Genomic DNA, 144,179 nt, shown 5'->3' with positions numbered 1-144,179 from the left:
ATCTACCAGACACGCATACTCTTGGAACAGGACAAAGCTTTTTCTTGTTACCATTTAATTACTATGATGAAAATCCAGCAATGTCATCTCGAAATGCAATCAGAATTGACCCTATAGATGTCAAAGGTCAGACAAAGTCGGTCAAGATTGAACGCTACGGTGTACGAAAAGACATCGATTGTATACCTCCAAAGAATTACTATGACCAAAGGATTAGGGAGGATCCTTGTCTTGTAGTTCAATGTTTATAGCCAAAGAAAAATAAATAAAAACGTTTTTGAAAAATCTTTTTTTCAGATGCCGCGTATTGTGTTGATATATGTTTAGGCGAACGTCATTACTAGAAAATAATATGCAAAAAGACGTAAAATACGAAAGAGAGAATTAAATCTTATAAGTCGAAGAGAGTCAGACAAAACAATGGCTAATACAAGAAAATAAAACGACGAAAAAACAACCAACAGTCTACATAACACAAAAATATATACTGATAATAAACTCATCATAGATACCAGGATTACAATTTTGTACGCCAGACGCGCGTTTCGTCTACGAAAGCGTCAGTGAAGCTCGAATCAAAAAAGTTGAACAGGTCAAATAAAGTACAAAGTTGAAGAGTATTGAAGACTCTTAATTCTGAAAGGTTTGCCAAATACAGCTAAGGTAACCTTTTCGTGGAGGCAAAAAAGAACATAAATCGAGAGAAAAAAAAAACAACACTGACAAATTTAATATTTCGCATAGTAAACTTACACTAAAAAACTCGTTACTCTAACTGCTTGGAAAATGAAGTTACAATTCGCTATGTCAGATATATTCTTGAAATATTTTGTCGTGTAATGAAACAAAAGAAATGCTTTCGACCTTTTTTATTTGTGAGTGTTTTGTTCTATTTCAAAAATAAGTCATTTCGATCCTTAATAGTTAAAAGAAATCCAAAAAGCAATTGTGCAGCCATATATAATTTACACATGCGATCTCCAACTAGAAGTATTCCTCCAGTCTTTCTCCTTTTGGAGTTCATGCGGTTCCCTCAATTTTTGCTTGTTACCTTGATTTGTCTCTTCCTAATCGAGTAACGAGATTTAAACATCGGTAAATTACTGTCGCCTTCTTTGATCGACTCTAACTAATATTAAATGAACAGCTAAAATTGTTTCATACTAAAAAACATCTTATTTCACTTTCAAATTGAAGCAATATGTCTGATCTGTGTAAATTAGTGTCGCCTTCTTTGGTCGACTCCAATTAATATCAATTGAACAGCTAAAATTGTTTCATACTAAAAACATCTTATTTCACTTTCAAATTGAAGCAATATGTCTGATCTGTGTAAATTACTGTCGCCTTTTTTGGTCGACTCTAATTAATATCAATTGAACAGCTAAAATTGTTTCATACTAAAAAACGTCTTATTTCACTTTCAAATTGAAACACTATTCTGATCTGTGTAAATGTCTGAAAAATCATGGAAAGGCTTTGACTGACTCTCTGTGATATAACTGTATTAACAAATTTAACAACCAAATGTTAACAAGGTATATATTCTATTGATGTATAGCCTTAATGCAAAGCTTTTTGATTTTTATTTAATCAAAAGTTATATATTTTAATTTTGATATTCGTTTGATGCTTATGTTTGGTGTTTTCATAAAATTTTTATATGCCCGTGATTTAATAGCTATATTTTGTAAACTTTCTGTTTATCATAACTTTCTATGAATTCGTGCATATTATTCATAAAACTTATTTTTATTTGTAGTCGCGCAAACGTACATAAGTTTAACATTCTTGACCATTCTTTCATTGTATTTTATATCACATTCCAGAAAATTACTGAAATATAACTTGTTATTTGATTATCTGGTTAAAGCATATAAAGTCCCCAAAGTGTTCAAGTAGGGTCTATGTAATGCTTGTTTCTAAAAATATTTTTGTCCTTTTTTTGTACTTTTGTTATCTATTCTCTTTTTCGATCACACTTCTATTTTTGTTTATTTAACTTTGATATGCGATGAAAAAAGTGTATTAAATGTCATTTGTCAAGCAACGAAACCTAAAGACATCTAGAGGTCACCCTACGATAATTAATAATGATGAAGCCCATCAAAACATATGAAAACCCCTTGAGCGTGATTGACCTGAAAATATTACTCCTGATTTTTCGCCTTTAACATATTAGATTTAAATTAATACGATACTCAAGTGTTATGTCCCGCGTGAAGCCCACAGAAGCACCATCACCAACCATTCATATGAAAGATTCACGTTTTACGTGCATAATGTATTCTCCTTCTAACTGGCTAGCGCAGTATGAAGAGCATACCTTTTTAAAACTTTTTAAATATTTTTTTTTAGTGTTTGATTCACTTTTTTGCAATTATGCGGAACGGCTAGATCTGTATACTTCACCAACAGGTCCCGCGAAGTCCCTGACAAACAGAATCGACACAAAGGTATGTCTTAACGTAGACCTCAGCAACATATCTAGCTAAAAGAGAGCTTTAGGTTCCTCTCAATCCAAACAAAAGGAACACATTCATGAGCATCAAGAGGTACAAAATGACATAAGAGTCTGTCGAACGAGGAGCAGACACAACCCGAGATACACACATACATGATAGTTCTATAACTAAACGTAATACCGCAAACGAGAGAGATTGCTAGTATGAAAAGGTGTCTTCGTCCGGTAAGTCCTGTTTAACAAGATTCGTTCTATGTGACACGATTTCCTAGGACAAGTTCAGTGAATCAGATTCATGCTACAAGTCAGAAATACCAGTTCTTACATTTAACTCCTTTGACACATGATATATTTTTAGGCATGAATGATTTTGTTTCAAGAACCTTCTCCTAGAAAAGAACATTGATCCTATTGAACACTATGTGCGTCTGATAAGCTTCGACGAACCACCCGAAAGGCAGCTTGCTTATTAGCTTAATATTGTTGTGTGGATTACGAAAAAATAGGTATCAAACAAAAAATATTCCAATCGCAGTCTATCTGTTAAGCACGTGTATTATTTATCGAGGTTATTAAAAGTACCTGAAAACGTTAGAACTAACAGAAACCAGCATGCAAAAAGTCTCTCACCATTCAAAACTAATTGGACCGTATTGGTTGATATGAAATATAGGGGTTTAATGTAATTAACGTATAAGACACTGATTAAGGAACGATAAAGTTACCAGTTACTATTAAAACATCTAGAAATTTTGTAAAGGTATTATTTACATTTAAATTATATTATCCAACAATTTATAAAATTTGACCTTTTTGGTTCTGAATAATTCGAATTTGTTCAAACTTTAAATCGCAGAATGATTGTTGCTTTAGATTGGCTATGTACTTTATCTAGGGGAGATAACACATTTAAATCTCGTTTCGGTTGTTCATGTATTTAAGTTTGAATTTCAGTCACTTCCATATAAAATCTCAAATTTTCGGGCATACCAGTTAGTGTGTAATATCAATATTTTCCTTGTCATGAAATAATAGAAAAAAAGATTCGTGTATGTACATTATAATGAAGTCAATCCATCTTTGTTGTACGAATCATTTATTATTTTCTGTCTATGAATACACATTTTGTATGACATCTTTACGGTTATCGTGTATTACAACATCATATAGATTATACGGTAACGTAAACTCGGTCACAAAATTTAAACATGTTATGCTAGAAAACTAAATAAATGAGCATATCAGTCCAGAAAGTCAAATAAAGATAATAAATTCCAAATTCAATGTCTGAAGTTTGAAATCGTGATGTGAATCTTAATTGGAAATTTCGGATTCTGAATTCTAGATTCAATATAAAAAAAGAATAGCAAATAAAAAATAGAATTGTAATTAGATATAGGAAGATGTGGTATGAGTGTCAATGAGACAACTCTCCATCCAAGTAACAATTTATAAAAGTAAACCATTATAGGTCAAGGTACGGCCTTCAACACGGAGCATTGGCTCACACCGAACAGCAAGCTATAAAGGGCCCCAAAAATTACTAGTGTAAAACCATTCAAACGGGAAAACCAACGGTCTAATCTATATAAAAACGAGAAACGAGAAACACGTATGAACTACATAAACAGACGACAACTACTGTACATCAGATTCCTGACTTAGGACAGGTGCAAACATTTGCAGCGGGTTTAAACGTTTTAATGGTACCAAACATTCTCCCTTTTCTGAAACAATAGTATAACATCACAACATAGAAAGACACACTATAAAATATCAATTGGAAGGCTTAACTCATTCAAAAAACGTAAATTAACACACAATGAACGAATAAATTTGATCTGTGATACCTGAATGCAAATACATAGTTAATAAAAGTTATAAGGGATACATAATTAAGGTCAAAAGTAAATAAACAGGTTTAAACAAAGTTAAAGATTGATACCACTGTGAAATGTTAAACAATATTTAGAAAATAATCACTTATGAAAAAACCTGCGTCATATTATACACAGGTAAATGAAAATAATTTTGTTGTTAAGTATACTTCTTCTGTGTGTATAAAATCTTCCGTTTAGGAATACCAAGAAATTTCTTTAATATTAATAAAACTAATCTACCACTTGGTACATATGGGGTGAATATCAACAATAAAACTATACAATAAGTGCTAGATAAAACTTCCTGTACAGGTCCAAGGACCGTATTTAAGGAGAAATGAAATAATTTTGATGTTCATAGTACGAAGAAGTGAAAATTTGTAGAAATAACAAATAATCAAAGCTGGTATATAGACAAGATCCATGTAAACATTAAATAACAAAATAGCATTACAAATAGTATCAACAGGTCAAATTAAAAAGAAAGTACGATTTGAGAGTACTCGCAGTTACTGACAGCTAGTTAAAAGCCAAAACAAAATAATAAAAAATCATGCATCAGAGACTGAAATCAACTAAAACACATCCCAGGGATTTAGTATTTTAACGTCATGAACAGTCAAAGAAGACATGACTTGTGCAATGCCAAAAATAAATGTATCGACAGGTAGTAGGATAGTAAGGAGTGACTTCTTTATAGATAAAAATGAACGTGTGTGTGTCTCTATAAATCCCGTTTGAAAAGAAAATAGAAATTTAGTTATGTTTTAATTTGCTAATGACAAAATCGATATTAGTGCCAATGTAAACTATATTCAGAGATCTAATTACAACATTGGTACAATAAACCTTACTAATAAGTTTGTTTAAAGGTTCGATGAGTTTACACGGATCACATAGTGATTTCCGCGCTTTAAGTACAATATTACCGTAAAATTTAGGATGTGAAATATCATTTTTAATAAGTTTTCTACAGGTACAGCCAAATTTACTAATCAAATCTTTGTATCTATGAAAGAATTTAGTAAAGGTTTTAAGTAATTTATGATAACGAAATCCCTGACTTAATAATTTACCAGTGATGCATTGATTACGTTCGTTAAAATCTATGACATCTCTACACACACGGGCATACCGAACGAGTTGGGATATATAAACACCGTATGATGGAGCCAAAGGCACATTGCCGTCTAAAAAAGGAAAATTAACAATAGGGAATGAAAAATCGTCTCTTTTGTCGTAAATTTTAGTATGGAGTTTCCCTTTAGAAATTGAAATGTCTAAATCTAGAAAAGGACAACTGCTGCTGTTTATGTTAGATTTAGTTTAAGAAGTTCTTTTGGGTAAATTTCGGTAGTATGTTTAGAGAACTCTGGATTATTTAACGAAAAAATATCATCCAAATAACGGTAGGTATTGTTGAATGTATCAACCAAATGTAACAATGATGTGTCTTTACTGAGTTTGGTCATTAACTGAGATTCATAGCAATACAGGAATAAATCTGCTATTAAAGGGGCGCAGTTAGTGCCCATAGGAATACCTTCTACCTGACGATACACTTTATCGCCGAAACGTACATATATGTTATCTAGGAGAAAATTTAATGCTTCAATTATATCCTCATATTTCCAGTAAGTGTATCTAGCATACTTTCCTTTTTCGTTTCGGAAAAAGGCTTTGAACGAGTTACAGCAAATAAATTTACAATGAGATTTTTCGAAAGACCATTTTATCAAATATGAAAACTTTTTCTTTATTAGATTGTGTGGAAGTGTAGTGTAGAGAGTAGAAAAATTATAACTGTCAACAGAATTAAAAGGACCATCAAAAGCATGTATTTTTTCTAAAACCTCTAAAGAATTTTTAACACTCCAAAAATAATTAATACCATTATTTTTATAAGCTTTATTACAAAAGTTAATAACCAGTTCTTTGATAGTAGTAAGGGAGGTAGTAAGAAGCACTGATAGATTAGTAGTAGAACACTTACTAGATGCGGAGATGAAACGGAATTTAAATGGTTTTTTGTGTAATTTCGGTAACCAGTACATGGTAGGGACTTTCAAATGTTCGGAAGAGGCTTTAAGCTGGGTAGTGGCAGTGATATGCTTGTTAACGATTTGACTCTCAGTGGTGCGTACGGACCTGAATGTAGAGGAATTGATAATTTCGTTTTGAAGAACTTCCGTGTAGTACATGCGTCATACCACCACTACATTATTGGCTGCATATTAAGTATGTTAAGACCAGTAAATTAAAAAAGTCCTGTAACATAATCACGGAGTGATTTTGTATTAGGATTTGGCCGAAAAAACCTCTCGAAATTATCGGACTTCATGATTTCATTCATTGTATTTTTAGTATATCGCCATTCGTTGAAATCTTCTTCCGTCACAAGGAATGTACTTTATTGAATTTTAAGCTACTTATGGTGACATTTTCTTATTATCTGGTAGCTGATGGATAGTACAAAAGTAACACAGGATCCCATCAAGAGCCCCAGTTGTTGGCCAAAAAAGACCAGATGCTATAATTGTGAGGTTTATGCACTACTCAGGCAAACAATTAATAATGGAAAATGCATACAAAGTTGCAAATAAAAAAATCAGAGTAGTAGACGATTTACCAGTTATAATGAAAGAGGCACGAAATGATCTGGCAAAAGTTGCATATAAAATAAGAAATGACGAGAAATTACAAACCAGAATAAAAGTAAGAGGCATAATCCTGGTCCTAGAAACACGACTTAACTCAAAGGATGTGTGGAATACGCGCAAAACAATTAATTGTGTCAGATGATACAAGTACATGTATGACTGTGACTACAGAATTTGTAAATACAGGCTGATGCGATCTTGTGCTTTTCTTTGTTGTTTTAATGACTGAAAAACTTATCATACAACTTTAACATATTAAAATGTTCAATCTTTTTTAGGACTTGCTTGTCAGTAAGTATATTGCTGTGTTAAATTTGTTTTTGCTTGTGTGTTTTTCCATTATGCTTTTGTTGAAGTCGCAATCATATAGTATATACATAGGCTGCATGTTAGTTCATAGTCTGTTATTTAAGCTTTTTTCTTTAGTTTTGGCCCAAAAAATATGTGTATTTTTTATCATCATTCTTTGGTACATACAGGAAGAACCTAATATTATAAAAAGAAAATGTTTTATTTAAGGAGTCGTTTATAAAAACAGATTTTTTAATCTGTAAATGAAAAAGGAAAAATTAAAAAATGATGTAAAAATTATCTACCAGTAAACAAATAAACTCCATTCTTAATATTTTAACATACTAATAAAGTGCTTTCATATGATCAATCCTGTGAGATTTGTTTTAACGGGACAACAACCCAACAACACCCCATAAGTCAAAGGAACATATAGTGTTAAACATGTGGTGTTGGGCCCTCAAAAGTTTATATTCTTTGTACTAAATTGTTGATATTTCAAACTTTAAATCACAAACTATAATGAATACCTTTCTTTACCTAGTATGTTTACATCAGCATCTGCATCTTTTTATCAAAATGAAGATTACATAGTACTTGAAACCCTGTATGTACCAACCATGTTTCTCCATCTAAATACTAAAATATACTGTTAGAATTATAAGTTTTAACAGGATTTTTGAAACGCTATTCATTGCTCTAACATAATTTAATGCTTCTTTTGCTGTTTGTTTAGCTTTCACCCCAATTGTTAGTGCTTTTTTTTCTATACTCATGTTTAACATGTGCATTACAAGAGCCCTTACTTTGCAAGTTTGTTAACCTACATATATACTATCTATAATCAGGTCAAGATCAAATTATATACTGTTTTTATGGAGAAATATTTTCCTGTGACATGAATGCTCAATCTTAAATTGCAAAATAGCATAAATGCTTACATGAAGATTTGTAGTATTAAGTAGAAGAACTATAAGCTAAGAAATAACTCAACAAACTATGAAACCCGAATGCATAAAGTACCATACAGGTACTTTTTTTTTCTTTCTAAAAACATACAGCTGGGCAAAAGAGTGAAATCTGTGTACACACATATCATGCATTTACAACTAACTTTGATATAAAAAAAAAATAAAATTGTTTTTTCATTATCTCTACCTTTTTGAATAAACCTAACTATTTGTGTTTATTTGGATGAGTAATTATAAGATAACTTAAAAAAAAAAAAAAAAAAAAAAAAAATATATAAATAACTATAATGAAATTAATGACTAAGCTAACTGTCATCTCAATCATTGACTCTCAAGAATCATTCTATTGATTGATGATGTAAGGGAGATAATCGTCTTTAGTTTTTATAATAAAGATATCACCCATAGAGCACATCATTTCTGTACTTGAAAAAAAAATAGAACAGCAGTGGATATATTACTTTTTGAACAACATAATTTGTTTTTAACTATTTAATTTTCTTGCTTTGTCTTTTTTTTTGATTATTTATGATCTCATTTTTTTCTTCTTTCTATTTTTACATTTTACAAATTGTATGTCTTTTTCTCTATTTCATGTTATTGGCACAGTACTTTATATTTTATATTATACAGCATCGTTGGTGTATTCTGGTTACAATTAGAATTCCACACAGACATGGCAGGTGAGATCAGACATCTGAAGGATATTTTGACATTCACACACTTAAAAGTACACAGTTGTATGGGTCATTCAGTTTTTTATGCATTCATCAAAATTACATATTATTGTTTTGTTATAAAATAGAAATATCACTTGAAAATGAGTACTAATAATATAAAAATTTTCTCATACAACTGTCAAGGTCTTAATTCAAAAGAGAAGCGGAGAGATGTTTTTGATTATCTTAAATCAAAAAACTGTAATCTTAATAACGAAATTCCTGATTCTGATATGGAAAAATTAACTGATACTTTAATAGAATCTTAGGAGGGGGAGATAACTTATAATGAATTGACAACAGCTTTGCGTAGAATGAAAAATGAGAAAAGTCCTGGGTCAGATGGCTTTACAAATGAATTTTTTTAATTCTTTTGGACAAATGTAGGAAAATTTGTTTTCAGATCTATAATTTGTGGTTACAAAAGGGGGGAATTGTCAATAACTCAAAAGCAGGATATTATTACTTGTTTACCAAAAGGTGATAAACCCAGACAGTTCATGAAAAATTGGCGACCAATAAGTCTTTTGAATACAACATATAAACTAGCATCAAGCTGTATAGCGTATAAAATCTGTCCTACCCATTATTATTAACAATGATCAGACAGGTTTCATTCCTGGAAGATATATTGGAGAAAACACTCGTCTCATATATGATATTTTATTCTTTACAGAAGTAAATGATTTACCAGGTCTTCTCCTTCTCATAGATTTTGAAAAAGCTTTTGATTCCGTATCATGGAAATTCATAAATGAATAAATACTTTTTCAACTTTGGACCCTCTATAAAACATTGGATAAGGACCTTTTACACAAATATAAGCTCATCAGTATCCCAAAACTGTTTTCTGTCAGATTTCTTTGAGATCCAAAGAGGCTGTAGACAAGGGGATCCTTTATCACCTTACATTTTTCTTTTAGTGCTGAAATTCTAGGAATTTTAATCAGAAAGAACAAAGATATTAAAGGAATTAAAATTGATGACACAGAATATCTTATCTCCCAATATGCAGATGACACATCAATAATACTTGACGGTACTCCCAAATCTCTAGATGCATCTCTTCGCTTACTACAAAAATATGCTGACATGTCTGGTCTCCATATGAACTTGGACAAAACAGAGGTGGTGTGGATAGGCAAAAATAAATATAGTCAAGACACCATGTGTGTAAAATGGAGATTGGAATAGGGTTCCAGTAGGTTTACATTACTAGGAATAAACTTTTCTGTCAATTTGCATGAAATGGAATTGTTAAACTATGGTCCAAGAATTAAGGAAATTGAGAATATAATAAAAATTTGGTCTAAACAATCATTAACACCGGTTGGAAAAATAACAACCATCAAGACACTAATTATCTCAAAATTGAACCATCTGTTTTTAACATTACAGGCACCATGCAAAAATACTCTAAAACAACTAACTGACAAAATTTATTCATTTATTTGGGAAAACAAACCTGACAAGATTAAAAGAGAAATATTATGTTCTGAACACAAATTAGGAGGGCTGAAAATGATAGATATTGACAAATATATAAAAGGATTGAAACTAACATGGATTAGACGGTTGTTGAAAAACAACCCAAAACTAAATAAGCTACTAGAAAGTACTGAAAAAATCAGTATTGAAAACCTAGTTTATTTAGGCCCAACAAAAAGATGTAAAAACCCTTTTTGGGAAGAGGTCTTTAAAGCTTGGACAGATTTACAAAATAAATTTATACCAAAAAATGAAGACGAGTTTGTATCAGATTCGCTGTGGAATAATGAAAATATTAACATAGGAACAACATCGATTTTCTATAATGACTGGGCAGATAAAGGGATCTTTTTGATAAATGATCTATTAAACGATGAGGGAAAACTAATGACTTTTCAACAATTCCAAGACATTTATAAAATTCAGTCAAACTTTCTTACTTATAATGGGGTAATTTCATCAATAAAATTATATAAAAAAGCTATCAAGAAAGATATATCCATAAACAATCTTAATAAAACACAAAGACCAATTATTCCAAATAATATAAGAATATTTTTTTATCAAAAAAAGGCTCGAAAGATATGTATAATGTTCTATTAGAAAAAAACAGTACTAAACTTAACTGTGAAAACAAATGGTCCTTAACACTGAAAAAAAATTTGATTGGAAAACCGTGCATAGTATGTATTTTTACTCCACAAAAAGCTCAAAACTTCAATGGTTCCAGTATAGAATAATACACAGAATCTTGGGCACAAATAAATTTTTATTTAAAATAAAAATAAAACAAAGCGATAAATGTACTTTCTGCAATGAATTTACCGAAGATATTGAACACATATTTTGGACATGCCATAAAATAGCAGATCTGTGGATAAGACTCGGTGACTGGATTTATAACCAAACACAAATAATTATTCCGTTTAACACGGATATAATTTTATTCGGAAATTTAGGAAAAACAGAAAATAATAAAATAAAAAATTTAATAATACTATTATCAAAATTCTTATTTATAGAACAAAACTGTGTGAAAATCAAGTCAGTTTTGCAGGGCTGAAAACTTATCTAAAAGAAAATCTAATACTAGAAAAGAATATATTTTTTAAAACAAAGCCTCTTCACATTGCCAACCTCTACTGGGACCCCTGGCTTCCATTACTAGAATAATTTACACTTAACAAATTAGCATGTAATGTTACTGTGTATATTGTTTTAGCCTTCTCCACACCACCATATATGTTTTATTAAATATATTGTTATATGTTTGTTTAACCACATGTACGTTTAATATCTATTTTGTGTTTGTATGAATTTTGTACAAAGGAAAACCAATTTTGCCAAATTTATTTAATGTTATATCTTAAGACACATGCTAGTTTTGACCAAAATACTGCTGCCAAAAATCAAAATTTCAGCGATTTTTTGTTTTTTTTGTTTTTTTTATTTATTATTTTCTCTTCTCTCTTTTCTTTCTTTATGAAATAAAAGTCTCTCTTTATTTGAACAATATGGAAATAATGGATACATAATGATATAGTGTATATATTTTATAATTTAGAATACTAACAATTACTAACTATATTTTCTATCTAAATATACAATCTAATGTTTAACGAGGCCGGGATAAGGTACCGGTACTTTCTGTATCCAACCAAAAAATGTGAAAGTTTTCAAAAAAAGTAGGTATAATTTAAAAAAAAAAACAAAAACAAAAACAAAAGTAAGTAAGTATTTTAACAGTCTTCTGAAAAATAAGAACATACTAACAATGCGTAGCGAAATAGTAAAAACGGAACCCAACGGAATAACCAAAAGATATCAATGACTGCTATATTTGGGGAAAAAAGTAAAATCACAAAAATTCTTAACTCCGAGGAAAATTCAATCGGAAAGTCCCTAATCACATGGCAAAATCAAATGACAAAACACATCAAACGAATGGACAACAACTTCGTTCGAAACAATTGATGCACAAGGGTACGGGAAATTTATAAAGAAACTTGATTGCGCATGCCTATATCGCTTACAAATATAAATACAACGGAGTTACGTTCGACTTTTAATCCGTAGCTATTGATAACGTCACCAAACGACAGATTAACATCCGATGCGTTGAATTTTATATAATAAAAAAATCACGCATCAAAGGAAAAAAGACGAAGTTAAAGTTGGGTCCACATTTTTTCAAGGGTGCAATTAATTTTTAAGTTTATCGATGTAATAGAATTTTTGAATACCAGAGATAACTTTTCCACAATCTTGTTTTCCAGTAATTTATAGATTTTGAATTTTATTAACCTAAATTATGGTTAACATGGTTAAATTGTACACCTTTAAGATCAAATGTTTCGATTTCATCTTCTTTTTGTTTTTGTTCTTCTTGTACATCTCTATCAGCTTTCAATGATTCTTTCAATCTCTCATTTAGAAACTGTTTTTATCGGGCCTGTATAAATAAAATAGACTATTTACTATGTTTAAAGCACGATAATGTTTCGTTCAATTTAAGGAACGGTCAGGGCGATGTTTTTTCCTTTTTCTTTTTTTATTTTAAAATAAACAGCATTGTCATTAACGATTTTTAAAATATGTATCTATTGCAACTTTCAGAGCGAGTGTAATTGTTTTCGTCTATCTTAATGACATACCAGTCCTACAGGATTTACGAATGCTGATGTTAAATAAAAAGAGGAGAAACTTCCTGAAATCGCAAAAACAGTACAACATATTAATCTTATTCATGGTCATGATGGTAGATTATTACAATGGTTCAGTCCGATCACTTTAGTGCAGCTATGTCAATTTTGATTTCAGTTTGACTAAAGTCTTATTTACAACATTGAAATCAAAGGATGAGCGACAAAAATGGAGATTTTGTTTTGTAAAAAAAAAAAAAAGACTTTCTGAGGGAAATTCTCAACCAAAATGATGTTTTACTCGCATCGACATATATGTATGTTAAAGACATCTTTTGGCAAATATTTTAATTCTTTAGTAATGTTCTTTTTCACAAATACACAAATCAAAAGGCGAAGAGAAACCAACAACGTCATGGCAAAAAAACAAAAAAAACGACGAAAAGACAAACAAAAGCATACAAAACACTACATATCAAACCAAGACTGAGCGACATAAAATTTAGAAATATGGACAGCGGACTTCTGCTGTGTGGCTGTAAAAGCTAGGATGAGGGAATACGTTCTTTTGAATATGCAGGATGATATGGAAACATCCATAAGTGACCAGAAAAGGCGTTTCAGCATATGTCACTTGTAGGATAATGACAATTGATTGATCCAACCATCTAAAGCTATATTTGTGTAATACATGTAATAAATTTAGTATTAAAAATTGTTTAATGAATTTAAAGTGGAAAAATGATAAGTATCATCATATCTGTTGTTATAGTATAGTTAATTGTGTAACTAATTAAGTTTTAATTTATGATCAAAACATATAATTAAAAATCAACTGCAAAAGCTGTTCCATTTCTTTTCTGTTTTATGCCACATTGTAGCACAGCATGCTTATAAAATCTAAAAGAAATGTAATGTAGTATTAAAAACGATTACATTTCACAAGTAAGAAAAATATTACATCATTATAAACATTTCAAGTATATTTTACTGTAAATCTATATATAAAATTATAATATTAGGTATGATTGGTTTGGTTTGGGTGCATAATTCTTTCTATCGATTTGACATTCTTCCATCACTTGTAGCCTTCGTCTATGTTTCTTAGTATATGTTAGCTTCTTAAATTCTTAAACACATATTAGTTTTATCTCGTATACCAACTTGTTTGATATATTTATGTCTCCATATGACAATGATATCTAACTTTAAACAAAAACGTTATAATGTAGAAACGCTGAAGAGTGTCAAGGTGAATTAAAAAAAATCACGATACCGTGTCTCATTATGACGAAAAATGGCGCAGAATATGATTTAAAGTTTTCCTCCCAACCTGGCCTGTTTATAGTTATTTATAGCATTAATTACACTTCTATGGAATTCCATTGTTAAAAAAGATTTCGTATTAGGATAGTATCATTTTATAAATTGGATGACGATATAAAACCCTCCAAAAGTAATAAAGCAACATATTATAATCTGAGTTTATGTCCCTACATAAGGTATTGTAGTACGACTTAGCTTTTTTGTTCATTATACCGTTTGCTTACATTTATAGTTTATAATATACAAAAGTATTAACAAAAATATCGAACTCCAAGGTAAATTCTAAAAATGGGGAAGTTCATAAAAACTGACTTAATTATTCAAACAAACATACAAATAAATCTGACAAAGACCCCAACAAAAAAGTTTGTCTAGTTGATAGTACATACAGTATACTAAAACTTTATGCCGGACTAGTATACACTTGCCTAATAAAGTACAAACAAACTAAAATATAAATACAAGGGTAAACAAAATGAAAACAACACTGCAAAAACTTCTTACGTCCGAATCACACCTCTGGACCCTTCTGCACCAGGAACGTCCAAAGCCAAAATCCAGATAGATGGATGCACAAATACCGAGTCCCGTCAAGTGTTATACGACCAAAAAGAACATAATCACAGAAAGTTGGACAATGCAGTATGAATCTATTTGGATATATTTTTGACCTCAAAATTTCCAACAGACATTATGATACATGTAGTTGTTCCTTTATTTATCAATACATTTTTCCAAAGAAATCCTATTTTGGCATCGGTTAATTTGTGTTGTTAAAGCGCGAAGACAAGACGCTAGTTCGTTAATAAGATAACAAAAATATCTAAAGTACAACACGTAATCAGATCTCTTTTAATTCCTTGCCAGACAAAAAACGCGTTCCGGTATGCTTAAGTCGAATCCAATTTGCAATTGCATCAAGAAATGTTTAAGACTATTGATTGTAATTTATTTCTGTAGCAGAAACTGAAAATTAGATTTTTACACCCCCTCCCCCCTTCCCCCCTTCTCCTTAATCCTCGTTTTAAAGATGACATAGCCTGTATATCATTACGTTTCTTTTTTTGTGCACCATTTTAATTAAAATATTTTTTTTTCAAATTGTGTCCTTCGTGCGATATGTTAGATTCATACTTTGAGACAATCGAATTTAAGGATAACATTTTAGCTTAATGCTTTTATAATTCAAATGACCATAAGGTTTTTTGCACTTTTCTTCATGGCCATGCAATTGCCATTTAAATGCATTTATTTTTATTACAAAATTTAAAATGTACAAGATGGACTTAATTTTCCTTAACTCACATAATGCAGCAACCAAATATATGCTTGTAGTCTTTTCTACCAATTATACAAATTTTGATCTGCAACAATGAGCATGAATATTTTCCACTTTTTACTCAAATAAAAAAGAACACAGTACCAGGACACCAGTGCACAGCACACGGACACATTTCCCATCGCCAGGACATTATCAGAACTATTTTTTATGCGACTTTGCAATAAAATATGTTTTGATATACCTCGGAATGTACAAGTGGAAAAGTAATCAACAACACAACATGGTTGCTATTCTTGCCGTATCAAACCCCTTAGTACAGAATCAGGAACCCCCACCCCCCTACACCCCTATCACCAAGCACAACCTAACCACTGGCACAAAACATTCTCTCACAGTACCAACTTACTCCCCATAACCTTTTATACTTGGTTGATACCTCTGCTCGTGGGTATCCGAGGGTATCACCTGTCCGTGTCCATGAAAATACGAATATTGTGTTAAAAAAATTTCCTGTTACAAAATTGTGGAAATTATTTTAAATTAAGGAATATATCTTCCTCATGCAATGCACTTATTTCTTGCCCAGCTTTGGTTATACTTTGTGTCCTTTTTGGATTATAAACTCTTATTTTTTTTGGATTTTCAAATATTTTAGCCTCTAGCATCACTGAAGAAATATTTATTGTCGTAATGCGCATCATTTGCAGAAAAAAACGGTACTGTTAATGTTCTTAATACCACTTGGTCGATACCTCTCCTGTTGGACTGTTAGTCCCGAGGGTATCATCAGAACAGTAGCCAATACTTCAGTACTGGCACGGATATTGGATATTGCGTTATTGCGTTATTAAAATTTGCTATTACAAAATTTTGGAAATTAATTTAATTCAATTAAGGAATATATCTCCCTCATGCAAAGCTCTGATTTTTTGTCCGACTTTGGCTATACATTTTTTTTTTGGTTTATAAGCTTTTCATTTTTGTTATAAGTTTTAGATTTTCAAATATTTTGGCCTCGAGCATCACTGATGAGACATTTACTGTCGAAATACGCATCTGGTGCAGAAAAGTTGGTACCGTTTATGTTATTAGAATTTAAGCATCTTTGAAAAACAAGGACTGTTCCGGATTTGGTTTTTGTTTTGTTTGTGGTTATATCATGTTTGCGCTATACTCTCACTTAAGATGAATTCTGAGAAATACGAGTTCTTTTTGTAATTATTTAAAAAAAAAACCAACAAATATTTGCCTTTTTATCTTTCCCCTTATGAATTTTTCCCAATATTTCGAGTATCAAATTAAATCGCTAATAGTCCATTTGACAAATCATGCACTCAGACTGCATTGCCCTCTATGGTACATATGTTGTTGTGTTTATGAAATTTATTTAAAATCAAGTACTAAAACGTGACAGAAATGATATTTTTTATTGTCATCTCTTAGCACATTGGACTATATTACTGATATTTTGCATTAGTCAGATATAACCTTAAAATTAAAAGATTACAACCTCCAGGACTATGTCATATTCTCCATCATCTCTCCGGCGGTTGAGTATAATGATGTATATAAAAAAAACTCCACAGTAAAAATGTGACACAAATACCCTGCAGATAAAAAAAAAACTCCACAGAAAAAATGTGACACAAATACCCTGCAGATAAAAAATGTATATTATTACTATCTATTCTGTATAACGGTTAGTTTTCACTTTAAATTCGTGTTGTTGCTTAAACTCGACTGCAAACCGATTAAAATGCATAACCTCTACATTTTTATTCGTGTTTGACTTTCTTAAGTATATAATACCTTTGTTTAGCATAATAGGAAACAAAATAAAAATCTATATAATAAATAACTCGGAATTACTCTTAGATTGTCAATACATTCTTTGTGTTTGACTTAGTCGAACATCCTTTAAGTTGGCTTACACTCTATCACTATATTAGTTAATCTATCTTAGAACGTTTCTTCAAAAATCAGTCTCCAACTTAAATAGATTCAAAATGATCGAAAAGTTGTCAAATTAGTTTAGCATCTGTTTTGTTTATAATATCGATAAATTTGCGGTACGTGATAATTTGTCATATTGACAAACATTTGCAACGTCTTGCATATTCATGTATTAACAAAAGTATTATCAAATAATTTCACATACACCAGAGGTTTATTTTGAAATATTTTCTCATATTTATGTTCTGTATCTTTACCAGGCTGTTTCACTCATTCTATAACCATTTACTTTCCAAACATGTCTTGTTATTATCAATATAGATCCATGTAATACAAAGAAAGCAACGAAAAGATACTTGCACGCTTCTACTTCAGTCCGGGATGCGGTTCGATAAAATTGCTCCCCTTGTTTATTTCGCTCTCCTGTCAAATCATGTAATTTCGCTAACTCCAATGGTAGACGCGACAACGATGGGTGTCGTCAGGACAGGTACGATTAAAGGAATCAGTTAGGAATTAGACGATCCCCATTGGTATAGGTGAGTTGTTTAATAGTTGTTGGTTTAGGATAAATGCATGTTTTAGATAAATTCATAATCAGGAATAGCTGGAAGGGAAAGAAACGTGTTGCTACGAGAACCCGGAAACCGATGGTAGAAATTTTTAAAAAAATCTAGAGACGATCGTTCTGAGTGTGCCACCTACACATTCAAACATGTACACAACCACAGTATCCCCTATCTATCTAATGTGTTTTCATAATTATGTGATATAGGGCAAAAAAAGGTAGCAGTTTTTTGTGTCTTGTTGTTAAGCATTTCCAGGGGAGATAATGTTATTTTTACGGGTGTGTTTGATAGGTTTGTTACACTGTAACATTATATAATACACACTCATAAAGTTGCTAGAAAGCGCCTCTCACACACAATTAACTCAATTTCAATTATTCTATTTACCGGGTTATTGTAGTCCTATAATATAAGACCTCTGAGGTTCATATCATTTACTAGTGCATTCAACGTTTTTTATCTGATTTTTTTTTACCATCAATGTTGAATAAGACCTCTGAGGTTCATATCATTTACTAGTACATTCAACGTTTTTTATCTGATTTTTTTTACCATCAATGTTGAATCGTTCAACATTGATAGTAAAAAAAATCCGATAAAAACGTTGAATGTACTAGTAAATGATATGAACCTCAGAGGTCTTATATTATAGGACTATATATAAGACTTCGGAGGTTCATATCATTTACATTCAACGTTTTTCAGGCGCGTAGGCTTTTGTCGGATTTTTTTTACTTTCAATGTTGCACGGTTGATAGTAAAAAAAAAATCCGATAAAAATGTTGAATGTAAATGATATGAACCTCCGAAGTCTTATATTCAACATTGATAGTAAAAAAAATCCGATAAAAACGTTGAATGTAAATGATATGAAATTCAACATCCAATTTGATAGAAAAAAAAAAATCCGATAAAAACGTTGAATGTAAATGATATGAACCTCCGAAGTCTTATATTATAGGACTACTGGTTATTGATTCTTTATCCTAACTAAATGTTTTTGTGGTGTATATTACAAAAAGGGGGGGGGGGGGGGGGGTGCTTTAAAAACACCGAAATACCTTAACAATCCAACAATACCAGTTTACAGAATAAGAGAGATATTTCGTATTCTTAACCTACCATTTCTCACATATTTGTTAGATATGTTGAAAATATAGCCAAATGTTAAATACGTATATCCATCCCCTCTTTTTCAATTCATTAGTTAAACAGACAGCTCGAAAGAATAGGCAATAACCGAACATTGATTATTTAGCTAACAATGAATTCAGTACATTTTTCCAACAAGTAAAGACCAATGGAAACATTTGATATGATTTGAAAACATGGTCAATTAAGTAGGATCTTGTGGTTTCGTAGACATTAATGATAATTCAACATTTTCTTTTTATATTTTTCTTTATTTCATATACTAGCATATATCATAACATGTATATACTTTGTGATGCATCTGATGTATAAATCCAGTGGCAGATCCGGGGAAGAGTCCTGTGTTCAGATCCGTTTGTATGGGGAACATGTGGTTGGAACCCCCGCTTTAATTGCTTGTTTGAATTTTTGTTTTGCAGTGTCGAAAAGGATGATAGACAGTAGTTTTATCAAGAAGTTATGGAGATTGTTCCCGAATAGATTCCTTAACATCACAGTGTATAAGAGACTAATGAGCCTCGTCTAGTGCAAGCAACTGACATGCCCTACCTGTTACGCTGAAATCATGTTTATTATTGTATATTTACCTCATGTTACACATATATGTGTCTGAGCGTTGCTTTACAATAAATCTTAAATCTTAAAAAAAAAAAAAAAAAATCCTAGAAAAGCCCCCACTTTGAAAGCACGTTTAAATGTAATGTGGAAGTTCTGCTATACATCTGACAGTCAGATGTCTTGGAATTATTCTGAAGTACATATGCCGACCAAAGGCATGGAACAGAGGGGAGATGTTTTAAAGTGATGCTAATCTGAGATTCCAACTTGAACTATAGAAAGCAATATATAAAGATATGTAGGAGAAATAATCTATATGAATAAAATTATCCCACAATAGGAACTGTCTTTTTTTTCCATACAGAATTTGTCAAATTTATCCATAACAGAAGGGATGTTAATGTATCCTTCATATATTTGTAATACTGATGGTAATTCAGATGCACAGTTGTTTTTCTTCTGCTTCATATATTTATTAACACAAGCTATATTTTTGTGATATAATTGCTGAGATGATATAGTAGTGCCATTGGTTTCCCCTCTCTCTTTGTTCAAAGAACTTGATCATCTGAACTCTTTTTTTTAGATTGGAGTTCTGTTCAAGAACAGTTAAAAGAACATATGCTTAATTTTCGTTATCTTTTTAAGACCAGCATCATGATCAAAATAAATTTTAAATAAAACAGACTGTACATTCTATAAAATATGCCAGTCAACCGGAAATGTTAACACACAAAAAAGGTCTTCAGTATATCCATTTTTAAACTTACAAAATATGTCGAAGGTTTTGGCATCCCCAACAATTACCATGTGACTTGAATTTTTTATTTGTCAATATCAAGCAAATTGTCGACATTTTCCAAAACATGATAATAGTTCCGTTTTTATTATTAACAACAAAGGACTTACTCTTGTATAAAACTGTAACAGATTACCAAAGACTGTCTACAAGTACAATTTTAATCCAAGCCGCTGTTCTTTTAAGTACCGTGTTAGCGACGGCTTGGTTGATTGTAAGTGTTGGGTGCAGAGACTGAAATATTTGTCTTTAAATAATCAGACTTGAGACAATAACATGGAGGTAAGTATGTGTAAGGACAACGTTTTCAAGGTTGGTTTGAACAGTACGAAGGTCGTCTTGGAATGTAGAAAAAAGATAATGAAAGTCTTTGTGCTGGTTATTTACATAAGTGAACGACCATTTAACTTCAAAAGGTGAAAAAAGGGGAGGGGTAAGATTTATTCCAAAAAAAAATTGTCTGATCCCCAATTCGATGGAAAAAATATTGTTGTTAGGCAAAATTTATAACCAAAAAAATATTAGGAATTCCGATTTCCCCATACCTTATAGTGTTAAATTTTGAAAAAAAATTACTTGATTGATGGAGGCGGAAAAAAAACGTTCGAGCTCAGACAAGAAAACCATACCCCCCTTTGAAGTTAAATGGTTGCTTCCTTGTTGAGAGATTGTTTCCTGGCTTGCTTTGATAGAGCATTGTTGCATGTTTCACAGATGTTGCTTTCTTTTGATAATTAAAGATATTCTTCCTTTTGATTGCAAGCAAATAATTAGTATAACGTCAAAGTCGGTAATTTGACGAAGATTGCGTTTGCGGGAGATTTTCTCAGACCAATGTGGCATACTACATGTTATTGACAAGAAATGTATCGTGTTCTGCGATCGTTTACAACGCGATTCGCAAAGAAAAACTTTGGTGGGATTAGTTGGTGACTCAATAATATGTTCCTCCATAACTTCCAAAAACCTTTGACATATAAAGTATTTCAAGGTTATGTTGTCCGATGTTTACACATTACTGATGGATGTCTGTTTTTTTTGTCTCTTACATGGTGGCTTTCTTGAAATAATCTCGCCATTTTTATATTGCATACATTGCAGATACAATCATCCGACCGTATGTTAAACATACTGTTAGACCAAATTGAAGGTAATCTGAGGGTTTGCATGAGTTATGATAACACCGCCAATAATTGGTTGACTAACATTTCACGCACAGTAGGGAAGTTCATCATACTTTGGGTTAATACGTAAAAGATTTTTGTTGACTACTTCATGAAACACAAATGCAATTTCAAGACTTAATTTTTAAATTATCCTTAAAATAATCTTTTCAAAAACAATACTAATTATGGGGCACTAGTAGCGACATTGTTAGCTCTAAATAGGACCCCAAAAGTTTGAACAAGAATGAAAACACGCTAGAGTAATATATAGAGTAATAGTACATGAAATATGAAGACACTCGTGTACTACTAGAGTTGTAATAGTGAGCATGTATAAGAAAAACTGAAATTATAGAGAGCCACCGTATAAGGTAAAAACTAATATTAGTGAGTCTTTATGCAAAGAACTGTAATATTCTTGAATCTGTTTCTGAGTTGTGAAGAACTAACATACAACTAACAGTTGGACAATTATTTAAGTAAAGTACTATAAAACAATCGAGTCCTTATGCGAAGAACTATAATAAAATTAAGTCTAATGTAAAACAGTTAACTAAGTCAAAATCTCGTATGCACGACTCTTAATGTCTAACAAATTTTCGACTGTGGGTAAACTATTAAGAAAAGAAAAAAAATTAAATAAAATTAAATTAAATCTTATGAATAATATTAGCGATCAAAGAAAAAATATCACATTATGTCGACGGACAATTGTAAGATGCTATAAGATCGTATAAAAATGTATTGATAATATATAACACAAAAGAAATCGATAAAACAACTGCAATCCCAACTTAAGATGCAAATACATCAAAAGAAAAAAAAATCACACCATGTCGGCGGGCAACTGTCGACTTTTAAAACGTTGTACGATCGAAACATATGACAAAAAACCCCAACTGCAATCAACAAATAAGACACAAAGAGTCACAAGAAATAACAAGATAACGCTATTGGCGACTTGTCAATACTGTATGGTCGAACACAAACATAGCCAAAACATGACACCAAAGAAATAAGACGCAAACTAAATTACAAGATCAATACAAGATGTAAAAAAAAAAATAATTCCGAAAGTACAATTGTTTAACACAAACAAGAGGAATACAACGATATAAATCTATGCTACCCCAAAAACTCAACTTGACAATGGTCAACCAATCCGGGTTACCGCATAACTAAGGTGTAACAAAATGTGTAACAAAACTTTTTGAATAATACAGAAATTATGACTGTCGGAGTAATTGTTATTGTTTAAGAAAAAAAAAACATGTCAAACATGCAAATATTATTTTTAAATAATAGTTTTAATCACTAAAAAGTCATGTGATGTTACATATATAGGACGGGGTGTGTTCGATGCGTTAATCAATGAGGAAAACCCCGCCATATAACACCCAACTTTGAAATTGCGTACAAATGTCAAATTTAGGTGTGCCACTTTGGGAATGGTCTTAACCGATTGATAATTCATTTCTCAATATTCGTAATTTTTCCCAGGATTTTTCTATGTCGGGCAAAAAAAAAGTAGCAGTTTATAAGTAGACCCCCTAATTGACGTAACAACTTGACTTATGGTCGTTTTAAAAACGATTGTTTGCAAGTTGCATTGTTAACAGTTGTACAATATGAAAATTTATTAACGTGAATGCAAATATTCATAATGTTTTTACTGAAAGTAACTTTTGTGTCATCTTGACAACCGTACACAAAATTCATTTCACTTTTCTACCTTCTAAACACAAGAGTTCGAATTCTTTTGTTCTATTTAAACCGCATACCGGACTGACTTGTGTATTTTCACCTTTAACACACCAGTCAGAGAACAAAATGTCACATGATTAAAATCGTTGAAGATCTGGTTTGGATCAATGGAGAGCAATGGCAATGCTAATATAGAAATACAGAACCCAAATCTTTGACAAAAGATCACGCACGATATTTTCGATGCTTTGTAGTACACATATGAACAAACTATATTTACTATAGTTATATAAATTACAGGAACCGTTGTCGTTTAGCTCTTTTTCGCCAAATATTGCATTCCCCATAGCGTTACCTTGTTAAAAAGTGCTCGAAAAGTATCATTTGAATTGCCAGAACTGCTTGTAAATATTGTTATTACTGCAACTTAAGTACAAACCATTTTCCAAAGATTTACCAAGTAAGTTATCTTCGTTCACGATTGGTGGTTCCTTAGTTTTAGTTCACTTGGAGAAACAACTCTAAAATAAAATTTCTTAAAAACAGGGGATTCCTTGTCTTTTCTTTGTGCGGAAGACCCTTTTAATTCTCTACCTCTCGCGTGATTAGAGTCAAAGGTACGGTTGTTACTTTCGATTCATGTCCTCTTACTTTTGTTCCATTTGGGGCAACATCTCCTACAGCTACAATATTACCAGGTTCATTAGAAAATGATTCGTTGATATTGTTTTGTTCGAAAGAAACTGGATTTTCTACGTCCGTCGCTTTGGAAGAATTAGAGCAAATGGTAGAAGGGTGTTCTGCAACAGAATTGTCGTGATTGTTTGAAATATTTCCACAACCAATTGTTATGAAATTTTCTCAGTATTTAATGGAAACGCACACAGCTCCCAGAACAAACAACTAATATAACCAATCGATGTCGATGTAAAAATGCCATTAGAATAATTCCAGCCAATTGACAAATAACACCTATAATAGATAAAATGTACGGTTGACATAAAGTTTTTGTTTGTTTTTGTTTTGTTCTCTAATTCCGCAAAACAGTATGATCATTTAATGTGATAAGTGGCAATAAGAAAGCAACTGCCAGAAACAATACTGAAGCAGATACTGGAGCTCAAACGATGGTAATACAGGAAACACACGAATTGAAATTTCAACCGAGTTAACTGTTTCAATGACCATAATCTGAAAAAAAAAGATAATTACTTTTAAATATGTAATCCTTCCTGTCGTATATACACACTATTTAAATAAGTTGAATTAAATCTAAAATACATGAAATGATAACAAAATAGCAGGATGCATTAAGTTTTAAAAGCGTTACAATAATCTAAAACATAAAAAATTTTAAAAAAATAAGATACAAATATTGATCTATTTCATTAGTGCTGAACATGTTCAGTATTAAATGCAAGATAATATTCGATTACCTCCACCATTACTGTTTATAGATGTTAAAGGTTTACTTCAAACACACACAACCACCCACTTCATACATAAACACACACACACACGTGCGCTATAGCTTCATGAAATTGAAATGATGGTTTAACAGTTTAATAGTTTTCTTACTAAAATCAGTATTGCAATGTCTATCTTTTTATTAGATTTAAAGCATATTCGGAAAAAGGTTTCCAAAAATGTGATAAAATATGGTTCAATGATCACCAAGGAAACAGCCCAAATCCAGTTTCCGTCCGTTGCTTCTGAATCAGAATGTTTATTGTGTTTTGTGCAATTGTTTTCAAGAATATGTAGCGTTGTTCTTGAAACAAATCCAGAACTTATAGCAATTAAAAACATTATAGATGCTACGCAATTTTTTAGAATTTGAGCATTTAAAAGCTAAATTGGATGTTTCCTCTTAAAAGAATGTAGGAATATTTGAAGTCTCATCATTATTATTGCTATTGAAATTACATATCGATTGCCCCTGAGTGTTGCTTTGTTTTGATGTTCTTTGTGCTAGATTCTGTGTTTAATCTTGACACTCAATAGTATTCATAGACTTGGATTTACGAGTAGGTGATATCTGATTTATTCGTAGAGATCTGAAATTACGAGAAACAACTTTCGATCAACCCTTAGAAAAAAAAACATTTCAATATTAAATGCTGGTATAGGCATGTTAGAACTTCAATAGACTAAATGTGTATTTAAATAAAATAGTATGTAATTCTCAATGATTGTAAATATTTTGGCCTCGAGCATAACTAAAGAACCATTACTTGTCGAATTGGCATCTGGTGCATCAAAATTGGTATGGTTTATATTATTACTACCACTGGATGGATACTTCTGATGGTGAACTGTTAGTTCCCGAGTGTATCACCAGCCCAGTAGCCAGAACTTCGATACTGGCATGAAAATACGGATATTGTTTTGATCAAAATTAACTATTATAACATTTTAGAAATCATTTTGAATTAAGGAATATGTCTCCCTCAAGCAAAGCTTTGATACCTTGTCCGGTTTTAGCTATATTTTAGGCCCTTTTGGTTGATCAGCTCTTCAATGTTTGTATTAGGTTTGGATTTTCAAATATTTTGGCCTCGAGCATCAATAAAGAGACATAAATTGTCGAAATGTGCATCTGGTGCATAAAAATGGTACCGTTTATATTATTATTCACACTGGGTCAATACATCTGCTGGTGGACTGTTAGTCTCCGATGGTATCACCAGCATAGTAGCCATTAATTCGGTACTGGCATGAATATACGGATATTGTTTTGATTGTAATTAACTGTTTTAAAATTTTAGAAACCATTTTGAATTAAGGCATATGTCTCCCTCAAGCAAAGCTCTGATACCTTGTTCAGTTTTTGCTGAACTTTAGGTTCTTTTGGTTGCTCAACTCTTCAACGTTTGTATAAGGTTTTGGATTTTCAAATATTAGGCCTCGAGCATTTTTGATTGTCGAAATGCAAATCTGGTGCAGTAAATTTGATTCTATTTTAGTTATTTTTGTGCCTCGTACCGATCTTTTGAGTTGCAACTGATTTTCTTTATGTTTTATGTGCCTGTCCAAAGTCAGGAGCTTGTTGTTCAGTGGTTGCCGTTGGTTAATGTCTGTCATATTTTTTTTTTTCGTGAACTGTTTTGTTATAGATTAGGCCGTTTTCTCATTTGAACTGTTTCACACTTTTCTTGCCGGGGCTTTTATTGTAGACTGTACGGTATGGATTTTTCTCATTGTTAAAGGCCGTTCGGTTGTCTATAATTGCTTACATCCACTTTTGAACTTTATTGAATAGTTGTCTCATTGGCAATCATACCACATCTCCTGACGTTTATATTCAAACTTTCACTACATAACAACTCATATTTTCATGCAATATTTGACGATCAAACATATAAAGGAAGTAATTCAATTGTTGCGTGAATGAAAAAAAAAATGACATAGCACAATAAGGGAAGTCCGAGGTGATCTGAAAAGGACGACGTCCATAAAAACTGACAAAACAAACGCTCGACAATATCAACATGATCAACACATGGTACGACTGAAAAACAACTGTCATATCCTTGACTTGGAACAGGCATTTTCCGAAGGAAATGGTAGGTTAAACCTGGTTTTATAGCTAGCTAAACATCGCACTTGTCTGACAGTTGTATGAAGTTTCGTCATATTGACAAATTGTGTGAGCAACCAAAAACAGACATAATTAGTTAACGTGACATTAAATGATAAAAAAAACCATAAACTTAAATGTAACAAAGAAGCCAACAAAACATTTTTTTGAAGTTAATAGTGTAAATAATCTAATTCATTATTATAGTAAACCATTATGACACACTTTCCCGATAAAGTTCAAATTAAGTACAAATGACATTGTGATCGTTAATTTTCACATTAAAATAGCGTAATATAGAATAATAGGGACAAGGGAAAAAAGTAACAGCTTATCTTACTTTCCCTCAGGATGTTGTTGCAAGGGTTCCATAAAATACATAGAACATGAAACCGTCCCAAATCCAGGTGGACGTAGCTGCTTATTTATACATCCCGCACACCTCAGAATGGATTTTACTATAAGTCTAGGGAAACCAGTTATATACCATCGTCAATCATTTGGTAATTAATAGTTTTGTGTTAAGTATTGCTAGATTTGCATTAATGCTGTACATAATTATTAAGGTCATGCAAAAAAAAAAACATTTTCGTCTTCTTCGTAGCCACCATCGGTTTTTGGTGGGGTTCTTTGTTTTGTTTTGTATACTGTTGTTTGTCTTATGAGCTTTTTCTTTATTTGCCATGGCTTATGAGTTTGAATGTCCCTTTTGTATTGTTTGCCTCTCTTTCTGATAGTAATGCCTCAAACGGAAAATTACCAGACAATTAAAGTTAAATTCCTGAAAAATCAATTTTGATACCACCGTTAAAACAAAATTCATATTTTGAAATAAATGCAGAAAAAAAAACAAAAATAGAAATAGATTTGGTTAGTAACTTACTTTGCATTATCCTCGCTAGCCTTTGATCTTACATTTCTTTTATTCCTTTTGTTCTTTGTATTGTTGTGAAATTTCTTGAATTTATGGTCCTCATCATTTCCAGGTGTTACTTCAATGCTAACGCTTCTTAAATTTGCCATTGCATCAACAACACAATTTGATTATTTCAGGTTATGTTCTACCTCTGCAGCCTAAAAATTAAAAAAAAAAACGAATAGTGTTCAAACAACCACAAAAAAAAAGTGTATCCCCAAATTTTCATGCTTAGAATGGATCGTTTATTTATGTTTTATACTGGATATTGGAAGCATCGAATGGGATTATGCTATATACACATTTAAGGAATAACAGTACTGTAGTTGAAGGGTTGCCGCTTCACTGGCGATTTGACGGTCGCACATGCAGTTTTACTGGCGACGCGACAGAAAAAAACCGGATATTTGCTACTGTCAAATCGTCAATGCCGGCGGCAAACCTTCAACTATAGTACCGTTATTCTGATTCTAATGAATTACGAAAAGAAATCATACGTTCGAAATGGAACAAATGCATAAATTTGAAATAGAATAAAATTCCGTAGAACTTCATACATGATGTTGGCGCTTAGACGTCATGGCTACACGTGACGACATACACATGAGAACTTGCAAACTGAAGGTTATTTGTAACACAAGAACAAACTATAAAAATCATTTGAAAATGGCTTAACTCATCAGATGGATACAAAGAAATACATCTAACAAAATTACAGAGTGGACGTGGCAGGGTACTTATACATCCCCACAACAACAATACACAAAGTACAGATCTGAGAGTACTCGCAGTTATTGAAGCTAGTTCAAAACCAATAACAACTAATAAAAAAAATTATGTATCTAAGACTAGAATATTTATCAGTTCACATCCAACATCCAATGGATTTAGTGTAAAGACGTCATTAACAGTCAGAGAAAAACATGACCTCGTGTAATGCCAAGATACAGGTATCGACAGATCGTAGATCCATGATTGTGCATATTTATATAGAAATAAAATTTTGTTTGATTTTATAACAAAATCAACATCTAAGTATAGTGTTGAATTGCTTGACGCAAATAAAACAGTTAAAGCTAATAAGACGTGAACAAAACCAGGTTTTTGATTACAAGTATAATAACATTCTTAAAGCAAAAACAAAGCAAAGAAGTAACTAGTTATAATTCCTATAGTTCCGTTGATTGATAGCGTTTGGTTTCATCAGTTTTTTTGGACTTTTCCTTTTTGAATTTACCTTGAGTTTTGTAATTTTGTTATACTTTATTGCATAGAATAAAGTTCCATTGTTCCGTTATGTACGCTGTCATTTGTTCTTGGATATGTGTACCTTAATCACACACACACACAAATAAGAGGGCATGGTATCGCGTTATACATATCTTTTATTTGTATCGTTACACTTTGTATACCTTTTATGTTTGTCCTGTTTTTTTCGACGTAATACTTCCTATTCTTTCCATGGTATCATCTGCCTCTTGTTTGAGACTATTTTATCATTTTTTTTTTAGAATAAACTGTATTATATTACTATAAAAATCCAAATGAATTCAAGTTTCCATCATTTCCAGCATAAAGTACAATAAGTATGCATTAGATAAGTAGTAGCTATAAAACAAACAACAAACATATATGAACGCCACTTTTCTAATTTAATTCACTGCTGATGAACGTTTTATCTCAGCGATTATCACCAGTCCAATAGTCAGAACTTCTGTTTTGACATGATGTATCGTTGATACGGTCATTTGTAAAAACTTACCATGTTTACTGTTAATAAAACTTTGAATTACTCGAGACGAAGAATTTTCAACCCCAAGGAATAGATGTCTGTCACCCTATCTGGCACAATTTCTTATTGACATTTTTGATCTACAATGCTCTTCAACTTCGTACTTGACATGGTGTTCATACTAAGCAAATTTGAGCACCACTGATTAAGCTCATGTAGATGAAACACGCGTCTCGGAACTCGTCTTTATTAGACTACTCTTTTACAATAACAAAATTTTTTCTTTTTGAGAAAATAACGAAAATCTTTAGAGTAGGCATTGCTGATCGTCGACCCTCTGTATGATTACAAAGGCCACGAGTCGTGATCAACAATACTTTCATTGTACTTACTAAGTTAGATAGGTCAAAACATCTCTCCTCTCGATTTTTTCACTGTCTTTCTACTACAGGCTCTATCTATTATTTCGACCAAATTTTCAGATTATCCTGATAATTTAGCAAGAAATCATCAAATTAAGTAATATTTCGCGTAGAGGATAATCACAGCAAAAGCTCAGATATCGACTCAGAAAACGGAATTTAGGTTGATCAAAACTAAATTAAATTTAAGGCCAAGCACAACCAGTAATAATAGATAATGTAAAATCAGCTATTCTAAGATTTACCATGGAAAACATTTACAGTAATCATAACCTTGCAAACACACTGCATTGACATATTTCAGAACTAACAATGACCTTTCGACTTTTTAAAGTAAACTTCCAGAAGTCCTTACCTAACATACTTAAATTATCATGGTATAATGTGGTATTCTTGCCAATGAGACAACTATCCACCAAAGTTCAAATGAAGTGGATGCAAGCAATTATAGGCAACTGTTCGGCCTTCAACAATGAGAAAACCCAATACCGTATAATCGGCTATAAAAGGCCCCGACATGAAAAATATAAAACAATTCAATTGAGAAAACTAACAGCCCAATTTATAACAAAACAATTTGCGAAAAACAAATATGACAGACACGAACCAACGTCAACCACTGAACTACAGCCTCCTGATTCTTCGGATAAATACATACAGAATGTGGCGAGGTAAAACTAGTTTGCTGGCGCGAAACCCTCCCCCTAATCTAGGACAGTGGTGTAACAGTACAACATAAGAACAAACTATAAAAATCAGTTGAAACGGGATTAACTCATCAGATCGATACAAAGCAGAAAACATCTAACGAAAACTCAGAACGGACGTGGCAGCGTATCTATACATCCCACAACAAAAAGACTAAGTAAAGATCTGAGAGTACTCGCAGTAACTGACAGCTAGTTCAAAGCCAATAACAACTAATCAAAAACTATGCATCTATGACTAAAATATCAATCAGTACACATCCAACATCTAATGGATTTTAGTGTAAAGTCATCATTAACAGTCAGAGAAAAACATTATATTGTGCAATGCCAAAATATCGGTATCGACAGATTATAGTATCGTGAATGTGCATATGTGTATAACAATAATATTCATTATGGTTTTTATTTACCGTTACCAAATCAATATTTATACAAATAAAAACAGTATTCAAAGATTTAATCACAGTGTTGACTTGTTAACTTTTAGAATAAGTTAATTTAAAGGATTGATAAGTTTTCCCGGATTTTTTTCTAAATTTCCGGGCTCGATTTGCAACATTCCCGTAAAAATTAGAATGTGCTATTCCGTTTGAAATAATTTTTCTACAGGTGCAAACAAACTTGTAAACGAAATCTTTGTATCTATTGGAGAATTTAGTAAATGTTTTAAGTAATTTGTGGTAACGAAATCCCGGACTTAATAATTTTTAAGTAATACACAGATTACGCTCATTGAAATACAAAACTTTATTACGGACACAGGCATAGCGAACGTGTTGTAATATACAAACACCGTAAGACAGTTTCAAAGGAACATCATCGTCCAAAAAAGGAAGATTAACAATAGGGAAAGAAAGATCGTTCCTTTTGTCGTAAATTTTTGTGTAGAGTTTCTCGTGTAAAACTGAAATATCTTTATCTAGAAAAGGATAGTTATTTCTGTTAATATTTTAATATTTGATTTATTGATGGTTAGTTCCTTTGGATAAATTTTGGCAGTATTTTTAGAGAATTCTTGATTATTCAACGAAAACATATCATCAATATAAAAGTAACTGTTGTTGAATTTATCAATCAAATCGAATTTAGACGGGTCTTGACTCTGTTTTGCCATAAACTGTGATTCATAACAGTACAGTAACAAGTCTGCTATTAAAGGGGAATAATTGGTGCCCATAGGAATACCTACTACCTGTCGATAAATTTTATTGCTGAAACGTACATTAATGTTGTCGAGGAGAAAATGTACAGCTTTAATCAACACACCTCTAGTAAGTATATCTAGTATATTTACCTTTCTCATAAGTATGATCAGTAGCTATGTAATTAAATAGGAAAACTTTTATTTGACAAGATTGTATGGAAGTGGAAAAGTCAAAACTGTCAACCGAATCAAAAGGGTCGCCAAAAGCACGTAATTTATCTAAAACATTTTTAATTCTAGAAATGGGAGTATTACTTACTCTTTTATTTATTTCTACATTTTTTTCGAAATGTGATGTACGAATATCAACAAAATTCAGACATTTATTCAAATATGAATCAAGTGATTGGCATATTTCTCCCGTTGACATCAATTTTTACAATAGGACAAAAGAGCATCTTTAATGACCTGACGACACTCTTTCCATTTTATTTTCGACGGTGGACGATATTTTTGTCCTTTTTTCATAAAGTTTTTAACCTCTCGGTCTTGAAGGATGTTGAGGTCACATGTAATTACATGGCCATAGGGATCAAATCTTAACTTCGATGTTTCACAGTCTCATGTTGAAGAAAGGAGCATTATTTTTTATACTGACGTCTGATGTAACTGACGTATAGTTAAAAATTAAACTTCTGCTTGTTTTTTTTTTATATAAATAAGAAATTATAGGTGACTCTATGTTATCAGAATATGGAGGTATGAAGTTTTGAACGGTAAGGTCATTAAAAATACTAGACAAATTAATAAATTCAATACCTCTATTAATGTATTTTATATTAAGAAAATACTTTTTTATGATCTTCAGGTTTGTCAATTCGAGGGAACATTCTATGGTGACAAAAAGCTGTAATAATACGTGTACACTTGTATTTTGGACTGAAAAAACGATATTGCATCACACTCGTTATGAATATTATATAATCTATTAATTGGCATTTGATCAAGATTGCCTTCTTTTGTAATGAAAAAGGTAAATATGCTAGATCTACTTACTTAAACTGCGATGAGCTAATTGATTAAGGGGACAGTAGTTTGTCGATGTTCAAATCTCTTAAATCAATTAGGGAGAGACAATCGAGGTAAAAAAACCAGAAGGAGTTGCATGAACTCTAAAAGGGGCGAAAACGGGTGCACAGACAGAGTAAGAGTCATTTCTCTTATCAAACCTAAAGTTAAACCTCAACGAACAACGCGACGGGTGCTTCATGTTGAGCAGGATCTGTTAACCTTCCGGAAAACCTGAGATAACCCCTGTTTTTTGTGGGGTTTGTGTTGCTGTTTTTAGTTTTCTATGTTGGGTTTTGTGTACTGTTGTCTGTCTTTTCTATGTTTTTGCCACGGTATTGTCAGTTTGTTGTCGACTTATGATTTTGAATATCCCTTTGGTATCCTTCGCCTCTCTTTTGAAAAACATGGAACTGTTAGTGCAATAGACGAAACCTCTTCTATCCAACATCAACTGAAACGCAAGTTAACTTAAAAGACGAGTTTTAGTCTATCCCACCTGAATCAAAATAAGTGATTCAATACATGGAATAGCCCAGACGAGTATTTATAATTGAAAGGAAGTTTATCCATATTCATTTATTAAATTCAGAAGAAGAAATTATACAAAACATACAAATTTCTCTTTTAATGGTCTGCATGTACATGGTAGAAGCCAAAATTAGTTGAACGGTCTTCAAATCTCACAAATCCACAAAGAAGATACAAACATAGACGTATTCGTTTATTGAATTTCATTCTTTGATCAAGTATATAAGGCAAGTGGTAAAAATAAAATAATTTGTTTTGCACATGTGCAAATAGGCATTCGTGTCTAATCAGGTTGACCCAATAAGACAGTACATTTAAAGTCCCTGCTTATGGGATTGGACTTTTCATTAAAATCCCCTTTTTGTATAGCACTGCATTTTCCGTTGTGAAACACGATTTCAGAACTACCTTTTGACATCCATCTTTAGGTAAAAACAATTTCAATCAAAATCCTGGTTTGGTTCTCCGATTTTAATCCACAAGTCATAATCATTCACTAATTATTGTTTTAACAAATCCTTTCCCTTTTAGCATCTAGTATATGGCTCTGCTAGCTAATAATATACAAGCAACAAACGGAGTTTTCTTAACATGTTGATATTCGATTCTTTTAAGGGGCGATGCATACTTCGCTTCTACTATCGGATCGGTGTTGGCGTTTGTTTTTGTAGCAGTTCAGTGTTTCTGTTATTCCGTTGTTTTCCTCTTATAGTTGGTGTGTTTCCCTCGGTTTTGGTTTGTGACCCGGATTTGTTTTTGTTTAATCGATTGATGACTATTGAACAGCGGTATACTACTGTTGCCTTTATTTATATAAATATCAACTTCTGAACAAAGATGATGACGACAATGGATGGCTGCTTAAGTCCAGTGGCAAATTAATATGCATTTTTAGGACGAGAACATGTTAATGTTATATGAATATTAACCTTGCTTTGTACTAGACCGACACGCTGAGCCGGATTTTGAATGTGCTGCTAGTTCCCAAGGAAAACAGTCCACAGAAAGACTTTAACCTTACCCATACACATTATTCTGACTCCGAGCCGACCAGTCTTTGCTCTTACTCCTTATTGCCGCATGCTTAGCGGAGAAGCAGCAAATACCAATTTGAAAGTCTGGTTTGACCCGGCCGGGGTTCGAACCCACTACCTCTCGCACTCGAGGCAAACACGCTACCACGAGACCACTGAGGCGGTCTGAACAAAGATACAGACAGAGTGAACCAAAATGTCCTTCACTTAGTTACTTGTTAAACATAGACATACATAATGTTAAATGTATGTGATAAATCATGGTGTTGACATACTGTCGTTTGAACCTTCTAGTTATATAAAAATCGTTTAGACGTTAAGATCATCATAAAAACAAACTCGTATGCAAAATTGTATACGTGTTTAATCATGTCGTGTCAAAACCTTTTTTTAAAAAAAAAAATCTTTTTACATCAAATTTGGCATGAATGCGAATACAATTCTTCACACAAGTACAGTTTAACTATGTTAATCAAAAATTATGTTTTATTATATTTTACATGTATACATCACTGTCAAATATGTAGATGTATCTGACATTTTCTATAGTAGAAACGGTTGTAAAAATTGGTTATTTATTTTAATTGAAAGTCAGTTTGATCTTATTACATAATATGATGATGCTTGTCGAATATTTCTTCACTGTCAGTAGCTGTCAATCTGCATGATTTAGCTAAATAATGAAAATGAGAGTGAAAATATATACCTTATGTTGTTGCTTCCCGCTAGCAACAGAGCTTCGCCAGGGACATCCACACTGCCTAAATAAAAATGCATTTATGAAAGAATTTGGTAAAAGATTTATTATAGTAGTTTGCAAATAACAAGTTATGCATAGATGCCTGTACCAAGTCATGAATATGACAGTTGTTTTCCATTCGTTTGATGTGATTGAGCTTTTTGTTTTGCCATTTGATAAAGGACTTTCCGTTTTGAATTTTCCTTGGAGTTCTGTATTTTTGTTGTTTTACTTTTCATAGATAACAGTCATTAAAATCTAAAACGTGACGCTAGACACGGACATATAAAACGATTTTGGAAAAGGGACACAATGCACATTTTCGTTTAAAACATAAATTCAATAATAGGAAACGCAAAAGTAAATTTTTTGTACCTAAGTTTGTATATTATATATGACTCGTGTATCCAAATCTAGAAAAGTTTGCTGTTTGTATTAGTTTTATTTCGATTCAGTTCCCTTCAGTAGTTTTCTCCAGTATGATTATATTTTGCATGAATGTTTGAACATGTTAAAGCAGTTATATCTTTAAGGTAACGCTTTTTGTCACTGTATATTACTTTCTAATGGAATTAAGACGGGTCCATGCTAAATTGTGGCCATATACTGTGATCCATATTACATGTATTAATACAGGTACAACTCTGTTATTAAAGGAGCACCATTTATGCCTTCTCTTTTTCAAAATATCATTTCAGTGTTTTTAATAGGTAAAATTAGCTTATCATTATTGGTTGAATATACTCACTGTACAAAAGCATAATCATATGTTTTCTTGTTGTTTTTTGTTTTTATTTTTAGTTACAGTCATCTTTCAATATCTTGTCGGATATTTACATATAAGCTGTACTGAGACAAAACAATTTGCTAACAATAAAGAATAAGCTTCAGTAGCAATATTGACTGTTTAAGAAATTTACTTATAAGAGACTGTTAAAGGTATTCATTTAATCGAGATTATTTATGAAATGTTACATGTAATTGCTGAAAGATCTTGAGATATTTTAAAGGTTTTATTTATGTTTGAGTTATAATATTGATTTAACAGGGACCAAGCATTCAAACAAACAAAATATATTTGTTGCTATATATGTACAGTTATGAGAATTCATTATCCTACATCTTGTCGATACTGTTTACTTATATTTGGGCATTGCAAAAGGTCATGCGTTTCTCATACATAATATGTTAATGTGACAATAATTGGGACCAAGCAGCCAAAACTGTGTAAACATACATCACAGACATGCCACACAACTGACTACAAAATCCAAAGAAACAATATATATATATATATATTGCTATAAATGCACAGTTTTGTAAACTCAATATCTTACATCCTGTCGGTACTTTTTACTTGTATTTGGCATTGCACAAGGTCATGCGTTTCTCAGACTGTTTATGACTTATTTATACAAAATCCGTGTACTAATTGATACTTTGGTCCGAGAAAACATGATTTATTTATCAGTTGTAATTTGCTTTGAATTAGCTTTCAGTAATAGTGAGTACTCTTATTTCGGTGCTTTGTGTCTACTGGTTTTATGTTAAATGTTGTTGTGCCTTGAACCGATATTTTGAGCAAACCTATTCCAACTGATGCTTATAGTTTCTTTTGTTGTGCTGTTACACATCGAGGGAGGGTTAGGCGCCCACCAACATGCTAACTCAGCCACATTCTTTATGTGCCTGTCCCAAGTCTGAAGTCTGTAGTTCAGTGGTTGTCGTTGGTGCATTCCTGGCATAATAGTATTCATTTTTTCGTTAATCGTTATATCATAAATCAGGCCGTGAATTTTCTCGTTGGAATTTATTCAAATTTTTCAGGTGAGAGCCTTTTATTACTGACTATACGGTATTGGTTTTATTCATTGTTGAACGCCGTACAGTTGCCTATAATTGCTTACGTCCACTACATTACAACTCAAAAGTTGTCTCATTGGCAATCATACCACAGCTCACCATGTTTACATACAAATAAATCTAACAAAGAATTCAACAAAAAACTGTTGCAGTTGATTGTATATCAATAATTTGTAACTGTTGGGGAGAAAATCCTCATGTATTATTTAATTATTCATTTAACTACACTATCAGCAACTGAACAGACATGACACATATTTGACTAATAATGCGTGTGTGTTATCTTCTAGGCTATAAAGAGGAATGAAGGAAAGTGTATAAAACCACAACTTTACATTAAACCTGTGCTATTGAGAAGTGAGTAAATCATGTTTTAAATTCAATCGTAAATTACTATGCAATTACACAATGTTTTTACAGTAACACTAGGAAATATATTTGACTATTAAACAGCAACTTTGGTTTTAACATCATCTGCAAAGTCTGAACCTCAATCGTTTGGTCTTGTTAAGTGTTTGAGTTATATTTCATATTTTTACTTGTAAAATTCAGCAATGTTCAGACATTTAGGTAGCAGTCAATCAATAACTGTTCAGTAGCTTTTCACATAAATCAGTATTTTGTTGTTTTGTACAGGTAAATAATAACTACTGCCCAGTCTTAACATAGACTGGACATATCTTAATTGATTGCAAATTAACGAACTGTCAGAATAGAACTGCATTTATCGCAGTTAATTTGTATGACTATTAGTTGAAAGACTAAACATGGCTTAATAATTTATTTTTCAGCAGTTTAAGAGCCGTTCATATTAAATTGACCACGTTTGTTTTAAATTGCTTTACTAGAACATCTATCATCACTCATCTCAACAGGGCGAAATCAATAAACATATGCTTAGTAAAAGAGAATTGCCTGGACCACCTTTTAGATATATTTATTACAAACGTCCATAAAAGATCCTTCTATTTACTTTTCATTCCGATATTTAAGACAAAACGTCCGAAATTGCATAAACTATTTATATATACATATGCAACACAAATCAAGGAACTTTTTTGAATTTTTCTAACAGCTTTGTATTTATAAAAGTACAGGAAAATAGTTCTTCTGGCCATGCGTTCTCATTTAGTTTGCATTGTAATATCGTAATCTATAACTTGCAAAGAATTCCGCTCAATCACGTTCTAGAGCTGTCTTGATCTTGCAGCGAGATGTTGACAAATTCCGTTTGTTCGGGTTCCCGTGTGATTTTGAGATGCATATTAGAAGAGTCGTTTCTTTGCTTTTGTTTTTCGATTGTTGTGATTTTGTATATAAAATGTATACACAATATCATGTCACTTCCATTATTTTGTCTATTCTACCTTGTCGAAATGTGTAACACTGTACTTTGGTGTACTACTAGTTTCTTACATCTACATCATTTGGACTCTGGTATATAGTTGTCTCATTAGCAATCATTCCGCATTTCCTTATTTATGTATATAAACGTACTATTTTTTAACACGACCATATTTGTTCTTGTGATAACTTCTCTTATGTCTACTTTTTACTTTCTGTTAATCGAAATCATTATAGTCTATCGTAATTATTTGCCCCTATTTATAAATCAAATTATGCCCAATTATCTAATATATTTTTGTTTCTGTTCCTTGCATTTCTATTGAATAATTTCTAAATTTTACGGTAGATTGTCAAGAAATTTGCGACATTATTTGTTAAATTTTATTGCCTTTTGGTACAGTGTATACTTTTCTGATACTCTACAGGTGTGTTCTGCAACACACAGGTATCCCGTGATCTAATTCAACAAAGAATTTCGCTAACAATGTGTTAAAGGCATGATAGGGTCAGTCTTAAACAAGTAATGAGGTATGAAGAATAAGTTTTTACTCTTTCTTACATAAATCATGATTTGATACAAATTGTTTCAAGTTTCACGCCATAGTATTAAGATTTGTGTATTGAAATACACATATTATTTTCAACATTCATCAATCTTACCCAAGCATAATTTTTTATTGAAAAAAAAACCTTTTTTGTACTTTCAGAAAACATGCACTAAAATGTTTCGTTGTTAGATATAATTGTGATTTTTTTCGATATATTTATAGTCAGAGACGTTAGTGGTCGAGTGGACGTAGTGGTTTATATAATTGATCGTTTGACTTCGATTTATAATACGGATGCCAGTTTTCCCGCTGTAGGTCTATGTTTCTCTCCGGGTACTCAAGCTTCCAACACTTACAACACGTTGCCGCCATTTACTGAAAAGGGTTTTCAAAGTGGCGTTAAGCAACATGCTTCTGACGATATAAAGTTACACATAAAATGTAATGACGTTACTATTATAAAATAACATATTGCATTCGAATTAAAAAGCATGTTGATATTCGTTTTGGTTTATATTTTTTTACATTTTATCTTGTAGATAAATTTCAGATTGTTTTCTAAAATTGTTTCAATGTTGGATTCGTAAATTACTAATATCTCATGATTGCATCCGGTTATTATATAAATATATACTTTTCAGGGAACAAATCTGTAGAAAATCTGTGGAAGAAATAGTAAGTACCCATATGGTAGAATTAACACGAATGAGCTAAATTATCCAACTGTTTTCAACGACCTCACTAGGAAAGAAATGAAGGGTCTACTTTACTATTTGTACTCAAATAAAGAACTTAATCTTACAAAATTCAGTAATGCGACCCTCAGGAGTAACTACCTTTACTTATCAGAACTTTATTTGCCATCAAAAGCAGCAGTCTTGAACTATATAGATAATGGATTTACACAACCACCAAGAGAAGCTCACGTTATCTTAATCAGAGAAGGTTATTCGAAACCAAATGTTCTTGAAATAGTTGTTGGACCAATTCCATTTCCTAAGGGATACCGTCTGTTTCCTTATCGACCACAACCAATTCCGTTCTTTCAAAGGCCTATTACTTCTATTGAAAACATTTCCCAAAAACTAAAAGAAAGTATACACAAAGAATTCGGGAGGCACTTCATGATTTATACGGTGGCACATTTATCAACTGTCATAAGAAATGTTTAAATGTGTCTATTAGCGTTCAAGTTCCGATTACAAAGTTTGACGGGAAACTTTTTTACTGGTATACTTTTTATCAAAACTTTGCATATAGCATTTGAAGACCAATAGATTTTGAAGTGTATGTAGAAATCAGTTTTGATCATTTTAAGATCTTGAAAATTTGGTTTTATGGAAGAAGTTTTGAAGCATGGAACAAAGTGAGAGATTTTTACAGAAGAAATAAACGCTTGTTTAAAAAAATCCCTTTTCCAAAAGAATCGATGAATATTCCTCTTACTATGAAACGAAGGGGGAAAACACCCTTCCCTAATCCATTACGAAACCCATCACATATTTCTCCTGATGGAAAACGATACAACACCAAAGGAAAGAAAGTAACATACTGTGGATTCATTTATTTTCGTGGTTACCAATTTTCGTGGTTTGAGGTTAACTTGCAATTTCGTGGATATTTGATTTCGTGGTTTTGCCAAAGTCTGCATATATATTCTTATAGAAAATTTGAGTTTCGTTGAACTTTTAAATTTGTGGTTCCCCTGTACCCACGAAATCCACGAAAATTGGTATCCAACGAATAATAATGATTCCACAGTGCATGTTTTGGGAATTTGATATAAGTATGTCAGTAATTACAGGACCACGTTTATTCGATATAAGATTTCAAGGTCAGCGTATAGTATATGAAATTCGTCTACAAGAATTAGCCGCGTTTTATTCTGGATGCAAACCCACGGAACAAAATATTAGGTTTTTAGATTCAAGGTTTTTGCTGGGCTTGAGAGCAAAATATTTAATGCATGGGGTTGACTGTCCAAATGATGCAACATATATGAGTTCATGCTTTTTAGACGAAAGCTCCGACGTTCCAATTTATAATTCACGAGCATTCTGTGTTTTTGAACTTAACACTGGGATTCCATTAAGACGTTATCATGGATATTCTTCGTCGTAGTCTCACAGATTTTACAAGCGTATGGTTAGTGTCGTATTAACTGTCCGAACTATCATCACCGTCTACAATTAGGATTATATAATATATTTCATATTTTATCACACTGGTGGAATAGAGATTAAGGTCACTGTTTCCGGTGTAATAATAGAAACATATCATGGACGTAAAAATCCAAACGGTTTTGAAATAAGTGAACATTTAATGGGCCTGATTCATCAACATTTATTTCACTTTAAAGTAGACATGGACATAAAAGGAAAATACAACAGATTTGAAACTATTGATATTGAAAATGATGTCGTTTCTAGTCCTAGTAATAAAAATTCAGATTTAAATATTCATCAAGTCAGATTTGCGAGAAAGTTGAAGGTAACTGAGAAGCAGGCAGCATATAAATACAACTTTAAGCAACCTAAATACCTTGTGATATCTAATAATTATATAAAAGATAAATTTGGCAACACACGCGGCTATAGAATATTGAATAAAGGTATGACATATAATATACGCCCACCAGGAACAAGGAGTGAACCAGGAATTAGCTCGTCACGCTATCAATTTGCTGTAACCAGAAAAAAAGGATAATGAACCAGGAAGCAGTTCTATATACCAAAGCAATAAGCCAGACGAGCCTGTAGTAAGATTTCAGGATTTTATTGACGATGATGAAAATATTGTTGACAAGGTAAAAAGATAAAAAATTATTCATAATAATGAAAACCATCGGTCGTTTTCTTAATGTTTTATGTTTAATATTTAAGCGTCATACACAATAATTTACGAAATGAAATCAAATTGATAAGTGTCACAGAAATACGTGATATACGATCTTGTTGTCTCTTTTTAGGCTTAACTAAATGATTATTACTAACCAAACATAACTGAATAAGCAGTAATAATTGTACTAATTAGGCAATAACAAAACTGAAATCAGTATTAATATTTCATTGACAACGAAGACGTTTTTGTTGATCAGATTAAAACAATGCGCATAATATAGCAAAATATCAGCATGTCGTGTAAATTTTAAAGTAATCAACGTAAATTGGATTGGCCTAGTTAGCTTAATAAGGTGACCTTATTGACGATGAAAAAACGAAGTCGTTGAGGGATGAACGTTACGGTGTGCCATTAATTGTATAACTCTGAAGTATAACTATGACCAAGTGATAAACAATCCTTGCCATATTGTGAAATGTTTAGAGCAGAATAAATGAAAACAGTTATATGCTGATATTAATATTTTGTATATTCAAACTGATTTGATTCGTTCAGAATGAGTCACATGTTAAACAAAAATTTGGTAGACTGAAAATTTCAGATAGAAAAGTGTAACAGTTCTCTTTAATGATTATCATTAGATTTTCCCATTTTGCAGCACATTTTTTTTTATATATAATTTACTAAAAAGTAAAATAACCAAAATACCGAACTCCAAGGAAAATTCCAAACGTAAAGTCGTTGATCAAACGGCAAAATCAAAAGCTCAAACACACTAAATGAATGGAAAACAACTGTCATATTTCTGACTGGTTACATGCGTTTCCTTATGTAGAATATTGTGGATTAAACCTGGTTTTATAGCTAGCTAAACCTCTCACTTGTATGACACCAAATGTGTTTTAGTTGTTCTAGCAGAACTCAGATTAAGGTTAAAAATCGAATGCAGGTGTATGCGCAGGCGAGGACTCTATATTAAGGATTCATTTAAACTAAATAAACGAATTTAAAAATGAAATAAACAAAGCACACTTTTAGCCTTTAGATTTTTAAAATGGATAAAAATATTGCAAAATGCAAAATAATAGTTTTAGATAAATGTAAGTCATCCAATATGTAACCTTAATTATGACTATAATGTAATTATTTACAGGACATCGTAGCATGGATTACAATGGGATTTTACCATATTCCAATAAAAGAAGACCTACCAGTCACTCATACTCCGGGTGAAAGTCTCAGCTTTTTCTTGCTACCTTTTAATTACTTTGATGAGAATCCAGCAATGGCATCTCGTAATGCAGTAAGAATAGACCCGATAGACGTCAAAGGTAAAACGAAGTCGTTGAAAGTTGAACGTTACGGTGTAGATGATGACATTAATTGTATACCTCCGAAGTATAACTATGAACAAGTGATGAAGAAAAATCCTTGCCTTGTTGTGGAATGTTTGAAGCCAGCGGAAAATAATTAGAGTAAATTATACGTTTACATCACATGTATTTCAGGAAGTTCGTTGACAATAATGAGGCAAAACGAACGATGAAGATAAAGTGTTTGGAAATAAAAACTTAAACACCTCAAAAGTAATGTGTGTAATTTAGAAATGTATATGTTCTGAAGTATAAAGTTTAAACTGCTCGCTTGGATATTTTTAATTTGAAGATTTGGATTTGTATGTTCCCTTCGTCCTCTTCGTTACGTTTTATCGACAAAATAAAAATTTTGTATCCTTAAATATGAGACAAATAAAGTCATTCACCCAAAACTTGAAAATACTGATTTGTCTAAATAATGAAGAATATACAAAAGAAAAATTAAAAAAAACTCTAAGAAAGACCCACAACACCATGATAAAAAAAAACAAGATCTCAGAAAAAAACAAGGATTTAAATCAAATGCTCTGAAAAAGTTAACTATCAGTCAATTAGATACTGTTGAGCAGGTTCTACTTTCCCTTCCGGAGCACCTGAGATCACCCCCAGTTTTTGGTGGGGTTTGTGTTTCTCAATCTATGGTTTCCTATGTTGTGTTTTCTGTACTGTTGTTTTTCTGTTTGTATTTTTCAACCATGATGGTGTCCATTTATTTTCGACTTATGAGTTTGAATTTCCTTTGGTATCCTTCGCCTTTATTTCACTCGAATAAGAGGAATACTACAACCAGCACAGACATATTTATACTAAACATGTTCAAGATACCTCACTTGAAATATTCTAATCTGAAACTCAGGAAATGATTTCAAGTAGTTTTCATTGATTTCAATCCATATCCTTATATCAAGTTTCGCAAGCCTGAGTAATATATGGTTGAACTTAATTAATTAGCCTCCTTGTAAATAATTGTTTTATCTAAGAATGTGCTTATTGACTTAAAATACTTAAAATGCAAACGTATCTGAATTTCAAGACAATACTATTAATAAAAAGTAAAACTATAAACAGACAAACACTAAACAAAAAAATAAAGACTGAGCAAATTAAACTTCACTTTAGATCGGGGATGACAAGTGCTTCGGATTGTTTAGCAGATCCTGCTCAACTGTATCGTTGTTTTGCGCATGACAAGAAAACAAAAATCTGTAAAACTTCGTACTTGGTAAGTTCATACTTAAGGGAGAGAGAATGAGATTGTGGCTACAATAATTGGATCATATCAATCGTCATATGTGAAACAGATATTTCATAAAGGGCAACCAAATTATGATGGCGTTTAAAACTTAAATCGACGTTATCAGTATGAATCCTTGGTTAAAAAAGTTTCCTTATATGCAGCAACCCTCTTTGATATAAAACACAAGCTAGAATATAATATCAGCTTAGTACTGTCAAGAACATACGGACATTGTTTTGATTGAAATGTACTGTTATCAAATTTTAGAAATCATTTTAAACCATGGAATATATCTCCCTCATGCATAACTCTCATTCCTTGTCCCGTTTTGGCTATACTTTAGGTCCTTTAGGTTTTGGATTTTCAAATATTTTGGCCTCGAGCATCACTGAAGAGACATGAATTGTCGAAATGCGCATCTGGTGCATAACAATTTGTACCGTTTATATTATTAACGATATATACTGCATATGCAGGAGCTCAATGTTGCCACATAGAGATAGAAAGTTCTTAATAGGACAGCTGAAATAATCTCTTTTGTTCTCAATCAACCCTAATAGTCAGTTTCTAGATTTAGGTCGAAATATAAAGAAAACTTAAATTAATCAGTGGTATCTTTAATTCAATTTCAATGTGATAGATTATGTTCTACTTAAGCTGTTTAATTAGACCGTTGGTTTTCCCGTTTGAATGGTTTTACACTAGTAATTTTGGGGCCTTTTATAGCTTGCTGTTCGGTGTGAGCCAAGGCTCCGTGTTGAAGACCGTACTTTGACCTATAATGGTTTACTTTTATAAATTTTGACTTGGATGGAGAGTTGTCTCATTGGCACTCATACCACATCTTCTTATATCTATATATATCAAAGGCAAATCCAAATTTTGAGATCTGAGTACAAGTAAAGCCACTTATCATCATAGATAATAAACTAAGACATATATTTTTAGAGCAATAATCTCAAGCTAGCATTTCTTCAACCTTTTATTACCAAAAGGTATATGAGTCAAAAAGTAGTAATTGGTGAAACTCATTAGACATTAAATAATATACTATTAAAACTAAGGTGAAAATTTCTTTTCATACATTTTCAAAAGGGGTGGGGTGATACTGAAGTATCCTTTATTCTATGAACAAGGTGGTGACACTGATTTATCATATTATGAACAAGGTGGTGATACTGATGTATCCTTCTATATGAACAAGGTGGTGATACTGAGGTATCCTTCTATAGAAACAAGATGGTGATACTGATGTATCCTTCAATGAACCTGGTTTTGATACATATGTTTCCTTCTATATGAACAAGGTTGTGATACTGAGGTATCCTTCTATGAACAAGGTGGTGATACTGAGGTATCCTACTTTCACATGTATTTTTTGGGTCATAGTCGCATCTATATGCCATCTATTAAAGCGACAAACTTTAGGCATCTTGGTAAGAGTGGGTTTGTTTGGGTTGCAGTTTTGCTTGGCGCTTTGACACCTATCACAGGATTTAAAATAGTCAGTGATATATTGCTGCATACTTTTCCACCAATATTTTTGTATAAGAGAATTGGTGACTTTGTCAATACCAAAATGTCCTCCTGCTGCCAAAAAATCATGATACGATTGCAGAGCTTCAAGTCGAAGAGATTCAGGAAGGGCTATTTGTTTGATTCTTCTAAACTGAGGGTCCATGCCTCTACACCGTTTCTGATACCAGTGAAAAAGAACACCCTCTGACAAAGAAAAATACTTGCTTTCTGAAACAACTTTATCTCCGTGTTTTGATTCTTCAGGAAGGTCATTAGATTCACGATAAGTGTAGATGGCTGAAAAATCAGGACATTGTTTCTGTAGTTCAGAGAGAGTAGGTTTATCATCAACTATGTTTTGAATGTTTTCAGTATCAACAGCAGAAATAATAGGACATTCTTGGCAATCTGTTGCGTGTTCAGAAGCATAATAGAAATGCACTTCAGCTCCAAACTGCACATCATCATCAGATTCAGAACTCAAGTTTTCTGAAGAAACATGGGAATCAATAGAGTTGAAAGAAGATATACCCTGCTCTTGAGTTGGTATAAAAGAGTGTCAATTTGAGCAGCTCGAAAAGGATTGGGTACACGACTGAGACAATCAGCTACAACATTACTTTTCCCAGGACGATGAATGATGTCAAAATTAAGATCCATCTAGAAAGCCTACCAGTGTGCTTAGCTGACTTTTACCAAACTAGAGCATTATGATCTGTAATGACTGTGAAAGGACTATTAGCCAGATAGGGACGAAAAGTTTCAACTCCTTTGAGAATAGCTGAGCACTCTTTTTCAGATGTGGTATAATTGCGCTCTTCCTTTGTTAAAGATTTATTACTATAGGCAATAGCATATTCTTTGTTATCAGAGTTAAGTTGCCCTAGCACAAAAGCAATAGCAGTATCAGATGCATCACATGTAAGAATAAAAGGTTTGTTCAAATCTTGATAACTAAGAACAGGAGCATTGACAAGGGCATGCGTGATAGTGTCAAAGGCTGTTTGACATTTTGGAGTCCACTTTAGTTTTATAGGCTGGTCGTATGTGAAGTAAAGTGTTTAAAGGAAATACAATCTTTAAATGGTCCTTTATGAAACGACGATAGTAGTTTGCCATGCTTAGAAAGCTTCGTAATTGTTTTTGTGTTTGTGGGGTAGGAAACTTGCTGACAGCACTGGTTTTAGCTGGATCTACTTTGACGCCTCCTCTAGAAATGATATGACTTACAAACATAATTTCCTTCACTGGAAAATCTCACTTACTAAGGTGAAGTTTCAAATTGGCATGTCTCAACCGATCAAAGACTTGGGACAGATAGTTTAAATGGTCTTCAAAAGTACGAGAGAAAATGATAATGTCATCTACATATACCAACACAAATTTCCATTTGAGGCCCCGTAGAACATGAGACATCATAGTTTGAAAGGTGATGGGACTGTTCATTAAACCAAAAGGCATCCTCTTAAATTGGTAGATTCCTGTCTGAGTGATGAAAACCATTTTATGCTTGCTTTCTTCAGTGAGAGAGACCTGAAGAAATCAAGACTTTAAAACGACACAAGAAAAATACTGAGCCTTAACCTCTCCAATTGCATCAAAAACACTCTCCATATGGGGTAACGGGAATATCTGAGGAATGTAATCAATCGCCATCCTCATCTCGCCTGATTTCTTGAAGAACATGACGACTGGTGAAGCCTATTAGAAATTAAAGGTTCATTAATGTCATTGTCAAGCAGTTCTTTGACCTGACTATCTGGTTCTGCTCGAACTTTTGGAGTTTGTCTATAGGGAGGTGATCTAAAAGGTTTTGCCCCAGGGACTGTCTCTATGTGGTAGTTATATAAATGGGTGCATTCTAGCTCTTTAAGAGATTTTGCAAAGATGGACATGTTTTTTTCTGTAGGAAAGCTAGAAGTCTTTGTTTTTCACTCAAAGTCAAAGAAGCACCAGTTAGATCAAAAGTCATGTCGTCAGACTCTTATTTAGAAGTGATAGGGAAGGAAGAAGTTTCAGCTAATTGCTTTTCATCTAAAGAGTGATTTTCCCCAGTGTTGACATGTGAAACCTTGGCAATCACTTTGTGTGGTCTTAGCTTAATGTATGTAGCAGTGGGATTTAAAAGCCTTAAATGAGCTTTGCCACTATGAATTTTGACTAGACATTTTGCCACAACTACACTCTGAAGAAATTGAGGAGGAGCATCTAAAGGTTCTAAAAGCACCGTGCTATTTTCGTCTCGCTTTAAGACAGATACTTGAATCAAGGTTTCAGAGTGTTTAGGAAGAATAACCACCTTTTTGGTTTGGACTAAACTTGAATTTAAAGTGATAGAACTGAGAACAATATTTCGATTATCTTTCAACTCTAAAGTGCAATCTTGAAGATTGATGAAAGCTCCATTTTTCCTCATGAAATCAACTCCTAGGATAAGAGAATGGTGGAGTTGATCATGAACATGAACAGTTTGAATGAACTGCTTATTGCCTACATGAAGGGTAATTGATAGTTTGCCTAGAACTGGCACATGATTGCAATTGGCTGCAATAATTTGTTTCATTGCCCCAGGTTGCAATGGCACTTTATCATATGAGGTCTTATCTAAGAGATTTCTATTTATGACAGAAATATTTGCACCTGTATCTATCAAAGCTTTGGTTTTGGTTGTACCTATCGTGACATAAGCTGTGCATTTGTCTGAATCTAAAGAAATTATTGTACAAACTTCCTGATTTGTAGCTTGTTTGTCATTTTCGTGACATTGATTTTTATCATCCTTGTGCCTACCCGTAGACTGCTGCCTAAAGGAAGGCTCGAATCCCCATAGTCTATTCCCTTGTGACACATTTTGGTTTCCCTTACTCTTACAAACATAACCAAAATGACCTTGTTTACCACATTTATGACATGACTTTTTGTAAGCGGGACAGATTGACCTTGATTTAAATGACTTACCACTGCCAATACAGGATCCAAGTGGACCGTTTTGTTTTACTGGTCTTTGTCTTTGTACTAGCATTATTGGCTGACGGTCATTATAAGTATTGTAGGCACCTGAAAAGATTGTGAATATTCATAATTATTAGCATTATTTCTAGAATTGTAAGGCACATTATCAGATTTTTGTTGGTTAGAACTAATTGCGGCTATAGAGTCCAATCGCTGTGAAATTTTATTCATGATTTTATCTTCAATTGAAGAAACTGCTTTTAAATTTGAGTTTTCAACGTGAGATTGTTGAGGTTGTACCATGTTAACTGTCATCTCAGCTGTAGTTGATTTGATAAGCAAATCTGACATGGATACAGGGTTTTGAGGCACCACAATTTGTTGAATTTGTGGTTTTAAACCTCTATATGTCTCTAATTGTATAACAAATTGAAGCGTGAAATTAGATTAGCTTAATCTTACAAACTTCATTTAAACTTCACAATACAAATGAACAAAATCCCTGAGAAATATTTCCTATACAAGAAAAAACAATGATTTTACAAAACAATGTTACAAATGTCCGAAAAGTTTCAAAATCAAATTTTGTCAATTGTCCAATGTGACAGTATCATTGATGAGTTTTGCTTGGCATTCATACCACATCGTTTTTAGTAATCGCCCGTTGCCGCCACGCGATAACTGCAAAGACTACATAATGATAAATGAGTATTTACATATTGGACTGAATTTTCATGATTGTTTATAAAATGATTAGAGGAAAACAAAATTTATACTGATTGCAAAACTATTGCTGTTTTTTTTATTTCAGATTTCAGACAGAAAAAAAATTGCAAATAAATATGGAGGGTGATGCAAAAACGCTAGCACGGAAAACAGCGGTCAACATCTTGCAGTCAACACATTTATTCCTCACCTGTCATTTTGTCTCAAAGACAAAACTGTGGGAAGTTTCGGTGATGGTCCCGGAACATTCAAACGTGAAATCATGAAGCTACAACAAGTTCAGTTGTACGATGGACGACGGTGCACCGTATTCAGAGGCAAACAGTAACGGCAGTGTTAAGATTCTTGATTTAACAATACTTCTGACAGTTCGAAATTCCTATATATGATTGGATTATTTCTTTAGAAGTGCTCGTGGCAGAACATATCCTACAGGAGTTTGAGTTAGTATATTTAGATAATATCTTTCGACATGCAAAAGAAGGAATTATTTTTGAGCTGGGTTATACCAGGACAAGGTGGTCTACAACATGTTAATAACAAACCTTTAGAATATTATCATACATGTAATGGAAAAAAATGGGTTCGCCATAGACGAAAACTTATCAAATAAATTGAAGGATTTAGCATCGTTTTCTTGGCTTGGAACAAATATTAATGTATACCCGAGTACAACTTATAATACATTTGAGTCTGAGAGAAAATTTGTTCAGTGATTTATTTGAAAAATGTGTATTATACACCTGAACAATTTTCATAAAGTCATTGAAGATTAATTATAAAAAGCCGTATAGAATAACAGATTCGTGTATTAAAGTACTTCAGATTCTCACAATTTTATGTCGTTTTTGTCTCATCATGTAATCAAATTACACGTCGATAATTCAAAACGACAGTTTGAATACATGTGGGGAAATGTCTGAGAATGTTATGTAAAGATTAGTACTAAAAGATATTCTTAACTAACAAATTATACTGGACGTATAAGTCACAACAGTACTAATAACCTTCATACTTTCATACAAGTTTTTGTAACACAGTAACATTTCCTATAAATGTGTATCCAGATCTGTATCTTCTCTTGCTTATGTCTAAATTATAACAAATTCATTTTCTATACTATATTTTGCGTATTAATTACACAGTTCATTTGATAATAAACATGTACACTAAGATTCAAGTTTTTGTGACCACAAACTACCCTTTAACAAAAATTTTACCCGCTCTTAACCTAAAGTCTGACCTACCTCAAACCACATTGTTAACCTGATACGAACGGATGGACGGGCAGACTGACTAACGGGCGGTTGGATGGATGAGAAATTTGAAAGATTGTATATGTATACACAATAAAATATAATGTGTTTGTACTCGACTACGAGAGTTGATGGGCATATAAAAGTAGGATCGTATGAATCGGAGCAACAGCGTATGGTCCAAATACTCATATGGTCCGGACCATATAAATGTTCATGTATACATACATAAACAGAAGATACCAAATGTGAGTCTAGTGCGAAACATATGGTGCCGTTAATGTTATTAGAAAACTTTATATATTTTCACAAGTGTACAGATCACTGCATCCATAGTCTGTCAACGCTACTTACCACTCCACCGTCGAGGATGTTAGAGGATACAAACAGATACACACCTTTACAACAAGGAACCACTAATCATAAATTTCCCATAGAAGTAGAACGTTGGAAAGATTAATAAAACAATATAATTCTAATTCATGTTCAAGGGGAAGGGGTTTGTTATGATTTTTATGGTTATCCTAATGTTCTTGTTGTGAAAATAACATAAATTTATATACAATCTATATTAATAGCGAAAAGACCGAATACACTTGATGTATATTGTTATTTAAAAGCAAGTATTAGAACCTCAAATAATTTAAGATTTAATTTTTTAATGGGCTTCTTCAGTGCTATCAAAGGTTTAACGTATCTCGTGGGTGACCTAGAACTTTGATATGCGTAGTTTTTGTTGTTATTTTTTTTTACAACCCACTTGTGCAATGTGAAAAAACCAAGCTGCTGGAATGGGTCACTTTTTGTATGTCGGTTATTTCAGTATGGGCCAACCATTGGTGAACAATTATGTTGTATCATTCTGGTACTCGATGTCAAACAGCCATATATTTTAATATTATATCGTCCTGTTAGACATCTTTAAATACAGTGCGCCATTCCTTATATCTAATCGTCCCGAACGCGGGAGGTCGTCCCGATAAGAATGTGCCATTATAGAGTAAGAACAAAGACTGATCGGCTGTGAGTCAGAATAATGTGTCCTGGTATGGTGACATAATGACTGTTTCCCTGTGAACTAGCACGTTAAAAATCCGGCTCAGCGTTTCGGTCTAGTACAAATCAGGGTTTATATTCACATCGCATTGACATGTTTTTGTCCTGTATATGCATTTTATGACTTGACGCGTAACTGTCATACATCATCACCATACTTATATCTAGTTAATATGAATGATCCCGAATTGTATCTTCGTTGTATAAAGGGAAAACATTTGTCATCATTTGGTGTCTCCCCCAACAACAATTAACAATTTAATTTAGTTAAAGTAAAATTGCATTTTTCTTTTTGTAGGACTCGAATTATTTACATCCCATAATTTGTTCTTTTGTTATACTTATAGAATTATCTTAGCTGATATAAATAAATTTATATTGGAAAAACGAACCTATTTTGTATATTAGATAAGAAGACAAAAGAGATATAAAAAAAATAATATACAGATTCGGGGTTCAGTTTAACTTTCTTTCTTATGCACTGTAACCAAATGATTTGCACTTTATACAGAAGCTTCATAACATGAACAAAACGAAGGAGATGTCGTTTGTATAAACGCTTGAAAATTCCCTTAAACAGGATATTGTCTCTCTACTTAAAGCAAAAATATACTGAATATTGTTTTTAGCCATCCCCTATAAAATTAAAGATAGTTAAAACGCCTTTTTGCAGTAAATCTTATCAGATGATAATATTCGCTAGTGTACATCTTCAAATTAGATATTTTACTAAAATCCATCAAATCATCTATTTTTTATTTGCTGCTTTGCCGCCTTAAACATGTTGGATGTTATAGGGACACATGTACCTTTAATTGCGGTTATGTCAGTTAACTTCAATGTAGTGATACGATTTTTAAGAGAAAGTAAAGTATGTATGTGAGTATTTATGAAGTCAATCCATCTTAATTGCACACCTCTATGGCAAGCGGTTTTACTATTTATTCTAATTTCAAGATATCTAATAAACTTTATAAGATATCTCATATAGGTTATAAGATATTTTGTATAGTTTATAAGATATCTCATATATTTTTCTTTATAAGATATCTTATACATTATATCAGATATCTTATAAAGTATATAAGATATCTTATATAAAAATATTCATAAGATATCTCATATACTTTATAAGATATCTTATAAACTTTAGAAGATATCTTATAAACTTTAGAAGATATCTTATAAAGTATATGAGATATCTTATAAAGTTTATAAGATATTTTATAAAACTAGACTATATAAGATTATATAAGATATCTTATGTATTATATGAGATATCTTGAAGTTCGAATAAATAGTAAAACGGCTTGCCATACATACACCTCCTTTATTATTTTACCGCCTCGTTGGTCTCGTGGTAGCGTGTTGTCATCGAGTGTAGGAAGTCGTGGGTTCGAACCCCGACCAACCAAAGATTTAAATCTGGTATTTGCTGCTTCTTCGCTACGCACGCGACATTAAGGAGTAAAAGCAAAGACTGGTTTGCTCAGATTCAGAATAAAGTGTCCGCGTAGGGTGACATGTCTTCCTGTGGACTGTTTTTCTTGTGAACAAGCACGTTTAAAAATTAGGCTCAGCGTATCAGTGCAGTACGAGCAAAGTTAGTATTCATAGTACATTAACATGTTCTCGTCCTGAATATGTATTTAATTCACAGATGGACGTTAAACAGCCATCCATCTTCATCATAATCATTTATCATTTTGTTTCTATCAAATTAAACAACGATATATATTCATAAGATTGTTTACAACTTGAGTTTTATTACATTATGAGGTAAGATTTATATCAAAACGTTTTTAAATTATTTTAAACTAGAAAAACAAAATAAATGGCCGAATTTATGTGAGCGAACCTTACTTTTAAGGAATAATTTAAAGTTAATGTTGATCGCGGCCTAATATGGATTATGATTCATTGAATTTTTAAAAATGACAAAATCAACGAGTTAAGTTATTTCATGTACATGTTGTCATTTTTTTGCTCGAGATTAAACAGGAAATGGTTGTGTCAAAAACAATTTCCTGTTAACAGCATGTTTTTTTATATTTTCTGCTTAATTTTGTCATTACTGGTTTGATGAAGGGAATTAGAGAGTTTCAGATATTCTGTATAAAATTACAAAGATGTGGCATGATTGTCAATGAAACAGCTTTCCACCTGAGACCAAATGTCGTAGACGTATAAAAGCAACACAACGACATCCACTGAATTACAGGCACCTGAATTGGGACTGGCACATACTAAATGTGGCAGGGTTAAACATAACTAGGTTCAACCCACCATTTCTTCTTAAAATGTCCTGTACCAAGTCAGGAAAATGGCTATTGTTATCTTATAGTTCGTTTCTGTGTGTGTTGCATTTTAGTGTTTCTGTTGTGTCTTTGTTTTCCTCTTATATTTGATGTGTTTCCCTCAGTTTTAGTTTGTAATCCGGATATGTTTTTTCTCAATCGATTTATGAATTTCGAACAGCAGTATACTACTGTTGCCTTTATTTAGGGGAAGCCCAACCCTCCCCTTGGACAGTGGGGAAACAACCCAACACAGAACAAACTATACAAAATAATTAAAAATAAAAGAACACAATAAGCAGCAACAACAACTCAGTTACAAGCTCCTGTTCATGACTGGGGACAGTCTTATATAGAATGTGGCGGGAATAAACATGTTTGCCTGCGCCCAACCTTACACATAACCTGGGACAGTGGTGTAACAACACAACATAAAACAACTATACACATTAGTTGAATAGGGCAATGTTTCCATCATATCAACATGATCAAGCGAAAGAGTAACTTCGACTTTAGAGAAACATAATATTTTATCATCTGCTACTTGGTTAATTTTGAGATTATTATAGAAAAGAAATAATATGAGGTATCTATTCAAGACACAAAATCATTACATGTACACCGATAAACATACAAGGCAAAGGAACAGCGCTTGTGTTGCTCAAAGTCACAACGAAGCCTTCAACACGGAGCAAAGATTCTCAACTCACTACAAGTTTAAGACGGCCCCTAGCACCGGTTTGATCAGAATTCTTTGCAAACTGCCGATTACGTCACACAGGTGTGTGAAATGAAGAACAAAGCCATGGAGTAATATCAATAAAATAAATATGGCAAAGAAACCATTTACTGTCATAATTTAAATATTTGTTGTTTTTGTTTATTTAATTCTAACTTCTTTGATATTATTCTCTTTCTTTATTCTACCTGCTAAAACTACAACAACTACTACATGTACGAACAATATGGAACTTAACGGAAATTCTCATGGAATTCCTTGAAAAAATATTTAGCGGGCAAGAAGTTCACACATTATTTCTTACACTAGCTTAATATCTAATCTATTTTAGCATAAACAGTTTTTATACATAAATGTGTGAAGGGATTCACATATTAAGTCCAATTCAATAGAAGCAAATGCTTTTAAGAATTCTACAATTATAATATGACACTATCAAAATTTAAAATTTCTGCGTGATAAATTATATCCTGTCTTTGTGGTATGTTAAAACATTGTAGCTATTCATTATTAAATCGTTCTGGTCGTTTTGTTAAAAAAATCCCGAAGAAAGAACTGTTGCGCAATTTTCCTGGAAACTGTGAGTCATCATATCTTAATTTTTATCATGTTTTGTTACTATAAATAAAAACAACGATATATATATATAGGATTGCATACAACAGATTGGGTTTTTGGAATTACATAATGAGGTAAGATTTATCCTAGAAAGGTCGTAAATTATTTCAAACTAGAAAACTAGATAAAATTTCTATGTGTGTCCGTCCTTTTTTAAGATTTTTTTTCAACGTCAAGAAGTGTTTTTTTGGTTTTTTTTTTGCTGATTTTGCGGGTTATGAATAGGTGAAAAGTCTAACACTGTGATTCACAATACAGGAACAAGTCTGCAATAAAGGGGTTTTTTTTGGCATTATTTCACGATAAGTGCAGATTTCTCGGTGTTGCATGAGCATTTAGTTGCACAAATTATTTAACATTTTAACAGTTTTATTTTTACTGATCAAAGTTTGACCATATTTCGAAATGGAAAGGTGGATGTCACGTGACAGCCATCTATACCTAAATTGTTCATTATTGGACACCCGCTTTGTCGGTTTCTTTAAAGTCTTATCAAATCTATTCCCAGCATGCTGTACGTTGTACATGACGTTTGCGCATATACTTTAGAAGCATTCACGTAAAATATGTTGTGATTTAACATACCGATAAATACAATCACTAGTATTAAACTGATGACGGTAACGTGCGTAACAATTATCAAAATATGACGGATACCGAAAACGGGAAAGCATTGCTTTTCGTAATTCTCATTTTTGATTTATGTTCTATCATGCCCGTGATAAAGTAGGCAGGCATGTTTTCTGATTCGATATTTATCCATTTGTTATAGATTTGATGAAAAGCATTACTTAAGAAAGTCGAAAATGACGACAATGGAAAAACCCATATATGATAATAATAACTGCAGTCGGACAACGGAAATCATGGATGTTATTAACTCATCGAAAATGAGGTTTGAAACCCGTTATTTCATGATTTCGTAGGTATGCTTCGCGGTCAAGTGCACTTTGAAAGCCATACATAGTTTTTTAATGTTTATGCTTCTAATTGTATAATTCTACTCTTATTTGGTATATTTGTTAAATGTATACTGCGATCCCTTTGTCCTAACAACAAATGCTAACTTCGAGTTCCCTGAGCAAGTAGGCTCAATTCTTGCTTTAATCGGATTTATCGATATCCAATTTGTATAATGTTGTGTTTTTTGTTTGTCTGTATTTTCATTATCCATCGCGCTAATAACGTATAATCCTTTGTAAAAATCTTTAGTTGCCGAAATTACAATCTCTTGATCATTGATTGTCGTGTTCGTTTTTAGGTATTGACAAGTGAATGGTTTATATTCCTGAATATGTAATTCTATATCCTAATGTAATGTTAATTGAATACGTTTACCCGTACATTATGTCACTATCAATACTAAATGTGGTGACCCATTGTTCTCTTTAGAAGGTAGCAAGTACGGTCAATTCTAGGGGTTTGTTTCCAACTAGAGTTTTAGACGCAGATATATTATTTAATCGCATAAGATAGGAAACGTATATAGAGTTTTTAGGTTGCAGATTAACATAAACGAAGAGTAAAAACACAACGAAGTGTCCATCTTCGTTGTTTTCCGATACGAGTAATTTTATTTTTTTTAGTAAAACCTTTACCTTAAAATTTAACTTATTTCTTTTTTTATTCATTTTATGATTGTCGTCATACTTATACGGATTTGTACAACTTATAGTTGATTATTTCTGTGTCATTTGGTCTCTTGTGGAGAGTTGTATCATTGGCAATCATACCACATCTTATTTTTTATTTTTACGGATTTGACCTTTTTCAAAGGTATCTCCTACCTCAATTTGAGAACTAACGTCTTTATTCTGATTGGCAAATTTATATTTTGAAATTCATATCTATGGAATTTTCCTTTTTTAATCTTAAAATTCGAACTTCAGTTATGAATCTCGCATCTTGCCTTACAGATCTGCATTCAATCGTTTTGTCCGGTTTTAGGTCCATATGACCTTGATTAATAACAATAATCATTATTGGACATCCGCTTTGTTGCTTTTTATCTTACTTATTGCTACTTTTGTGAATACTCGTAATGAATTCAGAGAGTAGCCAGTAACACTGACATAGTAATATAAATTACAACAGTCATACACTACATGTAACTATTAAGGTCAATGTTACTGTTTATTGCAGGCCAATTAATGGTTTTGGTGTTTGGTCAACTATAATATTGTTTTGCTTCCTGAGTGAGAATTCTGAGGCTAAACAAAGAAGAAAAAATGTGTACGGTCGTACATTGGAACGCAACGTAAGTATTTTCAATTAAAATTAAAAGGAGTAAACAGAAACAAACTCTTCAAACATGATGATTAAGACTAGTTGATCAACCCTGAACTTATTCTGATTTCTTATTAGATTATTAGATATGATAATAACTTGACAATTAAAGAAACAACAGACACGGCTTCCTCCGCCTCATTTTTTCGGTAATCTCAATACCAGAATCTATGACAAACGAGACGATTTTAATTTTGAAATCATCAATTCCCCCCGCCTTAGTGGCAATATACCAACTTTACCTGCATATGGGATATACATTTTCTAACTCATTCGGTATAGAAGAGCTTGCAGCTGCTACTCGGACTTTATAAAACGTCACCAGTGTCTTAGCAGAAAGTTGATGAACCAGGGTTATGTCAAAGAACGTGTCGTCCTTTTTCAAAAAATGTTCATCGGAAGATACCAAGACCTTGTTGGTAAATATTCCGTACCAACTTCACAAATAACACATGATGGTCTTGAAGTATAGATTCTAGGTACTGACATTGTTTATCATCTTAATTACGTGTTATAGTGTTCTTTTTATTTATTTGTCTTTGTATATTTTGAACCTTTACTGTTTATTCCATTTTTGGTAATATCCTTTTGGCGTGGCTCGGTATTTATACATCCCGCGATTGTGTTATTGTGCTATGGTCATTTTTGTATTCTTTTCTTTTTTTTTTGCTTATGTGCTTTGTCTAGAGTGTCTACATGCCATTTGTTTCTATGTTGTTGACAAAGTTGTTTTATTGTGATTAAAATTATAACACAATGTTGACTGATGTACCTCAATTTTTGACATTTTTACCTATTATGTCTGTTTGTTTTGCTCATACATTGTTGTCAATATAATGGAATTCTATGCGACTGTAACACAAGTGAGAGGTTGGCTAGCTATAAAACAAGGTTAAATCCACCATTTTCTACATAAGGAAATGCCTGTACCAAGTCAGATGTGTTTGAGCTTTTGATTTTGTCATTTGTTAAGGGACTTTCCGTTTTGAATTTTCCTTGGAGTTCGGTATTTTTGTTATTTTACTTTTTGTGAAATATAGCGAAGGTTGTTTTCATATGAATAAAAATGAAATTAACGAGACACTCATCTAACGAAAACACATAAATAACACAACATATCTAGAAGTCACCATATAAATTTGTGTCAGATCCTTGATAGTTTTGGTTCAATTGTCTCAGTCTGGACATTTTAATATTATTCAATGGAACTGACACTTGTCTGTTGCTCAATATCAAATGTTAATCTCAGAATGTCTTTTTTGGGTTGCTGGAGTGCTGTCGCATTGACGTTTAATCCAAATCTCTGTTTATCCATATCATATTATAAACAATCAATTTTGAACGTTTTGAGAAAATTCTTGTATTGTGTTTTTTTTTTCCTGTATAATATACCATTGATTGATTATACATCAACCATCAATGAATAATATTGCATATATGTATCTTCTAGGCTGAGAAGAATCATGGAGGCAATTGTATAAACAAAGTAGCTATATCTATGTTTTCAAAAAGTGAGTATAGCCGATCTTACATCATCATACATATGTATTATGCAAATACAGTGTAATTACGAGCAATATCATCAGGATTTCATTTAGAGATACTATTTACCCCTTTTCTTTTTTATATATGAGATGGCATGTAGGCTTCATATGAGCTATCGCCAAGCCTTCAGTTTGGAAGTGATTACATGCATAGGTCTAAAGATCATCGTAATAAGTTAAGTGTGCAACAAAATCACAGATTCTCGTGGTCTTTCTGGTATATGACCTCCCAGTTTAGAGATATCAAATTCATTGTTCGTGAATCTTAAGCTATATTAGAAATATGTTCACAATCGTACACAAAAACTAAGTGATAATTTCAAAAACAAAGTAAGTTCAGCTTACTGACAATGCAATTTACCTTAGCTTTTTTTGATTCTGCATAGTCTAAGGAATCTCGATTTTGAATCACTGTCGTTTTTATATGTTCTGCTGTATATTGCTGACTTGACGAACATTTCTTAGTTAGACTTTATGAACACTTCTGAAGTCAAACTTGAGACTAGTCTTAGCCAGTCATCTACTTGTGTACATGAGGTTTTTTTTCAACCAACTATGACAAACAAGTTTATGGTCGGGCGTTGTTTTTTATATTTTGGAGTTTATAAATGTGGTGTTTATACAATAGTATGTTATCAAACTTACTAAAACAACCCCGTCTTTGTACTTAAGTATTCAACCTCTCAAAGGTGTTTGTGGAAAATTTTATATAATCACGTGTGTTCCCCTATGAATAACGTACATTTTTTCATAGATATAAGAAGATGTTGTATGATTGCCATTGAAACAACTATACGACAAAGCCAAAATGACGTGGATGTTAGCAACTATAGATCACCGTACATGTACGGTCGTCAACAATGAGCAAAACCAATTCCGCATAGTCAGCAATAAAAAAGAGGCGGAATACGTCACAGGGAGAATCGAGACTCCTAAGTCGAACAGACCGATAAAATTATGAAAAAAAACAACTAAAAACTAAAAACTAAAAACGACGAAAAATATAAAGGCCCTGACATGACAAGTTATGAAAAAATTCAAACGAGAAGAACAATTGAGTGATTTATGTTAATACCATAAACGAATACTAATCTGACATGTTTGTGAGCGCTCAACATCCCTTGTACATTGGACTGTCGTGTAACAGCACAACATAAGAAAAAACTGTGAAAATCATTTGGAAATAGTTTGAAAAAGGGTAATTTATAATAAGGAACAAACATAGTGTCTTTTATAGTACATTTTTGTATAAAGTTTTCTGTGTAAAACTGAAATATCCCTTCTTGAAAAGGATAGTTATGGATGTTTTTGTTCCTTTTCATATATTGTGCAGTATCATAAGAGAATTTTTGATTATTTAAAGCGTTACATATAGTACTTTAATCAATTAGATGGAACTAAGACGGATCATTTTTACCGAGTTTGGCTATAAAATGTTATTCATAAGGTTATAAGGTCGATGCTTTACACATGGGAAACATGCGCAACACTTGAATATATCTTACGTATTATAGAATAGACAATTGATTTGATCAGCAATCAAAGCCGGGCTTCAAAGTTATTGTGAAACCACCTGATCTAGGGGTGGCGTGACCAAGATGTGGATGTTAACAAAATCCAAAGATCTGTTAGAGTACATACAATCAAAGTCTCTTTCTTCTTGCAATAGTATTAAATCATTTGACTTCTCTATCCCTTACACAAGTGTTCCCCCATTCAAAACTAAAAGACAAATTGAAAGATAAAGCACTGTTTTGTTTCATAAAAAAGAATAGCCAACGTAGATACAATGATAATGTCTTAGGGAGGGATAAATCGTACTAAGTATAAAATCACTCTTATTTAAACGAAACATTCTCTGAAACTGACATTATTAATATCGGAATTGACTTTCTGTGTAATTGTGGTTATAGCTTTACTGCTATGCTAGGACTTAACCTACATCACTCCTTGCGGTCAAAAGGGGGATGAACAAGGGCCTGAAAACAGATTGAAGTTGTTTTAATGTCTTCTTTCTTTAAAAGCGCATATGAAAGTCATATCAATAATATTATAATCAAATACAATAATATAGTAAACAATGCAAATAATAGAAATATGTTGTTAATATAATTTCACAACTTAATTGAGCATTAAACAAACTTTACTTTATTGCATGAGCATATGCATATTACAAATGAACATATATGCTTATCATAAATCATATAAAAAATAGAATTCAAATATATTAGCAAGATGCGAACAAAATCTTTAGCGTATGAGCATAATGCAATATCTAATATTTGATCATACTTGAGCATAAAGCGTGTGCTAAACAGCATACTGAATCATTGAATACTTTAATCTTTTTTTCTAATAAATATGGTAGAGCTAATTTAAAATGGTAAGCAAATCTTGAAAACTTAATTTAAACTTTTTTACCCAAAATAATCAATTCAGAAAATAAGTATTGGTTGACAAAAATAGTTTCTATAACAATATCGAAAAGGGGAATTTACTCTGTATATTAAAAATATGAATGATTGCGATTGGAACATACCTAGATTTACGAAAACTAAAGGCAATTGACAAATAAAGGTATAAATAAAACTTTATCATATAATATAGGGAAACTAGATTAAAACATAAATGCTTGCTTTTAACCAAAAAGTTAATGTTTAGAAATTCAAATGTGACGTCACTTTGTGCGTTGATCTCTTTGGCTAACTCGGCTGTGAATTTCTATGTGCTGGTTTATGTTGTTTTATGTATCCGTTTTTATTCTGTAGTTAGTCACCACTTCGATGTTATCATGTATATCTATTATATAGTCATTTTTATAAATTTACTGTTTGCAAAAGTATGAACTATTCTAAATAATAAGGATGTTCTTATCCCAAACAGAAAACCTTAGCCGTATTAGGCACAACTTTTTGGATCTTTTGGTCCTCAATGCTCTTCAACTTTGTACTTGTTTTGGCTTTCGAACTTTTTTGATCTGAGCGTCACTGGTTAGTCTTGTGTGGACGAAACGCGCGTCTTGCGTATTAAATTTTAAACCTCGTACCTTTTGTTAGCTATTATTCGTATGTTTCTCTGTCCTATATGTTCTCCCATTTATTTGTATGGTAGTCCTGTCATGTAATGTTTTCATTTTAATGTTATATTTAACATTGCCATAAAAGCGGGAGGTTTGGCTAGCCACAAAACCAGGTTCAACTTTACATTTTTTTCCTGTACCAAGTCAGGAAAATGGCAATTGTTATCGTATAGTTTGTTTCTGTGTGTGTTGCATTGTCGTTTGTTGTTTGTTCACTTCAGTGTTTCTGTTGTTTCGTTGTCCAAATGTACTATATTGTATTGATTATTTGCGTAATTCTTTGTCCGTAATGTTGTACTGTATTCATGTCATGTAATAGTGTCATTTTAGTGTTATATTTAACATTGCCATAAAAGTGCGAGGTTTGGCTAGCCATAAAACCAGGTTCAACCCACCATTTTTTTCTTAAAATGTCCTGTACCAAGTCAGGAAAATGGCCATTGTTATATTATAGTTCCATTCTGTGTGTCTTACATTTTAATGTTGTGTTTCTGTTGTGTCGTAGTTCTCCTTTTATATTTAATGTGTTTCCCTCTGTTTTAGTTTGTTACCCGGATTTGTTTTTTTCTCAATCGATTTATGAATTTCGAACAGCGGTATAATACTGTTGCCTTTATTTAACCAAAATTCATGACTCGTTATAGTGACATATTCCTACACGACAAAACTTGTTTACAATAAACAATTACGTATTATTAAAACCTACACATGTAGAAATTATGCATGAAAAACTTTTTAAATATTAAAATCTTACCCTTGCGAGCATGATCTTAAATCTTATAAAGTATGAACAAGCGATAAGTAAAATTTCCGTTTCCAACATATGAGCGTAAAACAAAATTCTATTACGCGTTTGATAATATAATTGAGTACAGAAACTTTGGGAAGAATAAATGAACCTTTCTTTTCTAAAACATATTTACATTTATTTACACTTATAGATAGAAAAAAACAACAATTTGATCTGAAATTGTTAACTTGCAAAAATCCTATAAGTAATATAGCTTCAAGTTTTCAAATAAAAGTAAAGTAGATACCCTGATATTTTGGGTAAAAAGGGATGTGGCATAGAACTTATAAAACTTTAACTACACAACAACTTGCTATTTCTGAACAGTACAATAGACTTTATTATAATTACATGTACTATCGTGTCAATTTGGCTTGGGGTTAAAATCAGTCAACACTTAGTATATAAAATATAATTTAATTATGTAATATTTTGATAAAAAATATCATTTACAAAGAGAAATATGAAGTGACAAATTCCAGAATAAACAACTGCTAAAATCTTTTTTCTCAAGTAGATTATAAGAGAACATTTTGTAATTAACTTTAAGAATTTTAACTAAATGAAAATAACAAAATAACTTAGAAAGCACTATGTAAGTATAAAAACAGACTTGTTGAGTTATGTCCCCCTGGACTGTATGGACATGTATGTTTGGCATCTCTAAAAATGTTATTTAAGATGTTTCCAGTGTTAGTTGGTTGGTCTATTATGGTCAGTGTATGGTAAACTTATTTAACAGACCTAATGGAACATAAAAGAATGATAACAAAGCCGCAACCAAAATGAATGACCGGAATGACTTTGTACCCTCCTCCTCCTACAGCGCTCAGCAGTCCACCCCCATGGATGTCCGACCTGATAAATAAAATTGATAATCTTACATTGAGAATGAATTCGGTTGATGAAATAAAGTCATCAGTTATAAGCATTGACTCTAAGTTGACAAAAATGGGATCAATTGTTGATGGTCTTGTGAAACGAGTTGAGGTCGTTGAAAATAGTCAGCAGTTTATATCTGCAGGGTTCGAACAAAATAAATCTGACATGGCTGTCATTGCCGATGATATAACTTCATTGCGTGTTATTAACAGGAGTATGGCTGATCAGCTTGAACAACTACAATGTAAAAACTTGGGGGACAATTGGATGTTTTTTTGGTATCGAGGAGGAGGAGGGCGAAGACTGTATTGATAGCATTAGAAACATATGTGCTTCATCTCTGGAAATTCGATTGAAATAGCATCTGCCTTTAAGATGGGAAAGAAATCCGTCAACAAGTTGAGTCGGAATATGCGTAAGTCGCGCCCCATAATTGTAAAATTTATAAAACGTCAACAAAGGGACACTGTACGTCAAAACTCTCGAAAATTAAAAGAGTCAACCATTTCAATTTCTGAACACTTTCCGAAAGCTATACATGAAAAACGTAAACTATTATTTCCTGTGTATAAAAAAGCAAAAGAGGCAGGTAAAAGAGTTTCATTTAATAAAGATAAACTTTTTATTGATGGTAAGCAGTCTGTGGTTAAATCAAACGAACTAGTCAAAATTACACGTCGTGATCAGTCAGGTGATAGAATGTCGGACGCATCGTCGGGTCCAGGGTTTTCAGTGGCCGAAAAACACCGAGCATTTCAAGTATAAAACCTAGCAAATCTTCAGTGAGTGATGGCTCGTCTAGTGGATCCCGCTTTGAAGTGTTAGCAGATATGCACACATGTCCAGGTTAGGACACATCGAGAAGCATCTCCTTTATTAACTTTTTGTATTGTAACATTAATGGTGGTTTACATGATAAACTTAATGAGCCAAATTTTTTATCTTACATTAAAACATATGATATTGTTTTTTTGTCTGAGTGTTGGATTGATAAGTCATTTGATGATATTGTAGATGGTTATATTTGTAAGCCAGTCCCATTACTAAAAAGTAAATATAAACAAGGCGGTGGACTATATTTGTTAATAAAAAACTGTTTTGCAAAGTATGTTAAAGTAGTTGATATTCAGAACGATACAATGACACTGTATCTAAACTACCCCGGCGAAAAATGTTTGGACTCAATAGTATCTAATGTCCGGTACGGTGACGGACAATCAACAGACAGAGAAATGTAGAACTTCTGTTTATTTATTTGTTGTTTTAATGATATTGAAGAATATACATACACATATAACTATTTTCGATAGTGTGATGTAATATTTTCTACAACCGTTCTAGATTTATGGAGAAATAAGTAAAAAGGCACATCAAAATGGTGAATTGAGTGAACCCTGCCTCGAATTTGTTTAATTTCTCTTTAAATTGAGCACATTGTATGGAAAGAAAGGTACGGAAAGAAAGATATTAACACGGAGATGTCAAGAGTTTTCACTATGATCGCCTCAATTTTTGCATGTCTGTGCATAGAATGAAAGAAGTGGGTCATGTCAAAATTGAAGCACCCGGTTTTTTCAATGTGTACGACCCGGTTTTGTCCTTAAATTTCACAAAGCAGACCCGGTTTTGTCATAGAAAATAATGCATAATCGCATGACGAAAATTAAAATATGGCGTTCAACAGCAGTTTGAGGGATCGTTGAAAAACATTTTCTTTCAGAGGATAACTTATAACCTTTTTGAATCCGTAAACACTTGAATTCCTGCTATATTAGAACAAAGCAAATTTCAATTTTGTTTTGTATAAAAGAAAAAGGAAAAATTAAAAAGAAATGAAGGTTTTGAAACGGAATTAGATTTTTTTTATATCATCTATACAAATTTAAGTGTTCAAACTTAATTAGTGTACGGCTTTGAAAATTTAAGGACGCACATTTGATATGGGATTTTCTGGGATAACAAGATGGTTATCTTAGTGTCCGCTCTACTTAAAGGGAAGACAGTATAATCGTTTGAAAATAAATATTCTGAAACTAAACGTTCATTATAAAGCAAGAGAATAAGACAAATGTATGTGCATGCAGAATCGCCCAAGAAAAGGAATTTCCATGCGGCGCAAAGGATCACAATAATAGTGCGTTAAAAATCTGTTTACCGTCCTTGTTACAATAATACTAAGTATAAATTAGTATAAAAGTCTTAGGCCATCCGGAAATTGCAATAATGATTATTTGATTAGTAATTTTTATAAATAAACGATGTTTTATCTCTCTTTTTTTTTTCTTTTTTTTTTTAACATTAACAAATTCTTTAATGCACTAGTATCAAGTTGTTAACAACTGCCCTATATAGTACAACTATTATATATAGGTTTATCTCTTCATTGTATAATGATCATCGTACATTGACAAATGTTCTACAATTTAACCAATTTGGTCAAGTTTAAAATTGTCAATATGCAAGGGCGGACCGAGGCCATGACTTTTTTTAAAGGGGCGTATTCATAAACGGATTTTATACCGCCGAGCGTTGCAAGGGGAACTTTTTTTTAACGATTTTATGCTAAATAAAAAATCATATATAAATCGTAAAAAAACATGATAAAATAATTATTTCTAGCCACCAAAAGGGGGGAGGGGTCGGCGTTCTCCCTCTACTCTCCTGGATCCGCCACTGATATAATGTAACTATATCGTATACCATCATAGAATTTAATAAAAGACGAAAAAACAGAGACAGCCGCCAATCGCATATTTACTATAGGGGCTCTGTAATCAAATGAGTTAAGCCTTTTTCAACTCACTGAATTTTATAGTTTGTTCATATGTTGTGCTGTTATACCAGTTTTTTTCTTGTTTTTTTTTTTTGGAGGGGAGCGTGGGGGGGGGGGGGGCTTACAGTTCAACCCCGTCATTCTGTATGTGCCAGTACCGAATCTAGGAGCCTGAAAATCGGTTGTTGTCTTTTGTTGCTGTATATCATACAAGTATTTGTTATTCGTTTTTTATTTTGTACATAAATCTAGGTCGTTAGTTTTCACATTAGTTTTTTTTACAGTTTTCATTTCGGGGCCTTTTTTAGCTTTTTATGCCGTATGGGCGTTTCTCATTGTTGGATGCCATACGGTCTTCTATATTTGTTAACTTTTACGTCATTTGGTCTCTGATGGAAAGCTGTCTCATCGTCATTTTTCACGGGCTAAATTGCCAATTAGGTTGTTCTACGAAGACGAAGACGAAGATATTGGACGTTATAATGTTGCAAACAAACTTTTATTTATAAAAAGAAATAATTCTTTCATGCCATGCTCAATGCTCATTTTAACATAGGAAGGCATTATATTTGTTAAAATTTTTAAACCAAGCGTTAGCCAGGTATAAAATATTGACAAATATAATGCCTACCTATGTTAAAATGAGCGTAGAGCATGGCATGATAGAATTATTTTGTTTCTAATGGGGAAGTTTAGAACTTGTGTATTTCGAAGCGGACATAAAATACACGTTCGAAAGGCAACCATTTTGATTTGAGATATCCAAAACGTTCTAATAGATGTGGTATGAATGCCAATGAGACAACTCTCCATCCAAGTCACAATTTGTAAAAGTAAACATTATAGGTCAAAGTACGGCCTTCAAAACGGAGCTTTTTCTCTCACTGTCCGTCAATGGTTGAATGAATGAGTAAATATATTGTAAACATAGCGTATAGTGTAGTAAAGCATACTATCCTTACTCTTTTGATAAATTGATATGGTAACACAATCATTCCACATCTTCTTATTTTTACATCATTACAGTAGTATAGAAAACAAACAAACATTTTTGAGATGTAATTCTATTTGTATCCATCTGATGACTTAAGCCTTTTTCAACTGATTTTCATAGTTCGTTCTTATGTTGTACTGTTACACTAATTTCCCAGGTTAGGGGGAGGGTTGGGATCCCGCTAAGATGTTTAACCCCGTCACATTCTGTATATATTTACCTGTCCCAAGCCAGGAGCCTGTATTTCAGTGGTTGTCTTTGTTGCTGTGTTACATATTTGTTTTTCGTTCATTTTGTTTTTATACAAAAACTAGGCCGTTAGTTTCCTCGTTTGAATTGTTTACACTTGTCATTTCGGGGCCTTTTATAGTTGACTATGTTGTATGAGCTTTGTTCATTGTTGAAGGCCGTACGGCGACCTACAGTTGTTAAGTTCTGTGTCATTTGATCTTTTGTGACGAGTTGTCTCATTGGCAATCACACCACATCTTCTTTTTTCTATCATAAGGAATTAATGTAAGTACATGATATAAAGTATTTATTTCCATTTAAACTTAGTTCGAAGATAAGATCAATAAGGTATACGTATAGCATTCAAAAATGTCTACTCCCTATTTCGAAAAGTTCCCGTTTGAAATATATTTTAACACATGTTTGTATTGCAATAACATCTGTATAACATCTTTTTGACTCAAACATTTAATTTCTTCCGATGGGCAATGTCCAGATCCGTGCTGAAGTAGCTTTTCATAAATTTGTGGTTTCAAAACAAAACAAAACCGGGTCCTATACTGAGACAAAACAGGGTCCTTGTGTAATAAACAACATTGACGAAACAGGGTCCTTCCATTTTGACATGACCCATTTCTTCCGTTCCATGCACAGAAATGCAAATATTGAGGTGCTCATAGTGACTAGCCATGCAATCTCTGTGTTAATATCTTTCTTTCCGTACTTTTCTTTCCGTACAATGTGCACAATTTAAAAAGAAATTAAACAATTCGTAGCAAGGTTCACTCAATTCACCATTTTCATGTGCCTTTTTACTTATTTCTCCATTAATCTAAAACGGTTGTAGAAAATATTACATCACACAATCGAAAATAGTTATATGTGTATGTTTATTCTTCAATGTCATTAAAAAACAAATAAATAAACAGAAATTCTACCTTTTCTCTGTCTGTTGATTGTCCGTCACCGTACCGGACATTAGATACTATCGAGTCCAAACATTTTTTGCCGGTGTAGTTTAGACACAGTGAATGATATGGCTTAAGGTGTCAAAGGATATATCAACTTGTGGGTTTGATTATTTTATTGGATGTGTATATTTGCCTCCTGCTTATTCAAACTATTTCAAAATGTATAATTGTGATTTATTTTATGATTTGTTAAATTCTGTTGAAAAATATTCATCAGATACTTCAAAGGTATTTTTACTAGGTGATATGAATGCAAGAACTGCTATAGTTAATGATTTTATAATAAATGACAATGTATGTGGCCCCATTTTTAATAGTTTCAACCATATTTTTGGGTATCTAAGTGACACAAATCTACCAGTAAGAAGAAATCCAGATCAAAGTACTAGTGAGTTCGGGTTAAAACTGTTAAATCTGTGTAGAAGCACTGGTCTACGTATTTTGAACGGTCGGCATAAGGATGGCTTAGCTAATGACTACACATTTTGTGGTTCCCGGGGAATGAGTGTTGTGGACTACTTATTGGTTCCATATGACGTTTTACACATTATAGACCAGTTTATTGTTTGTAACTTCACTTCTTTTAGTGACCTAGCGCCTTTACATGTTCGCTTGCGATGCATATTGGACGATTCACAAGAGCCTGAGCGTAACAGTGGTATGTCAAACAACTCCTATAATAGTTACCGATGGAAGGAAGAGCTAAAAGATCAGTGTTATGAGTCTTTAACTGTAAACAGTGGTTCACTTAGCCAGATAGTATTTTCTGATATTGAAAAATCCCAAGATGGTATTGACAATTATGTTGAATCTTTTACTTCCAATTTGATGGACATTATTTCCCCATTCTTTTGTAACTCACATAATTCAAATAATACTTGTGATCGTACCAGTAGTAAGACGACCCGACATAAAGATGACAAACCACGGTTTAACTACGAGTGCAAGAGACTTCGATCTATCTATATAAGTTCTTTGTATACATTTAATAGAGACAAAAATGTCGAAAATAATCAAATATTAATTATGTCTAAAAGACGATACAAGCTTTTAGAAAATGAACTAAAACGAAAATATAAGCGTCAAGAGGGTGATATGATAGCTGCATTGCGTAAAAGCGACCCAAGGAAATATTATAAACTGTTTCAAAAGAAGAGAGCCAAAAACTTCTGATGTGTCACTTTCAGAATTCTTCGAGCATTTTAGAAATTTGGTCACAAATGATGGTATTAATGTGACAGTCGATACTCCAGAGACCGTTTCCGACACAACATATGATGACCTTGATCGAATTATTACACAAGATGAAATTCTGAAGTGTATTTCTAACCTTAAACGTGGTAAAAGTCATGGTACTGATGGTACATTTAACGAGTTATTCATTGAATTCAAGGATATTCTGCTACCGTTCCTAGAGGAAATATTCAATAGGATATTAGCATCAGGACATTTTCTGAAATCTTGGGCACTCGTAGTGTTAATTCCGGTTTTTAAAAAAGGCGACCCCTCCGATCCAGCGAACTATCGTGGAATCAGTTTGGTCAGTAATTTAGCTAAATTGTTTACATCTATTATAAATTCAAGACTAATAAAATGGTCCGAGAATAATGATATTATTACAGATGCGCAATTTGGATTTCGCCCTGGTAGTAGCACTGTTGATGCAATTTATTGTGTGTTGACACTCGTCCAGAAAGCACTTTTCAAGAAAAAACGTTTATATTGCTGATTCGTTGACTACAAACAGGCATTTGACTCCGTAACTAGACTTAACCTATGGTTGAAACTATCAAGAGTTGGTATAACAGGCAAATTGCTGTCTGTTTTAAAATCAATGTATTCTACAGTAAAAGTATGTGTGAAAATTGATGGTTTTTATTCTGAGCAGTTTACAAGTTCAGTTGGTCTTATGCAAGGGGAAGTTCTTTCTCCTATACTCTTTTCGTTATATGTCAATGACTTTGAAACGTAATAGTAATATACCATATGAAGTACAAGACTTATCATTATTTTTACTTATGTACGCTGATGACATGATTTTATTTTCTGATTCAGTTATTGGCTTGCAAGATATGTTAGACACATTATTATTATATACTTGTAAATGGCGTTTGACTGTAAATATTGCCAAAACAAAAATTATGGTATTTAGAAACGGAGGTTTTTTGAAAGACGAAGAAATTTTTTATTATGATGGCAATGCTATTGACATAGTGGATGAAATTTGTTACCTTGGTGTACTGTTAAATTTTAACGGTAAATTTGCTAAAGCTCAAAAACATTTAGCTGAGCAAAGTAAAAAAGCTGTATTTGGTTTAAAGTCGAAGGTTTCGTCATTGTATTTGAATGTTTTTACATATTTGAATTTCTTTGATACTTACATTATTAGTATTTTGTTATGGTTGTGAAATATTGGGCTTCCATAAAGCTCCAAATATTGAAAAAATACAACTTGATTTTTGCAAAAATATATTAGGTGTCAAACAGTGTACAACAAATGTTATGGTTTATTTTGAATTGGGTAGATATCCTTTGGTATATTTTAGAATGTACAAAATAGTGAAGTACTGGTTAAAATTATTATCAACAAGCAACTGTATTCTTAAAAACTGCTACAGGGAACAACTGTATAATTTCTGAATATTAGAAGCAGTTGGATTTATCAACTACAACAATTATTATTTAACTTAGGTTTAAATGAGATTTGGTGTAACGAAGACAATTTGATTATTGATACAAATTTATTATTATTTGTAAAAACAAGGATATATGATCAAGCAAAACAGACTTTGAATGATCAAATGAACATTTCATCTAAGTGTTATTTATATAAATATATTGTCAATAATGTATGTTTACAGAATTATCTAACCAAACATATGAATTTTAGAGTGTATTTAACTCGGCTTAGATTGTCTTCACATAATTTGTTTGTTGAAGTAGGCCGTTATCATGGAGTAAATAGGTTAGATAGAAAGTGTAGTCTTTGTACTTTGAATACCACTGAGGATGAATTCCATTTTGTGTTACAATGTAAATGCTATAGAGACTTAAGGAGACAGTTTATTAAACCTTATTATTATAGACGTCCATCAAATTAGTACAACTTCTCAGCACTGAAAATGTCAAAGATTTGCGTAATTTGTGTAAATTCTTGTTTAATGCACTTAATCATAGGACCGAACTGTTAGTTGTCAATACTTGATATTTATTTGCTTCTCTGATGTATTATGTCATGTTGTGTTATAAAAAATGCATTTGTATTTATTGCACCGATAAGCATAATGTGCTTAAAGTAATAAAGAATTGAATTGAATTGAAGTATATCTTGTTATTTTTGCTGAAATCTAAATTTTCACAAAAATATTTATTAAGGTCCAAATTGACTCTACGACATTAAGATGCTTGATTTCTTGATTGAAAACATATTTGTTACGTTTGGAAGACGTGTTTTCAACAAATAATTACCATGGGAATCAACTGTGCTCCTCTACTTTTATTCACCTGAGGCTGAATTCATGCAAGAGCTTCTAAGGAAGAATGAAAAGAATCTTATCCTTTAACTTCACGTTCCACTATATTGATGATTTTCTCTCCCTAATAATTCAAAGTTTGGTGACAATGTTTATCACACCGAATTTGAAATAAAGGATATAACAGATACAGTTGAGTCTGCCTCATATCTTGACTTACATTCAAAATTGACAATGAGGGTCGTTTGAGATCAAAACTTTATGGCAAAAGAGTTGATTTCAGCTTCCCATTTGTGAACTTTCCATTTATATGTAGCAATATTCCAGCAGTGCCTATATGTGGAGTATATATCTCCCAGTTGATATCATATTCCAGAGCTTGGATTTCCTATCATGCTTTCCGTGATAGACAGTTGCTGCTAGCTTTTAAACCAAGATTTTAAGTAGTGAAGTTGAAATTATGCCTCCGAAAATTTTACGGACGCCAACAATCGTTATCTGCCTCACACTTGATGAAGTATTAACTGAAGGTGGTCACATTTAGAAAAAGAAACACCAAAAGCAATGTTTTCACTTTCAAATTTTAAACTTGTACCAGGTTTATTTATTTTCCCTAAACATGTTTACCTCTTTTAATACAGAACAAAATCTATAACTTAAGTAAGTTGAAATCAAGAACTATGCATTTCCTATTGCAAAATGTTATTTTCACGTTTTTTAAATTATTACATTACAAATATTTTGTTTGACATTTAAATATAGTTTACATAGTTTGTTTAAATTTCATTCCTTGAAAATGCCATGAAAAAATGTTTGCAAAATACATGAAATAGTGGTGACACCAGTGAGTTTTTACTTAAATACTATTTTTTTCAGAGAATAAATCTATTGGAGTCTGTGGAAAAAATAGTGAGAACCCTTATGGTAGAATTAATACGAATGAACCAAAGTATCCATCTGTATTTACTGACCTTACAAGAAAAGAAATGAAAGGGTTACTTGACTATTTGTATTCAAGTAAAGAACTAAATCTCACCAAATTTAGAAACGCAACTTCAAAGAGTAACTATCTTTTCCTAGCAGAAATGTTTATGCCATCTAAAGCAGCAGTGTTGAACTATTTAGATAATGGTTATAGTAAACCACCACGAGAGGCGCATGTTGTCTTAATCAGAGGTGGCGACCCGACACCAAATGTTCTTGAAATAGTTGTTGGACCACTTCCATTTCCTAACGGATACCGACTGGTTCCTTATCGATCACAACCAATTCCATTCTTTCAAAGGCCTCTTACATCTATTGACAGCATTTCCCAAAGACTGAAAGAATATGTAGACAAAGAATTCGGAAGAGCGCTTTATGAATTATACGGAGGTAATCTGATCAACTGTGGGAACAAATGTTTAGATGTGGGGCTTTTCGCTGAAGTTCCGATATCAAAGAATGAAGAAAAAAGGTTTGCCTGGTACAGTTTTAATCAAAACTCTGAACACAATCTTTTGAGACCAGTAGATTTTTCAGTATATGTAGAAATCAATTTTGAAATCTTTAAAGTCTTAAAAATTTGGTTTAATGGAAGAATATTTGAAAAATGGAACCAAGTGAGAGATTTTTACATACGAAATAAACGAAGAATTAAAAAAATCCGTTTCCCCGAAGAATCTGATAATATTTCTTTAAGCATGAAAAGAAGGGGACAACCACCGTTCTCTAAACCATTACGAAACCCGTCACAGATTTCTCCAGATGGAAAACGATACAACATCAAAGGGAGACAAGTCACATACATGTTTTGGAAATTTGATATAAGTATGTCAATATTTACTGGACCACGTCTTTTTGATATAAGATTCAAAAATCAGCGTATAGCATATGAAATAAGTGTACAAGAATTAACATCGTTTTATTCTGGATATAAACCAACGGAACATTACTTCAATTTCTTTGATGTTAGATTATTGCTAGGCTTGCGATCAAAGTATTTAGAACCTGGCGTAGACTGTCCCATTGATGCAACATACGTCGGTTCATACTTTGTAGACAGAAGTTCAGACACTCCAATTCATAATGCACGTTCATTTTGTGTATTTGAACTTAACACTGAAATGCCTTTGAGACGTCACCATGGATACTCGAGGTCCTCCCACAGATTTTACGAGGGTATGGTTAGTGTCGTATTAATTGTCAGAACTATTATAACCGCTGGGAATTATGACTACATTATAGATTACATATTTTACCAAACTGGTGGAATAGAAGTGAAGGTCAGTGCTTCGGGCGTTATAATAGCAACATATCACGGACGTCAAAATCCGTACAGTTTTGAAATAAGTGAAAATTTAATGGGTCTGATTCATCAACATTTATATCACTTTAAAGTTGACATGGATATAAAAGGAAGAAACAACCGATTTGAAACTCTGGATATTGAAAATGATGTCGTTTCTAGTAACGAAAATCCAAATTCAAAAATACATCAAATAAGATTTGCCAGAAAATTGAAGGTAACTGAGAAGCAAGCAGCATATAAACACAACTTTCAGCAACCCAAACTCCTAGTGATATCAAATAATAATATAAAAGATAAATTCGGTAATACACCCGGTTATAGAATATTGAATACAGGATTGACGCATAATATTCGACCACCAGGAACGGGAAACGAACCAGGTATTAGTTGGTCACGCTATCAACTTGCTATTACCAAACGAAAAGAAAGCGAACCGGGAAGCAGTTCCATCTACCAGCACAAAAATCCAGACCAACCTATAGTAAGGTTTCAGGATTTCATAGACGACGATGACAACATTGTTGATAAGGTAAAAAACATAAAAGTAATTAAATCGTGTGTACTATTAAAAGGCACCGTTTTTTTAGTTTGTTTAATATAATGTTACTCTTTTAAATGATTGAAACAGCAAAATCGTAAAAACCACTGTAAGCACTTTTATTTTTACAACTAATTCATTAACAAATACTTGCAACATGCATACAATGATATTTGGATAGATATGAAGATTACAATAAGTTTGTGCTCTAATTATGACTATAACCTTCTTTTCACAGGACATCGTGGCATGGATTACAATGGGATTTTACCATATTCCTACAAAAGAAGACCTACCAGACACGCACACTCCTGGAACAGAACAAAGCTTTTTCTTGTTACCATTTAATTACTTTGATGAAAATCCAGCAATGTCATCTCGAAATGCAATTAGAATTGACCCTATAGATGTCAAAGGTCAGACAAAGTCGGTCAAGGTTGAACGCTACGGTGTACGAAAAGACATCGATTGTATACCTCCAAAGAATTATTATGACCAAGTGATTAAGGCAGATCCTTGTCTTGTAGTTCAATGTTTATAGCCAAAGAAAAATAAATAAAAAGGTTTTTGAAAAATCAGATGACGCGTATTGTGGTATGCGTTTAGGCGAACGTCATTACTAGAAAATAATATGCAAAATGTAAAATACGAAAGAGAAAATTAAATCTAATTTGTCGAAGAGAGTCAGATAAAATAATGGTCAATGCAAGAAAATAAAACGACGAAAAAACAACCAACAATTTACATAACAGAAAAATATATACTGATAATAAACTCATCATAGATACCAGGATTACAATTTTGTACCCCAGACGCGCGTTTCGTCTACAAAAGACGTATCAGTGACACTCGAATCGAAAAAGTTAAACAGGTCAAATAAAGTACAAATTTGAAGAGCATTGAAGACCCTTAATTCCGAAAGGTTTGACAAATACAGCTACGGTAACCTTATCCTAGGGGCAAAAAAGAACATAAACTCGAGTGAAAAACACAACACTGATAAATCAAATTTTTCGCATAGTAAACTTACACTCAAAAACTCGTTACTCTACCTTCTTGGAAAGAGAAGTTACAATTCGCTGTCAGATATATTCTTGAAACATTTTGTCTTGTAATGAAACAGAAGAAATAATTTCGTCCTTTTTTTCATTTGTGAGTGGTTTTTTTTCTATTTCACAAATAATAAAAAAATTCAAAAATATGTTGGCTACCCCTCTAATATGCTAAAGTACATCCTAAAGAACGTATGTGCCAAATCCTATGCTTGTATCACCATTTGCGTGATTTTGTCAAATATCGGTACTTAGCCGCCCCACTATAAGGCATTTCGATCATAAATAGTTAAAAGAAATCCAAAAAGCAAATTTGCAGCCACATATAACTTACATTGTACACATGCGATCTTCAACTAGAAGAAGTATTTCCCCCAGTCTTGCTCCTTTTGGAGTCCATGTCATTCCCTCAGTTTTTGCTTGTTACCTTGATTTGTCTCTTCCTAATCGAGTAACGAGATTTAAACATCGGTAAATTACTGTCGCCTTCTTTGATCGACTCTAACTAATATTAATTGAACAGCGAAAATTGTTTCATTCTAAAAAAACATCTTATTTCACTTTCAAATTGAAGCAATATTCTGATCTGTGTTAATTACTGTCGCCTTCTTTGATCGACTCTAACTAATATTAATTGAACAGCTAAAATTGTTTCATACTAAAATACCGTCTTATTTCACTTTTAAATTGAAACAATATTCTGATCTGTGTAAATGTCTGAAAAGTCATGGAAAGGCTTTACTTACTCTCTGTGATATAACTGTATTAACAAATTTAACAACCAAATGTAAACAAGGTAAATATTCTATTGACGTATAGCCTTAATGCAAAGCTTTTTTGATTTTTATTGAATCAAAAGTTATATATTTTAATTTTGATATTTGTTTGATGCTCATGTTTGGGGTTTTCATCGTCATTTATTAACTACATTTTGTAAACTTTCTGTTTATCATAACTTTCTATGAGTTCATGCAGGAATCTGATGTTCAGTAGTTGTCGTTTGTTGATGTGGTTCATAAGTGTTTCTCGTTTCTCGTTTTTTATATAGATTAGACCGTTGGTTTTCCCGTTTGAATGGTTTTACACTAGTAATTTTTTGGGGCCCTTTATAGCTTACTGTTCGGTGTGAGCCAAGGCTCCGTGTTGAAGACCGTACTGTGACCTATAATGGTTTACTTTTATAAATTTTGACTTTTGATGGAGAGTTGTCTCATTGGCACTCATACCACATCTTCTTATATCTATATTATTCATAAAACTTATTTTTTAATTGTAGTCGCGCAAACATACATAATTTTAACATTCTTGACAATTCTTTCATTGTATTTTATATCACATTCCGGAAAATTACTGAAATAGAACTTGTTATTTGATTATCTGGTTAAAGCATATAAAGTCCCCAAAGTGTTTAAATAGGGTCTATGTAATGCTTGTTTTTATAAATATTTTTGTCCTTTTTTTGTACTTTTGTTATCTATTCTCTTTTTCGATCACGCTTCTATTTTTGTTTATTTAACTTTGATATGCGATGACCAATGTGTATTAAATGTCAAGCAAAGAAACATAAAGACATCTAGAGGTTACCCTACGATAATTGATAATGATGAAGCCCTTCACAACATATGAAAACCCCTTGAGGGTGATTGACCTGAAAATATTACTCCTGATTTTCCGCCTTTAACATAGTAGATTTAAATCAATACGATACTCAAGTGTTATGTATGATGTTGGTTTACTGATAGATGGTCAACGACAAACTACTCTCGATGACAGAAACCAATCCAACGCTGTACAGTACGTTGTATAAACTTCAAGTTTCGCGTAAATACCCGCGTTAGCATATTGTCCGTAACACCAATTATGGGGGACATATTATGCCGACTGACGTCAGAGGGTCTGTATCGTAGGTGTTGGATAATGGACCGCCATTTCACTGTCTTACGATCTTGGTCCTGATAAAGCTTCCTGTCATCGTTATTATTATGTTCGAGACTCATCGACCAGTACTTCATCATCGTGGTTAGTGGGCTACCAAGCTGACTAAACTGGCCCTGAAAGCAGTCGTTGTGAAGGCAGTAAACAACAACAAAATAGTCAACAAACCAAAAAGATCTAACCAAAACCAAAATGGGCGGCCGTCCTTTCCAACTTTCCATCGTCACGCATGAAAATATTTAAACGCTCACCAAACGCCTTCGGGCACCGAGCCGACCGGGCGAGGGTTGTAAAGCTAGTCAAGGTCGTTAAACACTTCCATCATCATCATCATATTTTATTTTCCAATTTAGGTCCCAGGGGGGGCATACACATATAACAAATATAATTTTTACAACATGCAGTATTTTACATGACATTCATATAATACACCCAAAATATTGATATAGAGTGATACAGGCTATTATATGTTAAATTAAAAAAATATATTTAAGAGTTGCTACTCCAGAGATGTGGCAAATGTCCTCTCACTAGATTTTATTTGCAGTTATCATTATTTTATTTTTTTAATATTTTTGCTAGAAATGTATAAAAATGTTTGATTGTTTAGCTGCAACAGGTACCAAATGCTGGGGCGTAGGAACCTGGAAAGAGCACAATACCCGTCCATACACTTCCATAAGTGATGTCCCCTACCCCCACCCCAACTTTACAATTTACTACTACGTCATTGATATGTATCAAGGAAATTAACAATATTTTCACTCGCACACAGCTTGAAAAATTGGGAAGCGCTAGTGTTAATGCAAAATCCCTATTTTATTAAAGACTACATATCTTTAAACATCGTAGTACATGAACTGGTATGGACATTTATTGTGTTCAAGCTTTTTGATTATGCAATGGTCTATCTAATTCAAAATGTATTACTTTCTAATTAAAAACGTCGTACAAGTCAGATACAAATCAAAAGTAACAAACAAAAACAAAATAAAAAACCGAAACAAACCGGGATGGTAACAACCAGCCGTATAGTTTTTCTGCACTTGTAGTCAGATCAAGGTCATCGGCTATCGCCTCGGACATTCACCTAGCTACTCGTGCAGAAAACTATACGGCAACTGTTGTTACCAGCCTGTTTTTTGTTGTTGTTACCTTTGTTTTGTGTCTAATACCTAGTGCGAGTTTTCACATTTGAGCAGGTACATAACACAGCTGTGGGATTTTCAACTTTTCTCCTATTTTCAGGTAAGCGCATTTAATTTTAATTGGCCTTTTAACGCATATTTTCCATATCATATTATTAGTTCAAATTCCAATGAAACTTCAAGTTAACATTTGAATTAAATGTATATTACAATTATGTATTTTCTTTATCATATCTTTAGAGCTTTAAAAACCAACATAAGATTGTGGACAAGTTTTGTTAAATTTGGCCTAGTAATTTCAGAGAAGAAGATTTTTTAAAAATTAACAGACGACGACGGATGACGGAAACCAAGTAATGAGAAAAGCTCACTTTGCCCTTTGGGTCAGGTGAGCTAAAAACCAACCAAGAATTCCAAACAAGATTGTATCGTTATTGAATTAAAAAAATGTCTAACAATTCATAATTGAGTCTCACACAAACAGGATAAACTAATAAGACAAAGCAAAATTAAAATTGTTTTTGTTCAAATAAAGCAGGAATTCAAGTGTTAACGGATTCAAATAAATAATAAGTTGTCTTCTGAAAGAAATCGTTTTCCAACGAGCCATCAAACTCCTTTTGAACGCCGGAGTTTAATTTACCTTATGCAGTTATGCATTATTTTCTATGACATGGCTTTGTGAAATTTTAGGACGAAACCGGGTCATACAAATTGACAAAACTTGGTCATTCCATTTTGACATGACCTATTTCTTTCGTTCCATGCAAAGAAATACAAATATTGAGGTGCTCAAAGTGACTAGTCTTGCAATCTCCATAGTAATATCTTTCTTTACGTACCTTTCTTTCCGTATAATGTGCACAATTTAACGAGAAATTAATCAAATTCGAGGCAAGGTTCACTCAAATCATCATTTTGACGCGCCTTTTTACTTATTTCTCCGTTAATCTAACATTTTTTGCAAGGGTAGTTTAGACACAGTGAAATCTATAACTTATCATCGACAAACTATATGTCATACATTGATTGTTGATCGCAAGCTATTTAAATTTCGAGTTTGTTGCCGAAGTTTACCGGATCGTGACATTGATAAGCAATTAACACAGAGCACCTGACAAATAAGTGAATTAAAAAAGCCATGATATTGTTTTTTACGTTTTCCATGCGTTCCGATTTGTTTATTAACCTTGTCCTTAACAGTTGTTAAATGATTTGTTGTATTAAATTTGTTCTTTAAGAATCAGTTATTACTATTTACCTTCCAGTGCACGTCTGTTTACATTCTTTCATTACGGTTTTCCCCTCGCGCTTGCGCTGTGAGGTTGCCGAAGTTCTTACGAGAGGTTTCGTAGTTAAGGTCACTGCATACGGGAATATATCGGCGAATTAGAGTACGGGAAGACAATAATTTGATAGCAGTAAACTTATGAATATTTTGATAATATAAAGGATTTTCTTTTACAAAAAAGTTCTCGTACACTTGTTTTGTAGTAAAACATAGCCATTCAAGTATGTTGATGATAAATTGAGGTAAAATGTTTAATAAATAAATCAAAATATTTCAAATAAAACGAAGCGAATCTCCCATGTAATTGTAGAGATTAGTTCATTATTTTACAAAGATTTTAGTATACAAAGATATATATAGTTAGAGAGTTTAATGTTATGTAACTTTTAGTTCTGTATATAAGTTTTTTGATGTGAAATTCTTTCTATTTGATTAAACCTGACACTTAGAATATAAATAAGGTTTGACAGCTTGACCTCTAAGAAATATTTCCTTGGAAAACATGTCTTATGCTTTTCTATTGTCCACATATAATTCTTTCTAACCAATTATTCGGATTTCCTCTAATAGGCGTAAAACAAAGTATTATATTATCTTAAATAAAACCCTCAAAATTATGTGAAAATGAAAAACAGATATTTAACCAATAGAAACCAATAACCGCATAACACAAGTATATAAAACATATTCAACTTTTTTTAATTTGAAGTTTCATTTGACTTTAAAGAATTTATTATACTTGTAATCAAAAACCTCGTTTTGTTCACGTCTTTTGTGTTTTGTTTGTATCGATCATTTGTGACATATCTTGATTGTTTTACATGTACGCAATTGAAATTAAAAGGTTTATTTCGTACATAATATATTAAAGGAAGCATGACAATTTTGTTGAAAAGATAAAATAAGTTACTGATCTTAGAAAGCGATTACAAACTATCAAGTTAAGAATTAACAATAGTCCAAATATTAATATACAATCCACAATAAACAATTAAATCGGTATTATTCTATTTTGCATAAAGGAAAAATGCTTAGCAATCACCAATCACAAACAACTTAGAACGCAATAAGATTTCAATGTAAGTTTTATGATAGCTTGAATTCATATAATTTCAAAAGCACTTTGGCCATGGTAATTCATTTCAAATCAAACTGTAATCAATATTTACTAATTTATTTACTTATTTATTTACGAAGATCTGAAATGACCCGTAGGCCTGCTCTACTCTTAAATTAATGCCACGTTCACACGTAATCCGAATTCAATTCGCATTAACAAATTCGAATGAGTTTAATTCGCATTCGAAACGTTTTACGTCCGAACGTAAATTTTAAAACGAATTGCAATGCGCGTTAGATCCACTTTACTGTCCGAACGACGTTACCTTTTAATTCGCATTATCAATTATCCCAGATGCTAGTTAAAACCCAACAACACATTGGCAGTATTTGGCCACAACCTTTAATATTATTTAAATTTATACATATTGTATATAAGTAATCTCAATATAAATGTATGTATGTGCCGCAGATTTCTGGCAATTTAACTGTCACTTGTATATCTGAAAACATGAAGTTACCGGCATATCGCTGATTATGGCAACCGTACTATCAAATATATATATAAATGACTACCACAGATTGTGGTAACTGAATATAAGATTAGAACAATTTGGATCACCGTGGGAAGACAGGTGCATCAAAACCCTTACATTGTTCATCTGTAGTGAATGGTACTATTTATAAAACGAAATGTTTTTTGATGAAGCGAATTCTGCCAGATTTACATTGAAACCAGACCTTGGTTACAATGTCAACCGCCATAAAATAGGGGTTCGCTGCCAAGCTGTGCGCCAAATACATTAACCAATTATCAAAACATTTCAAACTTAAATTATAAATTGACGTCAATAACCAAAAAATTAAAAATCATTTTTATGTAATTTAAACTATACAAGCTAGATAATTAATTAATTTTTTTAAAAAGCTTCTCTTTCAGTAGTTGAAAATATATAATTACCAATTGCCTAAGCATGAGCAACAAAACCACCTTAGGTTGATATAAAAAAATTCCAAAAGAACATACGAGTGTGTAAAGTTTGCAAAATTTAAGATGACGAGGAACACTTTTTCCTTTATTGCCAAATCAGCAGTAATATTAGAAATTCATTTATGAACACAATTGAAACCCTTATCCTAATTTTAACCAGCTTAACTCAAACTGTAAACTATTTTAGATCCAAATAAAGATATTTGTCAAGTGTTGTGGCTGTATAATAAAAGTAATCCATGGAATTGCGAAAATAAGGTCCACATTGCTCAATTATCTATATACTTATATATAATACTAATGTATATTATTAATATTAACTTGACTTGTTTAGAACTTTTTTCATGTATTGTATGTTGTTGTGTACATGGATATTATGTTTGCATTTTAACCCGTCAGGTTTTTACTTTTTGCAATTAAGTTATGTTTTGAGAAAATTATGTTTCCAACAAATGACAGATGTACCCCATCGATTTTAATATCTTTTCACTTCTGGAAATGTCTCATAATCTCCAACAACCAAATCTTGACAGGTTAACCTACAGACCTCTATGTTGCATTTTATTTGAATATAGTTATTTGTGGAGGAAAAATTATCAAACTGTTTACTGAACTGCGACTTTATCATGACAGAAAGTCTTGAAACATTTACAGTCATTATTGAAAGAAAAGCTCTTCAACCTTTTATGCAAATTAGCATTTGCCGACAATGCACGATAAACAGCAGAAAATATTCCTAAATAGGGCATGCCAATAATGTCCTGCATGTTTAATAACCAATGCTCTAAATCAACTTTCCTGCATGAACTTGTTGGATCAAATGCTTTACGTAACCTGAATTGCTCATCCTACAATACCCATATAAGAATGTTAATATTTCGCTTTGCACCTAAACGAACAGTCGTCGTAAACTTTAGTAATTTCTGGATCTATTTGGAGGAGCTGTACAATAGACATGAACATTTATTTAACATATGTGCATTGCTCAATGAAGGAGATGAAATTTATTTTGTGTATTGTGTAACTAATTTAAAACTAGCTTACGTGTAGCCAGCTTTGAATTATTGTTCGACAACAATATACCAAAATTAAAAATTGACATTTTACGAATTTTTCTCAGATACTTCCAGAAACATTAAAAGCTATATCAGTATGCATGCTAACATTAGTTTTTTGATAATACTGAATAAGGTTACATTACCTTATGAACGATCTCGACTGGTTCCAGTGTTAAAAAGTAAAAGTATATATAGTATCATCTGTTCTTGTAGTGGAGGATACCCCAGCAGTTGTTTTTAACATTCGGTCGAAGAAGGATAATGTGGTAAATGGCAATACTATGTACCCCCGAATTGTAACAGATGTAATCGCTGTTTAACTGTGGTACAGGTACCAATATAGCTGATAGCCTTTGATAGACTTTCTTGCAGAAGCTGCTACTGACAGTTATTGATGTAGTTTGCTTTTTCTTTGCTGACTGTCTGAGCTAAGCAGACATAATTGCTAAAAAAATAAACTTAGAATTTTGTAACACAATATAGATATCAAATTGTATACAAATTGAAGAGACATTAATTGTCGAAATCCGGATAAGGTGTACAAATATTTGCACCTCATGTTTGCGATATACCATCTTTTCCGCAAGTTTTTTGTTTTCTGTTTGGTAATAAATTATTATAAGATCCATTTTGTTACATCTGGTGATCCGTTTATTTGGCAATCGACAATAACAGTCAGCAGGGTTTAAAAACATCAGTTGTTCGACCTGCTAGTCAAATGCGGTTTGTTAAAATATACTTTTTCACTTTTTTGGTCTTTTGGAAAATGTTGTTTGTGCTGTATTTAGACCCCTCTACCAAGAAATTTGTTTTGCATGCACACGTATAAAAATTGCGGTTTTCATCCAACGCAATCATAGGTTTGAACGTTGTTTTCAATTTAGACTTGTATATATATATATATATATCGTCGGGCATAGTGCAAGGCTATTTGGTGTCACGATATCTCAGTGGCATGAGTTCGAATCCCGGCCAGGGAAGAACAAAAATTTGCTTCCGAAAATTTACAGATCTAACATTGTTGGGCTGTTGTTTAGACGAATTATATAATATAGAATGTATTTTCAGCCTTGTATCACCATCACTGCTTGTGATCCGATGGATAAAATCTGTTATATAGTCGTCACTGGTTCAGACGTTCTTATATATATATATATATTCAATACTCCAAGTTAGAAATCTAGAGACAAAATATGATCTCCCCTGTAAACACTGAAAACTAGATCTCTTTCCAATGTTTGTCCCGTTTAGCCAGGACGCTATCAATTATTAAGGAAGATGGGGTGTCTAAATTATAATCCATAGAATTTTTTAATAATTTGCCAAAATGTAGTTTATATCATGCTTTTTTGAAAAAAATAATAAAAAGAATGGGTCACGGGGCTTATTTTCACACTACAGGTTGTGCAAAATTGACAGATTTTGTATAGATTATGCATGGAAAACGCAATTTTCTGCCATAAAACGAAAACTACACCATAGAATTTTAAGATAACATATGAGAAGATAGCTCTAATATTATACTTTCAGATAAGAAAAAGAAAAAATGGGGTCACCGGGCCCGTTTTCTTGCTACATAACAAAATAGATAAATTCCTAACACATTCTATTGTAAAAGTTACTTTATCTGAATTATCTGCCCTTACATTTGAGTTACCTCCCCTTATGTGGCAAAGTTGGAAAAAATTGAATCAAACAAAAGTATTCTGTTTTTTGTAAAATACAATTATAAATATAATAAAACATGTCATTTTCTATATTTAAATGAAAATTCTTACACATGAATTACCCACTACTCTCAAAATTTGCACATTTTATTAAAGGTCTAGACCGATTATTTTCTGGTATTTCAAAATCCAAGATGGAGGAAGACACCCTATCTACCTTAATAAGATGAAATAAAAAAAAAACTGCCATTTAATGTTATTTCCGTGTGTAAATAGCAAACGACAAGTACTGCAAGCTATAGGAGCTTGATATTAAATTGGTTTAAGATGTTGTTATGCAAATAAATTCCTGGAATACCAACTTCAATCTATTTTTCTACTGGCTGTATACCTTTCAGTAATATGCTAATTATCCGGATATATATATGCAGCTAGATCAGAAAAGTTCTGGGAAAAAATTCTAAAGGAATTGATTGATATGCAGCAAACATTAATACTTTAAAAATAAGTTACTTAGCAAATTCAAACGGACCTTATCATGAATTATATGAATTATGAATTGCAAAAGACAAAATGTTAATATAACACTTGTAAATTATAAAGTCGGGGATTTTTTTCTTTCTTGTTAGTTGTTATTGGTTTTGAACTAGCTGTCAGTAATTGCGAGTACTCTCAGATCTGTACTTAGTATCTTTTTGTTGTGGCGATGTATAAGTACCCTGTCACGTCCACTCTGTGTTTTTGTTAGATGTATTTTGATTTGTATCCATCTGATGAGTTAAGCCTTTTTCAACTGATTTTTATATTTTATAATTTGTTCTAATGGTGTACTGTTACACCACTGTCACAGGTTAGGGGGAGGGTTGGATGCCCGCTAACATGTTTAACCCCGCCACATTCTGTATGTGCTGGTCCCAAGTCAGTAGCCTGTAATTCAGTGTTTGTCGTTTGTTTCTGTGTATCCTATTTGTTTTGCGTTCATTATATTGTACATGAATTAGGCCGTTAGTTTTCTCGTTTGAATTGTTTTATATTTGTCATTTCTGGACCTTTTTAAGCTGACTATGCTGTATGGGTTTTGCTTATTGTTGAAGGTCGTACGGTGACCTATAGTTGTTAATTTCTGTGTCATTTACTCTCTTGTGGAGAGTTGTCTCATTGGCAATCATACCACATCTTCTTTTTTTTATATTTACATATAGAATTGTAACAGGTAAGCATTGAAGTTAACTCTGAATAAATATCGTTATTGTTATTAATGCCCACATGTTAGGTCCTCTGTGATCGAACTAAACCTATTTTTAATCTTATCTTTTTCTATTCTATATCTAACTTTTATGCTAGACTGCTTTGTGTCAATAAACACAGTTTATATGTAGGACAAACAGGACGGGAGTTTTTTAAACGAACACAGGAACATCTATACCGCTTCCGAAAACCTAAGAAATTCAAAAGAATAATTTATCAACATTTAGGTAAACACAACCACTGTATTAAATTTATTACATTTCAACCGCTCGAAACGATCCAGAAACAACAAGGGTAATCACATAAACAATTTGAAGATTCCCGTAAAATTATCGAACTGTCTTGAACTAAACGACTTCAAACAGCTTATCCCCTTGGTCTTAATGACAATATACTTGGACAAGTCTAACATATCTACAACTTCTTCTATTGATATCATGAATATTATGAATAAAAGACAACGAAATAATAGGTCTCATGGCAAACGTATCAATCGAAATCAACGAATTAAACATCGTATAAATTATACACTTGGTAATCTCCAATCTATATTTAAAAACAATGGCAGGCATCAATTATTATGTAAACTGGGTCAAATACCAATTAATAAATTACATGATATTTTCGAGGAGTGTGACACCATCTCTTTCTTCAGCCCGCTGTATGAATATTCGCGTATAATTACAGCTTTTTGCCACCATAGGCTGTTCCCGCGTATCGAAAAACCTGAAGATCATAAACGTCATTTTCTAAAAATTAAATATATTAGCAGAGGTATTGATTTAACCAACTTATCTAGTATATTTAATGACTCTACCGTTCAAAACTTCATACCCCCCTATTTTGATAACACAGAACCACCTATTATTTCATACACACACAAAAAACCCAGCATAAGTTTAATTTTTAATTATACGCCGGTAACATCAGACGTTAATGTAAATAATACTCATTAAACTTGAAACTGTGAATCGTCGAAGTTTAGATATATTCTCTATGGCCATGTTATTACGGTGGACCTCAATATCGTCCAGGACAGAGAGGTTAAAAACTTTTTGAAAAAAGGACCAAAATATCGTCCTTCATCTAAAATAGATTGGAAACAGTGTCGTCAGGTCACCAAAGATGCTCTTTCCTCGTTTTGTAAAAAATTGGTGTAAACGGGAAAAATCTGATAAAAAATCTCTTGATTCTTATTTAAATAAATGTATGAATGTGGTAGATAATAGAATATCACATTTTGAAAATAATTTAGAAGTAAATAATAGAGTACATAATACGCCTATTTCCAGAATAAGAAATAAACTTCAAGAACTTTCAAAGCGGTTTGTGTTTGTACCGGCCAAAAAAAAGCAGCCATCAATGTGGTGGTGGTATGCCGTAAATACAACACGGACGTTCTTAAGAATGAAATTTTAAATTCATCTACATTCAAGTCCATGCGCCCCACAGAGAGTCATATAGTTAACAAACATATCATAACCACATCACAGCTTAAGGCTTCTTCTGAACATTTGAAGGTCCCTACTATGTATTGGTTACCTAAACTACACTAAAAACCAGTAAAATATCGTTTCATCTCGGCCTCTAGTAAGTGTTCTACAACTAATGTTTCAGTGCTTTTAACAAGTTCCTTAGCTACTATCAAAGAGCTTATCATAAACTATTGTAATAAAATATATGAAAATAGTGGAATTAACTATTTTTGGAGTGTAAAACATTCTTTGAATTACGTGCTTTTGATGGTCCTTTTGATTCTGTTGACAGTTTTGACGTTTCTACTCTTTACACTACACTTCCACACAATCTTATCAAACAAAAAAATGACTATTTAATTAAATGGTCGCTTGGTAAATCTGAATGCAAATATATTTGCTGCAACTCATTTAAAGCCTTCTTCTCTAATGAGAAAGGTAAATATGCTAGATATACTTACTGGAGGTGTGATGAGATGATTGAAGCTGTTAATTTTCTCCTTGATAATATTTATGTACGTTTCGGCAGCAAAGTTTATCGACAGGTTGTAGGTATTCCTATGTGCACTAATTGCGCCCCTTTAATAGCAGACTTGTTTATGTACTGTTATGAATCACAGTTTATGACCAAACTCAATAAAGACCCGTCTAAATTGCATTTAATTGGTGAATTCAACAACACTTTCCGTTATCTTGATGATATTTTTTCGTTAAATAATCAAGAATTTTCTCAATATACTGCCGAAATTTACCCAAAGGAACTTACTTTAAATAAATCTAATTTAAACGGTAACAACTGTCCTTTCCTAGATTTAGATATTTCGGTTTTACACGGAAAGCTCCACACTAAAATTTACGACAAAAGGGAAAATTTTTTGTTCCCTATTGTTAATTTTCCCTTTTTGGATGGTGATGTTCCTTTGGCACCATCTTACGGTGTTTATATATCACAACTCGTTCGCTATGCCCGTGTCTGTTGTGACGTTTTTGATTTTAACGAACGTAATCTATGTATTACTGGTAAATTATTAAGCCAGGGATTTCGTTACCACAAATAACTTAAAGCCTTTACTAAATTCTTCCACAGATATAAAGATTTGGTTTTGAAGTTTGGTTGTACCTGTAGAAAACTTATTTCAAACGGGATTGCACATCTTCATTTTTACGGCAATATTGTTTACCGTCCCCGGAAATTTAGAAACGATCCTGGTAAACTTATCGATCCTTTAAAAAAACTTATTCTAAAAGGTTACCAATTCAACACTGTAATTAGATCATTAAATATTGTTTTTATTGGTACTAATATTGATTTTGTTATCAGTAAATTAAAAGCAAACTAAATATTATTGTTATATACATATACACATTCATGGATCTACAATCCGTCGATACCTGTATCTTGGCATTGCACAAGGTCATGTTTTTCTCTGACTGTTTATGACGTCTTTACACTAAATCCATTGGATGTTGGATGTGTACGGATTGATAATTTAGTCTTAGATGCATGATTTTTTTTATTAGTTGTAATTGGCTTTGAACTAGCTGTCAGTAACTTCGAGTACTCTCAGATCTGTACTTAGTGTTTTTTTGTTGTTTGGATGTACAAGTACCCGGCCACGTTCACTTGTATTTGTATTATTTGTATTTTTATCCATTTGATGAGTTAAGCCTCTTTCAACTGATTCTTATAGTTCGTTCTTATGTTGTACTGTTACACCACTGTCCCAGGTTAGGGGGAGGGTTGGGATCCCGCTAACATGTTAAACCCCGCCACATTCTGTATATATATGCCTGTCCCAAGTCAGGAGCCTGTAATTCAGTGGTTGTCGTTTGTATAGGTTGCAATTCTGTAAATATAGACAATGCAATTTCCCATAGGAACTCCCTTTGCGGCTGAAACTGTGACACTTTTTCTATGAAGTTTCGTGAAAAATAATATCCCAGAACGGAAAATTTATATGCAGTACTATTTTATTCAAAGGTCAAAATATAGGGCTGTGCGGCATATTTTCAACATTTATATGCCCTGAACTTCTAAGAGTTTAAACTTGTACTAAAATTCTATACTACCCTTACCTCCATATTTGGACCTCCTAAGACTTAAAATTTAGGCGCTACTATGTTTTTCTATACTGGTTACATTCCCAAGTGATGTCTCTATGAGATGAAACACAGAGATCATAAATGGGAACCAGTACGTTAACAAATTAACATATCTATGTATATTATATATCTCCCCAAAAGAGGCGTGGTTTGAGAAACAGCTGTATTTACAAAGTGCAACCCTTATGTGTTACATATATGTTTTTCGTTCATTTTTTGCACATAAAGTAGGCCGTTAGTTTTCTCGTTTGAATTGTTTTACATTGTCATTTCGGGGCCTTTTATAGCTGACTGTGCGGTATGGGCTTTGCTCATTGTTGAAGGCTGTACGCTGACCTATAGTTGTTAATTTCTGTGTCATTTGGTCTCTTGTGGAGAGTTGTCTCATTGGCAATCATACCACATCTTCTTTTTTATACAGTTACAATGACAATCAATTTAAAAACAATGAAGATACAGAAGACCTTTACCATGCATAGTAATAACATTATTTTTTAAGAACTTTTCAACGTCGATTTTATACAAAAAAAAAAGCGAAGTTAAATTTTGAAAGTTAATACCACATTTCTCCTAAATTTGTATTTATGCATTCAACACATATCTGACGCATTGATTTTATTAAAACGAGAATAGTCGGGTGTGGAACATTGTGTTATTTGGAGAGCAAAACGCTACCTGTCTGCTTTTAAGCTGTAAATGAAGGCAACAGTAGTATACTGCTATTCATTTAAGCTGTAAGTGGCATTGATAAATTTAACTCGAGGAACAACTTTTTCCGAACGGCTTTACGGTGACTTTGATATAAAGAACAGCAATAAAAGCGCTGTTCCCTTGCTTTTTTGATGTGTGTACTGATTATGTGTCATGGAAAAACATCCCATATCATTTGTTTTCTATTAGGATGGAGAGAGGTTTGGTGAAAGAGATATTCGTTTCATATGAAAAATGGTGTTCATTTAATTTTTGATTCAGATGAACTCTTTATGTAATGTCTGTTTTTATTTTTTTAAATTTACCGTCAAACCCACAACTGACATGCCTTGGCCCACCATTTGGAATTGCTGTAATTCACAAATGTTCTTTTACTACAATATAATCCAAAATTAACCATTACCCACCTCAAAAAGTTCTTTCAATGAGATTTTATCCAAATCTGAATCGTACAAGTAACTTAATAACATTTAATTTTAGCGTTTTTATTTGCATAACGATATGCTTTGCCATGACGTTTATGCGCCAAAATCATTCATGAAGTTTCGCGGAATTTTATTTCATTTCAACTTTATGATTTTTGTAAGATATAGCGTACTATTTCTTTTTGTAATGCATTCGAATCGGAATAATAGTACTGTAATTGAAGAGTTGTCGCCCTCAATTTGGAATTCTTCGTTACGTGTCGGCATGCAGTAAAACTTTATTTGCGAGCCTCAAATCGCCAATCGACGGCGGCAACTCTTTTACTCCAGTACTGTTATTCCTTAAGTGATTTACTACTCTTGATCATGTTGGTCTGTAGCATACATTGGTCTATACTTCAGTGGTCACTCTTCAGTCTTTAGTCTATGCATCTCATTCTTTGTTACAATACGACGCTCCGACATCACAACATTAGTGTCTTGAAACAAGTCAAACTAGCAATTTTACAGTGATTGAGAAGTTTACAATGGTTTTTACATCATTCAAACTAGTGGTTATGATGGAATTTTGTATGTAATTATTTGTTTTATTCGCTAAAAGTTGCCATCAAATCCGCAGTTGAGTGATTCGCCATTTTGAACTGCTGGGATCAACAAATGTTTGATTATTACAGTACTATCGAAAATGAAACAACACCCGCCTTAAAAACGTCGTTTTAATGTGATTTATCCAAATTTTAATCGTAGAAGTAACGTTATAACCTTCAGTTTGTAAGTTCTCATTTGTAAGCCGTCACGTTTAGCCATGACGTCTATGCACCAAAATCATTTATGAAGTTTCGCGGAATTTCATTTGATTTTAAGTTTATACATTTTTTTAAGCTCGAACGTATTCGTTAGACATTATAATCGGAATACAGTACTGAGTTTGAAGTATTCTAGCCGTCAATTTTTATTTGACGGTCGCAAAAATCCGTTTTACTGTCTCCGCTCAGCGTCGCCAAGAAAACTACATTTGCGACCGTCAAATCGCCAATGACGGTGACAAACTTCTACTACAGTACTGTTATTCTTTAAATCTGTCCTTGGCATAATCGCAATCGATGCTTCCAATATCAAGTATAAAACATAAATAAACGCTCTATTCTACGTATGATTTTTTTTTTCATTTTTAGGCTGCAGAGGTAAAACATAAACTGAATATTAATCGAATTACGTTTTTGCTGCAATGGCAGATTTAAAAAGCGTTAGCATTCAAGTAACACCTGGGAATGATAATGATCATGAATTCCAGAAGTTTCATAACAATACCAAGAATAAAAGGAGTAAAAGAAATGCAAGGTCAAAGGCTAGCAAGGATAATGCAAAGTAAGTTAGTCAGCACTTCTGTGTTGACATGAATTATCATTGATATGGTCATATTTATAAATTAACGGTTTACAAAACTTTACATTTTTGAAATACTAAGGCATGAAAACAACTACATTTGTGACCTTTCATTTCTATGTAGCAATATTCCAGCAGAGCCTGCATGTATACGGAGTATATATCTCCCAGTTGATACGATATTCCAGGGCTTGTATTTCCTATCATGATTTCCTTGATAAAGGGTTGCTTCTCACAAGAAAGCTATTAATCCAAGAGTTCCAAGTGATGAAGTTGAAATCATCCATTCGTAAATTTTTCGGACGCCATCACAAGTTGGTTGACCGTAATGGAATATCTGTTTCACAGATGACGATGGATATGTTCCAATTGTCGTAACTACAGTCCCGTGCCCCTTTTTCTCGAATGTGACCTACGGAATTAGACTTTTCAACGGGTTTGTACCTACATGAGCAACACAATGGGTGCCACATATGGAGTAGGATCTGCTTACCCTTCCGTAGCACCTGAGATCACCACCAGTTTTTGGTGTTTTTGTGTTGCTCAGACTTTAGTTTTCTGTGTTGCGTTTTGTGTAGTGTTGTTTGTCTGTTTATCTTTTTCTTTTTTAGTCATTGCGTTTTCAGTTTATTTTCGACTTATGAGTTTGAATGTCCCTTTGGTATCTTTCACCTCTCTCTCTAACATAAAATCAACAGACACAAAGCACCTTAATAAGAATAATCGCAGTTACTGAAAGCTTGTTCAAAGCCAATTACAACTAAAAGATAAATCATGTTCTCCCAGACTAAATATGTGTCATTGAGAATTTGTTGTTAAATGCTGATCGTTGGTTTCACCATTCATAACGTTTTTAAACTCGCGGCATATTGTAAACACTTTATTATGTTGAAGACAGCATGTGATCTCGAGATATCTTTTGGTTCTTTTTTTCATATTCATAAATCACCCTTTTCTATTAACACATTCTTTATCGTTGAAGCCTTACTCTTCATAGCGTCTTTTGTTCACTTTGTGATTGTTCTCTTAAAGAACATTCTTTTACATATATTTCAATTTTCTCTTTTATAGCTGTTCCAACTACCTTAACACGACAAATTTTTTTGGAGTTATGTTTCAAGATATACATGACTTTTTGTACGGTTTATACTACTCTCAAGGACGCCTTGTTTACAATTTTGACAGGTCGTAAAATATATAAGACAATTCCTTGAGATTTACATACTACTCTAATTTCACATTTAGTCTATTGAACTTCTAACATGCCTGTACCAGCATTTTATAGTAAAATGTTGTTTTTGTAAGGGTAGAATTAAAGTTGCTTTTCGTAATTTCAGATCTCGACGAACAAATCAGATATCACCTTCTCGTAAATCCAAGTCTATGAATACTATTGAGAGTCAAGATGAAACACATAGGTTAGCGCAAAGAACATCGGAACAAAGCAACACTCAGGGGCAATCGAAATATTATTCCAACAGCATTAAACATGATGCGGCTACAATTGTCAATCAGGAGACATCAAATATAGCGTTTAAATGCTCAGCAGAGAAATTCTTAAAAATTTGCTTTGCATCTATAATGTTTTTAATTGCTCTAAGCTCTGGATTTGTTTCAAGAATAACGCTACATATCTTGATATGGCACATGAATCCACCAGTTCAATCAAACAGGTCACAAATTAATGTTTTGTGTGGTATGCTGGAACCAAATTGTTCTTCATGTTATAATGAAAACAATTGCACAAAATACAATAAACATTCTCATTCTGAAGCAACGGACGGAAACTGGATTTGGGCTGTGTTCTTAGTGATGATTGCACCATATTTTATCACATTTTTGGAAACCTTTTTCCGAATATGCTTTAAATCTAATAAAAAGATAGACATTGCAGTACTGATTTCGGTAAGAAAACTATTAAACTGTTAAACCATCATTTCAATTTCATGAAGCTATCGCGCGTGTGTCGGTGTGTGTTTATGTATGAAGTGGGTGGTTGTGTGTGTTTGAGGTAGACATTTAACATCTATTAAAAGTAATGGTAGAGGTAATCGAATATGATCATGCATTTCACATTGAACACGTTCAGCACTTGTATAAATAAATATTTGTACTTTATTTTTATTTTTATTTTAGATTATTGTAATTCTTTGACAACTTAATGCATACTGCTATTTTGTAATCATTTCAGATATTTAGATTTATTTCAACTTATTTAAATAGTGTGTATATACGACAGGAAGGATGACATATTTAAAAGTTGTTTTTTTTTTCTTCAGATTATGTTCATTGAAACAGTTCACTCATTTGGAATTTCAATTCTTGTGTTTCTTGTATTACCATCGTTTGATCCAGTATCTGCTTCAGTATTGTTTCTGGCAGTTGCATTTCTACCACCACTAATCAACTTAATCGATCATGCTGTTTTACAGAATCAAAGAACAAAACAAAAGCACACCAAAACTTTATGGCAACCGTACATTTTATCTATTATAGGAGTTATTTGTCAATTGGCTGGAATAATTCTAATAGCATTTTACATCGAAATCGATTGGCTGTATTGTCTGTTTGTACTGGGAGCCGTGTGCGTTTCCATTAAATACTGGGAAAATTTCATAACAAATGATTGCGGAGATACTTCAAACAAACACGACAATTCTTCAACTTCTGCAGAACATCTGTCTACCAATGGCTCTGATTCTCCTAAAGCGACGCGATCGACAGACGTAGAGAATCCAGTTTCTTCCGAACAAAACAATATCAATGAATCCTCATTTTCTAATGAACCCAGTAATATTGGAGCTGGAGGAGATGGTGTCACAAGTGAAACAAAAGTAAATGGACATGAATCGAGAGTAAATACCAGTGCCTCTGATTCTAATCACGCGAAGGATAGAGAATTAAAAGGGTCTTCCGAACAAAGAAAGGTCAAGGAATCCTCTGTTTCTAAGAAATTTTATTTTAGAGTTGTTTCTCCAAGTGAACTTAAACTAAGGTACCACCAATCGAGAACGAAGATAACTTGCTTGGTAAATCTTTGGAAAATCGTTTTTACTTTTGTTGCAGTAATAGCAATATTTGCAAGTAGATCTGGTAATTCAAATGATACTTTTCAAGCACTTTTTAACAACGGTAACGCTATGTTTAATACAATATTTGGAGAAAAAGAGATAAACGACAGTGGTCCTTGCAATTCGTATGTACCATTCGTCTTAACTATAGTAAACATAGTTTGTTCATATGTTTACTACAAAGCAACGAAAACATCGTGCGTAATCTTTTGTCAACGGTTTGGGTTCTGTATTCCTTTATTAGCATTGCCATTGTTATCCACTGGCAGTTTGATTGGTTTGTTGCACAAACCAGATCTTCTACAATTTGAATCATGTGACATTTTATTCTCGGACTGGTGTGTTACAGGTGAGAATACACTAGTAGGAGCGTGTAAGGAGCTTTTCATTGCTTTCTTTGTTTTATATGGATCTATGTTGATAATAACAAGACATGTGTGGAAAGTAAATGGTTATAGAATGAGTGAAACAGCCAGGTAAAGATACAAAACATAAAATTATTTCAAAATAAACCTCTAGTATATGTGAAATTATAGACTTTGATAATAATTTTGTTAATATTTGACAAATTATTACGTACCGGAAATTTATCGATATTATAAAAAGACAGATGCCAAACCAATTTGAAAACTTTTCGGTAATTTTAAATCTATTTAAGTTGGATATTGATTTTTAACGAAACGTCCTTACATATATTTATTCATATAATGACAGAGTGTAAGCAAACTTAAAGGATGTTTGACTAAGCCAAGCACAAAAAATGTATTGACAATCTAAGAGTGGTTCCGAGTTCTAATTATTATAAAGATTTTTATTTTGTTCCCTATTAAGCCAAATACAGGTATTATATACTTAAGATAGTCGAACACGAGTAAAAAATGTAGAGATCAAGAGTTCTATAATTCTGACAAATGTTATGCCTTCAGTTCGGTTTGTAGTCGAGGTTGAGCAACAACACGTATAAAACGTGAATACAAACCGTCATATAGAAGAGATTGTAATAATATATATGTTTTATTTGCAGGGTATTTGTGTCACATTTTTACTGTGGAGTTTTTCTTGATACATCATTATTACTCAACCGCCGAAGAGATGATGAAGAATATGACATAGTCCTGGAGGTTGTAATCTTTTAATTTTAAGGTTGTCTGATTAATGCAATATGTCAGTAATTCAGTCCAATGTGCTAAGTGATGACAATAAAAATATCCCTTCTGTCACGTTTAGGTACTTGATTTTAAATAATTTCATAACGCAATAACATGTACAAATGTATGGAACGCCACAGCTGTCTTATGTGGTACTCTGATATTACGTTATGTTGTTTTATTATTACTTGATGATATATTTTCTTTACATAATATGGTTTTGACATTACGTAATGATGTTCTGATATTACTCAATATGGAATAATCATGATATTTCGATATTACATGATATGGTTTTGTATTGACTTGATATAGTTTTGTCATTACTTAATATGGTTTTGTCATTACTCGATGTGATTTCATCATTATTTAATGTGGTTGTGTTATTAAGCAATGTGGTTTTAACATTACTTGATGTGTATGTGGCTTAACGTAATGTAGTTGTTTCATTACATGATGTGGTTTTATTATTTCGTAATGATGATTTGCCAATTCTTAAAATGGCTTTAAAATTACATAATGATGTTTCAAAATTTGACGATTTTACACTACATGATGTGTTCGTTCAAGTATTTGATGTGGTCCTGTCATTCCTTTGATGTGGTTATCACATTACTTGATGAGGTAAAACCACGTAACTATTTGGGAAAAACTAGTTCATTTTTAAAACCGATTTCAATGTTTTATTTGCCTCGGATGAGTGTGGCAATCCATCGAGTTAGAGTTCAAATTAAAGTTCGGGTTACTGTTCGAATTAAACTTCGAGTTAGTCTGCGATTTAAACTTCGAGTAATTTTTGATTTTGAGTTCGACATTCAAGTCATAATTAGAATTAAAGTTCGAATTAGCATTGAGTTTCGAGTTGAACTTTGAGTTTGAGTTACCTTTTGAGGTAGAGTTCGAGTAAGACTTGAGTGTCATTTAGATAAGATTTCGAGTTGAAATTGGAGTTATCTAACAGGAGTTCGTATTTAAATTTTCTATCGCGGATCAAGGTGCTTTTGCTCGGGCATCCGAAAAAAGGGTTAAGGGGTATGCGTACGAAAGATAAACAATGTTACAGTATACAAAACACCACATAGAAATCGAAATATAGTTAGATGTGGTGTGATTGCCAATGAGACAACTATTCACCAGAGTTTAAATGCAGTGGATGTAAGCAATTATAGGCACCCGTAACTAATAACTAAACAACTTACGAAAAACAAATATGACACACATGAAACAACGACAACCATTGAACTACAGGCTCCTGATTTGGGACAGGCACATAAGGAATGTGCATGTGACGGAGTTAAACATATCTGTGAGCGCTAAACCCTAACCCTACCATGGGTGAATAGTGTAACAGCACAACACAAGAATAAACTGTAAAATTCAGATGCAATTGGCTTATCTCTATAGATCGGTATGACTGGGCAATATAATTCCATCAAAATCCTTGGGTGATCTCGGGTGCTCCGGAACAGTAAGCAGATCCTGCTCAACGTGTGGCACCCGTCGTGTTATTCGTGAACGTACAAACCCAGTGATTTGGTCTAATTCGGTAGGTCACATTCGAGGAAAAGAGGACGGGATTGTGGTTACAACAACTGGAACATATCCGTCGTCACCTGTGAAACAGATATTCCAAAAAGTTTAGTTTTTTTTTCAATTTAGTGCGAGGTATATCAGAGAATTGAATTTATTAAAATTTGTATTTAAAGATTGATATTCGTATATGTTCAAATGATAATACACGCTTAGAAAAAATCGGAGAATTCTTTTTTTATAGAATTGATGCTTTGTCGCTTAGTCCGATCCCCCCATTTCCCTGTAACTTTAGTGTGAGTTGATTTAAAGTGTCTCGTTTGTTGACAATAAAGTACAAGTCATTTGATGTGTGTCCAGCCTGCGATATTAATGTCGCGGAAGTGAGACACAACAAACCTATATTCCGTCGTCGGCGTCTTCATAATTTAGATCGTTAGGTTACTCGTTTGAAATGTTTTTGCATTTGTCATTTCTGGACCTGTTATAGCGTACTATACGTTATGGGTTTTGCTCATTGTTAAAGACCATACAGTGACATATAGTTGTTAGCTGCTACGTCATTTGGTATGTGGTGGAGAGTTGTCTTATTGGCAATCATACCACATCTTCTTATTTTTATGTAAGTTTTATTTGCATTAAATATTACCAAATTAAACTATTTTGTCAGAATAAATTTGTAAACCTCCATGAATTTTTATAAAACTTGTATAGGAGTTATCGAGATAAAGCATGTACAGAAAACAATTTTTTTAATTTAGTTTTTTACCGATAAATGGACGTTTTACAGTCAACATTACACTTTTACTATGACAGCAGCAATATCAGGCGAGACACAGGGTTCCGTGGAATTCCTCACGAGTTTATTATAATACTGCTTCCATTTGAGAACAAAGGAAAAAAACGGCAGGAACAAGTTGTTTGGGGATATCCCCCATATGTCCGAAATATTGATATTTTTTTTGTACTTTGTTTTCTTTTTTTGTCTGCCGTTCCCCTTTTTCATACCCAGTAACTCTGAACAACAACTCGAACTTTAATTTGAAGAATTGGCAAATCATCATTACGAAATAAAAAAACCACATCATGTAATGAAACAAATACATAACGTTAAGCCACATACACATCAAGTTATGTTAAAATCACATTGCATAATAATACAACCACATTAAATAATGATGAAATAACATCCAGTTATGACAAAACCATATTAAGTAATGAAAAAACTATATCAAGTCAATACGAAACCATATCACGTAATATCGAAATATCATTAAGTAATGACTATTCCATATTGAGTTATATCAAAACATCATTACGTAATGACAAAACCATATTATGTAAAGACAAAATATCATCTAGTAATAATAAAACAACATAACGTAATATCAGAGTACCACAGCTGTGGCGTTGCATACAAATGTATCATAAAAGGCAATGCAGTCTTAGTGCATGATTTAGTCAAATGAACTATTGGCGAGTCAAAAATCGGGATTTAATTCAATACTCGAAATCTTGGAAAAAATTAAAAAGAGGAAAGATTGAAAAAAAGGGCATTTTTTTTTTTTTTTTTTTAAATAATTACAAAAAGAACTCGTATTTTCAGAGTTTCACTTAAGTGAGAATATAGCGTAAAAATAATATAACCACAGACAAAACAAAAATCATCTAACGATCAAATCCAGAGCAGTTCGTTTTCAAAATTGCTTAAATTTCTAATTACATTAACGGTACCAACTTTTCTGCAGCATTTCGACAATAAATGTCTCTTTAGTATGCCCGAGGCCATCATATTTGAAAAATCTAAAACTTATTACAAAATAAAGCGCTTATAAACCAAAAAAGACAAAAAAATATACCTGAGGCTGGACAAGGAATCAGAGCTTTGCATGAGAAATATATATTTCTTAATCAAATTAAAAATCAATTTCCAAAATTTTGTAACAGCAAATTTTAATAAAGTTATATCCGTGCCAGTCCTGACGTACTAGATACTATGCTGGTGATAACCTCGGGAACTAACAGTCTACCAGGAGAGGTATCAACCCAGTGATAGTAACAACATTAACAGTACTATTTTTTTCCGCAGCAGATGCACATTTCGGTAAGCTCGTGGTCAAAATGTTTTATAATCTAGAACTTGTAAAAGAATTAAGAGCTTATAAACCAAAATCGACAAAAAGTATAACCAAAGCCGGACAAGGAATAAGAGCTTTATATGAGGGAGATATATTCCTTGATTTAAAAATATTTTTCAACATTTTGTAACAGGAAAATTCATTAACACAATATCCGTATTTTCATGCCAGTACTGAAGTTCTGGCTACTGGGATGGTGATACCCTAGGGGACTAATAGTCCACGACCAGAGGTATCGACCAAGTAATAAAGGTAATGGGGAGTAAGTTGGTACTGTGTGATAATGTTTTGTGCTTATGGTTAGGTTCTGCATGGTGCTGGTTAGTCCTGATTCTGTGCTGAGACGGTTTGTCATGACAAGAAATACGACCATTTTGTTCATTAATGTTCCACTATTACATTTTACGTACCTCGACAGGTATATCAAAATATATTCTATTGCAAAGTCGCATAAGAAATTGTCCTGATAATGTCCTGGCCAAGATAAATGTGTCCGTATGCTGTGCACCTGTGTCCTGGTACTATGCTCTTTTGTATTTGAGAATAAAACAGCAAATACTCAAATTCATTGTTGCAGAAAATTTGTATAATTGGTAGAAAAGATTCCAAGCATACACTTGGTTGCTGCATTATGTGAGTTAAGCAAAATTTAGTTAATGTTGTACATTTTAGATTTGATAATAAAAAGATATGCATATAAATGGCAATTGCTGACCATGAAGAAAAGTGCAAAATACCATATGCCTTTTGGTCATTAGAATTATAAAAGCATTAAGCTAAAATGTTATCCTTAAATTAGATTGTCTCAAAATATGGAATTAATAAATCGCGCAAAGGACATAATTTGAAAAAAAAAGTTATTTCTATTAAAATGTAAAACGACAGGAAAGGGAGGATGGGTATAATCTAATTTAACATGTTTTATGCAGAAAATGGTGCATTTTCTGATACAGAAATTACTAGAAATAGTTTTAAACATTACTTTGTGTAATTGTAAATTGGATTCGACTTAAGTATCCTGGAATCCATTTCTCTGGCAAGAAATTAAAAGTGCTCTGTTTGCTTGTTGTACTCTAGATATGTTTTATCTAATAATGAACTACCGTCTTGTTTCCGCGATTTGGCAACACATATTAATCGATGCGAAAATAGGATTTCTATGGACAAATGTATTGATAAATAAAGGAACGACCATCATAATGTCTGTGGAAAATAGGGATGTCAAAAATACATCCAAATGGATTCATACGGCATTGTGGACGCAAGAAGTTTTTACAGTGTTGTTTTCATTTTGTTTTCCCTTGTATTTAGATTTTACTTAATTTGTACTTTATTAGGAAAGTGTATACTAGTCCGGAATTATGTTTTGACAGAGATTTCGAATAAAATGACATACGTACGTAACTGGACGTACGGACATAATGGGATTGATTTTTGCCAACCATTGAATTTGGATAAATACGTCGCTCTAGTTAAAACTAAATATTCCAAGACTATTAAAACCATATACTAGAATTTTCGTCCATATCAAATAATTTTTACGTAATGAAATCAGTTTTTTTTTTATTTATCACGTGGCTCTCCAGATTCCCGCCTTAATTTTCACTGACATTATATCAAGTATAGACACGTATCCTTTACCTTTTACAAGATCGATTTGATTTATCTTTCATGGTTTTGATTACGACACTTATTTTGCAATATACTTTGCAGATGAACGCTCCATTATTGTATATTTTAAATCTTATTTCTTCGTTATTCGATGTTCTTTCTTTTTTTTGTATCTATGTACTCATATTTTTGTGGGGAAAGATGTTTTTTAGAAGGGTATTTTACTGACAAGTTCAGAAACGTCAAAATCAGTGTTTGTCAAAATTTGTCTCTTGATAAAAGTTTTAAAAAAAATGAGATTAAAACTATCGCTTATATTTGATTTGTAAGTCAACGTATTTTCCATCTATCATAGAATTTATAGATAAAACATTTCCTATTTATGTTGTATTTTAGACGTTGTGTTTTATTAAGGACTGTTCTATGTTGTCTTGTTTAACGAAAATGACAGTTTAAAATGCTATATGAGTCCAAATACAAAAAACATTTCCAGGCAAAATATGTTATATCCCTAGATGTACCGTAACTGATAGTATTTTATCCATTTTATTGATAAACAATTAATAGAGGGTCACCAATTTTTGTTTAACTGCATAAATCATTGAAGTGCATGTGTCAAAAACATACAAAAAAATAAGATAATAAGATTTTGATGCGCAATGCCGTCAAAACGTTAATATTTGCCTTTCGATGTTTTTATTCTTTGCGTAACGCTTAAAAAAGTATCAACAGGATAGATTTTTGAACCATACGTGATCATTACATCTGTATTTTGAGAATGCATATTCAGGTCGAAAAGATAAATATGAACACGACTTTGCACTAGACCGACACGCTAATCCAAATCTTTTAACGTGCTAGTTCAAAAAGTAACCGCCTTCATGAAAACATGTCACCCTACCCGGACACATAATGCAGACTCCGGAACGACTAGTCTTTGCTTTACTCCTAGATATCGTGTGCTAAGCAGAGAGGCAGCTAAACCATCCGAGGATCGAACCCAAGACCTCCCGCATCAGAGGGGAGCAGGCAACCACAAGACAACCGGGTTGAGCAGGCTACCGCAAGCTTACGACCACAGCGGTGGCTATAAATATTGAAGAAACACATGCATGTTCAAGTATTTTCAAAACACTTGAAACAAGAATATGTGGCCATAAGACATGTACACCGTGCCCCTTCACAACATCACATATCCATGTTCAGACAAAACACTTACTCAGGGTAAAATCCTAATTTGGTATAAATTTCAAAAGTTTTAATTTGGGAATGAGACGGATAAACGGACGAACACACATACCAAGATATATAATATCCCCTTGCTATCATACATTGGTCATTAAATAAAAGGATCTTACTTTTCAAAACTGCAATCAAATTTACCATACATGTCCGTTTTTTTTTACGTGTTTGAACATATTAAACGACAAATATTTCATAAAAACAATTTGTAAGCAATGAAGTTAAATCACACATACAGATTCATTCTAGAAGACATGCATCTTTATAATAGAACACAAGAAGTTAAAAATATAACTAAATGTTATAATTTTTTCTTGAAGATGCATCTTAATAAATTCCATTTTATAAAATTATACAGAAAGATGACGAAAGTTCTATCAGATAGATACATCAGTGATCTGAATAAATTTCCTCTGACAAAAGAATCTTGCAATAAATAATAGAACTATGCAAATAGAGAAGTTAGTCGTGTACACCTTTTACATTCCGGCGTAATTGTTTAACCTCATAACTATTTCAACAATATATGAGTATTTAACGAGCAACATTATCATGCAGGCTATGCTCCAGTCCGCCAGGCTTCGATGCAATAGGCCGGGATACGTTCAGATAGGTCGGTTATGTCGAGTAATGTCATTTTATTGGAAACCTCTAATATACTTTATGTACTCTCAACTACACCAATTTTTTTATGGCGTCTTTGTCAGTTTTACTATCAACTGCAATAACATTTTTGCTGGTGTCTTTGTCAGATTAATTTCTATGTTTGTTTGAATATTTTAGTCAGTTGTTTCTTATGTCTGTAATCTATGTTTACACAGTTTTTGGATGCTGCATCCCAATTAATATCATATTAACCAAGTATGTCTGTTTGGGTTGTTTAATTAATCTAATCAATATAATTGATCTATAAACAACTGTCATGCACAAAGGAGGTTTATTTAGCTATATAAAATCAGGTTTAATCCACCATTTTCTTCGGAAAACGTGTGAACCAAGTGGGAAAATTACCGTTGTTTTCCATTCGTTCCATTGTGGGATATACTTTTACATTTGATTTTGTCAGGTTTCATGGACTTCCCCATTTTTGAATATACCTTCGAGGTCGGTATTTGTTCGGGCACGTGGAGCACATGACAAATAAATAAATTGATAAAGCCTTGAAATTTCTTTTTTTTTATTTTCCATGAGTTCCCATTTGTTAATAAGACTTTTCCTTAACAGTTGTTAAATGTATTAAATTTATTCTTTAAGAATCAGTTATTACTATTTACCTTCCAGTGCACGTTGTTTTACATTCTGTCATCACGGTTTTCCCCTCACACTTGCGCTGTGCGCTGGCCGAGGTTCTATCGAGAGATCTCGTAGTTAAGTTCACTGCATACGGGAAAATATCGATAAATTAGTGTACGGGATGACAATAATTCAATAGCAGTACACTTATGAAGATTTTGATTGCATAAAGGATTTTCTTTTACAAGGAAGTTTACGTACACTTGTTCCATAAAAAAATTTCAACTAAGCCATTCAAGTATATCAATCATATTCAACTTTTTTCTTTAATTTGAAGTTTTATATGACTCTATATCTGATTAAATTTGACTCTGCACCATTTGTAGTCATAATGAGACATATGGTATCAGGATTGGTTTTTTTTGTTTGTAATTCACCTTGACACTCTTCTGCATTTATTCATTGTGACGTTTCACTATAAGGTTAAACATCATTGTCATATGGAGACCCAAAAATACGAACGAGTTGGTACACAGGATAGAATTAAAATGTATTGAAGAATTCACGAAGCTAACATACAGTAAGAAATATAGACGAAAGCTACACGTGAAAAAAAAAATGTCAAATAGATAGAAAGAATTATGCACCATAACCAAACCAATCATACCTAAAATTATAATTTTAAATATAAATTTACAGTAAAAAATACATGAAGTGTTTATAATGATGTAATATTTTTTTGCTTGTAAAATGTAATCGCTTTTGAAAATATTTAACATTTCTTTTTCAGAAAAGCGACAATGTTAATGATTATCAGCACCGTAAGATTTTATATGCATGCTGTGCTACAATGTGGCATGAAACAGAAAAAGAAATGGATCAGCTTTTGCAGTCGATATTTAAGTATATGTTATGATCATAAATTAAAACTTAATTAGTAACACAATTAACTATAAAATAACAACATATATGATGATACTTAATGTTTGGCCACATTAAAGTTATCAAACAATTTTAAAGAATAAACTTATTACACAGTTTTAGCTTTATATGGTTGGATAAATCTGGTGTTGTAATGATGTATTTTACTTTAAAAACAAACTGTAGAAAAATTCCATAAACTACTACTTTTTGAATGACTGATTCGTTAATTTTGACTCCCTTCGTTGCAAAAAATAAAAACAACACGTTATTGATTTCATGCGTCCGAAGCGCTTTCCTAGATTAACCTTTATCAGAAACTCTCAAAGCCGAATATTTGTAAGCCGTGGATTTATAAGAACCGAAACAGTTGAGGAGCCATATGACCAAACAGTATCTACAAAAATAGCCAAATTCATTTAAGGTCAACCTAGCCTTAGGGAGTTGAAACCTTTGTTTCTTTACAATTTCAAAATTTATAAACGGACATTTTTTAAAAGTTTGTTATAAATTTATTAAAAAATTATCCGAATATTTGAAAGCCGAGGATGTATAAGAACCGAAACAGTTGAAGTTGGCAAGTGTCAAATACTTCATGCTTATTTAGGACAAAGATTCATAAACATGTTATCAAATGGGTAGTTTTTACCAAGTTGGTAAACCCTGAAGGAGGATGGTAATTTAGATTACCACTGCCAAATTGGAGAGAAGCAGAAATTTTGCTCCGCAATAGCTACATACGGGCCTTTTAAAGAGCTGTTGCAATATGTCTCAAACGTACCGAAAGCGACTCACCATGCTACAAATGACATATGATTAGACGCCCTTTCTGGCCGGTCAGGCCGTGTCTTTTTCAACCTGCATATTCGAAAGTTCGTTCCTAAAATCCAATTTCCTTATCAAAGACTTCTTAGCAACATAACAGAAGTCTATATTACTAAATTTCATTTTGCTCAGTCTTTATTTACTATTTAGTGTTTTGAAGGCTTTTATTTGTCTTTTCGTCGTTTTTCATTTTTTTTTTTTGCCTTGACGTTGTTGGTTTCTCTATGACATTTGTAGTATATATACATGTGTGTATGAACAACAGCATTACTTAATAATTAAAATGTGTGCCACAAAATGACTTTAACATAGATGTCGATGCCAAAAAACATCATTTTGGTTTAGACTTTCACTCCTTAAGTATTTTTTTTATTTTGCAAAATATTTTTTTTTTAAATTGCTATTCTCTTCGCCTATTTTATTTTGTTTTCAAAAATACTACGTTAGTCACAATGAAATCTAAACGGACATATGTGCACTGAATTGATTGGACTGTTCCATTATAACAATCTACCATGCAAAAGATTAATATTTTGAACTGGCTTTTTTTCGATTTCAGCATGTGTCTCCTCCGTTTATTCAATATCAGTATTTATAAATTCTATAAGTATATCATTACGATACGAGAAAATAAAGCCACTCGCACTGAAAATTTTAATCGATACATACTCTTTTGAAAGGTAATGAGAATGATGTTTAATAAATAAAACAAAATGTGGTTCTGAACATTACTTATATTAATTAAAATTCATTGTATTTTAAACATGGTAAATAGTCTGGGTTTTATTTATACAGGCTCGATAAGAAACAGTTTCTAAACGAGAGATTGAAAGAATCATTGAAGAGTGATAAAAAAAACCAAGAAGAACAAAAAGAAAAAGAAGAAATCGAAACATTTGATCTTGAAGGTGTGCAATTTAACCATTATTTACCCCTGATAGACATGTTATATTTCTATCTTTAATAAAATCTAAAGAATATATGTTACTGGAAAACAAGATTGTGCAAAAGTTATACCTGGTATACGCATTGTCCGTCTGGTCTTATTTTTCACACAGGAAAGACTGAAAATTCAAATAGCGTACGTTTTTCCAAATATACAAATGTTGACATTTACAGCATCAATTATGAACGACTTACCTTTTCGTCGATTGGGCGCTTTACATTTACGAAATTTGGGGCTTAACATCTTTTACGATTGCGCACAATATTTTGTTATGTTGGTTCAATTTCATATACAAGTTTACTTGAGTACATCTATAGATACTTTATAACAAATATGTCGATTTTTAAAATTTTAAACATTGAATGAATTGTGTTGAAAATATTTTATATTGCATAATTAAAATGACTTATTTATTATGACTTCTCAACTGATTTTTATAGTTGTTCTTGTGTTGTGCTTTTACACCACAATACCATATACGAGAGAGGACTGGGGCGCCTGCAAACATGTTTAACAACGCCACATTATGCATGTGGCTATCCAAAGTCAGGAGCTTGTAATGCAGTGGTTTTCGTTTGTTGCTGTTTATCATATTTGTTTTTCGCAAATGTTTTGTACATAAATCAGGCCATTAGTTTTCTTGTTTGCAATGTTTGAAATTTGTCATTTCGTGGCCTTTTATAGCTTGCTATGCGTAATGTGTTTTTTACTCTTTGTTGAAGCCCATATGGTGACTATAGTTGCTAACCTTCTACGTCATTTGGTCTCTGATGGAAAGTTGTCTCATTGGCAGTCTTACAACATATTTTTATTCTTATATTATCCGCTTGAAACATAAGTTCCGACTCTTCGTTGGTGATCTGGGGACCTATTTAGTCATATTAAGATATTAGTATATCTATTTGTTTTTTACCTGAGTTACCTATTAATGAATTAACCCAAATGCTACAAAAAGCTATGCGCAGATGTGATGATTTTTATGCGCAAAAGTAATTGTAATGCGCTCAAATGAAATGCAACGCGTTGATGTTGGTGGTCTGAATGTCATATAATAAACTATACATACTTACTTACTTTCGTACTATAGTCTGCTATTTATAAATTTAAAATGTTCACGCCTCAGTAACTTATAATTCCTTATAATACAAACGAAGATTTCACTGAAAGCGCTATATACAAGAATGCAAAGAATGAAATCATGATGTCTGATAATTTTTAGGTTTTTTTTTTACAAAAACCCTAATACTAAATACGGAAACGTTAGAACTTTTGATTTCCTGCATGCATTCGGAATCAACGGTGAATTAAATCGTGATTTATTTCCGTGAATGTAGACTTTACAAATTCTGATTTTTATACAAGGATGAATAAATCCTTTATGAAGATTGAAAGAAATATATATTATTTTATAGATGGTTGTCGTCTCGTTTTAATGTCATGTAAGGTCATATAATATTCATATATTTTAAAGTAAGCAATTTGGCAAACATTCCTTGACTAAACGTGTTTTACAAACTAAATCAATGAATTATTTATATGAATTTGAATAACATTTGACCTATAAGTACCTTGTCCAAAACAAAGCAGAATGAAAAACGTATGGTATAACGAGTGTTTTGCTATAATCATAATTTTTGCTTCTAAGAATTATTGTACCTGTGTAATTTATTTAATGTTTTAATGTATTTAGGTTTTTGCTTGTTTCAGCTCACTTGATTTTTGACGATGCTTTTGATCCTATTCTATCTGGACAGAAATTCCCAGATATCAACAGATATGTGAAAACCTTCATCAATGTGTTTTATAAAGTTGGAAAGTAAGTCGTTTATTTAAATCCAAAACCATCCAACAGCAACCAAATCATAATCTAACATAAACTCCTACTCCCTCTGCGTATACTTAGTCAATTCAATTTAACAGATACTTCAACTGAGTCAGAAAATAATTGTGAATAATCTGGTCTTGTGGAAATATAATTGCTATGAATGCATGTTTTGCAGCCATTACATAAAAATTGTCGATAGTTTTACAAACGAGAGGTTTTTTCTCCGCTACTATCTCATCGAAAGGCGACAGCCCTTAGATGAGATGTGACCAAGAAGCATCCCTGAGTTTGAAAAACAATTGATAATCTGGAGTCGGTTTCACAAAAAAACTTACGACTAAGATTGATCGTTAGTTATGAACAATGCAGTATACTTACGATCAATCTTAGTCGTAAGTTTATTTGTGAAACAGACTCCTGTTTATCGCTATATATATATATATATTTTGCCTATGACGTCGTTGATGTTTACATTGACATTGGCACGTGTGTCCTTAGTTTCTAGCGATAATTTTCTATCTGAAGCGAGTAACATAATATGAAAAATTCCCACAATGAAAATATGAGAGGATAAACACTCAAAATAACGATAATAATTCATAACATTGACAGAACTGAACACAGGCAACAATTGTTGTTATCGTTAAACAATTTAAAGCATTGTTTACAATAAATCAAAGATACTTTTTATAAAATTTACACTGCTAATAACTGCCAACATTGAATAAAAAAGTATATTAACCCTCTTGCTGCCAGTGGTTTTTCAAGGTGGCATTTCGTGTGCCAGAAAATACGACAGCTCGACGTCTCTGACGTCACATGCCCAACAATGACGTCATTCGATATATGACGTCACGCTTTAATGACCATTACATTTGGGAGCCATTGAAGAAAAATATTACACTGTTTAATCTTCGGTCTTTTATTTGAAAAAGATACAGCAATGATGAGAAGCTTGCATCAATTAAAACATGGACATATGTGTCCCTCCGGCACAGCCGATGTGGACACATGTGTCCCTCCGGCAGCAAGAGGGTTAAGTAAAGAAAAACAAAAGTCGATAAATATTTCGTATAACAAGTACCCTTCCTCAGTATAAATTGCCTGATGAAAAATCACGTCTTTATACTCTATGCTTTTTGTTTGTAATCTTGAAAGATTTACAAAGTGCAACTTTGTACAAAATTTAAGAACAAAAATCGTCTGGAAGAAAGGTAGACTTATATCACTCTTTAATCTGAAATTTGTACTATTTTATTTTGCTCACATTTTGTTGTTAATATAATGGAATGCTATATGACTATCATACAAATGAGAGGTTTGGCTAGCCATAAAACCAGGTTTAATCCACTATTTCCTACATAAGGAAATGCCTGTACCAAGTCAGAAATATGGCAGTTGTTTTTCATTCGTTTGATGTGTTTCAGCTGTTGATTTCGCCATTTGATAAGGGACTTTCCGTTTTAAATTTTCCTTGGAATTCGGTATTTTATAATCTTACTTTTTAGTACTAACAACATATATAATAATGTCATCTATGCCTCGGATAATAATAAACATTCGTCGATAACGCTGGACTCAAATCGATTATAAGGCCAAGTCAAATACGAAAATGAAGAGCAATAAAAATCAATTTATCTGGAATTTTATGTCATATTTACCTATGTCATCTATGATTAGGAGTATACACTTTTTAAAAAAAAAAAATATTGCATCTTATGAATAATTAAATAACAGAAAATGACCGTATCAAAGATATTTCATGCCAGGAATGCTGACTTCAGGGATTTGAAAATACTTTTCATTAATAATCAATGTTAAGGATTTATGTTGGTTGATTTGTCAGTTCAAGGGATCATATTTTGAAATTGTTATACATTTCATGTTTGGGCAGCACTTCTTGTAAACATATTTTTATTGATAGGAAGATCTATGGCAATCACTATGTGGGACAAGGCGACGGAACGATGCACACGACACCTTACGGAGGGCGGATATCATGGTCCTTGCCTGGTGAAAATACATTAGTTCTTCATCTAAAAGACAAAACTAAAATAAGGAACAAGAAGCGATGGAGTCAGGTTGTAAAAATTACTCAAATCTAAATATTAATGATTTGTTGTTTCAAAAGACAAAACTATGGAAAACACATTTCTAGTTTTTTGCCGCCTTGTTGATTTAAGACCTCTCCAATCAATCATATTTGGATTGTCTAAATTAGTTTGTCTTGAAATGGTATTTAAATGATCAAAGTAGTTGCAAACGATTTGAACTTCTAAAGCACTAATTATGTAACAAAATAAAAAAAAACCAAACAGAGATTTCAGGGGCTATACATGAGTGTAAACGAAGAAGAATGAAGTTAAGTTGCTTATTTGCTGTGTTGACCATAAATCAATATTACCCTTGTTTACACTCTTTATAAAGAATAGCAGTGGTTTCATCTCTGCGTCTGGCGTACTTACTTATAAGCCTGGTATCTTTTGTTTGTCTTTTTATAACAACTGTGTCTATTCCACTGCTGATGGATGTTTCCTCTCCAAATGTATCACGAGCCCAGTAGTCAGCACTTCTCTTTTGGCATGACTTATCATTGATATGGTCATATTTACAAAATAACTGTTTGCTAAACTTTGAATTGTTCGAAAAACTTAGGATTTTCTATTCCAAAGAATGTTTGGTCCTCAATGCCCTTCAGCGTCATACCTTATTTGGCTTTTTAACTGTTTTGTTTCGAGCGGCACTGATGAGTTTTTGAAGACGAAACGCGCGTCTGGTGTACACAATTATAAGCTTGGTATATTTGATGACATACAAATAAAAAAAATGATGTAGGATTGTCAATTAGAAAAACTATCCCCACAGATACAGCATAAAGTGGATTAAAGCAGCTATAGTTTACCAGGCTACCATATGGCATTCAAAATGAGAAAACAAAACAGTAACTTATAGTAAGCTGAAAGCTGTTTATGATAATTGTTATGCTATACCAATATAATAAAGAATGGTCAAAATGCGATACAGTAATGTAAAACATAGATTTATCCATACGAAAAAAGGATCACTATCGAAATTAAAATTTGTACTGAAAAATTTGTCAGATTTTAGGAACGTATTGGTCCTTAACAATCGGTGGTCTCGTGGTAGCGTGTTCGCCTCGAGTGCGGTAGTTCGTGGGATCGAACCCCAGTCGGGTCAAACGAAAGACTTTAAAATTGCTATTTGGTGCTTCTCCGCTAAGCACGCGGCATTAAAGAGTAAGAAAAAAGACTGGTCGCATATATGCAGCCCATATATTACTGTTCGTAAGAAGAAAAATAGAAGTTTAATGCATGTGGCAAGTGTTTTTGGAAATAATTGTCAGGATACGATATAGGTAAAAAAAAATTTTCGCGGCAAATATTTCATAGCTAAATTGGAGAATTGACTAGAAAAATAAATCAGAGCTAATTATTACAGGCCAACAACTTAACCCTTCTTCATCAGTCATAATGCTTTGTTTTCGTTTTTGGCAGTTGACATGACATTTTATGAGCAAAATCAGTGATAATCCCTGATTAGGTCTTTTAAGTCGGACACTCTTAAGCGGAAAATCACTGAAGTTTCATTTCTGTTTTTATCTTTCATTTCAATTTATATCTTTTTTTGTGCTCAGCTCATTCGAGCTCTTCTCCCCGAATGTAATATTAGAGAATGCGATTTATCAACAAATTTTTATTTGTATAAACTACACCGGCTAGTGGTCTAGGAACTGCTTACCCATTCACCACCCTGGTTTCACAGCCAAATGTAATCATATTTGTGTTGCCCAATATGTAGTTTTCTGTGTAATGTTTGTTATTGTTGTTTGTCTGTTCGTCGTTTTTTCTTTACTGTTCTTTGTTAACCTGTGATGTTTAATTCTCTCCTTTGAATCTTCTCTTTCAATTTATGTTTTATTTAAATTTTGCTTTATAAATTCACAAACAGACGGACTCAATAACATACACACCTTTTTATCATGTATTTTGTGATTTATGAGAAGAACTAGGCATCAAAGAATTTGCTTACTTTATTTGACTTATATTTTTGGCAAGGCGGTGCCTTTCATTCTATCATTCTTAATTCTTTTTTATAGTTTGGTTTTGTCTAAACAAAAATAATTATGTATTTTGTTATTACTGTGCATTGATTTTAAGTGTTGTCCTTTTCCAATACCTATTGTTCAACCAAATTATAAAACTAGCAATACAATTTTGACATTCAAATTGACCAGTTGGTATTGTATGAGCTACCTGTCCTTTCTTTGCCACTTACTCTTTATTTTCGACTGATGAGCTTGAATGACCCTTTGCTATCTTTCGCCTCTCTTTTGCTGTAAGCTTACATAACATGATGCTTTTTTCCTGAAGTTTTTCTTCACCGAGGGTTATAAATTTATAACATTGGTAGGAAAGAAAATATTTTGCTTTTTTATTGTTGTTGCTGATATAAAAAAGAAGATGTGGTATGATTGCCAATGAGACAACTCTCCACAAGAGACCAAATGACACAGAAATTAACAACTATAGGTCACCGTACGGCCTTCAACAATGAACAAAGCCCATACCGCACAGTCAGCTATAAAAGGCCCCGAAATGACAATGTAAAACAATTCAAACGAGAAAACTAACGGCCTAATTTATGTACAAAAAATGAACGAATAACAAATATGTAACACATAAACAAACGACAACAACTGAATTACATGCTCCTGACTTGGGACAGGCACATACATACAGAATGTGGCGGGGTTAAACATGTTAGCGGGATCCCAACCCTCCCCCTAACCTGGGACCGTGGTGTAACAGTACAACATAAGAACGAACTATAAAAATCAGTTGAAAGAGGCTTAACTCATCAGATGGATACAAATACAAATACTACAAATACAAGTGGACGTGGCCGGGTACTTGTACATCCAAACAACAAAAAGACACTAAGTACAGATCTGAGAGTACCCGCAGTTACTGACAGCTAGTTCAAAGCCACTAACAACTAATAAAAAAAATCATGCATCTAAGACTAAATTATCAATCCGTACACATCCAACATCCAATGGATTTAGTGTAAAGACGTCATAAACAGTCAGAGAAAAACATGACCTTGTGCAATGCCAAGATACAGGTATCGACAGATTGTAGATCCATGAATGTGTATATGTATATTACAATGATATTTAGTTTGCTTTTAATTTACTGATAACAAAATCAATATTAGTACCAATAAAAACAATATTTAATGATCTAATTACAGTGTTGAATTGGTAACCTTTTAGAATAAGTTTATTTAAAGGATCGATAAGTTTACCAGGATCGTTTCTAAATTTCCGGGCACGGTAAACAATATTGCCGTAAAAATGAGGATGTGCAATCCCGTTTGAAATAAGTTTTCTACAGGTACAACCAAACTTCAAAACCAAACCTTTATATCTGTGGAAGTATTTAGTAAAGGTTTTAAGTAATTTGTGGTAACGAAATCCCTGGCTTAATAATTTACCAGTAATACATAGATTACGTTCGTTAAAATCAAAAACGTCACAACAGACACGGGCATAGCGAACGAGTTGTGAAATATAAACACCGTAAGATGGTGCCAAAGGAACATCACCATCCAAAAAGGGAAAATTAACATTAGAGAACGAAAAATCGTCCCTTTTGCCGTAAATTTTAGTGTGGAGTTTCCCGTGTAAAACCGAAATATCTCAATCTAGGAAAGGACAGTTGTTACCGTTTAAATTTGATTTATTTAAAGTAAGTTCCTTTGGGTAAATTTCTTTGGATAGACATGATTAATGTAGTATTGACCAAAAAACATATAATTCAGTGATATCCTTTTTTTAAAGACAGCATTTTTCAGCAAATATTCGAACAAGCAACAGATACGGGTACGGAACAAGTATGCATCTTGTGGCCATATTCTTGCTTCGATTATATCATAGTTAAAATACACCTGTGACGTAAATCTTTTGTTCAAACTCTCCATTATTTTTCAGGAATGGAGAGTTATTTTCTATTGTCCATCTTCATTCATCCGGACGTTTTGCCCTTTGGCTATTTCCATTGGCACTTTCTTAAAAAGTGTTCACCCATGTAAATAGTTCGAAAGGACGTAACGCGATATTGAATGAAGATGAAAACTTACTAAACGGCTGATATTAAATGGAGTTTTTTTTTTTAATTGGGATGACCTCGTAGTAATACAATGAACACCAAATATCTCATTATTGATAAACAGCTTTTATTTGCGAGTCGTAATTCCATCGTATAATATATGGTATCGTTTTCACTAAAATTCCACAACATTATCCACAATTTGTTTTCCGATGCACATCTTGGCTAAATTTCTGTCACGGATTGTATCCAAGCGGGTAAAAACGAATATTTTCCATTGAGTGCCGGTCCTCTTCTGTGCATCTACAAAATATCAAATGTGTTAACTCAGTTGAATTCTTTCGTAATATTGAACACAGTATCATTATACAATAAGGAAAATTAGAGAAAATATATTTCACTTACAGATTTGCTTTTAATTTTACCGTGTAAGATATTACATGTATTTGCTTGAAATTTAAAGTGTTGTATTTTGATTTTGTTCAATTTTAATATGATCATTAAAAAAAGAAATATTACTCAGATAGTTTCTACAATAATATTGTGGTTAAATAGAATAAATAGTTCAAGAAACTAAAATGCTCAAAATGGCGTATTCGGTATATTATTTGATTTTTCGTTGTTATAATTTGAATATGGTACTATTGAACAGAATTTGAAGGGTATGGATAACATTTGAATAAGGCTTGTGTTAAATATTGGGCGGGATTTTTTATTCAACTTTCAACAGAAACGCGTAACACAATCGAATTCCTTCACTGTTGATATATGACCAGTAGCAAATATAACAGTTATATCGGTAGTGCAAATGACAGCGTTAATCTTTAAATGAAATCAAAAAGTAGTTTTCCACTTAATTTAAAGACATACAAAAGGCAATCTTTCTGATAATAATTTGATCTCATAGAATGGTTTGAAATATAGAATCATATTTTGTTTCAGATACGACTTCAAATCGAGCACACCCTTATTAGTTAAATAACATATACAAGAGTGTTACATACCTGGAAATTTATTCTAGTTGTACCATGTCATTTTTCTCAGACGATTCTACATCCAAGATTTATCAAACGAAAAACACATAAGCCATTAACATATAATAATATGCATAAATATTAGTTTTTTCTCTCTCCCGAAATACCACTTAAAGACACAAATAAATATCCTTTCAATCCCACCACAAGAAAGACGTGCGTATCCAATGACTTAAAACACAAATCTGGATGAACTTTATTCAAGATCTTTTTATAGTAATTATTCTACTGTTCATAAATACTTGTTAAGTGAGTTGATAGTCAGCTTGATCTTAAATTTTGCTTGTGGATTATTGGGTACACCATGGGGAAAATGAAAAGAACACCATTACAAAATGAAATAAATTTTTTTAAATTTTATGATCTAAAAATTCGTTCTTAATATATAAGGTGTATTTTAAGTTAGCGAAAGTCCAAATAACTGTCCATTCCTGGGAAATAATGGGGGTCGGCCCTCCGGGCCTCCGCTCCATTATTTCCCAGGAATGGACAGTTATTTGGACTTTCTCTATAACTTATTTAAACAGTTTGCATGTTATAATAATTAACTAAGAACAGAAGCCTATTTAATTAATTAGCAATCGGTAAGTTTTGAAACAACGATCTCAGTAAGACCACACTACAACAGTAATATTTGATGAGGTTAAGTGATTGAACTTCATCAAGGTAGACTCTTAATGCATGAGTGATCTTACAATACTAACTGGTCAATTTAAATATCCTTATTGTATTGTTAATTTTAAAATCTGATTGCACAATAGGTATAGGTAAAGGGCAACACCTATAGTCAACTCACAGTAATTTAAAAGAAGGACATTTGCAAGTGGCATTGTTTGTTGTAAAGTTATTTATTTTTCTACAGGTGATGTACATGTTAAAAATTTTAAAATGGGATTTAAAACGAAAAAGCGAAAAAATGACCGAAAGATCTAAGGAGGATACAAATAAGATACTTCAGTCGCTGGCAGAAAATTCCTATATTCTGGCATTGGATGGAGATGTGGATTTCGAACCTGAGGCTGTTTTGAGTTTAATGAGAAGAATGAACAAATCAAGTAAAGTTGGGGCTGCATGTGGACGAATTCATCCTCGTGGATCGGGTTCGTAAAATAAAAACCAAATAGTTATGTTGATGTTGTTTGATTGCTAATGAGACAAGTCTAAAATAAATTACAATTATTAGATAAAATAGCCTTACTTCAGAAAACTGGTTTTCACATGATAAACGTGATCATATTTGCTGAAATATGTTAAGTGGTATAAAATTGTCATATAAATTTTATCTTTAATCATTCTATGTCACAATCAGTCATTTTATTGTGCAGATGCCGATGAACAAATAAACGTTTTCGATATTTGTTTAGCATACAAATAGTTGACTCATTGTATCCTTGTACTATTTTATGCATACGGTAATTTTGATTTTTTTGTTGACTTTGCAGTACAATGAACATGATTTGTTTCCTCCTCTCGGCTTTGTGTTTAAACTATCGTATCCAATATAGGTAAATTGCAGGATATACGAAGCATTTACACAGCCGGGACATATAATAATTTATTTGATCTAGATCCTCTTTAATATAAGAAATATTTTTTTTCGATCTACGTATATGGAAATGTAACGTGATATCGAAGAATTTAAAAACAATGTATTTCAAAGAAAAGGGGACTTTTTATTTTTATACGGAATTTATCACACTGAATCGACAACTATCAAAAATCATTTCAATCTTTGCTAAAATTTAAGGTATCACAGATCCATTTTAGTACTCGATATTCTAACAATATATATGATTGCTAGTTTTTAGACAGATGACCATATATGAAACCCTGTGACCGTACTTATGACAGAATTTGATTGATGTCAAAACCAAAACCAGATTTCGATTTTAATATTCAATCCCCGTGTCATTTTATATTTTGATATAAAGTAAGAATTGCAATGAACAGCTGGTGAATATTGACCAATTAACACAGATTAAAGCAACCATTGGTCTCCTTACGACCTTCCATAATGAATAAAACCAGTCCCTCATAGTAAACTAAAACAAAATTCCTAGACATGACAACATGTAAAATAATTCCCTAATGAAAACCAACAGCCTGATTTATGAATAAAACAATAAACGAACAGTTTAGTGACTAACCACAACCACTAAATTAAAGGCTCCTGATTTGTGACAGGCACATTCGTGACCCTATAACAAAATGCAGGGCAAATTGGCTAATGCCAATGAGACAATTCTCTACAAGAGACCAAATGATGTAGAAGTTAACAAATATAGTTTATCGCACGGTCACGCTGAAGCAGATTTTTTCGTGCTAATTGTTTATTGATTTGGCGTCTGATTTTGCAAAATATTTTTCCATTTTAGAAAGTTATCAATGGGGTAAAGACCATTCATTTAGTAATGTTTGAATGGCCATAGTGAAGTCACAGCAAACACGTTCAATTATATTATAACAGTTACAAAATATGGCGAAAGATACTAATGGGACATTCAAGCTCATAAGTCGCAGACGAACTGACAAATATAATTTTCTAGCTTTTATTGTCAGGTGGTAGCGTAAGATTCTTTAAAATCAACAAATACATTAGCGTAAAAGTGGCAGTTTGACTTTAAAATCGATTCTGCATATATATATAGCCCAATATAACACAATATATTAAATAGTCCGCGCTGTCAGTGATAGAATGAGTTGCACAAAAGCAACTGTCTGTGATTTTTTTTTCGAGACAGTATATGTTATATTGGATATACAATGTATGTGTAAAAAATGATGGGAAATGTGAATACATTTAAATGCACCTTTTTGTGGTTTCTAGAACCAGAGAGACCTTTTGTATTCGATTAGGAAATGTACACAAAGAATTGTATACTATTCATATTTAAGGTCCTATGGTGTGGTATCAGAAGTTTGAATATGCTATCAGTCATTGGTTACACAAAGCAACTGAACATGTTATTGGATGTGTTTTATGTAGCCCTGGATGTTTTAGTCTGTTTCGTGGTGCTGCTTTGTTACATCCATCCGTACTGCAAAAGTATACAAAACAATCTTCCGAGGCGAAACATTTCATTCAGTATGATCAAGGTATATTACAAGTTTACATATAAAAATAAGAAGATGAGGTATGATTGCTAATGAGAAAATCTCCACAAGGGACTAAATGACATAGAAATTAACAGCTATAGGTCACCGTACGGCCTTCAACAATGAGCAACACCCATACCACATAGCTATAAAAGGCCCCGACACGACAAATGTAAAATAACTGAAACGGGAAAACTAACTGTTTGATTAACACACATGTTTGTACAAAACAATGAACGAAAAACAAAAATGATATATAGCAACAAACGACAACCACATACAGAATGTGGCGGGTTAAACATTTTTGCGGGCGCCCAACCCTCCCCTAATTTAAAGCAGTAGTGTAACATCAAAATATATGATCAAACTATAAAAATCCATTGAAAAGGGCTATACAAAGCAGAAAAACAATTGACAAAAACACTGACCGGGGTATTTATACATTCCCACAACAACAAAAGACACTAAGTACAGATCTGAGAGTTCTCGCAGTTACTGACAGCTATTTCAAAGCCAATAATAACTTATAAAAAAATCATGCATCTAAAACTTAAATATCAATCAATACACATTCAGTATCCAATGGATGTAGTGTAAAGACGTCATCAACAGTCAAGAAAAACTCATGACCTTGTTTAATGCCAAAATACAGGTATCGACAGAATGTAGAGCTGTGAATGTGCATATGTATATAACTATAATATTGGTTTTTGTTTAATTTACTTATAACAAAATCAATATTTATACCACTAAAAACAATATTCAAAGATATAATTACAGTGTTGTATTGGTAAACCTTTAGAATAAGTTTATCCAAAGGATCGGTCAGTTTACCAGGATCGTATCTAAATTTCCGGGCTCGGTAAACAATATCTCCATAAAATTAGAATGTTTCCCTCAGTTTTAGTTTGTAACCCGGATTTGTTTTTTTCTCAATCGATTTATGAATTTTGAACAGCGGTATACTACTGTTGCCTTTATCTATCCCGTTTGAAATACTTTTGCTACAGGTACAGCCAAACTTCCGAACCAAATCTTTGTATCTATGTAAAGGTATTACGTAATTTGTAGTAACGAATCCCTGACTTAATAATTTACCAGTTATACATAGATTACGTTCATTGAAATCCAAAACATGACTTTATGAATAAGAAGGCGAGCGAGTTGATGGTGCCAAAGGAAAATCGCCATCAAAAAGAAAGAAAATTAACAACAGGGAAAGAAAAATTGTCCTTTTTGAAGTAAAATTTTGTGTAGAGTTTCTCGTTCTATTTATTACTACAAAATAGATTACTAATGCAAATTGCAAAATGCATTGTTAGCACGTCTTGAAGTCATTCCAATGAGAAATCGTTCATATGCGTTCTTTTAAATGAATATTTTTCCTTGTTAGGCGAAGATAGATGGTTGTGTACTTTGCTTCAAAGCAAGGATGGAAAATTGAATATTGTGCAGAGTCTGATGCGTACACATTTGCACCTGAAGGTTTTGTTGAATTTTATAAACAACGACGTCGATGGACTCCGTCAACCTTAGCGAACATAATGGATTTGATAGTACACTGGAAAAATGTAACAACCAAAAATGAAAATATCTCTTTCTTATATATTTGTTATCATGTCTTCCTCTTTGTATCAACATTGCTTACACCAGGAACAGTTTTCATGATAATACTAGGCGCCATAATTGTGGATTTGAAGATGTTCCAGTGTGGCTAGTTCTTGTATTAAATATAGTCCCGGTTGGAATATTTCTTTTAATGTGCTTGTATACGTCCGAGGAAAGACAGGTAAAATATGTTATATTTTTTGTCAAAGTTTTATAAACATTGTTTAAGTTCAAGATCGGAAACGAACTACATGATTAAATATCAAATCGTTCTACGGCAGCGTCTTACACATATATATATATATATATATAAATGCCTAAGAATGTAACTTCAACATGCTAACGATGCGAGAAAAGTAACATTCTTAGACATTACTATAATTAAATTTAGTTACTGTATCAGTTTATTTCATCAATATACGGCAGCCTTCACGCGCTCAGAACCATACAAATGCAGCACCGGAATACTTCTCCAGAACCGTTCAGAAGTCATGCGCAGCACTTGATAGCCAAATACCAACATATATTAGTGTGACCTGAATGTACTTCAAATACCCACGCAGATACTAGTACATTGATTTAACGATAATTTATAAAACTTTAAAGGCTTCATTAATCGCATGTTATTCGGTGTTTTAATTCAGTACTTAATGTTCGAGATGCATTCATATAATTTTATGTACTAATGTGCTGTTAGATAATATTATATTTTATTATCTTTATCAGTCATATATTAAAAACATCTGTAATATACAATTATCTATTGGTTCAAAGAGACATATTTGAATTTGATTTTATATGTGCTATATATTTCGGTGAACACAAAATATCCGCCTGGCAGTTTATATCATCATAACGATATGAATTATTATCGGTTTCGATATCTTTTTTTTTCAGTCTTGCTACACACTTTTGTCTGAATAGTCATGTACACTGCATTTGTTCTTATAAAATTGTCTTCTTAAATCGGGAATAGGGAGTCGATAAGATATACAAATTGAAATATTTATGTCACACTATAAGGGACGACATATTTTTTGAGTATGTATGAAGGACGAAGGAAATACAACAGTCCTGATTACTTTGTGGATCTATCCAATTTTAGTAAATGGATTTTAAGGCAATCTAAGGCCAGTATATTCTTAAATAAAATCTTTTCCCAGTAACTTGTAACACGACTTAAATAATGAGTCTGTGAACACTGACACTATAGGACATTGCAACCCGCTGAATTTTAATTTCGAAATTAAAGGATTAAAAAAGATTAAAAGATCAATCTGTCTCGAGCAATTTGTAAGTGAAAGCGTGGGTTGCTTAATAAATTGGTTTATGACTGGGATATTAGTTTTTCTATTAAGTTCAAGTTTATGCACAACAGTTATAATTTCATCGCGTTTTCGAATACACTACCCACAAAACACATAAAACCATTTTACCACTTTGTGGCCTGACACGAAAATACTTAACTTGAATGTAGCCACTATATTTTAGAATATGGTTAAGAAAAGATTTTTATGCTGCGGCTTTAAAATTACTTCACACAAGTAGCTCAAGGTCAAGATCACATACACGTTTATATATGAAATTGTTCTATCTATATATTAAAATATTATGAAAACTACAAAATCATGCAGTTCTTATCAATACTTGTTAACATAAAAGAAAAACAAAATCAGTACATACACATAAAAAAAAAACACACAAAAAGCAAAGGAACAGCGCTTTTATTGCTGTTCTTTATATCAATGTCACAGTGCGGCCTTCAACACGGAGCAAAACATGATTACATTATGAAGTTCAATAAGTGTAGCGGTCTTTTTCAACGAACACAATCCGTCATCCTTACGTCTCTTCAGATTTTTTTTATTATTACACCTTATATACACTGTCACTTGTCTATATTCATTTTTTACTTATGTTATATATAGGTTTACAGGTTTAAAAAAAAATCAGAGAATAGTGCATGTATTTATATAGATATCCTGGATTTTAATTGGTTGTTAGCTAATGTAGTTTTCATGTATTTTCCTTTAAAAAATGAATATTTTTCATTCATATCATAGCCGGGTTATTTGCACACGGATATTCTATTCTTACCCTCTTTGATGACATAGATAAGCCTTTTTTACCCATCAAAGAGACCATTTTTCAATAGTGCATGTATATCAAATGCAGTTGTTTTTGCTGACTTCTTGAAGCGAAGGAATAATGGTATAAATTTTGAATGTTTAAAAAAACCATCGTTATTGAAATTCTTTGTAATTAACAGATTTCCACTCGAAGAGAGACATTTACGACAGTTTAAATTTAGATATTATTACTATTAAGGAGTTTTTCGAATTTGTTCATGAACGAAAGGTTTGAGAAGTCACAGTCATGTCAGTCTTAAAGGTTGCGAAGGAGTTCGTTACGGATGCAGTTGTGACGTGGAGCACATCTTCTGTTCTTCGCCACTATCACACATGTTTGATTTTCTTTGTTCCACGGGAGTGTTTCTAAAATTCCCCTTTTTAAAGGTCTGACAGAAATGTCCCACGTCGCATTCTTCACAATGCTGCAGGTTGATTTCTAGAGAAACATTTCTTTGGACATTCTTCCACTTGAAATTGTGTATATTTGATACTCAAAGTATACGAAAAGGGTGGGGTACTAGAAGTCTCAGCTGCTCATCCCTACCACAAAAGGATGGAAGTGTCCCCAGGATTATAACATTCTTTCGAATAGGTTTTAAACGCTGTTCTAGACATGAGGGAATTGAAGAAAAAAACTGAATGTGTTGTCGGGTTGTGATATATAGTCTAGTCCAAAAGATGAAAGAAGTGTTATTGAACCAGGTATTACAGTATCGGTTAGGTTAGAAATCTCTTGGTCCAGCGAAATACTTTGTGGCACATGCGAGATTCCGATAGTCTCAGGTCAATCTACACAATAACACAATTACATGACATTGTGTGTTGTGAGAGATAGGGTACCGTCCCATTTCTCATGTTATGGCGGATATGGGAGGAGCCCGGCATACCAACACCAAGAAAATTTCTTATCGCTTGGTATTATAGCCCCTCCAATGAATACTATCGTTTGCAACCGCATACATCGGATGTGTATTCTAATATTATCGACGAAATGATATAGCGAAATATCTTTGTATGTATGAAGCATACTCTGTAGTTTGATATGCTGTCAATTTTATATATTTATAGTATTTCAGGTAAGCAAACCTAGTGAACACAGGTACTTAGGGACAGAACAATTTTTTTTTGTGCCTCCATCTTTTTTCCAAAATCCGTTATTTGTTAATTTCAATTAATTTCGGGTTTTTCTGTGAATAAATATACTAACAATAACATTTGCTTACAATCAATTGCTAGTTTACTATCCATCGCGGACAGTGATAATGTATATAATAGAACTCATACTATCAAAGTAATGTAATAATGGTTGGTTCTGAGGAAGTCACGACTAAATATGAAACAAAAACTTTGATCCTGAGAAAATATTGGTTGGTCCTGTCCTATATTCTTTTAAATACAACATTTGGGTCTGACAAGGTATTATTGAATTTACTATAAATATTCAAATTAATGGTTTTGTTCTGGTAACCTATATCATAAAATAAAAAAATATGGTTTTGATTATGCATTGTTTGAAAAGAAAACTGTAAATATAGTTAAGTTCACCGTGTAAAACTCCACATGCGGAGTGTTGGCTATAATTGACACGGGATTGCGGATTTGAAGGGAAGAAAAACGTTCAAGGGAAGTTAAAGTATCAAATTTTCCTTTTTTTGAGAACGGTTAGCTCCAAATAATGTATTGTACGGAAGAAACCGAAACATAGTCTATTTCCAACAAGTAAAAACAGACGTTTATGTGCTCCGTTTTCTCAAACACACCTGCAGACGTTATCGTGTCGTTGGAAACTTCTTCGAAATTTATGAAACTAGGCCATATAACCTTCTCCGTGATCAATGAATAGTATATGGAGCAAAATTGTGTTTTTTGCAGTCAACATTTCACTTATTCCGCACTGACCGCAACAATCGCAGTCGTGATACGGGGAAACCCTTTGCGAATTTTGGTTAAATATTAATTCTGAAATGAACGCTCAATATTTTATTGTATTATTTTACACCTATTGCTTAAAATAGAGGAAAACGGAAAATGTGAATTACTAAAACCCATTTAAATGTTTACTTGACAGTACTACTGAAAACCGAGAAATTGTTTTAATATCTTTTTTTTCATATTGAATATTATTTTGGGGTGGAAACCATTTTGTCCAGACTAGTTCTCGGAATTGTATTGACCGATGTTCATGGAACTTCACCATAATGAGGGCAATCACACGTAGTTGTGCACCTGACTTTGGAATGTGCGAGATGGCTACCGTTTCCATGGAAACTCCGAAATTCGAAATTTTTATGGAACATTCTAGAAATTTTTATGCAGTAATTTGTCCATTCGAAATCGATGGACTGATAATGATAGAACTATGTCATAATATGACCCACCATGTGAAGTTGTGCACCTGACTTTTGAATGTTCAAGATTGCTTCGGTTGCCATGGAAATTGCAAAGTGTGATTTTTTTTCGAATTTATAAATCATTGTTCATCTTTTACTTTTAGACCTAACTTAATGAAAGTGTATGATAGTATTGTCTGGAATGTGTAGATGTGCAAACAGTATTCGGAATTTTCAAAATGGCTGCCATTGCCATGGAAAGAAACAGGGGGAGAATTTGACATTGATCCCTACGGGAAAACAAATAAAAGTAGCATTTTATCACAGAATATTAATTCGAATCCAATGTTACTGTACTGAAATGTTACATGGCATCTGTCTTTGGAATTTTTAAAACGGCTGCGGTTACTATGGAAACAATCCCTAAAAAATTGAAATACTTTAAACTTTCTGAAACTTTACAGAAATGCAAAATGTAAAAACGTTTCAAAATGCTCCAAACTTTCTGAAAATTAATATAAATGGTGTGTCAAGGATAGATATGCATTCACTGTTCAAAATTTTGAAATGGCTGCCGTTTAGGGGCAATTGGCGGACCAGGGTGACATGCGCTATTGCTTGCAATGGCAATTCTAGTTCTCTTTCTTTTCGTTTTTCCAATTAAAAAAAAAACATTTTCTTTAATATTTGACTTATTTTCAGAGATTTAATGTGTTCTTACTCTTATTCAAGCGATTTTACAATAACAGTAGTTTATATAAGGTTCCCCACTATTCTTATTGACACAATATATGGGCATCATGTAATTCTTTATTCTGCGTTACTGTGTGTGTATTGTTTCCTCCTGGCCCGTATGGGTGAAATAATTAAATAAGTTATTATTTATTCCTAAAAATAATAAAAGTTCCCTCGTATATGTTTACTCACATTGTCAAAATCAGAAAATCAGAAAGTTGTTAAACCTATTCATTTTTTTATATTAAGGAGTCTTTTTCATAAACTTAAAAAAAATATTTATACATGTATATACATGTATTGCTATACTGAGTTTAAAATTATTTTTACTGTTACATACATACTGCTGGAGAACTGAAAATGAGCCTATAGGAAAATTGCGGACGCGTATTAGCGCCACGTTATTTTTTTTATCTTTCAATATACATGTACCTTTTCAGAACCAAGTTTTCTATGTGGAGTTTAGGTCGTTACCTCCTCAGAACCAATCCTATATTTACAGTAAAAGCAATAACCGTTATTAACAGTAAAAACAACAATTAATATACCTTGTCAGAACCAAATTTTCTATGTAGATTTAATTTGATTACCTCCTCAGAAAAAAACCGTTATTCACAATAGATAAAGCAAAACCATGTCAAAACCAAATTTTTGATCTAGACTTTAGGTCGTTACCTCCTCATAACCAACCGTTATTTACAATAAATATAGCAATAAATTGTCAGAACCAATTTTCTATGTAGACCTTAAGTCTTAACCTCCTTAGAACTAACCGCTATTTACAATAATTATGGCAATATCTTGTCAGAACCAAAATTTCTATGCACTTTTTAGGTCGTTATTTCTTCAGAACTAACCGTTATTTACAGTAAAAACAATAATACCTTACCAGAACCAAATTTTCTATATAGTTTTTAGGTCGTTACCTCCTAAGATCCAACCGTTATTTGCAGTAAATATAGAAATACCTTGTAAGAACAACATTTCTATGTAGACTGTAGGTCTTTTCATCTTCAGAACCAACCATTATTTACAGTCAAAACAACAATACCTTGTCAGAACCAAATTTTCGATGTAGACTTACTTTAGGTCGTTACCTCCTCAGAACCAACCGTTATTTCCAATAAATATGGCAATACCTTGTCAGAACCAAATTTTCTATGTAAACTTAAAGTCGTTACCTCCTCAAAACCAACCGTTATTTACAGTAAAACCATCAATACCTTGTCAGAACCAAATTTTCTATGCAGATTTTAGGTCGTTACCTCCTCAGAACCGACAGTTGTTTACCTTTAAGAGAAAGGCAAAACCTTGTGAAAAGAAGAATGCCTTGTCAGAACCAAATTTTTAATGTTTTATTTTTGGTCGTTACCACCGTTATTTACCTTAAAAAAAGCAAAACCTTGTGAAAAAAGAATACCTTCGTCAGAACCAAATTTGCAATCTAGATTGTTGTTGTTACATCCCTATTCACCAACCATTATTTACCGTAAATACTACCAACCTTGTCGGATTTATTTAGATTATCTATAAATTCTAAAAAAAATACCACATAAATGAAATTTAAGCACATTGTTAATCTCCAGATACTTAGTTTTAAAAATCATTCGCATAGATTTCTTGACATATAGAATATCATTTTCATTTGCAAATTCTTCTTACATAGATAAAAGTAATCTCAACTAAGCAACTGTTGGGCTTATAATAAACATATCATCAACATAAGTAAAATTATATTTAAACGCTATGTCGTTTCTCTAATTACCGTTTGATATATTAATGAATATGTTAACTCGCCCATGCAAAATGTTGTTTGGATTATTTTAATTTATTGAATAATGCACACTTTTATAGTGATTGGGTTAAAATTCAAGGTTATTTGTGGTGTCCATTTAAATTAAATACTATGATACGTAAAAAATTAAAATGTCCAAACGAATGCCACTATTTATGCATATTAAGAGAAAGGGTTATTTTGATAAATGAATATTGAAAAAAAAAACCAAACACATTTTAAAAGCAAATTCAACCAAGTTCCTCTATTGTTAGCTCAGGGTGTGCCTTAGAGGAATAAGAAAATAAATATAAAAACTTTATAAATAGAGAAAATGTAGTGCGGTGAGAAGATAAAGAAATTCAAAAGAAACTTATTCATGAAATGAAAGTTTTATACTATCTAGAAATAATCCACTAGCAATTTAAAAAAAAGATATTTTCATCTTTGAAGGTATTGCTCGCAAAATTGCAAACTGCTGAATACTCTAAATCATCTTGTAATGAGAAAATTCAGCAAATTATAAACTACACAATACACTACAATATATTATGTTTATTCCAATTAAGGTATATCAGGGGGCCATGACATAGATACAGATACTGCTAGGACTGTAGGATGGTTTAACATCAAACCTAATCTCTGTATTCATAATCAAATGTGTACATCTCTAGTAACCGTCCATTCATCTTTCTTTTGATGAAGTTGGGAAAAGGGGGGAGGGTTTGGTTCTTCCGGAAAATGAATATTTTTGATGCAACTTGAATAAAAATGATTGTTTAAACACGACGCGCGAACGGGTGCAACATGTATCATCAGCGTCAGTTAGCGTTTATTTTCGATTAATGAGTTTGAATGTCCCTCTGGTATCTTTCGCCCCTCTTTTTTTACCGCTGCCCTACCCTGATAGTTTATTTTTAACTGATTCACGCCTAGATAGATTGAATGTTGATTGTTGGTATTTTTAGCACTAGATATAAATATATATTTTCAAAAAATGAAAACATCATGTTATAAATTTAGTGCGTCTGAAGCGCTTTTCTGGATTTACCTTCATCAGGAACGCTCAAAAGCCCAATATTTGAAAGCAAAGATGTATAAAAATCGATTTCAAGATTTGTGCAAAGATATTGATAAAAGACAAAAATTATTAACGAATATGATTAAATAAAATTATATTTACACATATATCGGCACAAAAAAGGCCTTCGTAAGTATAAAGCTGTTTTCAAAATGTCATACAACAATTAATTTCTTTTTGTGTAAAAAGAGGCCACTCATATGTTTCTTTGTATTTTAAATTGCAATCCTACATTTTATCGACAAAATGAAACTAAACACCAAGAAGGTGCACTAAAATGTGTATTTTTGACATCTCAATATTTTGTTTAATATTTCTTATTTGTTTGAAATAATCACTATAGTTCACGTTGATAAAAATGGAACCAATATTAATTCTTTGTGTGTTTACCTAGGAAAAATAATCCCAGAAATTTTAAGTTACCCTTTTTACCAACATATATATATATTATGATATAATTTGATACATTCTAATTTGAATAACCCACATATTTTGTGTGTATCGTACGGTGGTTCAGCTTTATCTCGCATTGCAGTTCCGTTACGGATATCTGTAAAATGTTTAACAATTTGAAGAACTGCTGAATATTATATATTGGTTTAAGATTATGGAATAATTTTAATATATTGAAATATATTGAAAGCGTCGTTAATTTAATTTCATTGAAGATCACCAGTGTTTCTAAGACTTATCGTAAATTTGTAATATATTTTTATTTAACAATTTTATTTTTATAGTTATTTGTGCCTTTCGATATCCTTTGGTTTTTTTTTCATTTGGATACACACCGTCTCGCATATTGAGTTTCCGGTCTATTCTAAAACAACACCCTTATAAAGGGATAACAAATTGACTAATTTACATCTTTTACTAACAACAAAATAGCGTTTTAATCACGTGTTTTTTTGTAAATGCAGAATTTTTTAAAGAGTAAATTCAATGACTTTAGGTTCATCTCATTCTAGATTCAATATGCAGCTATCTTATCGTCAGTATATGCCCTAGTCATGATAATCGTTTTAATTGGCGTAACAAGAGATGCTGTAAATGAGGGATGGTGTTCAATAACAACCGTTTTCCTCCTATTTGTTGCTGGAATTTTTGTCATCACAGCTTTACTTCATCCCAAAGTACGTATTCTAATTTACACAAGATTGTAATTATTTTAAGCATGATACATTACTTAAAAAGTATAACAAAAATACCGAACTCAAAAGTAAATTCAAAAAGGGGAAGTCCATAAAAAACTGACAAAATCAAACATTATCAACCAACAAACAACAAACAACTGTCATATTCCTGATCTGATAGATTTATTTTCCGAAGACAATGCTGTGTTACACCTGATTTCATACCTACCTAAACCTCCCTCTGGAATGGCAGTTGTTTATAGTTCCTCAATAAATTGGTTGAGTAACCCAAACAGATATAATAAATTAATGTGACATTAATAGGGATTGAACGATAATCCTTTATGTATTTTGTCTCTCAGTCGTTTTAAACCCTTAATTATATGAGCATGCATGTTAAATAACAAGCATAACAACATGTTCAATTGTATCGTCACGTTTGTTGTATTATTACTCAATTCAAATGAAGTTAATGAAAATAATATAATCTTGTATTAAGTTCCTTAATTTTGTCCTTTGTTCCAACAGGAATTATTTTGCTTAATACCAGGCCTATTATATTTCGTGGCCATCCCATCCATGTCTATGCTGATGTTTTTCTATTCAATTGGAAACATGCATGTTGTATCATGGGGAACTAGAGAATATGAGCAGGTGTCGAAAAGCAATAAAGAAATAATGGACAGTGGATATTTTTGTTCGTTCGGAAATTTTATAAGGTGAGTTCAAGCATATTCAACAACCTCATTGTAAATCGACTAAAAGATACTTGATATCTCTTGTTATTTCAAAGTTGATTTGACATAATAGGAGAAAACAGGAATTGTAGATATACTGAGAAAATATAATGCAAAATTGTGGATTGAGACATACATTTTAACCTAATTGATTGAATTAATTTCGGGATAGAGGGATAAAACGAAAGTCAACTGTCTATAAAAAGCTACCAATTCCTCCAATAAATCATTAGATGAACATACATAGATATTTTGGGCAGATGAATAAGCTATTGCATCAGAATCAGTGGGAATTTTTCACACGACAAATTGTTTTCTTTTTAAACTATAGAATCTTACAGTAATTATACATCCTTTTCCGTCTCTTTTTACAATGGAACACACATTATCATAGAATATTCGTAAAAAGGGCTTTTCTCGTAATCAGAAAACTAATATTCAAGATCACAATTGCCATTTTGTGAACTAAAATGTGATCATCTAGGATTTGAATAATTAGATATTTAATAAGCTATTCTACCTGACATACGTAATTTTAGATACACATCTTATAATTACGACGCTCGACTTGTTAAAAACACATACATTTCTCTACAATTTTTAAACAGATCAACGGAAATTTATGAAGTGCATTCTTTTAATCATGTCAATTACAATTGTGTTCAAATCAGAGGGTATTGTATTCTTACTTATGTAAAAGGTAAACAGGGAATAAAAATAGTCAGTACAGTTAAAAACTAAATACAGCGTGCATTTTAATTTCCTCTGAATAACATTAAAAGGGTGCAAAATATAACAAAGGGACATTTAAACCCAAAAGTCGAAAACAAACTGACAACGTCATGGCAAAAACGAAAAACGACCAAAAGACAAACCACAATATACAAAAGAAAACACAGAAAACTAAAGACTAAGCAACACAAACCCAACCAAAAACCTGTGGGTGATCTCAATGCTCCGGAAGGGTAAGCTGTAAGCAGATCCTGATCCACATGTGGCACTCGTTTGTGGTGCTCATGTTAGGTAAGTACAAATCCTGTGATTTCAATTTCACGACTTGGAACTCTTGCTTCAGTAACTTCCTTGTGAGCAGCAACCATCCTAAGGAAATCATGATAGGAAATGCAAGCTTTGAAATATCGTTTAAACTCGGAGATATATACTCCTTATGCAGGCGTTACTGGAATGTTGTCAAATTCACCCAAAAACAATCTTACAATACGTTTGTTGCAATGCATGTAAGTTTCATCCCAAAAATTATTATATGAAAGATATTTAAATTTTAACTTGGAAACACATTTGTGACTGTTAAAAATTGAAAATCATTGGTATGCTTTCAAATTATGAAAACCTTTTTTCATATGTAACAGTACCTTGCTAAAGATTGGATTTTGATAAACATCATAAGTATAAATACAAACGTTGCTTTCACCGTAGGAAATAATTGTAGTTTGTCAAACATATAGACGACCGAGCTACATCGTTCATTATCATGATTTTTGTGAAGTTAAGGAATTTTTATTTCATCGCCCTTTTTTATCATAAAACAAAAGGAAGTAAGGATGTAATTTTGATTTCCTGAAAGCCAACACTGAAAGTGCCTACTGCGATGACTTCAGGTTATCTGTTGCTAGATTAAGCACTGGGCTTTTCACAATTTGTTATCGCTATAGTTAAATGAAAATGTACAATCAAAATTTCTCTGATTTACACAACCTGAATACTTGTAAACGCTTGTTTTTGAAATTTCTTTTTGTTAAAAAATTTTCAGTTGCATGTTATGTGCTGATAATAGCTACAAGAAAGAAGACTTTTTGAATGCAGAAATGAATAAAAGAATAGCAAAAGATAAAACAGAAAAGACACCATCTGAAGATATAGGAATACAAGTGGAAATGAGCAGCAGCCAGTCAACAATAGACCAGGAAACACAAACAGATGTCAACAGTGTACCGTTTGTAAATAAAGAGATACAAGTGGACCTTCCCCTCTTACCAAAACAAACAAAAAACAAAAGGATGCAGGTCGTAATGTTTTTCGAGAAGTATTCACAAGACAAGTTTAAAAAAGGTTTGTGAAATGCGTAAAAAGATCTTATATGAAATTTATACTTATAAAATCCAGTACTAACTAAAATTCCTATATCCAGATATGTACCAGGAAGATTCTGGATGATTTTAAATTTCTAGTATGATCATAGATATTACTAAACACAACAGTGAAAATCATTAACTTTCGTGAAATGCGGAGGGCCTCTATGGCCGAGTGATCTAAGTAATCGAATTACTGTATCAATAGCCTGTCACAACTGAGATTGTGAGTTCGAATCCCACATATAGCAGGAGCACTCGACGCTAAACTAAATTGACTAGGATTGTCAGTTTTCCTTCCAAAGGTCGGTGGTTCTCTCCGGGCACTCATGTTTCCCCCACCAATAAAAAACGAACACCACGAAAAAGAACAATAGTGATGAAATTGACGTCAAACACCAATCAATCAATCAATCAATCGAGAAATTCTTTCATATATGATTGCAATTAAGTAGCATAGTCCTAGTCCGGTAGACTTGATCTAATTCATATTCGCTGGGATCTCTTTAAAAGTATGTGTAAAAAGCTATACCATTATACAATTGTTATATACTGCTTCTGATAATTGTTGCTTTTTTTATTTCAAATTACAACGTTAATGGACCCACAAACCAAATATATTAAAACACAGCAGTTGATATCAACAACATCATATTAAAAAGAATGAAAACCCCATATATTATTTTTCAAAACAACTGACATGGATTTTTTTTTCCCACATAGACCAAACCTTGCACAGGATCAATGAACAAGAAGATCCATCACAACAATGGCCTGAATTATGGGAGGACGACAAATATCATTTGTATTTTAATGATTACGTTCCTAAAATAGAAACATCGGAATTTAAATTTTGGGAGCGGAACATTAGTAGATACTTAAAGCCAATACAAAGAGACCATGCAACCGAGCAACAGCTTCAATGTAACTTGCTAAGTTTGCGTAATCGAGTGAGTTTGTTTGTGTTTTTGGTGAATGCGGTCCTTGTTACTACAATGTATAGTTTGACTCAGGCAAATACATTTAAAGATTCTTTAGCCATTAAAATCGAATGTTCAAGTAAAAACCTGCAGATCGCTCCCATAGCATTATTATTTACAATAGTTTTTGGATTCCTGCTTCTCCTCCAATTCCTCTGCATGCTATATCATCGATTTTCAACTTTAATCCACATTACAGCTAGCACAAGCTTAATCCATAGTAAAGAATATTTACTTGAAGTAGCATATAGAGAACTATTGGAATCCCTTATGTCTCCTGGTCATTATCATAAAAGATCAGAGGAGATTAGTAAATCAGATAAAGACAGAGAGTTACTTGCAACGCAAAGAAAGATTGACATTCCAAAACATGAAAAAATGGAAAGTATTGGGGAAATGGTAACAAAAAATATCGAAAGTTCCAAACTTAAATCTTTGCCAGAAGCAGTAAAAATTCTCGGCGTCATCAAAACTTGGCAAAAGAAAATAAAACATCCAGCGAAAGATAGCATTAAGACATCCGACGCGCATCCCCGTGATAATGAAGCAGAAACGTCCATAAAACCAGTTCATGACCATGTTGAAGACAAAGAAACTGTAGTCAAAACAGTATACTGAGATTTACAATTTATTTTGAGTATTCTAGGATGTTACTTGAGGACAAATAACGAACAACAAAGTTAAGAATAAAAATTTTGAGAGATGAAAATGATATATGTGTATGTAAAGCATGTATGTATGTGAATGTGCAAGTTATTATGTGAAATATTTTGAAGATTTAAAATTATTTTTTTACTTATTCATTAGTATAATGAAATGTTATGTACGGTTTTAGTATACCCTGTTAAAAAAGACTACGAGCGAATTTAACAAAGCAGTTCAAACCATGATTGACAACGCCATAACGAAATAAAATTCTGGAAAAAGTAAAAAGAAAAGAGCTGACAGAAGCCCACAAACATTCGACTAAATCCTATAGTTTAAATTTTAAAAGGGACAAAAAGAGCGACCATCGAGTTTTCAAAAGTTGGGAAATCTTTATGTCGCTTGTTTTTCAAAATTAATACAACACATTGGCTACTTATTCACCAAGAAGTAAATGAGAATTCAATTGCGGTTACTGATATCAAATAATATTTTCGAACATGCATTTCTGACACATATCAGTTAATAGCCAATTAACTAGTCACTGGCTAAAGATTTCGGTGAGATCATTCAAATTTGACCATTAAGAAATTTTTAGTAAAGTATCTTGTAACATTTTTGCGCCTGTCCCAAGTCAGGGGCCTCTGGCCTTTGTTAGTCTAGTATGTTTTTTAATTTTAGTTCATTTATATGTTTTGGAGTTTTAGCACACAATTTTAGTTAGGGGTCAGCTGAGGACCACCTCCGGGGGCGGGATTTCCTCGCTGCATTGAATACCCATTGCTGGCCTTCGGCTGTTGTCTGCTCTTTGGTCGGGTTGTTGTCTCTTTGACATATTCCCCATTTTCATTCTCAATTTTATTTTTATGATTCTATTTGGTGCAATGAAATGTCATCCATGTTACGCATCTGTATAGTATACAGCAAAATGAATTGTTTAAACAGTTAAACCGAGACTTCGGTAAAATATTTCATATCACTACTACGATTATGATATCAATTATAGATCATGATTTTTGATGATGTATGTCTCACATATAAGTTTTCTTGTAGCCAAAACTTTTTTTTCAGAACAAAAGTTTCGTTCCTCACAAAGACAAGTTGTATGCAACTGTAATTTTCAATAGCTTTAATGAACAAAGTTTAATGAAACATTTCAATCTTTTTGTTAGAATATATTAATCTAATCTAGTATTAATTAGAAGAAACAGTAGTTAATAAGTGTTCAAATCTCTTAAGTATATTAAGAAAATACGAGATATAAAACGAAAATAAGGGAACGAACTCCAGAAGAACAAGACCGCGTTCGTAAACAAACTAAACAACTCTTGCGATGCACGAATCACCCACCATGCAGACTCCCCATTCAGTAAAAATGTTAGAATTGGGAAACGCTCGGGCTGCAGAAACATTTATCAGTGATTTGGAACGGAAAAATGAACGGCAAAATTCCAAATATTGTATAGGTAACACTTGCAGGAAAGGGAGAGGTTTTGATAACTTTGACTCATACATGATTTACCAAAAATTAAAATTCCAAAGCCACTTTTCACAAAACAAGAAAAGATGAAAAAGACGTTTAATGCTGTCTGAAAATGTAAATATGCAGTTACATTGCAGTCCAAACATAAGATTTCGATATCAGCTGTGAATTAAGGATTGAAGCTGTAACGTTATATATGTTACTAGGTTAAGTCTCTAATGCATATTGTAATGTATTTCCTATCACGATTTCTTTGATAGAGAGTTGTTGCTCACACGGAAGCTATTAAACCAAGAGTTCCAGGTGGTGAAGTTAAAATCGTCCCTTCGTAAATTTTACCGTCGCCATCACGAGTCGGTTAACTGTTATGGAATTTCCGTTTCATAGATGACAACGGATATGTTCCAATTGTCGTACCTACAATCCCGTCCCCTATTCCCGAATGTGACCTATCGAATTAGACTTATCATCGGGTTTGTACAAAAATGAGCAACATGACGGGTGACAAATGTGGAGCAGGATCTGCTTACCCTTCCGGAGCACCTGAGATCAATACCCAGTTTTTGGTGGGTTTCGTGTTGCTCAGTCTTTAGTTTTCTATGTTGTGTTTTTTGTACTGTTGTTTGTCTGTTTGTGTTTTTCGTTTTTAGCCATGGCGTTGTCAGTTTATTTTTGACTTGTGAGTTTGAATGTACCTTTGGTATCTTTCGCCTCTCTTTTAGTTTGCAACTGCCAACATCTTCCTTTGAACTATTTGAAACATCTAGTTACTATTATTAGTTTTCATGCAGATACTAATTACTCATTTCAATTTATGTCTCCACTTTTTCTGTAGCATGTATATTTTCTTTTAGTCGATGAAATCATAATTGGTGTCGACTTTTAAATCCATAAATGAATAAAACTGCTTTTCTTTTGTCTATTTTGTTGAACATTTTAATTTAAATAAGCCAACCAAAACTAAATAGCGAAGTTTATACCTCTGATTCATAGTTGGTCTTATTTCCAATTTTTGTCGTGTGACAAAGGCCTTTTTTCTCAAATGCTTAATGTCGTCACTCTCTTGCTTGATATGCTTTTACTGTTGATGAACCATTGCAAGAAGATGTATCGCAAATATTATTTCCTCATATTTTAACCAAATGTCTGTGTTTTTGGTTTGTACATTTTTACACGTTTGCTGACAGAATGAATTGTTTTTGGCAGTATATACTGTTTTGGTTGTATATTTATTATCATGTGTTATTTATATCGGTTTTATAGAGTGAAGAAATTTAGGTGTTTATTGATTCAGTCATTAAAAATTGAAAGGCTTGTTTTTCAATGTGAGTTCATGATGGTAAAAGTGTTATCTTATATACACAATTAGTTTATATATATATACATTTGAAATGAAGATTATGTAATCAAGACTTTTGAAACCTATACCATTTGCTTTCAAATATAGAATTATACTTTATTATTTACTGTTTTGTGATTTGTGTATTGAAAATATTTTAGACATTTATCTATATTTCATTATTTATTATAGCTAGTGTGTTATTTTTATATGCATATAAATTAAATGACAAGAAATTGTTATTATACCCTTTGCCTTTCATAAAATGGTATATCATAATCTGACACTACTAAAGTTTTACGATCATTATCAATCAGTAAGTCGATTAATCGTGTCTCTGTCATAGTTCCCAACGTCTATAAAAAAAGGAGAACATGTCTTACTTGGATGAACAGGCATTGAATAAAAAGAGTTTGCAGTTATGATCACATACTTTGTTTATGTAAGTAAATTATTTTAAATGAATAGCACATTGTGTAAACGGGAATTCTAAAATATTTCAGTTTCATCAATGTTAATATGAAGATGAAAATTATAGAGCAGTACATTAGTACTTGTCGCAGTTAACATAAATGAATAGATTACCTTATCTGTATTTGGAAAAACCTCTCGAAATTTTAAGTCCCCAATGCTCTTCAACTACGTACTTTATTTGGCTTTGTTTACCTTTTTGATTCGAGCGTCTTTTGTGGATGATCGGAACACGCATCTGGCGTACAAAACTTTACTCCTGGTATCTATGAATAGTTTATTGAAATGATTTTAGATTGCTTTAGATTTTATTTCTTTTTTGTGATGTTTTTATAATAAATAGTTTGCAATACTTTCAGTATCTTTATTCTTTTTACATACTATACGATGTAATGAATTAAAGTATTGTTAATATAGTAGAGGCAAAATCGTAATTGTGTGGACAACCGTAATACGTTTGTTGTGTATAATAGCGAATTATTTACCTTTAACTTGTTTGTCATCGATAACAACGATTTCACGCATACACAGTCTGTCAGAGACCTTCTAGTGGTGATGTCAATAATCACTTGTTTCACATTTCGATACATAAGATAAAAATTTAAAAGAAATTTGTTTTTAATATTCTTTTCATCTTCACACCCAACAGTTTCCTTTGAAAAAATAATAAATGTACAGAGCTCATATCATTGAAATATAGAAAAAATTAATTAACACATTTCGATTATCATTATAGAAAACTTCAATGTATGGGGTTTGTTTCACGAAATATCTTAAAACTATTTTTTTTTTGTATGTAAATCGTATTACTACGAGTGTCTTGTTAAAAAAATAGGAATAAATGAGAACTCAGGTAATCCCACAAACAAAAACATATCATTTGACAAGGATGAGATTTTGGCTAATCAGAAGTCCTTCATGGCTTCAATGAACATTACATTGAACAGCAAATCTGAGGACTTATCTTGATTGTATTGGATACCTAAGCTTCACAAAATTCCATACAAACAACGGTACATTGCCGGCTCATCTGCATGTTCTACAAAGGAATTGTCCATTAAATTGACAAAAATTCTGTCCGCAGTGAAAGAGGGTATTCAAAAGTACTGTGAAACTGTTTACTTGCATAGTGGTATTAACCATATGTGGATTCGAAAAAACTCTAAGGAACTTCTGAATAATTTTAAATTTCGATCTTTCTCTGAAATTAATTCTATCAAATCTTTTGTCTAATCAAAACTGTATACCACCATTCCCCATGTGAAATTGAAAAATCGTCTAAAAGAAATAATCCACAATGCTTTTCACTATAAAAACGGTAGCATACTCTAAAGATGTATTGCTTTTTGATACCATATAATACGGCATATTTTGTTAAAAGTGAACAAAATGGTAAAACATGCTACACAGAGGAACAAGTGATCAGTATGCTGGCGTTTCTTATTGACAACATATTTGTCGAATTTAGAGGTAGACTTTTTCAACAAATTGTCGGCATTCCTATGGGAACCAACTGTGCGCCTGTCCTTGCAGACCTCTTCTTATTTTCATATGAGTCGGAACGAATGCCTAAATTTTTCCTTGTTTATTCATTCATTATTGGACATATGGTCCGAGTTTTTAAACCACTCTGTTCGTATATATAGCAACAAGGAAATTAATCGTGAATTTGAGCATAGAACTAACTATTTTATAATGTAAATGTAAACACAAATGAAGAAAAAGTAAGATACATTCTTTTTCCGGCATATATGAAAAATCGTGTTTGTATATCATGCAGTTATAAAAAAAACTGTAAACACATAGTAGTCCGTCATGCATTGCAACTCATTCAGTTGATTTGCAGATCAATCGCCCAGTTTGAAAAAAATGCTTAATTTGTAAAGAACACTAAAACGTGCATTGGCGTAAGCATTTAATTTCGTATGCTCAATATTGCATATCCATATAAGAAAATGTACCCGACCTGTTAAATGTAGCTGTGGATAAGAAGAATTTAATTTAGAATTGTACGCACTTTTTTTTATTTGTGTTTTCATATCTATCCAAGAATTGAATAGTGTGTTCACAATATCTTTGTATTAGAATAACATGAATAATTAAACGAAAGCCTCATATCAAACTGATCAACTGTAATACATAGGTTATTAACATAATAACCTACAAATTATCAGGTATTACAGTTGATCAGTTTTTGATTTATTATTCTAATCTGAGCACACTACTTATGTTTTATATATCGACACAAAAATATCAGATGAATTGTCTTTCCGGTAATCTGTGAAAATTCTAGTTGTAGGTCATTGAAAAAAATTTCGGTTGGCGGGATACTTTGCGCTTTTTGATAGGATATTTGCGCTTTGATTTTTAGGAAAAAGTTTGCGCTTTTTAAAAAAGGACATTTGCGCTTTTTCAATAGAACATTTGCGCTTTATCAACATAAACATATGGGTTATCATGGTAATAAAGTTTAAAAAATCATTTATATCAAAAACACAAAACATTATATATGTATATACAGCTAAAAGAATCAACATTTCCCTATCATATTTATGTCAGATGAAAACGACAACACTTCAAGAGGGTGGGGTGGATGGAAGTAAATTCCTTATTACAACCATGACTCTTTCTAAAAGTCAACATGTACAGCAGGTGGTTTAAAAATCAAATTTCGGTCTTCACAAATTGAAACAAACTTAGATAAACTATGATGGTACCTTTCCTCAGACTATTCACGCAACAAAGGACAAAGCTGCAAACTGATTTCTACCTATATTTATGCTGCTACAATGATACACTACCTCCCGTCAAAAACATTACACTTTAAGTTTTTCATTGTCAACTTTACAGTAAATAAACATATCTCTCTAGGTACATTATGACATGTTCGCACTTTTGTAATTTAAAAATATACCTTATCTTGTTCTTAATCTTCATATAGGAATTCCCAAAGCACAAAAGTATGCAAATTTTACTCCGACTGTTTCATAATGAGTGCAAATAAACAAATTTTTTTTCTGTCAAACATACAATAAAATAATACCATTCTTTGCCTCTTTTTTTAGATATTTAATGATTTTTTTGATAAACTGTATTGTCATTTAAAAAATCCAAGTGAATTCCAGTTTCCATCATTACCAGCATGAACTACAATAAGTATATGTTAAATAAGTTACAACTACAAAATAAGCAAATAATATATAATCACGCCATTTTTCTAATTTAATTCACTGCTTATGAAAGTTTCATTCCTGCGGTTATCAACAGCCCTGTAGTCAAAACTCCTGTGAGGTATCATTGATAAGGTCATTTGTAAAAACGTAACCATATAAAAATAAGGAGATATGGTATGATTGCCAATAAAACAAATATCAACCGAAGTCCAGTTGAAGTGGATGTAAGCAACTATAGACAACCGTACGGCATTCAACCATGAGAAAAACCCATACCGTATACTAGTCGGATATAAAAATCCCTGACATGAAAAATATAAAACAATCCATTTGAGAAAACCAATGGCCTAATTTTTAACAAAACAATTTTCGAAAAACAAATATGACAGACATGAAGTAACGACAACACTGAACTACAGGCTCCTGAATTGGGACATCAACAATGTGGCGGGTTAAACATGTTTGAAGGCACAAACCCTCCCCTAATCTGGTACAGTGGTGTAACAGTTCAACATAAGAACAACTATAAAAATCAGTTGAAAGGGGCTTAACTCATCAGATCGATACAAAGCATAAAAACATCTAACAAAAACACAGATCAGACGTGGCAGGGTATGCATATGTTACAGTGAATTTGAAATTTCAGGGATATAATCACTGAACTAATTAGTGATTTTAAAAAATCCATAATTTTTACTAGGGATTCCACGGAAATAATTAAGATCTTTTTTACAGTAGAAAAATGGCTCAGGCACAGATGTCTTAAAATTCAGAGCAGACTTACACACAAAAGTAACTGCAAATATTTTGAGGGAAAATTAAAATGTAACATATGTAACCGGGAAAAATATGAAGAAATTTTGGAACGTATTGCTAAAGAGCCACAGAAAAAAGACAAAACAAGCTCTTATTATTACCTTGTTCGAAAGTAAGTTAATGTTTATTGTAGTGCTTCTGTCATTACTGAAAAATATAAACCAATTATATCAAATTTTATAATCAAACATAAAGACAGTACATTGTAGTGATTGTCATCATACGAGGAAAAAAACACATAATGTAAAGAGTTGGAAATATTTTAGTTGAGCTATGTGATCCAGTGGCAAATATTACATACATATCAGGACGATAGCGTCTTATTGTGACATGAAAATGTATGTAAAAATAGAAAAAAAAGTGTTTTATTATCAATTTTCTTATGGTTGTGTCCTGTTGTCTATTTCTTGTATGAAGAGATATTTCTCGTACCACACTGCTAGGAGTGTGATACGAAAAAGTGATACGAAAACTGCCTTAAATTGTGTGAATTGTCCATCACCATGAGACGATATTACGACATTTCCATTGGCTGTTCGTTAGGTTATTGATTTTGATGACATTCAAAGGTTTAGACGATTTACATTTCGCCATGGCAACGGACATATGAGATTTCTTCTATAATATACAAAACACTCACACTTTTCAGCTGAAAATCTTCTTATTGTCAAAGTTTATTACATTCTGAAGCGTACAAAAAGTTTCTGATGTTAAAAATTGACGCCTGAACAGGACATTTGACGTCATACAATTATGTGCATAAGACTAGATCAACTATTCGCGGAATTTTTAATTTAACATAATGAGAGTGTTGACCATATCAGAAATAAGTTTAATAACTCGTGAGAATCGGATATCAAGCAATATCCAATTCTCACTCGTTATGAAACCTATAATTTGCAGCCTATAAAAGGACAATTATATCCACAAAATAATATTAATAATAATAAAAAGACAACAGATGATATACACATGTAGGTAAACATACTTCGTTTTTTACTTGCATTTCTATGAAAAGTTATCTAAGCAAGCAAAAGTAGGCCACCTAGTCCATTCTTATATGCCTCACTTACTTTGGTCATATCAGACATACTGTCTTTTACATGTATTCTCTCACATAAAAATAAGTTTCTCTAATTTTTGTGCTATTTTCACATTTCTTGATCGGTGTGAGAAAAATATTTCTCCTCACTAGTGAAATATCTGTTCTCGGCAAATGATAAGTCGAATTTTAATTATGACGTCAAATTTTCTCGGTTTCTTCTGAAATTCCTATTGTGACGTCATGAAAAAAGGCGACAATGCATGATGACGTCATATATAAAGAACACATTTTTCTGCAAATCTTTGAAAAAGAAGGATAAAAATCATTAGAGAAACAGATTCCGCCACTATAACTCGTGTATTACGATATTTCTCCACTCTCAACAGTTAAATTTTAATTATTTAAAAAGCTCGGCAAGCCTCGCGCTTTGAATATTAAAATTTAACTGTCTCGAGTGGAGAAATATCGTAACACACTCGTTGCAGTGGTGAAATCTATATTTCTATACTTTCTCCACTATTTAGATCCAAATCAAATTAAAAGTAAACATTTGTTTAATGTATGTATGAAGTTCTTGAATGTGGA

The 144,179-nt window shown here is 32.4% G+C and overlaps 4 protein-coding genes and 2 long non-coding RNA genes across 7 annotated transcripts in view; 5 read left to right on the top strand and 1 right to left on the bottom strand.

The window, feature by feature from the left end:
• The window catches only part of LOC127710531 (putative amine oxidase [copper-containing]), a 4,734-nt gene extending 4,455 nt beyond the window's left edge, over positions 1-279 (top strand). The window contains exon 3 of the mRNA XM_052216463.1: positions 1-279. This exon is cut by the window's left edge and continues 52 nt beyond it. Within this exon, the coding sequence (XP_052072423.1) occupies positions 1-251 (251 nt within the window). The 3' untranslated portion in view covers positions 252-279.
• A 17,775-nt stretch (positions 280-18,054) lies between these two features.
• On the top strand, positions 18,055-20,057 carry LOC127710550 (uncharacterized). Its single transcript, XR_007986222.1, has 2 exons — positions 18,055-18,215; positions 19,817-20,057. It is a non-coding gene; the product is annotated as an uncharacterized LOC127710550 (long non-coding RNA).
• A 2,935-nt stretch (positions 20,058-22,992) lies between these two features.
• Positions 22,993-35,523, bottom strand: LOC127710553 (uncharacterized). Its single transcript, XR_007986226.1, has 3 exons — positions 35,468-35,523; positions 28,088-28,278; positions 22,993-24,815 (listed from the first exon to the last, which is right to left on the bottom strand). It is a non-coding gene; the product is annotated as an uncharacterized LOC127710553 (long non-coding RNA).
• Positions 35,524-53,970: 18,447 nt separating this feature from the next.
• Positions 53,971-76,303, top strand: LOC127710530 (putative amine oxidase [copper-containing]). Of its 2 annotated transcripts, none has more exons than XM_052216460.1 (5): positions 53,971-53,999; positions 58,017-58,131; positions 59,611-59,671; positions 73,774-75,716; positions 75,964-76,303. In XM_052216460.1, exons 1-5 carry the CDS (start codon positions 53,995-53,997, stop codon positions 76,264-76,266), a joined length of 2,427 nt encoding a protein of 808 aa, XP_052072420.1. In that variant the 5' UTR covers positions 53,971-53,994; the 3' UTR covers positions 76,267-76,303. The 2 variants fall into 2 exon arrangements, with proteins under 2 accessions (XP_052072420.1, XP_052072422.1); XM_052216462.1 differs by lacking the exon at positions 53,971-53,999 and adding an exon at positions 55,929-55,948.
• Positions 76,304-82,195: 5,892 nt separating this feature from the next.
• Positions 82,196-121,603, top strand: LOC127710528 (uncharacterized). The gene is made up of 13 exons (XM_052216456.1): positions 82,196-82,230; positions 84,473-84,525; positions 93,064-93,256; positions 94,612-95,179; positions 95,554-96,821; positions 97,370-97,466; positions 106,038-106,150; positions 107,789-107,901; positions 109,647-109,755; positions 111,689-111,845; positions 117,792-118,029; positions 119,825-120,025; positions 121,419-121,603. The coding sequence occupies exons 3-13, from the start codon at positions 93,117-93,119 to the stop codon at positions 121,559-121,561; spliced, it is 3,147 nt and encodes a 1,048-aa protein (XP_052072416.1). The 5' UTR covers positions 82,196-82,230; positions 84,473-84,525; positions 93,064-93,116; the 3' UTR covers positions 121,562-121,603.
• A 2,269-nt stretch (positions 121,604-123,872) lies between these two features.
• Positions 123,873-138,912, top strand: LOC127710532 (chitin synthase chs-2-like). Its single transcript, XM_052216464.1, has 4 exons — positions 123,873-130,815; positions 131,344-131,534; positions 133,324-133,622; positions 134,366-138,912. The coding sequence occupies exons 1-4, from the start codon at positions 130,693-130,695 to the stop codon at positions 135,238-135,240; spliced, it is 1,488 nt and encodes a 495-aa protein (XP_052072424.1). The 5' UTR covers positions 123,873-130,692; the 3' UTR covers positions 135,241-138,912.
• Positions 138,913-144,179: the final 5,267 nt, after the last annotated feature.

Source organism: Mytilus californianus, unplaced genomic scaffold (genome assembly GCF_021869535.1).
Source record: "Mytilus californianus isolate M0D057914Y unplaced genomic scaffold, xbMytCali1.0.p SCAF_8, whole genome shotgun sequence".
Classification (NCBI taxonomy): domain Eukaryota; kingdom Metazoa; phylum Mollusca; class Bivalvia; order Mytilida; family Mytilidae; genus Mytilus; species Mytilus californianus.
This window is presented reverse-complemented; position numbering and strand designations above follow the sequence as displayed.

What these genes read in the sequence shown, in the direction of transcription:
- LOC127710532 (XM_052216464.1), top strand. Translation starts at nt 130,693, where the DNA reads ATGATAATCGTTTTAATTGGCGTAACAAGAGATGCTGTAAATGAGGGA. An exon ending in TCGTTCGGAAATTTTATAAG is followed by an intron (nt 131,535 to 133,323) that starts GTGAGTTCAAGC and finishes AAAAATTTTCAG; the next exon opens with TTGCATGTTATGTGCTGATA. An exon ending in ACAAGACAAGTTTAAAAAAG is followed by an intron (nt 133,623 to 134,365) that starts GTTTGTGAAATG and finishes TTTCCCACATAG; the next exon opens with ACCAAACCTTGCACAGGATC.
- LOC127710528 (XM_052216456.1), top strand. Translation starts at nt 93,117, where the DNA reads ATGGCAGATTTAAAAAGCGTTAGCATTCAAGTAACACCTGGGAATGAT. An exon ending in ACATTGCAGTACTGATTTCG is followed by an intron (nt 95,180 to 95,553) that starts GTAAGAAAACTA and finishes TTTTTTCTTCAG; the next exon opens with ATTATGTTCATTGAAACAGT. An exon ending in CTTTTGCAGTCGATATTTAA is followed by an intron (nt 106,151 to 107,788) that starts GTATATGTTATG and finishes TTATTTATACAG; the next exon opens with GCTCGATAAGAAACAGTTTC.
- LOC127710530 (XM_052216460.1), top strand. An exon ending in GTCGTACATTGGAACGCAAC is followed by an intron (nt 58,132 to 59,610) that starts GTAAGTATTTTC and finishes TGTATCTTCTAG; the next exon opens with GCTGAGAAGAATCATGGAGG. An exon ending in ATGACAACATTGTTGATAAG is followed by an intron (nt 75,717 to 75,963) that starts GTAAAAAACATA and finishes TTCTTTTCACAG; the next exon opens with GACATCGTGGCATGGATTAC.